The 112504-nt window shown below is 41.8% G+C and overlaps 5 protein-coding genes across 10 annotated transcripts; 1 reads left to right on the top strand and 4 right to left on the bottom strand.

Moving 5' to 3' along the window:
* The first annotated feature begins 8179 nt into the window (after positions 1–8179).
* On the top strand, positions 8180–15418 carry LOC104144396 (uncharacterized). Its single transcript, XM_068954292.1, has 5 exons — positions 8180–8388; positions 10962–11143; positions 11287–11459; positions 11889–11991; positions 13337–15418. The coding sequence occupies exons 2-5, from the start codon at positions 11128–11130 to the stop codon at positions 13831–13833; spliced, it is 789 nt and encodes a 262-aa protein (XP_068810393.1). The 5' UTR covers positions 8180–8388; positions 10962–11127; the 3' UTR covers positions 13834–15418.
* Positions 15419–30588: 15170 nt separating this feature from the next.
* On the bottom strand, positions 30589–46633 carry LOC104144398 (C-type lectin domain family 5 member A-like). 6 transcript variants are annotated; one of them, XM_009675381.2, is made up of 9 exons: positions 46354–46630; positions 44665–44733; positions 41163–41210; positions 40395–40487; positions 35586–35651; positions 34997–35062; positions 33896–34038; positions 33126–33235; positions 30592–32511 (listed from the first exon to the last, which is right to left on the bottom strand). In XM_009675381.2, exons 1-9 carry the CDS (start codon positions 46433–46435, stop codon positions 32352–32354), a joined length of 837 nt encoding a protein of 278 aa, XP_009673676.1. In that variant the 5' UTR covers positions 46436–46630; the 3' UTR covers positions 30592–32351. The 6 variants fall into 6 exon arrangements, with proteins under 6 accessions (XP_068810373.1, XP_068810381.1, XP_009673678.1 ...); XM_068954289.1 differs by having other exon boundaries at positions 32372–32511; positions 33126–33173; positions 46354–46632; XM_068954272.1 differs by lacking the exon at positions 40395–40487 and having other exon boundaries at positions 30589–32511; positions 46354–46632.
* A 3516-nt stretch (positions 46634–50149) lies between these two features.
* On the bottom strand, positions 50150–62861 carry LOC104144420 (putative DBH-like monooxygenase protein 2). The gene is made up of 7 exons (XM_068954244.1): positions 62267–62861; positions 61441–61543; positions 58317–58408; positions 53667–53763; positions 53391–53450; positions 52258–52388; positions 50150–51969 (listed from the first exon to the last, which is right to left on the bottom strand). The coding sequence occupies exons 3-7, from the start codon at positions 58406–58408 to the stop codon at positions 51939–51941; spliced, it is 411 nt and encodes a 136-aa protein (XP_068810345.1). The 5' UTR covers positions 61441–61543; positions 62267–62861; the 3' UTR covers positions 50150–51938.
* A 510-nt stretch (positions 62862–63371) lies between these two features.
* Positions 63372–71845, bottom strand: LOC138068157 (putative DBH-like monooxygenase protein 2). The gene is made up of 4 exons (XM_068954233.1): positions 71537–71845; positions 68160–68306; positions 65006–65089; positions 63372–63586 (listed from the first exon to the last, which is right to left on the bottom strand). The coding sequence occupies exons 1-4, from the start codon at positions 71822–71824 to the stop codon at positions 63584–63586; spliced, it is 522 nt and encodes a 173-aa protein (XP_068810334.1). The 5' UTR covers positions 71825–71845; the 3' UTR covers positions 63372–63583.
* A 4452-nt stretch (positions 71846–76297) lies between these two features.
* On the bottom strand, positions 76298–103841 carry DYRK4 (dual specificity tyrosine phosphorylation regulated kinase 4). Its single transcript, XM_009675435.2, is given in 14 exon segments — positions 76298–78527; positions 78949–79103; positions 85365–85494; positions 86053–86113; positions 87245–87417; positions 89063–89144; positions 91487–91625; positions 93009–93149; positions 93955–94091; positions 94485–94645; positions 95919–96054; positions 100173–100322; positions 102508–102611; positions 103817–103841. Coding segments are annotated over 14 exon segments (1830 nt in total). The 3' UTR covers positions 76298–78291.
* Between the last annotated feature and the right edge of the window lie 8663 nt (positions 103842–112504).

The following is a 112504-nucleotide window of genomic DNA, read 5'->3' as shown; positions in this document are numbered from 1 at the left end:
TCTCACCTACCACATTAGACACACACAGAAGGAGGTTAAAAACAAACGGCACTGGGTGACTTCCAGGAATATGGATGATTTCTGTAAATATGGAACTTCTCAGATGCATAGAAACATCAGCACAGTGGCACTTCTGACAGACTGTTTTCTAGCAAGCCTTTGGCAGGACAATTACAGCCCATTCTCTGTCCCCTCTGTAGCCAGTACAGCCCACCACATCACGTATATCTTTATGGTCTGCCAGAGAAAAACAGCTGAGGCAAATATTACTCGGGTCTATGGGAGGAAAAAGAGATGTTTGCCAAACAACTGTCTAGTGCAAAATATTATCTCCCCACGGTAGAGAGCGAGTAATACCTTTTTTTTGTTTGCTGTTTTCTTAATTAAAAAGAAAGAGTAGAGGTCACTCTTTAAGTGGTCCTGGACATGTGAACCAAGGTGATAGTGTACAGTTGTGGCCTTGGGAGTCCTTGACTCTTGGTATGTGGGCTGGCAGGGTATCACCATGCAGTTACAGGTGGTGATGGAGGCACAGGTTGCAGCGCTGGCATAGCAATTCAAGTGGTTGCAGTGAGGGTTGTGGTGGTGGTAGTTATGCTGTCCTGCTTCTGCTGATGGAGGGAATAAGGGTAGGTACCCAGGAGTGAGCTCTCTCTAGGAGCAAGAGTGCATGCCCATGCTACTGCAGCGCTCAGCATATCCCACAGAATAGCAGAAGGTCGGGGGTGACCAGTCCTTCTATATTACTGGCCATTGTCCATATTGTTCATTTCCATCCATAGGACTGCTTTTTCCATCCATAACAACACTAAATGCTCTTTTCCTCCCACGTCAAAACGGGGAAGTGGGCAATAAAAAAAGAGAACATGGAAAGAAAATGACTGCAGAAGGGATAAAAAGGAAAAAAAGGTCGAGGGCTAGGGCAAGGGGGTTAAAAATAAGGAACAAGAGGAGGACACCAAGCAGAGCACCCCCCACTGCACCCTCTGGTTCTTGAAAGCATCCTAAGAGCTAGCAGGTATTGCCCAGTGCTGCTCCCCAGAGACACAGCAGAGTGAGGGAGCAGAAATAGGCCCCACACTGTTCAGGATCCCACATCAAGCTTCCTCCTGTCGGAAGGCCAGCTTGGCAGGTTTGGAGGAGTTACAGCATTACTCATTTCTGCACAGACTGCCCAGTGCCGATGATAATGAACGATACTGTTTTCTGCCAGGTACCCACCAGCTCCAAACAACTGACCCACATCTTCACGGTCTGCAGAGCTGCTCAGTATAATCTCTTACCTTAAGTGCTGCTGCTCACAGCTGCATTTGCTGCAAAAACCACTCTGCACTGGCTTCCTGTTAGATAGCATTACCACCCCTTGAGACCTACACAGCACTGGGAGCTTTCTCCTTTCCCAACACCTTGCCTTTTCGGTGCAGCACTCTGCACCAGATTAGAAGCCATCATCTGCGAAAACCTCCTTGACTGCGGGCCTGAGGCAGCAGAAGGTGCTGCCAGAAAACGTTATATTCTAGGCAGCGACTGGGGAGAGGCTGACCTAAGAGGCAGTGACATGGGCCTTGCCCACCTACCTTGTGCTTGAGGCACCTGAATGCCAGCAACCCTCAGCATGGAAGGGGTTACTGACACTGCCTGCCAATATTCAGCCCAGGCTGCATGACTACCGACCAGGTTTGGAGCTACAGCAAGAGCCTCCATGCACAAAGCTGCAGCAAGACGTAATCAGCTGTGGTGTCCTGTCTGCGAAGTGTCCCGCACGTAGAAAGGGACAGAAACGGCTCAGGTGCAAGAGGCGAACGAAAGCAGGAATGATGGAAAATAAGGCGCCGGGGGCATGGGGGACAGGAGGAGATGGAGGTGGAAGAAGGCGGAGACGGCGCCTGGGCCGCGGCTGCCGGTAGGCGGAGCCCCGCTCCCACCGCCCTGCCGCCAACAGCTGACGCACCAAGCCTTGCGGGATGCCATTGGCAAGGGATAGCAGCGCGTCCGGGCGCTCGCGGAAGGCAGCCAATCAGCAGCTTCGGTCCCTCGCTGGGGTGGTAGGGGTGGTGGTGTGGTGGCCCCGCTTCCCCTCCCACTCCGCCAGCCGGGGGCGGTTGAGCAGCGCTGGCGGCCGGCGAGAGTTTGGGCCGGGGTCCTGGCCCGGCCGCAGAGGGTGTCTTTGGTGGTGGCAAGCGCCGGGGACAGTCTCGAGCCCCTGCACTGCTGTGTGGCGCCGCCTCTCCTCGGAGAGCCCCAGCGCGGCTCTTCCCGGAAGGGTCCGGTTTCCCCTCTCTGACTGCGCCGCCCTGTCGGGGCTCGGGCCGCTGGGCGGGGGTCAGCGTCTCTGCGACATGGCGGCAGGAGGAAAGCGGCTGCCGGGCCGGCCGCGCTCCGGAGCCCCGGCAGGCCCGGCGTCCCTGGCCCGTGCCGCCGAGGCGGCCCGCCGGCCATGCAGGGTAAAGCGGTACCGTGTGGCGCCCTGGCAGCGCTGTGCAGGGTTAGAAGAGGGCAGTTCTCCCTTGTGCTTTGTTCTAGGTATTAAAACGCAGTGCAAGACAAGGTGAGAGAAGGTAGCTGTGCTCGCAGATCAAAGATGGCACGGTTGCTTTGGGGTATGCCGTGAATAAGGTGTGAAGTTTCAGTACAAATGCGTGTTTAGGGATGTATTTGATGGGCAGTCCAGAAATTAAATGGAAGTGGCAGGAGGAAAGCAATGTGAAGAGAGGACTTGGGAGAGGCTGGAGTCTGGTGGAAAAGGGATAGTAGTTTAGAGGATGGAATAGAAAAGCAGAGTATGTAGATGAATGGCAGATGGTTCAAATCAATTCTTGATGAGGAAGTCGAGTTTCTGGGGAATTGCTGTCCCAGAAGGCAAAAAAATAAAATCCATGCTACTGGTATTGTGCAAGCATTGCCAAGAGTGTTGGGCGCTGACCTAAGAAATCATTTCTCTGTGTGAGCTTTTCCAGTGTTGGTGGTCAGAATGGACTGATACAGAGCCTCCATCAGGACAGGTTCCTAAGTGAACTGCCGGTTGAAAAAAAAAAAGACTGCCCCTGTTGATAGTAATTGCCAGTCCTGCAGTTTGTAACACATTTTGAAATGCAGTGGCAGTGCCTTTTACCCTGACAACCTTGAGCTATGCTGCTGCAGTTTTGGGGTCATTTCCATAGTCTACGTTCCCCCCCCCCCCCCCCCCCACAGTATTTCTTAATGAGGAATGACATTTCCAGTGCTAAATGGTTGTGGAGTTGCCAATCTAAATGTTACTTCTCCATTATATTAGGGCTCGTGCTTGAAGAAAGATGTTCTTTTCTGCAACGGGAAATCCCAGCTTCAAATCTGAGACTTTGGCTACGTTTGACAAGTAGAGATTTTGAGGAGGCGGCATTCAGTTCGGTGTCAGTGAAGACAACTGTCTACACTTTTCTAGAGGTATGCTCTCCATCATTCTTGGAGATCACCCTCCCAAGTACTGTGTTGAACAAGTTCTTTATAGCTAAGAGAGGAGTCACCTGTTAATGCATTTTCGTCTGTCTGGGCAGGGTACTTTTGGCCTGCATCAGCCCTTACTTCCAGGGCACGTTCACCAGCAGTTGCAGTTGCGATCCAAGGAGGGAAGTTGTGCTTACTGATATGACTGCTTCTGTTATGGAAAGTGTGTTGAACTGTGTCCACACATGTGAGATATGCTAATTACTGAAGAGGCCTATTCACAGCAGCCAGTTGTCTCCAGGCAGGGCACCACAGGTTACTGTACCTTTATTGTATCCTTACCAGGTACTCCTGGTGCATAACTGGGGTTACAGTATGTATGAAAGTGTGTCTGTCTGTTTCTTTTAGAAATTTAGTAATTGGATTTTTTTAATGGGATTGGATTGACTTTGAACCTTTGTTTAGGAATTAGGAGGCTGTTTTAGAGCCATTGCCCTTTTAGCCTCCCTGACTGCAGAGCTCATATGGCTTTTCAGACTATTCTTGTAAGCAGTAGCTTTGTTGCTGTCACATTTGGCAGACTAAATGCAAATGAGCAGCCCCATGGTGTTTATGAGCAGAAAAAAGTTAATTGCTGAACTGAATCAGTTCCGGACTCTGTCTAGACCAGTCTTCTTGCTTCTGCAATGGTCCTACACATAAAAATTGTCTGGAAGGGGCAAAGAAGCTGTAGCTGAGGGATTATCTGTCTTCCACATTAACCCCAAACAGAAATATTTACCAAAAGCATGAGAATCACACCTCAGAATTTTTCCCTGGTATTTATTGTCCTCTTTGCTGTTGCTGTGAGATTCTTTCTGAACAACATTTCCTGGAAGAACTGTTTGAGGCTTTGTATAGTGGCTGATGCTCACAACCACAAACTTTTGTTTTGAGTCTCTGTACTATGGCCTTCTGCACTATGAATTCCTTCCTGAAGATCAGGACTTTTTACACTTGAAATACAGTACGTTAATTGACAGCCTATCTCTTCAGGCAGCCTAGCAGTGACTTCAGAATTGCTTTCCTACAGGGCAGTGCAATGCTGGGTGTGTTTTGAGCCTGCAGGGTGTCTTTCTCAACTAGGTGAATTGATGGCTTATGTCCAGCTTTCCCTCGTCACCTATGGAGAGATTGCAGAGGTCCAGGCAGGCAGACCCAAAAAGTTATGGGGATGTCCAGACAAAATGGAAGTAGAGGAATGCAGAAGATAGTTTATGGGTGAGTGGAGGGCTCAGGCAGGGCATGTATGATGAGTGTATTGTCTGAATGAGAATTTATGTTGGGGCTCAGATGGAACACTTGAGGGAGTTCAGGGTAAACTTATTTGCTATTTCTACCATCAAACAGAAGAGGTATATTATCTTCCAGCCTTAAAAGATGTGAATTTTCCAAAAAGTTTATCAGTGGGATACAAGCTGTATATTTCTGGAGGTATTAGCAGCTTTAGGTCACTCATAGATTCTATTGGTACATTTTTTCTAACAGAGCAGTGGCTGTAGTTTCCTTCCATGTCTGAAGGCCATAATGACTATAGATTTCTTGCTTATGTAACCAGAAGCTTTATGTTGTGGGAGGCAATAGAGAGTGAGGTGTTTCTGCTTCTGCAGAGTGCTTTGATTTGATGCAGAATTCATGGGCTCCTTTTGTGAAATGCCATTAGCTCTGACTCGGTTTGCCTCTTTGGTGTTCAAGAAGAAATTGTATTGGATAGTTGGAAATATATCCTACAGAGAGAATCGACCTGATTTTCCATAGGAGTTTCTTATCTATATAAGAAACTTAGCTTAAGCACCTGGGTTCAAGTGTTTCTGGACCTTAATCTCTGTGATATGAGTACCGTCACACTAGGTAACGGAATATATATTGTTGTTGGCTGTTTCATGCTGTCATCATCGTCATCACTGTATGTTATCAAAAGCTGTTTCTTGGTGAGGATGGCACAGTATTTCTGCGATAAGATTCCAAACTTTCCACGAGAAATTGCTTGCCCAGGCATAGTTCAGTGGCAGAATGGGATTCCTGTGTTGGGTGGGGAAAAAGTATTTATGAATTTTATGACGCTACTTACTACTGGGAACCTAGGGACTCCACCTGGCTTCTGTGGCAAACAACTCTCTATAGTTTTGATCGTGAATAACCTCTGAGAACGCAGTTCTACAGGTGCGCAAGACTCATTTTCTCCCTTTTTTCCATGACACAGCTGAAGCTCTAATAGCTATAGAGCTGGCATGTAATTAGCTTTTTGCCATAGTCTGTCCCTTTTACTGTATAGGTACTGCTATGATCCTCTTCATAAAGACCACCTGCTCCTACAACTCTATATTCCATGCAAACCTTTTCAAGTAATGCCTGAAGTAAAAGGATTAATAAGAAGGTAGCTCCTCCTTTCTTTCAGACTTTCTGTGGGAGTTTTGCAAATGAGCTAAGGAGGACTGAAATCTATCTTCATCTGTATTGTTGGAAAGGTGGCTGTTTCAGATAAGTGATTTTATAACCAGCACCATCTGCCTTGTTATTCTTTGTTTAACTTACTTTCAGTTCGCACCAATCCTCAGTCTTTAACGTGGTAACGTTTTTCCTACGTTAAGTCACTAGTGTCACAGCAGAGATGAGATCAATTCTGCTTCATCTCACTGATTAGCAAAATAGCTAAGGAAGCTTCTACCAACTAGAAGACCCTTCTCACATTCCTTACTTGAATCCCATAATTATCAACAATGCTGAGATATTCCAGGGTCTTACTTTCCTGCTTTAAAATTGTTTAACAATAAAAAATAATTACAGTATTTGTGCAAACATTTCAAGTATGCTGCGTAGAGTGTTTTTGTGTTCTTTATTCTGGGATAATAGTCACATGTTGCATCTCATCTCCATGTTTGTGTATTGAACAATATGCATTTCATAATGTATTATGGGCATGTCTGTTGTCTTTATGATGCTGTGCTACCAGTGGTGGGATTTAGGAAGACTTGCCCCAAAAGTACCATATGATGGATTTGATATGATGTGTGAGGTCTTCACTGTGGTCATGGTCATTGGACCAGTCAGATTTTGTTAATATTAAGCAACAGCTACGGTAAGTGTTACAAAGACAAATGGCTATGGTGGCTGCTTAAAGTACTCTCCTGACAAATTGTATCCAAGAATGTCCCATCCCCGAGGCTGGAAGCACAGCAAGACTGAGGGCAGCCTCTCGCTCTTCCCCCTCTCCCACCATATTTTCTCCTGTGGTGTGCAAAGCTGCCCCTTCACTGATAATCCTTGCAGACAGACCAGAAAAGTGCAAGGTGAAATATTTGTCCAGTCTAATGCTGCCAATGCACATTAGCAGATATAGTGTGAACAAACCTGGAAGACCTGATGATGCTGCAGGAATGGCTTGGTGCTCTGTGCTGCTGATGCTTTCCGTGACCCCGTGCACATTTGGTCTTAGTGGCTTTATTAGGATTGCCATTGATGGTTAGCAGCTCCCGGCTTGCCTGGTTGGGAAATTACCATATATTGTTCAGCTCTAGTACACAACTGGAGACTGATCAGCTGGCATGATCAAGGATCCACTTTCCCCTTTGAAAATGCTGATCTATCTGTTGCAGTGTCCAGGGTAAAAAGGCATGGAGGGAGCTTGTCCAGAGCAAGGCACACCACCTCTCTGAAATTAGTCCTTAGAAGCATTTATATCATGATTTCATTAAGCTGGGCATTGTAGAAATATTACAACACTCTAGACTGCACAGCAAATAGGATCAAGGTAAAGTTGGTGAGGATTTACAGTTCCCTTCTAAGACTGCAACCTACTCCAAGATGCAGCTTGAGACGCTGTGCTGTTGCTGTGAGCCTGTCCGGAGTTTCCATTTCTGTTCACGCTCATAAATCTAAGGCTGTGATTATAGCTGCTGCAGTAAGTCCAAGATGGAGGGTATTCTGTAAAAACTGTTTTGTAAATAATAGTGATCTGATATGACTGCCCAGCCGTCTGACCCCACTACACAAGAACTGTGTTTTCCTTGAGAAGCAGAACTTTGTCGGCTTTACGACGGCCACGGCCACCGCACATCCCCCTTGCCCTGGTGATCCGGGCGGAGCCTCCCCCAACCCGGCGCCAGAGGTGGAGCTCCCCGCTGCGGCGCTCAGCCGCTGGGCGGCGGCACCGAGCAGCCACGTGCGTCGCCTCGGAGCAGGCGGGCGGCGCCTGGGCTTGCGTCCGGGAGCCGGAGCCGGAGCCGGAGCCTGGGCGGTCCCTGCTTCGAGGGGGACCCCTCTGCAGCACGGCGCTGTGGCTGTTCTCCTGCCGCAGCGGGTGGAAGGAGCCGGCGGTGAGAGGGACCCAGCTGGCCCGGGGGTTGCTGAACTGAAGACACCTAATGCAGCGATACTTAACCTGCCTCAAGGCGTGATCTCCAAAATTACTGAGGAATCATCCCAAAGCTGTAGAGGACGAAGATTACGTTTTCCCCCGTTTTGATTACTGGAGCCATTCACGGATTCATTGAATAGTGAAAACCAGGAAACCCTCCGGACGCTGCCCAGAAAAGCCTCCGGCCGTCTCTCAGTGAGCAAGCTGGTTTCAGCCACGCGGGCAGCAGGCCGGGGGAGCCCTGCAGACATGGAGCGGCGCGGGGCCGGCGCGGCGAGGAGCGCGGGCCCGGGCCGGCGCGGCGCCGCGGCCCGGCCGCCCTTGGCGCCACGTGGCGGCGGCGCCAGGCGGCGCCGCGCGGCGCGGCGGCGGCCCGGGGCAGCGCGGGCTGGCGGCTTGTCGTCGTCGTCGTCGTCGTCCTCCTCCTCCTCGTCCTGGTCCTGGTCCTCGCCCTCGTCCTCTTCCTCATCCTCGCCCTCGCCCCGCAGCAGCACCCGCGTCGGTCTAGGGCGTCGCCCCGCCGCCTGTCGTTTGAGCCAGGACAGACGCGGTTGGCGCCGCTCGCCCGGGTGAGCAGCTGCAGCCCAGAGCGGGGCCGGGGCCAGGGGGACCGGTGGGGGGGCTGGGGTTCCCAGGAGGGCGCGTGGCGGGGAGCCCAAGGACGGGGAGGCTTTGGGGTCCTCGTCTCGCGGTGTCCCCCTTGTGCTTTCAGGGCTTTGCAGCATGCAGCCTTGCGCTTCCTGCCCGGCTGGAGCCCGTCCTTATTTGCAGCGTGCCCATCTAATGCCACGTTGCATGCTCTTTGGTGCTGCTTCAATTTTTAGCAGTTTGTTTTCTAGCCTGTTATGTAGCAGGACAAAGATTTCTGCCCTATCCTTCACAATTCCTTTGCAGCCCCAGATCCCGCTACCCTCCCATTTTAGCGTGTGAGGTGTTTGCAGAGCAGAACTGGCTGTACAGCAGGGAGCCTGGCCCAGGAGAGCATGCATGCGGAGTTGCAGCTGCCTGCATGCCTGCCCTAGTAGTCCTCAGGAGAGCAGCCAGGTGGCAGACAATCCAAGGAGACATTCGTGGCTTTGTTGCTGGAGGACCTACCATACCAGTCAAATCAGAAATGTGCAAAGTAGTTTATGGCAACTTGTTGCAGAGATGCACAATTGCTGTTCAAGGCTCTGTTGCTTCATGGCTTTGGGTCCCTGGAGATACGGATAGTGCAACGTGGGTGGAGGTGGCATGACCTATTGGATCACTTGTCAGTTCCCAGTGATGACCTGCGGAACAGTACTCCCTTTTGTGGATCTGGTTGAGATGGTGAGGGTAAGGCTGTAGAAACACTTCATGTTCCAGTATGCACTGGAAGGCATGAAGTGTTCTGGGGCAAAGTCATCCTTTACCACGTATTGAATAAATGAATCAAATGGACAGGGAGCTTGTTGTGGAATCTATATCCATGGAGATATTCAAAACTTGACTGGACATGTCCCTGAGCAACCTGCTCTTAACTGGACCTGCTTTGAGCAGGAGGTTGGACTAGAGACCTCCTGAGGTTCCTTCCTACTGAGATGATTCTGTAATTGTTTGAAGCGTACTGCTCTACTTCTTCGAGTACCTTTAACATATGTCATTTTTATAAAGACAACTGAACCAAGAAATTCCTCTGTTCACTTATTTGGGTTCAGCTGTGACTTAAGTTGTTACAGTTTGGTAAACTCCTAGTAGACTTGAACCATTTCCTTTGGCATAGCCTTCCTTGCTTAATTCTGTTTGCAATAGGAGTAGAATCTAGTTTTCCTTAGGATGATTTTGTGAGTCACTGGCACTGTCAAGATTATTATCAGATGAGAACATTAGTTCCCCAAGAATGGGAATGGCCTTGAGTTTAACATGCATTTTTTTCAGTGGCAGTGCTGGGTACAGAGTCCCAGACTCCCCTTCCTCTCATCTGCTCTTCCCTAGCATCCTTCCCAGTGAACTCAGCCAGCTAGCTGTGTACTTGGCCACATGATGATATAGCTGAAAACATAAGTGCTATAGCTGAAAAATAACTTTTGCCCTGTTTCAGCTGGTTTGATTTCCTGATTTGGATCAGGCTGCAAAATTATTGGTACTGGTGACAAAAGAGTAGGGCTGCGCAGCTGATGGTGAAGGCTGAGAACTTTTTAAGCTTTCATAAGTGGTACTACCTAGAACATATCACAAAACCATACTCTATAGCTCGTTACATGTGTGAGTCAACGTACCAGCTCACCAGGACAAAACCGGTCTCCCTTGTTTTGCACGCACCTGCGTTCCCATGTAGTTCCCTCTCTTCCCCCGTTTCTCCTCATCTGTCACTCAGCTGATTGCAATGTAAATTCCTGCAGGTCGCTAACACAGAAGAACAAAACAAAACAAACAAAAAAAACCCACCTTACTTTTTCTAGGTTAGTTTCCTAGAAGCCAGAACAGCCTGAAGGTAAGCGGCAAGAACAGGGAAGGAAATAGGATGAAGGCATAGGCTCTCTTCTTTTTGGCAGGAGGAGCAGTTAAATTAGCTCATGTCCTATCGTGAAACCATGTTCTTAGCCACTTCAATTAGTTTTACCCTTTAATTTCTGTATAAATAAGGAAATACAGAAGGAAAAAAAAATCTTTGTTAAAGGATCAATAGGCTCTTCCTGCCCATACCATTAAATGTAATCTGGGAGTTGTTTTTTACTGTTCTTTTTACAGTGGTTATTCCAAAGGCACTCTTTACTTTGCATTTTGAAACATAAATGAAGTAAATGAACATCACCATGCTAGTGTGACTTCCAGGTTGTCTTTGCCTGGCCTCAAACTATAGCTTGAGCTGTATGTTAAAAGGATATGTCTAGATCACTAGTGGATATCCAGGTCCAAAGGAGGGATTGTCTGGGTCCTGTTGTCACAAAACGAAGGTGAATCTCTTCACTTTTTTTTTGTGTGTGACGGACAAGGGGAGGACGCGTCCAAAGTGTGCTTCACTTTACATGCTTTCTTTATTAAGTGCAATGCCCTAGCATTTTCAGTTTCTATGCTTCTCTGTGGCCTGCCAATCTGCTCACAACTCTCTTGGATTTATTTTTTTTTATCTAGATTTGCTTATAGAAGGTGTTTATGTGCCTTTTCCACTTCCTTCCAGTTCACTCGCCGTGGGTGGTAGCTCAGCTTTACTACCTACTATCCCTGAAAGGTCCGAGAAGCGGGGTGCAGATCCGGACCACAGAAAGCATGGTCGGAAAGTAACTTTTAGTAACGTCAATTTGAGGAAGACAGTGGATCCACCTGCTTCGTCCAGCTGCTTAGAAATGAGAGTATCATCAGGTGAGATTAGCAGAGAAGTTGCTGTGTAGCAGTACTTATTAGCTGCCATCACTGTAAGTAGAAGTTGCAGTACTGTATTTGGCAGCATATGTATATACTTGAGCCTCTTACAGCTCATGCATGTCTTCCGCCTCTATTTGTAGCTGAGACATATGTGCAAAACCCTACAAAGAAAAAGAGAGGTGAAAGATACAGCCGAAGCGGCCGGCGCCTCATCCCTCCTTTGCAGTACTGGTGTGGAGAACGGCAAGTTTGGGATCGGGCAATGATTGTTAGAGTAGAAGAAGGTGGAACAAACTATTTAGCTGAAAGAGTGGTAAGATTCCTTTTAATTCAGTTACTGAACTTCCTTCGTCATTTCCCTAATAGGTGGTGGGTCTTGGTAGAACATGCTCCTCTTTTTCAGCCTGTAGTTGTGATGTTCCAGTCATAAGAACTTGCAGACTTATAAAAGCTTTAATTTAGCTTAATTCGTTGGAGAAGCTGGAGTGAAGAGACTGGTTTCAGTACGTTTACCGTAGAGCTTATGAGGACAAGGAAAGGACGACGAACAACTAGAATTAGATACCCAAGTTTGTTTTCTAATACTAGGCAGTGTAAATATCACCCACCACGTCATTTTTTTTCTGTAAGCTAGTGGATGTGCAGCACTGAAGCACTTCTATACTGTTATCCAGAAAAGGTTTTGTTCTTTAATGTGGCAGGCATTCAGTGTTTTTTGTTGTTCTTTCTCTTTGACTTGCAGGCTTCTGAAAGCAAGGAGACTAGCTCAAAAACCCGTTATCACACTCTTATAAAACGGAAAAAAACAAGAGGAGCAAAAGAACAAACTGGGTGCCATAATCCAGGTAAAGAGATTATGACTTAATTACGTGATTATCTCTGCCTCTTGAGTAATAATCTGAATCCTTTTTACAGATTTTCAGAGTTGAGACTTTGCAGTCTTACTCCTTGATACAGAGTAGCTCTGTGACTGACCGTAGGCTTGAAATCAGTATCATCATATTCCATTCCTGTCTGTCTTGGTAGTTCTATGAGCTTAGGGAAAAAGCTTATGAGATTTGCTGCATGCTTCTGATTCACTCCTCTCCTGGCCTATGGCTGCCAAGGATTACTAATGCTAAGGAGCGGTGTGTTTGAGCCTGTGCAGTGTGTGTGTGAAACTACTCCTGCCTTGTGCATACACAATTCATTTAGCATAAAGACAGGTCTGTCTGTGATATCAGATGAAGGAGTATGACCTACTTTCTTAGATTAAAACACAGATGTTATATTAAATTCCCCTTGTCAAAGAGACTACAGAAATCCTAAAATTTGTCCTTCAAGTAATGCACAAAAATGAGAACCAGGAGTTGGCCTGTCATAAACCTGTTCTTACCCTGCTTTACGTTCCAAAAATACTTTCTATATGAAAGCATATAAAAGCGTGTGAAAGTGTTTGGAATGCAGACGGCAAGCTTTCCTACCCAAACCTGCCAAGTGTCCCAAAGTATCTCCTTCCCTGAGATAAGAGGAAGCAGGAGGATGAAGAAAGCAGTGAATGAATGTGCATTAAGAAAGGATCCCATTCAACAGACAAAAAATAGTGTTTCCTCTGGGATGCAGTCAGAATAGTGAGGGTAGAAATATACAGACAGGCACGGTGAAAGGAAAGGAGAGAGCTGTGTGTAAAAAATAAATAACTATATCAATATTGAAGAAAGGAAATTGATAAGATGGGAAAGAATATCTGGAGTGAGGCAGGTGTTTGTTAAAGCTGAGGTGAAGAGACTGCTCCAGCTTTTCCCTCTTAAATGAGCATAGGGCAGAGGTTTTCAGTCAGAGATGTGGACGGCTGTAAGTTGCTGTGAGTCCCTTCTTTGCTTTGTTATATGGCTATTTGCAGAGCCTGGCGACTAGCTGGTTGCTCTCTGCAGTTCTTCCTCTAGGCAAAAGACGGAGGAAGAAACTATCCTATTTCCTCGATTTGGAGCAATTTCTTCATCACAGCTCAAGATCATGAGAAATTGAAGGATGAAATAGGAGGGGGACCCCTCTCTCCATCACTTTTTATTCGTTGCTTGTGAAAGCAATAATTGCGGCTCTTTGATCCAGCATATTGGAGTTCTGCACCCTGTCACAACTAAAACTCTTTCTTGATCTTGGTTTGTATTTTTGTTATTGTTGTTCTCTGATTCTCCCCTCCCATTCCAGGTTCACCAGGAGTAAGTGGTGTTAACGTGCCTTCCCCGATTTACACTGATTTGCCTAGCACTGAAGATACTATCTCTCTACCCACCTGTCTTCCTAGTAAACAGTGTGTCCAACAGGAGAGTCAAGATAAAAAGACATACAAAAAAGTAGTTTTTGGTGATGTCATGTCCCAGAATACAGTGAAAGAGGACTTTGACTCATCTACTAGCTCACAAGAGCCTGTACGTTCAGAAGAAATCAATGGAGCAACTTACTCAGCTGGAGACAAGAAGTTATTTTCTTCTGGTAATCAGGATCTGTCAGAATTAGAGAGCAAAAAATATATGGAGAAAAACCAACAAGAAAGCAATAGTCAGATGAGGAGGATCTTAGAAGTACTGGGTAGTATAGTGGAGGGACAAATTAAAATGCAGGATACCTTGAATAAGGTTCAGTTGTGCTTACAGCAAAACAAGAAGGTAGCCACAAGCCTCCTCGGTATGCCAGAAAAGAGCTGATGTGCTTCAGCTAGAGATAAAGGAGCTTGAATTAAGGTCTGTCAAGGCATGATTCTATACCTAGAGCAAAAAATATATGTAAAAATTGTGCCTGTATCCCCAAGAAGTTATCTAAAGCGAAGCAAAAGAGTAAGTGACTGAAGAAGTAAGAGGGCATGCTGTTGATTCATCTGTTTTCTATTTCATCTGGTTGTAGAAAAGCATTTTGTGTTCCTTGTGCTAAGTTCTGAGATCCTTTTTCTAAACTGGCCCATCAAAGGGCGCAGCACTATTTGTTAGAGTGGTTTACAACTAGGATTAGTTGTGTGTTTTCTTGAACTCTGAAAAAAGATAGAGTGGTACTTCTGTGTTCTTATTTTCTGCCTGGAGTTGCATTTTGGCTGGAGAAATTAAAGCAGAAAACCTCAGCACATAGTGGGCATGTGTTTGCACATGGCCACACCAAGAAAATGCAGAGTAAATGAAGGTTTAGAAAAAACTGACCTAATGAGGCCAAGGAAGAGAAAGGGTTTTGCAGGTAGAACAAAGTCTTTCTCTGAATATGTCTCAATACTAGTGCTTCAGAATAGCATATAGAGATAGGTAGTGACTTTTGACAATATGAAGCACCTCCACAGCTCCTGATCAGCCGTGAGAACCATGTATGCATAAGCAGTTGAGGACAGTTCGTTGGCTTGTCACTTTTGGATGTTTTCTAAACACTACAGAGACCCTTCTCATCTCAGGTTGCTGCCCTTGAAGAAGTTTGTCTTTACTTTAGAGTGTCTTTAATGTGTACTACTTTGCAGCAGTATTGCTTCAGCATAAAAGGACTTGGCCTTGTAGGCTTTGCATCACTTTCAGCACTTCACAGTTGGCTCACTGCCTTCATTGCTAGGCGCAGTGTGTGTTACTTCAGAGAGCCGGGCCTGCAGAGTACAGTACGGCTATTTCTGAGCACAACGTAACACTGGTAAAACATACTGACTGCAGTATGTAGGAGCATATTGACTGCAGAATGTACTAGCTGTCAGCATAGCCTGCCATAGCTCCCGAGTAATTTAGTTTTTCTCTTGGAGCTCCAGAGAAGTCCTGCCCTTCCCTTTTGTTTTCCAGTGCATCCATTCAAGGCAGTTGCGCACAGCAGTTCATCCATCATTGCCATTCTGTTGTGACTTTCAGATGTTGGTCCAGCTGTTGCTTTGGAAAGAGTGGCATTAACAAATGCATTGTTACCGCTTGGAATAGTGCAAGCGTAGTTTGCTCTGTGGATGATTTCAGTTGGGCTGGTCCAGTGATTGAGATGTTTGAGATTTCATTGTTGGAAGGAATATGGAAGGCTTTTTACCCTTGTACGTTGTATTCTGTACTACCAAATCAAGTTTAACGTTTTGGCAAAAGGACTGTATCTTAGTTTGGTTACATGTCTTATTGAGGGAGTGGTTATGCCTTTATTCAGTTATCATTCCTCTAGAGTTGGGAGACCCTCTGTTCTTTTTTGCATTGGCAGTATGGTGTTTCTTTCAAACATTTAAAAATGTATGTTTTGTGACTTAAAAACTGTTGTCATAGATCACTCATGCATTGTATAATAAACCAGTTGTTCAAAACCTGATTGAGTTGCTCCTTGAATAGCAGACAGGGAATGCGTGAGACTGTTTTTCCACGTCCCTACACTGGGAGCTTTAGGGAAAGGCACAGGATGTGATGTATCTGTCCATCCTCTGTGGTGAAGGATATAACTTAGGAAAGTACAAAGACCATGTCATGACTCAGAATCTGATGTTATGCACCTGTGTTCTCTACATGTGTTTAGCAATATGTATCAATAATTTTGCTAGGCAATAAGTAGATTTAAAAAGTGAAAAGTTAATTCATGTGGTTTGGCATGTTTGCCTGTATACATTTTGCTCCAGACATGTTTCATATTATAATATAAAAAAAAAAAAGGGGGGGGTGGGGGGGGGGGAAAGCCCCATAGTCTCAAAATGGGATAACATAAAGCCAGGAAATGGCACCAATTTCTGAAATACTCCTGAAAGTTTTGACCCATCTTAATGTATATGGATGAGTCAGTGATCATCACACTGGAAATTTTTTTTTAAATAAGATCTTGCCTTTTTTCATGTTCAGAAACTATTAAGAAGTTGTTGTTGTTGTGCAAGGATCCTATCTAGTTTTCATCATTCTGCCTATGCAGTCTGCTTTCACATCGGTATGTATTCAGACTGGTGGTCTAGTTTCTTGACTCGTTTGTGGCCATTGTAAATAAGCTGGCTGAAATCAAAGCACGGAACTATATATGCTTTTGATTTCATTTGTTATATGTTCTTTGCTGAAATTCTTTGAACACATTTCAGCTCAGCAATTGAAAAATAGTTGAACTGTTTGAAAAAATGGAAAAAGTTTCATGGAATAGAAATGTCCTTTGCTAGAAGACTGTGAAATGCTGTGTTCTCCACTAGCTCTGTAAATCAGTGTGCACCTTGCACAAGCAGTTAGTGACTCTGAAGGCATCTCATCTGAGCTAGCAACTGATGGCAAAGATGCATCAAAGGCGGCGAGAAGCTGGCTGTCTAAGGATGACATATGGTCACATGTATGTTTTCAGAGTAACACAGACCATCACTAAAAACAACTCCTTATTGAATTTACTTTAAAATCACTATGTATGTATGAAATGCCTTTTCAAAATAATGCTTGTAAAATATAAAAATTTCAGTGCCAATAGAAGAGCATAGTTATGGATATGGATGTTGTTTGGCAAACCTTGAGATTGTGGCCTGCAATCATTGAATTGTTCCAAAACATAAAGAAGCACTACTGATGTGTTTAATCACACAAAAGATCAAATCATATCTTTCTATAGCCCTGGTCCAGTGAGTTTGGCAGGGAGAGAGAGGTGAGCGGAGCTCCAGTGGAGGAGCTGTAACTCAGCACAAGAAGCTTCTGTGAAATTACATTGATCCTGCGTCACCGAAGAAAGATAATTCTTCAAACTTCAGAGACTGACAGTTGTCACAGATTCTTTGCTGGGATAGACAGAGCAGTGGTGTGATCTGCTGTGGAGACATGAATTGTCAGGTTGGGACTCTGTAAAAGCAGGTTTTTGAGATTAATCCTATTTCCATTATTAAATGCAAATTTCTTTGGTGGACAAGTTAAGAAAATACATGAGATCTGTCTTCATGCAAGTGAGTTCAGATCATCTTTCAAAGATGATGAGTGTCAGGTAATATGTGAACTTCAGTGGATGCCATAAGTTAGTGACAATGTGACCTTTAAAGGTTCTAGATCACAAAAGAGTCTTCCTCAGTGGAAAAATAAAAGAATCTCTAAATTCACTTAATTATGTCTTATGCTTGGTCTCATAAGCAGCTGAAGTGATGAGGTAGCTTGCCATCCTCTCGTGCACATCAGCTTTTGTGCTCTTTGGATCCCTTTCAGACCCCCCTTCCCCCCCCCCCCAAAAAAAAAAAAAAAAAACCACCAATGCTCTGTTTTCCTGGATTAATTTTCTGCAGAGCTAGTGAGCTGTACTGGCTTCCACTTCCAATGGTGAGGAGCTCTTGGTGTGGCTCATAGCATTTCCTGAATGTGTCTTTATCTTTCTAGTAAAACCATTAACAGTGTGTGAAATTCACCTGCAGGTTTTCTAGTAGAACTCTTAAAGGATGTTTGTAACAGCCTCTTCTGTTTAAAAAAAAAAAAAAAAAAAAACATAGTTCATTTGCAGATTGAAGAATTTTTTTGTGTCCACTTATAGCAGTGTTTGGATGAGAATATAAACTCAGAAGAGAGAATCTTCGAAGACTTTAAACTGTTAAAGTGAAGAGCTCTTTCTTCAATAGTAATTGCAATGAAATGAGCTAGCTTGTTTACAATAATAGGGTATGAAAGATTTTTCTAGTCCTTCCTTAAAGCCCTGTCCTTGGGCAGGAAATACGTATCAGTTTTGTTTAACCACTCAAATTTGTTTACATTCAAATTCTTTATGCTTGAGACATAAGATTCAGCAGAGAGCAGAAAAGACACAGAGACTAGAGTCCTGACAATTATATTTTACAAAATGTTTCTTTAAACTGTAAAGGGGCAAGACAGCTGATGGTAGGTAGGGCTTAGTATGTCAGAGAGCAGAGCTCTTGGCTGTATACCTTCCATTTCTTTGAAGGACATATTAATAGTGAGCCAGGAGAGCAAATCATTTTAACAATCAGAGTAAATTCCTTCAGCATTTTTTCTCCATGTTTATGGAACATTCAGTTGCTTTGCAAGCCTAATTGATGTGTCAGAACTTTGACATAATTGTAATCCCTTTCTGTATGGGTATACTAGGTAGCAGAGCGCTCTCATTTTCCAAGCATTAGGCTTTAGGTCTGGAGTGGATGTTTATATTTCCTTTATGTTGCTGACTCAGGCATCTAATTTTTATAGAAGACTGGTGTCCAGACGCAGCCTTGTGCTTTACAGCTCCTGGTGGCTAGCCCAAAATATTTCATATCCTATCCTAATGCGCCCAGTTCTTTTTGCATACTATGTGGGAAGCTGTGGTTCTCTGGCTTAAACTGGAAGCCAAGAGCTACGCAAGCCAGCACTGCCCAGATGTGCATATTCACAGGATGCACTATGAGGATGCATTCATGCCTTAACATCGAGGCAATTTAACCACGGCAGTATGGGGGCTGTATTTTAATTAGCCCTTTCTTATACTGGACGATTTAACTGCTGCTTCAGGTATATGGCTTTTGAAGCTACCTGAGGCTTTGGCTGTACATTATAAAGCAGGGTTCTGGATTTAAGTCTTAAGTCCAGCTTTGTTATTTACATCTTGTTTAGTAGTGATAGTGGTGGACGGATTGCTTGCCGAAGCTTTGGGCAGCCCCTGTGCATTCTTTGTGTTGTCTGTGAGTCAGCACAGATGCTGGACTCTGTATGTCAGTTCAGTGGTCCAAGAAAACACTAAAAGTATTTAAAAGGGAAAAACAGGCATTTAAACACAGTGCAAAAGTAAGTGAATGAAATTACAGGGTAGAGCTGACAGTGTGTGTGTCATTGCTAGTTCTGTACCATTACAATGCTGTCAGCAGTATCTCCTAAGAGATGATTCTTTGCAGCACAGGTAGCTGCACTACTTGGCTCTGTCATATGTTGCTGCTGCAAAGCCCCTGACCACTCCTCACACAAGGAAACGGTGCAGAAAGTGGAATTACAGGATAGTCGTATAGCGGTCTTTTATTCTTATATTATTCTCTGTTATTTGCAAGGAAGAATGAGCAATACACTAAAAAAGGAAGAAGCAAAATCAGACTGATGAAAACATGGACAATGTCATTATATAGCTTCTGTGGATCCAGGACTTTGTTCATACAGTACTGGAAGATGCATAATCTGCAGAGATGCTGCAAAGCAGGATCATAGATGGTTCCTAGTAATTGAAATGACTAAAGTGCATGAGAGAATTTATTTCATATGTAACAAACTTCATTGCATGTAGAACATCAGTCAGTGCAGGGAAAGCAGGGCAGTGGGAGACATCAGAACAGCTGTTACTAATCCTCATACACCTCATCTCTTGGTCTGAAAACTTATTCTATACTTGCTCTTCTTCTGCTATTCTATACTTGTTCTTCTGCCTACAATATGTGGACGCAACATAGGTGATTTCTCTCTAATAAAATAATTTATCTTCAAATAATATTCAAAATTCCAAATTCAGAAATTCCCCAGTGCTTAACATCAAAGAGCAAAGCACCTAATCTCGCCTTCTGTTAGCTCTCTCAATGGAACATCTCATACCATGGGTACCAAACGTGAAATTTTTGGAATCCAAGATGATTGTAGTTAGAGCTTTCACAGAATCAACATAGCTTCTCAGCTTGCCAGAGATGGTGGTCCTGGTTTCTTTACTGTCTCCCAAATGGGCCAGCAGCACTGTCGCATCTAAAGCTGAGAAAGAATAAGCAACCAGTAAAGATGGCAGAACTGTTTGAGGCACTTTACTGTGTCATCTCTTGTCAGAATCCAGCCTCGCCCAGAAAGCCCATCAGTATGATTGCTTGCCACTGCTGACTTTGAACTGAAGCAGCTCAAAGTGTTCCAGAGATCACAGCTAACTTGACAGAAAGACAATTGTTCTAAATATCCCGTTCATGGTATTTTCTCTTTCCTGTTGCTGAGGGCCACTAGTAGGGTTATTTGGAAACTACAGCGATACCACTTTTCATAAAACAAAATCCAATCTCTGCCTCCCAAAGTCAATTAATTTTAGAAAATTTTAGTCAGAATTCCAGACTGACTTTTAAGAAAATACATAAATATGCTAGTAGAGGGATAGTTCATATGTTATTTCTTGCTATTCTAGCAGCACCTGATAATTCACTGCATCTCTTTATACCTTGTCTACCTAGGTGTAATGGCTTCAGAGTTGGAAAGAAGCAATCCAGAAGTACAGAGAGAATAGGAGCTGGAAGCAGGGATGAGGGTTCACCAGAAAGATTATACTGAGCTTTGTCATAAGTGTTGAATGGACACAGTAAGAAACAGGGAGTCAAGAGCAGGTGTTGTATGCCCAGGGCTGAGCACAGCTGGATCAGTTAGGATACACTGGGAGGAAAAAAATGCTATGAGTATCTTGGCAAGAATCACAATCAAGGAAATTAAAGTTTTAGGAGGGAAACAGTGAATAAAGGCAAGGACTTTAAAAGTCCTCTAGAAACTATTCTATACACGCAACTAAGCAGCAAAGCAGTGTCTACTAACAAAAAGCAAGTACAGTGGAAAGTGGATGAATAGCAGCCAAATGTAAGCAGAGCAGAAAGAGGAGAGAAAACAACAGAGAGATGGTGGGGGGGTTTCATGCTTTTGTCTTTTTATGCTGAAAGCTCTCTGGATGCAGATCTTTCTTACACATCTGAACTGCGCACATGCTTTGGATGCAGCATTCCTGTGTTTCCATTCAAAGCATCAAGCAAAGCATGCTTCGAATGCTCTCTCATAGCATGGAATTTATTTTCTGCAAGCAATTTTGGGCTTTTGCAAGTCAGTAGTGACTTTAGGGACTGTTGGCTCAGCTACTACCTGCTGGCTTGTGTTTGACCTGGAAGTGAAGGCAAGCCAAAGTGGAGAGTGCAGAGGGAGAAGCCAGGCACTCTCACATCTCCCATTTGGCTCCCTCTCTCCCTTGCCCCAGTGTGACTACAAGTGAGTACCTGACCTTATCTCCTAGACTACTGACTGAAAAGGGGAGCCATCCCCTCCTTCTGCAATTTTGTACTCTGAACAAATTGAGTAAATAATGTATACCCCAAATAAATAAAAAACACCATATTTCAACTGAAAGGTGATGGAATAACTTTGACTGCTCAAGTGTCTTGCTTTTGCTTTTACAAAATGTCCTTCCTTCTTTATAAAAATAAATAAATAAAAATAACCAGGCTTAATTCATGTGTCTCCTACCATGACGTGTCTATAGCATTACATATTCATGCTGTAGTTTGTCTTCAAGCAAGAAATAGAAATACAGTATGACACCATTAGATTCTAGCCCAGCTCTCTGCCTCACCTGTGCTTCTGTTTGTGAGGTTTCTGTCTTCTGTTGGTGTGTATCTCCACTGTAATCCCCTTTAGTCACTGTATTTAACATCCATCCATAAGGGCCCTGAATGCATCCTGCAGTCTCCTGCTATTTTGGCTGCCCAGGCTCATGGCCAACCTGGAAAGACCACTGCTGGTGACCTTGAAGAAAGCTGTTGTGAAGAAAACTAAAGGCCTCAGTGAGGGCTGCCCCCCCACCTTCTTCTGGGAGCTGTTTTAAGCTGAGGGTCTTGCCTGAGCTACAGCTGCAGCTGCATCACAGCCATGCCTGAGCTTGTGCCTGTGCCTTGGCCAGGTAGCCTGTTGATCTGGGCCCTGACCCTGACCTGTGCACTAACTTCCCAGCTTGACATCAGACCTGTCTCGTCACTGTGGACCTGCCTGGCAATAACTGGGCTGTGCCTGACCCTAGTTACTGTCTCCAGACCTGATCTTGAACTCGACTTGCTGACCAGACTTCTTGACTTGACTTTGCACGTACCTTGGATTTGTCTGAGCATCAGGGCTTGGGGCTGAATCTGACTACCACCCTGAGGCCTGCCCTGCTCACCTTGTTTGAGTTGTGTGGGATGGGGCCCAGGCCATTGAGGCCACTGCCTTTCTGGCTGTGTTGTCATGCTCACCTCCCAGCTCCTCTCCCTTAGGTAGAAGCTGGCCCTCACTGCTCCCTGACACTGTCTTTCAGGAAAAAATGATTTTCAGTTTCCAAGTTCTACTCTCTATCCCCACTCATCAGTTTTCCTCTTCCTGATTCTTATTCAAACTAATTTTTGTCAGAAATGTCTACTATCAAGTAATGGAGGCCTGTAGCTAGTGGTGTCCCCCAGGGGTCAGTCCTGGCTCCAGTCTTCTTCAATGTATTCCTCGATGACCTGGAGGAAGGCACAGAGTGCACTCTCAGCAAGTTTGCTGATGATACTAAACTGGGAGGGGTGGCTGACACACCAGAAGACCATGCTGCCTTTCAGAGGGACCTGGACAGGCTGGAGAGCTGGGCGGAGAGGAACCTCCTGAAGTTCAACAAAGGCAAGTGCAGGATCCTGCACCTAGGGAGGAATAACCCCATGCAGCAGTACAGGCCGGGGGCTGACCTGCTGGAAAGTAGCTCTGCTGAGAAGGACCTGGGAGTGCTGGTGGACAACAAGTTGACCATGAGGCAGCAATGTGCCCTTGTGGCCAAGAAGGCCAATGGTCTCCTGGGGTGCATGAGGAAGAGTGTTGGCAGCAGGTCGAGGGAGGTGATCCTGCCCCTCTCCTCAGCCCTGGGGAGGCCTCACCTGGAGTGCTGTGTCCAGTTCTGGGCTCCCCAGTACATGGCACTACTGGAGAGAGTCCAGCGGAGGGCTACAAAGAGGATGAAGGGACTGGAGCATCTCTCCTCTGAAGAAAGGCTGAGAGAGCTGGGCCTGTTCAGCCTGGAGAAGAGAAGACTGAGAGGCGATCTCATCAACGTGTACAAGTATCTGAAGGGGAGGTGTCAAGAGGATGAGGCCAGCCTCTTCTCCACGGTGCCCAGCAACAGGACAAGAGGCAACAGGCATAAACTGAACCACAGCACGTTCCATCTGAACCTGAGGAAAAACTTTCCTGTGAGGGTGACAGAGCACTGGAGCAGGTTGCCCAGAGAGGTGGTGGAGTCTCCTTCGCTGGAGATATTCCAAAGCCGCCTGGACGCGATCCTGGGCAATATGCTCTAGAGGTCCCTGCTGGAGCAGGGGGGTTGGACTGGATGATCTCCAGAGGTCCCTTCCGACCTCAACCATTCTGTGATTCTGTGATTTTGTCATCTTTGCAAGACAAAGGTCCCTGCATAGATGAGGGTTCTCTCTGTCTCTGGAGTTGGCATGGAGTTTCTGTGTTAGGATACACTGTCAATGACTCTGGGATGCTTGTTCTACTACGGTCTGGTGTGTACTCATTTAGGGATCATTTACCTCTCTTTGTCAGCTATTTTTGACTGTGGAAGTAGATAATATTTGATTCCCCCTACAGTTTTGCTGAGGAAAAAAACAAATGGCTTGTGCTGTTACTCTTATTTTTTTATTTATTTGCTTATTTTTTGAACTAGAAATGCTATAAGAGTAAAATCTGGTCTAAAGAAATTCCACTGGAGTTCTTCTTGCAGTCAGAGAAAGGAGCAGGAAGCCTGTTCTTAAAGAGCGGGACTGGAAAGGTTCAAATCCGATCACAGTTTTTCTCCTTGCTGCTGTCTTTTTTCTGTTAAATGCATATGAATAAGAATCAAACCATTTGAACAATCAGAATTAAAATAATTTTCAACTGCATTCATTGTGTATTTGTTTCCATGCATCTTCTGATACAACATAAGCTTTCATGAAGACTAGGTGGAGAATGCCTGAACTTCAAATGAAAAGGTACACCACCCTTGTATAGGTCCACAGAGTGTTTATTTATAATGAAAACCTATCAAACTTCATAAATACTTAAGAAAAAAGGGACAACCTTTCTTCACCTTTTCCCATCCTTTGTCAACAACTTATCTACCAAAGATATATGAGTCAACTGATTTTATTTAGGAAGCTTTCCACAGAATGTGGTGGACCGACATAAATCGGAAAGAAGAAATGATGGAGGAGGGTATAGAGGATTAGTACCCATTTCCATACTCTGTTGCTTCTGCTTCTGCATAGTCATTTCAGAGAACTTTAAGATAAACCACTGAAATATGTGAGTCACTGTGTAGCCTTTGAGTTCCTCATACTCTCATGGCATGAAAACCTTGAGAAACAGATACTACATAACCGGGCCTGTGAACTGCAAAGAACTCCCATTTCAGTGCAAGCAATAGGAAAGAGGAAGAAGACACTGCCCAGCCTCAGAAATTTTCTGATAGAAGAGATGTAGAAATAGAGGGAACAGCGTTGTCAAAGAGAACAAAAGTATAACCTCCAAAGTAGCTGAAAAATCACAAAAGCTCTGATAGATCTCGTGGATAATTTTCTTAGGCTGTCTTCCGCTGAGGCCTTTTGGAGAACAACAGGAATTTATAGATCTTTCTGTCTGCACAGAAATCCTTTGGATAAATACTCTTGTTTCTTAACTATCTTTCTACTCCATATGCTTTTATTTCTTTCCTTAAATTCATTATCAAATACAATTTTAGTGACTTTTTGTAGCGAGTGATAACGAATAACAATGATCATTCATTTTAGGAATCAACTTCAGTGTGACCATCTTCTAAGCACCAGCTTCGTAAAGACTTGAGCAGTTCTGAAAACTGTTCGTGTTCATAAGCACACAAAGTTGGTGGCCACAAATAATTGGATGTGACTAGAACATTCTTTAATGCCTGCTGAGAGACTTGCTGAAAAGTTGACCTCATTCAGTACAGTACAGAGAAGTAGCATGCGGAAAAGTAAATATTTATAGATCACTTACAAGTGATTTGAAACATTCCAGGTCAATAGGTGAAAGCAACTTGAACTGGTATGTGGGGTTTCCTGGTTTAATTGTTGTTCTCAGGAAACCTGTACAAAACTTGTTTCTTACTTATTGTGAGTGCTGACATACCTGTATGACTTTTCAATAGTTTATGGTGCTTAGCTCTTCTAATACCTGATGCCATCTACACAAATATAAAAAGTGGGACTCAAAGCACCCTGCAAAGTCCTGAATAGACACAGATACATATGATATAGTTGGATTTAGACAACATATCCCACACATGCACATCTTCCAGATCTACTTCCCTGGCCTACTGCAGAGAGGAGAGGTTGAGCATTGCCTCAGTACATATATGCCCGTATATGTTCTTCTTGTCTACACACTTCTGCATTGCTGAGTGGCTACACCATTCATTTAAGGTATTATGAGAATGTAACAAGAATTCATTTCATTGTTATAAAATGACAGCCGTCCTTTTGTGTTGAAATTGTTTTAGAGGACTCCTAACTTAAAACTCCAGCAAGTGTGGCTGGTACCCCTTCCAATCTTCATAAGTGTCTAAAGCGCAAACTTTTAGATTGCATTAGTTGAGACTTACATTCTACAATCAAGATCATGATCAAAACTGTAACTTTACACTCTGTTTCTGTGTTAAACTTCTGCTCTTCTTCCTCCCATTGCTTTGGCATGACACTTGTGTTTCCTTGTCACCTTGATGTGTGTGGGAGGATGCTCCCAGCTTCCGCCGCCCCCCACCCCCCCCCTTCATCTGGTGCCAGTTACAAGCAGTCTACATTCCTGTGCTTCACACTCTGAAGGGGAGAATGTTAAGACTTTGAGATAAAGACTGCTTGGGCATGAGGATCTTGAGAAACAAAGCCTCCTCTCACTGCTGGGGCAGTGTTAACTATTGTGGTCTCGAATTATCTCCTCCTTGTCAGGACCTTGAGACACAACCCCTGCCTTCACTGCTGTGGCAATGTTAATCACTGCAGACTGGAATTAACTCCTTCCTGCCTGAGCTATGGGATCTCTCCTTGGGACCACCGCTGCAAGAGTAAAGCAGTCATTTGCAGTCACTCAAACTCGTTTCTTCAGTGCTGAAGAGTGCTCAAGGCAGCTAGTCTGCCATTGCGGGTGTTCAGCCACCCCCCCCAACCCCCCATGAACGCTGGTGCGATCGTCATAGCCATGATGGAGGAGAGTTGAACCCTGCAGCAGCCAAAAGCTAAAAGGACTGCGACTGTGTGAAGAGAACTGCAACTGGCCTAGCGACTCCACCTCCATCTTCCCCTGAAGGGTATAAATTAGGAAAGACAGGCCAGGAAGTGGAGTGCAACTCCAGGTGGTGGAGTTGCACTTTATGTGAGGGAGCAACTGGAATGTACTAAGCTCTGCCTAGGGGTGGATGAAGAGCAAGTTGAGAGCTTATGGGTAAAGATTAAAGGGTAGGCTAACATGGGTGACACAGTTGTGGGGATTTACTACAGGCCACCTGAAAGGAGCTGGATCCCTCATCCCTAGCAGTCCATGATCCTTCAGAAGCCCTGTGGTAGAAAAAGTTCCATGTGACAGCAAGTAGAAAGTGCTCTTGCCTCATCAGGGTCACATATACTCTTCACTGACCCTTCAAAAAAGACTGGGTGAAGTTTCTTTGTAACCAGTAAAGGAAATGGGAATCATCAGATGTCACAGAACTACCTGGATAGTAATTGCTGCTGGCAGAGGCTTGTGACTGAGAAGGGTACTCTGCGATCAAAGATGCCTACACATTTCACGACTATTTTTCTGTTAATTTCCATTTTGTTGTACAGTGTAAGGCATCTGCTGAATTCATAGTTCCTTGTAGATAGATATAGTTACCAGATGTGGCAGGGCAGTTGCTCCTTCAGCTCCACCCCACAGCAGTGCAGAACACAGCAGCTGTCCCTGCTCTTCCCTTCCTCTACCTTCCCCCTTCCACAGATCCTATCATTCAGTAAGGATAGGCAGTGATTACTCTTTAGCTCTGTAAACTTTCCTCTAAGCAGCCCAGGTAAGACTTCTTACCACTTCAGACTCATGCTTTCTCAGGGAAGTGGCATCAAACATCCTCAGATGGCATTACTTATACCTAGTTTTCCTGTAATTGATGAGCTTAATCTTATAAAAATAAATTGAATAACAAATAGGCCTGTTCGTGCTCCAAATCTGCTTCCTGCATCCAAGATCCAGCAACAGCTGCTGAAGGCTCTGTGCCCCAAAGAGCCTTACTTTTAGACATCTGCCAGGACTCCTGCTGCTCAGGTAGCAGCTACTGGATTGCTGTGAATTATACTCTGCTGTCTTATGGAAGCCTGCAACTGCTGCTGGTTTTCCTTAAAACACCAGCTGTAAATGCTGTTTATGCAGCTAAACCACATTGCTGAGGCTGGAGTCCCCAGAGAACGGCAGAGGGAGAGCTGGAGCAGACGCTTACATAGTTGTTCTGAGATACAGTCTCTCTGCCCATGAACTGCTCCCCAAAGGTGCATGCTGTACAAGGCACTTATGATCATAGGTACTCTCAGAGTTACCTACATGGGTCACATCAGCATGTTTGCTGTGCAAAGGACATACCTTTCCTATTCCAGGCACAACCAGGACTCTTAGAAGTGCGTGCTAGTCCTCTGTTGTTCAATGCAATGTTTAGGGTCACTGTAGTGAGGAAAAAATGCTAAATGCAGTAGACAGGGAAGTGGAAGAATAACATGTGCTTAGATGCACTGTGTGTTCAGTCCGTAACAACGGTATCTTCTTTATAGAGTGTTATTAGCATAAGCCAATAAAATGCTATTTGCAGTGCACAAAGCATAGCTGAATCAAAGTTGCTATTGGAAATATTGGTGTAAGTTATTTTCTGGGTGTCTTGTTATCTTCCTACTTATTCAGTAAAATACTATGTGTTTTAGACACTTAGCAATTGTTATAGAACAGTTAGTGAAGCAGATAACAGATACTTCATTTGAAGATGTGCTCCTTGACCTCTCTAGCTTGCAGTATTTCAGTAGCTGAGCAATGGGCTATTTATCCTTAATATCCTCCTCAATATCATTGATACATGACTGAATTCAGCCACCATGATTTCTGCTTTTGAAAATTGGGTTTCTCTTGTCCTTTCCAATTCTCTCTACGCGTCAACAAAGCAGTAACTATCATGTATCAAACTACAACTTATCCTAGTTTAGCCTGTTCTTTTGGGAAATGGCCATATCTGCATAGCTATACTGGCTTCATTAAACAGGCAGCTCTGGATCATGTATTTGTGGATCAGTTAATGAAGAGACCTCATACCGGCTCTGCATGAGTGTGGCTGTGCCTCCTCAGCAGTGTGCTGTGTGGTGACTGCCAGTGGCAGTTTAGCTGTCTCTACACTACTTCTGAGCTGATAAGCAAAATTTGAAATCCCTTAAGAAAGAAAGTTTCAGGTTAGAGATCAACACTGGCCTTTTAAAAGTAAGCTAATATCAACATATACTTTTGGAAACATTCTTTTTTTGCATTTTTTATAGATTGCCCAAGTAGTAATGCCTATAGTTTAATTCTCAGTTCAAAAATTCACTATTTCTAATGAGGGAATGAGGAAAAAAAAGTTCATTTTAAGTTATGTTAAAGTATATCCACAGCCATTTCACTGAAACTTTATAGCATCTCCAGCAATAGGGAATTGAAATTTAATGGTAAAATCACTCCGTCCCCCTAAATATAGCCTCCCCGTATCTCAGTTTGCACGTGATCATTAGGGACACAGTAGAGTTTGTTAACTTCATCTCCCAAGATTCACTATGTGCTCAGCATGCTCCAGGATAAAGCTACAGGGACTAGGAAAAAACAAACCAATAAAAAAAAAAAACCCTCAAACAACTCTCCTGACCCTCACAGAAAACCTGTATGGATGAACCTTGCCTTTCCTCTGGTGTTAATTGTCCTTCTCTTGTCTCATGGCCCTCCTCACCTTTCAGCAGTTCAAGCAGCAGAAAAGGAAACGTTGGCTTTTTTTGTTGTTGTTGTTGTTCTGAAGGGCACCTCCGTAAAATGGAAAGCAGGCAGAGCTTAATTGGTAAACAGTTTTAGCCAAGGAAGCTTTTCAGAGACTTAATGTGTATCCATATGCAGCCATATATAACCATGTGTCTGCTTATACACATGCATTTTCTCTTCAGAAGGTACTTGGTCACTTACCTCTCTGTCTGTGGGTCTTTTCCTGAAGGGACCATTGAGATTAACCATGTGGAAATCATGTTTTTGTCAGCCATATCACTACCGAAAGCGGAGGACACAACTTGCCAACTAGAGAAGTGAAGTTGGAGGAACACGGTCCCATCCAGTAACTAAGCTGAGTAACTCAGTTAATATAAGAAAGACCACTTCTCTGTGCTTCTCTTGTTGCAGTTTAGACTAGACAAACAGTCTCATAGAAAAAGAGGTTCTTGCCCCTTCCTCCCCTGAGACATGGTGGCTGGGAAATCTGATATTTTCTGCTTTTTAGATTTTGAGGGGTTTTCAAATATTTTTATGTAGATTTTCAGTGGAATATGAAAACAGTATGTGATTGGAGCATAAATTGCCTAACATGGCAACTGTAGAGGATGGTATTATTATAGGAATGGGAGAATCCAATGTGAGAAACAAGTATTTTAATTTTAAATTTGCTGAGCATTTGTGTGAAAACTATCCTAAATCAAACAAGCGATGTTTTTTGTTGACTCAAGTGTAGACAGGATGGTGGAAATAGGACTGCAAAGAACGACCCTACCAACAAAGGGATCCTCAGAGAGCCACTTTGTGATGGACTCCAGCTCTGAACCATGCTGCCTGTGTGCCTGAACTGCCACCCTGAGTGGTGGGTAAGCAAGGAGATGTCTTAGCACTGCTTTTCATGCCTATGTGGCTGCTGCCCAGATATATGACATGCTTTGGTTTTATGCCTTGAGTGTCAGCTCTCCTTCCATATATCTTAGGCTGAGGCATGAACACAGTGCAGTTAGTCAAGGACACACTTTCCTAGGGCTGCTTTTGCCTTGTGAGTACACTGGCTCACTCAGTTAGTCCCTTTTTCAGAGGCAATGTGACAGGAGTGTGACAGGCTTGGCAAGGGTGTATCTAAACTGAAGGGATTTTGCTCGTAATACACTTGGCGGTAATTCTATGAACCACTTTAAATCAAACGTCCTCCCTTATTTGCTATTTCCTTGTAAGCAAGGATCACTCCTCAGTCCTGCAACCTTCCATGGCTTTCTGAGTTTGAAAGAGTTCATGCAGTCCCACTGTGGCCCTAGGGCCTAGCTGCTTGGATCTGCTGCTTGCTGAAGCCTTCGAACTCCCTCCAGGTCCAGTTGCTTGCACGAAAGGGGTTTTCCCTGCCTCCTTCACCAAGCCCCGCCTGACCAAAGCACAGCAGGAGAAATATGAAAATAGAAGGGCAGCCCTCCTCCATGCTGCTCAGTAACAAAGCATATAGCTCCGTCTCAGTAAATTGAGAACAAACAGTCCTTCCAGCCCAGCTTACTAGTAACCCCTTTCTTCTCAAGCAATAGTTTAGATGCTGATTTCTGCCATTGAAATTTTTACATTATGCTTCTGCATTCTTATTTTGTTGTTTGGTGACTGCAGATCAGTGAGTGAACTACAAATATGCTTCAGACGAGTCTTGATGAGTAGAGTCACTGAGAAGTATTATCTGTCTGAGGGACATTACAATGTACTTTCATGTTAGAATGTGAGACGGTTTCCTGCATGATTGCATTTTTCACTGGCCTTGGCCTCAACATTTAGAAAGTAGCAAATATTTGGTCAAACAAGCAAACAAAAATTCCTATGTGCAAGCATGACATCACTGCCACTTTATTAAGGAATTCACAGAGCTTTCTCCATCCTGCAGATGCAGGAGAGAGCCATGATATGACCATGGTAACATTTGAAGTAGGAGCAATTCTGCCTTTTGGTGTTCAAAGGAGATTGTGAGTCTCTAATTCTTGGAGTCATACAAGCCACAGAGTCCTAAGGAAGAACACTGGAAGAGCTCTGGTATATTCACTGTTTGCTAGTTACTCCACTGGTACCACCTGCTGCTGGTGCTTGCTGTCACATTTCAGTGCAGGAAAAAACTTCATGCATGATTTTCTTCGATGATAATTATCCTGAAAAAACAGGTCAATCTGCTGTGTTCTCATTCCCTGTAGATCACTCTCATACCTCTCGCCAACTTCTTCAGAGCCATCTCTTTTCTCAGTTTGATTATCTTCTGGTGCAGCTGAGCTATTGTTATGGCTCTATTTTTAGATTCTGGTGATCCCTACTGCTCTTCGTCCTGAGTGCTTTGTCAGCAGGGCCAGCACTAAATCTGAGACACTTTCCCTGACCCACACAGGAACGGTGATGTTAAGAAAATTTCCACTATACTCTAGTTTTCTGCAGACAAAACATGCCCTGCAAGCAGAACGTCTTATCTGACCTTGCCTTAGCTCCTGTTTTTCGAACATAGTTGAAGAACTGCAAAGAAACCAGTCTAATCCAACCAGCTGTACAAAAGTTGTTCAAAGGTAACGCCACAAGAGGTGCAAATCAGGTCCATGAGATGGACCGTTTAAGGCTGGAAGGGAACTATTTCATGCTGCAACGTGGCAAGGGCATTGGTAAAACTAAGAATCTTAGATAGATCTGATTGGTTATGTAAACTAAAGTATTGAATATGTAATACCTTACCTTGGCTTAAAAACTGTAACAAAAAGCTACTCGGGATCCCTTCTTGTGCTTTCAGCCAAGAAGCATCTTATTACTAGCAATAAAAATTAGCAGCTTAGAAATCTGACTCTTGCTGCTCATTACCAGTGCCCACAAACAAGCAAAAGAGAAAAGATAATTTTAACAGTGGAGATTTTATGCACAGATTTACAGTGTAGGATCATCTCACTTTTGGTGGGCAATCACATTTTAGCCCTGCAGGGATCTGGTATCCACTATGTTTTTTAACAGAGGAGGTCTTTAACAGAGTAAGGTTTATACACACACCTTTGAGGTTGTCCAGTCAATCATATCTGTTATACATGGGCATGAGTGTGATTGCACTTGCCAGCAGGATCCAAAATGTAAATACGTGCTAACCTGCACTTGTGGCCAGCGTGTGGCAATACTTAGAAGTGTCTCCTTGCACATAAGCAGGACAGTAGGTGTGTGAGTGTATATGCATATGTCTGTGAGATACAGGCCCCGTCTGTGATCACACCTGCCACTGAGGCAGGACTCATGTCACCTAATAGTAGCTACCTGAAAGCCAGACATTTAGTGGGAGCAAGTTATCCAGACTTCTATAGTGTGAAAATGCAAACTCCTCTAGAGAGTGATCCATCCAGTCTTGGACATCCAACTTAGGAAAGAGTGCTAAGCTTGGCAAGGTGGCTCTAAAGGGAGCCAATCAGACTTGCTTAGACTAGATATTTAAGGCAGCAAAAGATAAGTGAGACAAATCCTACCCAATATTCCTACAAGAAGACAAGGGTAAGATTCTAGCCTGGACCTCTTGCTTATGTCTTTCCTTCTGACATTTTTGGGAGAGCTGAAATGTTTGCAGCTTTTTCACACATATTTTGTGTTGTTGAGGATCCACAGCAAGACGCAGTTGCTACTTTGTCAAATCCAATGACAGTGCAGAAATAATCGATCACATTTCCTGATATTTCAAATCTGAACAGGGAGAGAAATTCAGATTTAGTTGCATTCCTGATTCAGCTTGATGAAAAGAGACTGTTGCAAGACAATCAATGTCACTTTCATGAAAGACAGAGAGGTACCTGGCCTTACTACTAAGGCATGTCATTGTCTGTGGGGCTGGAGGTTGCCTCACCGGACACTCCCCCTCTCATTCCTTAATTTTCTTCCCCAATCCTCAACAGAGATATCTAGGCTATGCTTTCTCATCCAAAGACCTTCCTTTCTCTGGTACCCTCCATTTATTGGTGCTGAGACTGGACAGTCTCTCCTCTCTGTCTGTATATCCTTTCCCTCCCCACCAGAAGTCCATCTAGGCAGAGGATTCCTTCCCCAGCAGAACTACAGCTAAGATGTGTCCTCCCATCCCCTTCTGATTTGACATGCCAGTATTCCCATGTGCCCCGCTCATGTGCTCCCTTGAACGGTCATAGGGCACTACTGTGGCACCTGAATCTCAAGGAATCAAGTTGCTACAACTTGCAGTCCCTGATTTTGTTTGTACTCCCCAGTAGGCTCTGTTGTTTGCCCTGGAGTCTTTGTGACTGTTTCCAGATGTTTGTCACAGAAATTTGCTGAAGTAAACTTACATGTCTGTGCGGTGCTCTGCATTGTTAATCCACCTCCACTTCTTCTCTCTGTTGGAATACTTGAGACTAAGTAAATAGTAATGACCTTTTGACTGTGAAAAAAGATACTCCTAGAAAGAAAATGAACATTGATAATACATCCAAGTTACATCTTCTTCAGCCGAGGTACACAGAAAGCTTAGTGCTAAGTATCCTGCAGAAAATAAATGGTGTGCAACCAGCCATGTCATATCCTTCCACAGCTTCAAAGACTGAATTCTTCTATTTAGAAAAGTTCTTACTTAATCTCACTTCCCACTTCCTGGGGTTAGCAATGGATTAACTAGAAGACTACACCCATGGTACTGCTAAAGCAATGTAGTTATCCAGCTGTGACTCACTAGCTGGAGATTTTTATATTGTGATTGTGATGGGAAGGCTTTTTCAGTTTTGTTCAAAGCCCTTCTCTAACAAAAGTGTCTGTTTGATTTGCTTGGTCTTTGTTTGTATGTTAAATGCATTTAAAACAGAAGTCAGGTAGGAAGAGAGTTTGCTCCTTCCTTTGGGAGCACGCCTGAGGAAGAAAGTTTCCAGATGCAAGATTTCAAGCACCAAGATACATCTCATTGTGAAGGTCTTTACCATCTTACAGAGGTGCTCCGTGTGTATTACTGGCAGTGGCTTATAGGCCCCCAAAGGCATATAGCATGAGAAGACACAACTCTAACTCATAACCCTTTGGCGTAAAAGTCAAGCAATCCTATAAGCAGTCCCACGAATTTAGATCTCACCAGTTCTTCCTTGTTGTTGATGATCACCAGGTCTGAATCCATTTCCTTACATTCCTGGCGATAGGTGTTCCAGTCTTTTATGTCCCTGCTCTGAGAAAAGAAGTAGCATTTTTTCCTGTTTCTTATCCAGCCTGAAGGGCAGCCTGCAAGAGGGAAGAACAGGGGTGGAAAAATACCTATTCATCCTAATGAAAGTATTCCATTGTAAAAGAGAGATAAGAAAGTAATTTAGAGCCAGGAAACTACCCGTTCAGTACTGCTCATTAGTTAGTTAGTTAGTTAGTTAGTTAGTACTGCTCATAGTGCTGCTACCAGTTCAGTCACTGGACCAACAGGGATCCCTGGCAGTCTCTGTAGTTAATACCAGCCCAAGAGTCACTAGGGATGAGCCAGAGCAGTAAAATCAAAGATATCATAATGTAACCTTTTGAACCTTTGCTCAGGAAGTAAAGAGGAAAGGTTGGAGGAAGACACAGCTTTCAATTTTCAAACATCTTTTTTGCTTGCTGCAAAATCCAGCAATACTGATGTTATTGAGAGAAAGAACATTTCTCTCCATTGCCAGGCGGCATACAGAGGAACTGAGAATGCGACCTGCAAAGAGGAATACGGTACCATGGAAGAAGAGAGTATGTGATAGTTTAGCTGCTTATCCAGCAGCTCCTAAATAGCAAAAGGGAATTACACTTAGTTAAAATGCTAAGAATAGAGGGGCATTTGATAAAGCGGTTTGAGCACATTGATCCATCATACTCACTGTAATGCTGTGATACCAAAGGGAATGTTATATTCATGTCCACATACATGTTCACTTCAGTCATTGGCTCCTCTGCACTAGCATGGGGGGAGCAAATCAGATCTCCCTCCTCTTGAAGCAATGATGCAGTGCTGACCAAATACTAGTTTTAAAGAAGATGAAAATGTGGAAAGTCCCTGCTTGGCCTTGAGAGCTCATCATGTGATTGCACAGAATAAGGTCTTTTATTTCTGAGAAGTTAGATTTTTTGTTTGTTTGTTTGTTTGTTTTCCTGAACAGAGTCTAGAATTTCCCTAAAAAAAAAATCTTGAAAACTGGGTTTTGAGTGATAGAGGATTACCTACCTATTGTCTCTTCAGAGGTGGTGGAGAATGTTTCTGAGTGACATGGGCTGCTTGTGGTTGGAAGGACTGAAAATGAGATGGCAATTTCTGCTATGAATGGCTGACCATTTTCCTGTATCTATCAAAGTTCTCTAGATACCCTGCAGCAGGTGGGAACCTCCCTCCCATCCTCCCTCCCCCCCCACCCCAACACCTTTGCCTCGTCTTTCTGCTCCTCCACTGAAAAGAAAGAAAATCAACTGTGGTAACATACTATGGACCAGATTTCCAAAAAGCCTGATTTCCAAGTAGCCGCAAATGTGATGCATGGTATATTCATAACTAAAGCAGTAAGAATCAATAATCATCCAGGAGAGATCAGTGCTCAAGCCAACCTGTTCTTGATTAAGCATAGTTCCACTCAGCTGGGAGCTGCTGTCACTGCTTGCTCCTACCCTAAATCCAAATGGGGTGAGATACTCAGGTGGAGCAAACCTGCGCCTCATCTGGAAGCTGATCTAACACTGTGGCTCCCCTAGACCGGAATGAAACAATGGTGTTCAATATACATTTTAATACAGATGCCAAGGCCAAAATAGATTTGATTTACCTCTTTCTTCCAACATAGTGGCTTTGGGAGATTCTTGTTCTTCAGAAGGCTTCTGGCTCCTTAAAACTGAAAAATATAAGACTACAGTCTGTGAATGTCACTTTAGAACATTAATGCAAATGCTCAACAGGAGGCAGCTATCTCTTCTTATTGACCAGTATGAGAGCAAGCATCCAAAAAGGGGACTGTAGAGAGAGGCTTATTGCCTTGTTCTTATTATCCAATGACTAGCTAGAATGCATGAATCTATCAAGGAAAAAATGAAAAAAAGACATTTTCAGAAGGGTGAAGAAAGTGACTGAGGCCTCAGATGGGCTAAATTTGTGCTTAGATTACTGAACAGGGTCATGTGATTTTTGTGTATTTTTCATGACAACTTAGGCCTTTGGTTTTATCAGTGTTGGAAACCCCCAAGAGTTTTGACCATCCTGAAAGCCTGGAGTTCAGAGATCACTCAGAGTTATTAAATTGTCCAGAACTAAGTACAAGGATGCATTTTTGAGATTATTTTCAGTTGAACAATGAATAGATGAATAATAGCTGCAAGGAAACAATACAGTAAAACTTTTAGGGGTAGAATTCGTACACTTGAAACCAGAGTAGATAAATTACTTTAAACAAATAAACAAAAAAAAATGAGAAGAAAGCTTTCTTAAAGAAAGCTTTAAGAAGCTTGTACCAGAACACCATGGAGCATGATAGAACTCACATCTCTGCAAACTTCATACTCCAGAAAAATAATAAATAAAATATAATAATAAAGGGAGGACTTGCTTAAAGCAGTAAGCTTAAAAGGAAGATGAGGGAGAAGGAGCGGAGCGGCAGTTAGGTGAACAGAAACCCATCCTTTTCTGGGCATTGAAAATTGGTAGTGAGAGGATGGATTATTAGCCCGGAGCTTCCAAACTGCAGCTGTCGAGAAGGGAGGTGGCAATCCTGAGCCCTTGCTTTCTTGAGGCAGCACCACTTCCCCAGTACCTATACTCCCTTACAGGTCCAAGATCTGCAGTACAGTGGGAACAATAGCTGTGAAGATGTTTGTCCCGCTGAAATGTAGTCGTAACTAAGCCAACGAGAAGTAATTGGTGAGTATGAGAGATCAATGCCTCCGTTACAGAGAACCCCTTTTTGCCTCGTACTCACCTCTAGCAAAAAAGGGTTATTTTATCATATCTCTAGCAAAAATAGCTTGTTTTATCATAAACATAGTGTCTCCTCTTCCAATAGATGCTTTGTAGCCAAATTTTTATTGACAAAAATCCTCAGGAGTGTTTGTGTCTTTATCGAAGATCTTTTCAGAAAATAACAGTGGAGAAAGGTATTTATTTCCCTAAGAAACAAGGAATACTAGCAAGGCAAGGTTTTAAGGAAAGAAAATACTTTTTACTCGACTAACTTTTACATCTTGTGAAAAATCAACCTGATCATCTTTTAACATGTGGGGATTTTTTTTAACAACTCCATCTCAAGTAAGTCTTTTTAGCCAAAATGGGATAACTTTTAGCCCTATGGCAGTCACAAAGGGAAAAAAAAAGGTGGTATCATAAAACATATCACTTCTCCCCACAAATCTTGATTCAGTTATGTCTGAAGATAGAGCATGATGATTTTAGAAATATTGCTACCAAAAATGTCGAGAACAGTTTCAAGGACTATCAGAGACTCCAAACTGAACAGTGACTTAAATGAATCCTAATTTCTGTATAAGGAATTAATCAACTCCTTCACTAAGCCTAGAGCCACATAGTGATACCAGACAGTGATCATCAGTGAGTAAAAGGAAATAATTGAGGTATAACAGTATTATTTTGAGAAATAATTTGAGAAATAATTGTATTTACTTTCCCACACAACAGAGCCACTGGACCAAATTCCTCTGTTCTGTAGTTGTGGACTCTGGCATTGGAAAAATCATTTTTAGAGAAACAGAGGTCTAATTTAACAGCTACTATAACAATATTGTCATAGTACTCTTTTACAAATGGTTGAAGTACGGACTGCAAAAGCCACTGAAGACTAGGAAAGCACTCTGCCTGGGGAGTTGTACTTATGTACATTTCTTTCCCTGATAACAAGCAAGAACTCAACTTTTAGAGTGGTGAGAAGGAAGTTTCACTGTCACACCTATAACATTGGTCTGAATATCTTAAAGGAGATTTCAGAATTTCACAGGGCTGATGGTCCCCCACATTTGGGGCCTAAACTTACAGCAAATGCTGACAGTGCATGATACTATTTCTACGCTATAATTTGCAGTTCAGGAAGACATCAAAAGGAGGTCAATGGAAGTATAACTTTACTGAGACTGAATTATATGATGTACTCTGTTCCTTTTAGGGATGAACTACTGATATCTTAGTATAGGAGAAACTGTTTTTTAGATATCAGTATCAAAACCTCAAGGAAAGACACATGTCTGAATATTTGAAAATAAAGTTTCTTAAAGCTCTAGTGTATAAAATTAGATCCAAGCTTATATACAATGAGATATATGATAAAATATATGTTTTAGAGTACTCAGAGTATAGAATATTAAAATAGATAACTTAATCATCACAGAAATAATAAGGATCAGGAAGATGAGAAGCAACCATATGTTTAGAAGAAGGGGAAAAAGAATTCACTCTTCAGGAAAAGTTCTCAAAAATGTAATATGAACAAATATAAAGGACTATTTTATTTTAGTGGATGAAGATGCTATTTTCGCATTACACCCTGCGCCCTCGGGTGTACACTCGAAGTACTATTTGTACAGATTCCCTGAATTCCCTAATATACAATATTCATGATACCTAGTATAATTTTAAAGCATATATTTCTGTGAAAAGCATACTGGTATGCATTACAAAAACAAACAGCACTCCACGAGTTCTACCAGATGGAAATCAGTTTACAACACACAAATGGGGGCTTGAGATTTTCTCATAAGATATTGACATCTACACCTGAAATATGCCTGAGAGATTCGGAGAGCAACATTACTGAAGGCATTTCAAAGGTGCTGAAACCTAGCAAAGCAACAATATCGATTTTCTAATTTGAACAACCTAACACTGTGTCCTTTATGCTGCTTTATTGATATGCTAATTGGAAACATCAAGGCTTTCTTTGCCTTTCACTTAATCCCTAGAGTAACAGTGAAAAATAAAACAAAAAGGTCAGTTGAAAATTATGTCTTTTTCATGCATGTATTTATATACATGTGTGTCTCTTCATACTGGATATCATCTCCTGGTTTCAGAAAAGAGCAATAGGAAGGCAAAAGTTAATTCAAGTAACTTTTGAATCAAAGTTTAACCTACCTATTCTTGAAAGACTAGAACATGAATTACAAAGACAATTTTTTTATTTACAAACAGAGTAATTTTCTCTCAAGAAGAAAGAAAATAATCTTACACTACTATAAACTTTATAAAAATACCTGGTCAAGTTGAACTGACTAAAACTGCTGTCCCATTCATCAACAGAAATGAAAAATTCATTCTGTCCTAAATTTCCCTGCAGAGCTCTAGTATGATGGAGTAATATCAAGAGGTGACAGTTTAGTTTATTTAAACAATTTGTTTCTTTTATGACTGTTTATTTGGCAAAACAAAATCAAAAGGCAACTTCATATAAAATTAAAACTTAGAAATAAATAAACAGTCAAAATGACAACAGTTTTCACTTGAAGTACAAATTCTTTCTTTAAATGTACTTCTATTGAGATTAAAAAACCAATTTGATCTGATTTGTCCCAGTAACTCAAGTTTCTTAGGGGTATTTTTTTGGTACATTGAGGCAGGAATGAAAGGAAGCGAGGTCTGAATACTAATCTAATGATTATACTAATCTAATGATTAGTATCTAATACTAATCTAGTCTAATGAATACTTATTCAACTCCTGATTTAAAACTCTATTAAATGCTTGTGATTTAGGCGTGCTACGTTGAGAGTTTTTTGAATTGTGGCTTTCTTGAGGTATTTTACTTTTTATAAGAGTAAGAGCACTATCAGACATCTATCCTTTACTCTGTGCCTTAAACAAATAATCTTTGACTACTCCCCCAACTCTCTCTTTTTTAAGTTCTAGTCATTTCATGGATCCAGGTTTATAGCAGGTCTTCATAAAGAGTTTTTCCAAGTGCATCTCAAAACATATAACCATACCTGATATTTAAAAATGATTCCTTGAACTTATACAAAGGAAGGTACTGTGTGGCCCTTTTAAAATTTGTTCTGTCTAATGGACATCAGAGATAAAAATATTTTCTTTTTTAAAAAATATATCTTTTTACTTAGTTCAAAGATTGTTATGAACTCAATCATATATATGCAGAGAGGGTAGTACTAGGCCTTTACTAGAGTAAAATGCAAACAAATTCCTTTAGGTTGTGACTTAGCTACCTCTTTCAAATGTGCTTTCCTTCACATTTATTTAGAGATTTTTGGTGTTATGGACCTCTTGGTGATATAATATAAGATCATCTCTTTCAAATACTTTCATGGATAATAATTATAGTACTAATAGATATTATCCTCTTTTTACTTGTTTTTTCCAAAACATTTGTATAACTAATGACTTATGGTTTTAATGTTGTCAATCTGATCATTGAGTTTTTGGCTTTTTTCTTTGTAGTTTTAAAATTTCACACCATTCAACTCCTTTAGAGATTCCCTCTCATGGCTGCAGTTAGCTAAAAACTACTTCACTTTGCCTTCAAACTAGCCTTCTATTGCTATTGGTTTTGGATGTCATGACTTAGATCTTAGTTACTGGGTGAGAGTCACAAACGAATTGCGCTACTGATATTTTTAGCAGAACTTACACATCAGTATCAGCCCCAAACCTAAGACCAGGAGGAAGAGGACTATCATAGCAATCAATACAGCAACACATGTTCTGGAGCAACAGCTTTTACCTGCAGACAGACAGAAAAGATAAATTTTAGGGCAACAACTAAGAAAGGAACTCTATGTCTTCCAAGTTTAAGAAAAGACTCCCCTCATGTTTCCTCATCAGGCTCAAACTGAAAGAACCCTTCCAGGTTATGCAAAACCCCTCAGTGCTGTCCCTCCTAATGCTTGTTCTTCTTGTGATACAATGCAGACGCATTTTTTTTTTCAGGACAGGTGTTCAACCATTCTGCCACTGCCTAGAATACTTTGTTAAATTCTGCTGTACTTAATACTAGAGTATTGCTCTCTAGGCTACTTATCCACACTCTCTGTGGAATACTGTGGAAGCAAAACCAAGTCAGCCTGCTAGATAAAAGTACTGTCACATGATACTGCACAACATAGCTTATTTTCCAGAGCAATTGAACTTTCTTTTTTTTTTTTTTTTTTTTTCTCCCTCCTCTTTTGACTCTCCCTTACGGATTTTCTGATTTTCTGTTCAGGATTTACTTCAAGAAGATCCTTGAATTATTCATTAGTCTGCCACCTCAGTGGATACTGGCTGGGTGCTGTAGAGCACTGGCAGTTCCAAGAAGGACATATAAAATACTCAGTGGCTGACTGGACTTATCAGAGATTGAATTAGAAGGTAAAGGAAAGCTTTCCTGCTTTACATTTCTGCTAGAGTATTTACTTACCCCTTCTGCTGTCTTTGCTGTTCATGATCTCTGCTTGACCAGTGGGACCTGAAGCACAAATTGAGGTTATTCCTGATATTACCCCTAGCTCTATAAAGTAAATTGTTTTACATAAAGGAGGAGGCCATCCTTAATCTTCATCCTAACTGCAATCAGTGTGTAGTCTGTCCTGTGTGCTTGCTTGTCTGGTAACCTCATTTTCACTCCTACCTTTCATTGCTAATTAAATTAGCAAAATACTAAGAAGTTGTCATCCTTGGTATTGTATTAAACTAGACCAATTTTAAACCAGTCTTTGCAAGGAAGGGTGAAGAAAGTGCAGAGAAACACTGTCCTATCAGGTTTTCTCCCTGAAGAGGTTTGGTCAGCAAGTGATTCCACTCTGAAAATGTTTTGATTCCACTATTTCATATATGCAGGAAAAGCAACATGTTGATTTTACTGATATAACGTCGCTACCAACAAGACTGGGAAGTGTAGAGAGAAGTTTTGGTGGCAAAATGGAAGCTTGTAGAAAGAAAGTTGATGACCAGGAATTCTGAGGCAGCAATTCCTGAAAGATCCCCAGAGTCCCACACAGGACTGGAGGGAGAACTGATAAGGTAGTATTTTAATGTCTTGCTGAGAAGATGCGGTAAGGAGCCCGGTTTCTGATTCTTCAGCAATTTGGGACTCTTCCAGGGCAAAGTGCCCAAACAGGACACTTGATCTTGACTAGGAACAGACTTCCTCTTAATGAAAAGGGAGCCAAGGTGCTGCATCTAAAATCTGGAAGGCTTTTAGTAACTTTTAAAACGAAGAAGTGGAAGCTGACAGGGGCGGAAGAGCGGTATAGTGTGATGTTACCTTGTAAGATGTATCCTCAAGAGAAGGAGAGATCAGAGAATGAAAATAGTCACGTAGAAAATGGAAAACAGACCGTCATTTTAAAAGAGTGTTAAGAAGGAAACCAAAGCTATGGAACACCTGCTTCTATGCTTGTAGCAGAAATCAGACAATTAAGATGGGAAGACCTGGAATATCCAGCCTTAGGCTAAGACACTCAGGGCTCAGGTGCCTAAAAATGGCTATCTGGTGTTATCTGAGATGCCCTCAGGTATCTGAGATAGCTGCACGAGTCTGGCAAGTGTCACACAGGACCTACAGCAAATTTGCATCCTGAAGCCAGACAGAACATCCGAACACTTTACAAATGACCCCGGCCACCTGTGGTTCAGTAACTGAATAGCACCCAAACATACTAGGTAGTCTGGGAAGTGGATGAGAGGGAAGGAGTCCTCATACTACCGGAATAAAATAGGTACAGGGTAGATGGAGTGCTAATGGGTAAAAGAGGGCAATTTCATAAAGGAGAAGAAGCTTATTAAAAAGAAGCTAAATAGGACTGCTAAGAGAGAATGAAATCCTTAGAGGATATCTTACTTAAGGATATCATCCCAGCCACACATGGCTAATACAAGCCACTTACTAAGAAAGGTTTAAGAACAGGTGAAAGAAAGCTGACAGAGCTATCAGGAACAGATCATTAGGAGTAAGAAGGCATCTCTCCAAAGCTATCAAATGAAGAAAATAGAAAGTACCAGAAATCTTGGGAGATTAAAGATTAAATACTAAAAAAATAAAAACAAAACAAAACAAAAAATTAGATCCAAGAAAATCTAAGAAGTAAAAGGCATCAGAATTACCACTAAACCTGTCTTCAAACATATTAAGAGCAAGGTGCCTTACTGGAGATCTATAAGCCAGTGAATGATCAGGGTATCTAGGAAGCACTCAGAAGATAAAGGCCATAGCAGAGAAGCCAAAGCAATCTTTCGTACCAGTGCTGACTGAGTAAGAACTGAGTAGATCTCCCATTTTAGGACATGAATTACTAATGCTGTTTTGTAATCTCTCTCTTAAAGCTCTCTTTGCACCCACGGACTAGAAGGAAGCGCATCTGATGTGAATTAAACATAAATAGATAAACAAGGCTCCAGAGGAGATCTATGAGCTTCAGGACTGTTATCCTGATGGCTGTACCAGGAAACACGGTGGGAACTACAACAAAACATGGAATTAGTGAATGAATATGGTGAAGCTGGAAGATTCAGGCGGGCTTTTGTATGGGAAGTCTTTCCTACAACTGCTTTGAATTCTCTGGAGGAGTGAACTAGCACATGAACTAAGGGGATTTCAAATAGCTTTTGATAATGTCCTTCAGCAGAGGCACATGCGCCATGGGAAAGGGGGAAGGTCCTGGCATGGATAAATAATTGGTTAAAAACTAGGGAGCAGAGAGAAGGATTCAATCATCAGTTCTGGTAACAGAAGAAAGTCACCAGAGGAATTTCCCAGGGGCCTGTGCTGTGATCTGCTACTCAGCTGGTTCCTGAACACTTTGGAATGGGCTCTGCAGCACTGTGAGGATTTGCTGATGACATATGGATATCCAAGGTGCCAAATACAAAAACAGATTTCCCAGAATTCCATAATTTCTTGGCAGACTGAGCAGCTGGGCTACACAATAGCAGATGAGGTTCGGTGGAGGCAGATATACACAAGCTACATGAATAGGAGTTGAGATCAGCAGACCCAACTGCACATACAAAATGATGGGCTCTGAGATGACCTGACAGTGGATTCTTTGGACTCATGAAAATATCAGCTCAGTGCTCCATAATGGTCAAAAAAACCAAGTCACATGTTAAGAATCATTCAGAAATGGACAAAAATCACGGATAGTCAGTCTGCCACTTGAATACTGCATGCAATTCTGCTACCCTTGTTTCAAAGAGCCTATGGGAAAAGGTTCAGAGGAAGGAAGCAAGGAATAACTGGGTAGACTAGGGCTCTTCAGTCTGGTAAAGAGATGACTGAGAAGAGGCTGTGCATAAAATCCTTAGTGTAATGGAGACCTTGGATAGAGTTAGCTGCTTATGCTCTCTTCCAGTGAGCATCAAATGAAACTAATAGGAGGCCATCTCAGAACAAAACAAAAGCAGCTGGTTCTTCATGTGATGTGTAGCAGAACTGTAAACCCCCTTGCCAAGAGATGTTGTGGAAACTAAGGATGTATATGGACTTAAGGGAAGATTGGACAAGTTTGTAGAAGAAAAATCCACTGAGAGTAAGTTAGTAGAAACATATCAATTTCAGGAAATCCCTGAGTGGCTGGACATATGCAACAGTATTAGGGGGAGTATCATATATGCCTATCCTCTTCTTACTCATCTCTAGCTGTTCACTCACGCCCACTGCTGGAGATAGGTGCTAGGCTAGGTCATTGTTTAGTCCGGCCCAAAACAGCCTTGGGTTCTTATTGGCAGCGAAACCAACAAATATTTAGTTGCATATATCCAACACAACAACTGCCTCCTGCTCTGGCTAAATAAAGCAGACATCCATATCTTCTTGTCTCCTATATGTCTTTATATCAATATATTTGGGGAAAATAAGGAATGGATTCTTCTCTTTTCATTGTTTAAATTCAGGTCAATTTAGCAAATAGCTAAAAACTTACCATGCACCTTGTAGCTAGCTACAGCACTTGTGTCTAGGGATTTAACTTTCACTTCTACATATATAGAATCTAGAAACAAGCAAAAAAACAGCATAGAATAAAGAAGAGGAACAACTCAAGCGCAACAAAGCATCTGAAATGATAAGAAATGATAAACACTTGGCAGCAACTGTTGTAATTTATGTGATCGTGTTCCACTGTGCTGCAGTAGTATTGTCCATTGCATTCAAAGTTCAGCGAACCTGCTATAGGCAGTAAAAAAAATGTTTTATCTTCAGTTCAATGCAGACAATAACAGAGGAGACATGGGCCGTAAAACATGGGTGAGGCATGGGTGTAAAAAGTGAGGAGCATGATGTTGCAATTTTATAAAACAAGCAAAATCATCCTGATGCATAGCATTGAGCCCCTTCTTTCCTATCACTAGAGTTAACATCCTCTGTTAACTTGAATGCATTCTCCTGGCGTATGGAAGGAATTTCATTCCTTTGAAAATATTTGCATTTGATCCCAGGGAATCCAGTATCAGAGACAAAATAGCAAACTGGAGGAAAAAGAAAAGAAGACAGAAGCCAGAATTTGGCTCCTTGATATGATATGTATACTCACTGGGAGATATAGTGCACAGATACATAAATGCACACAGGAAAAGATCTGATAAGAGTGTTCCAGAAAGGCACAAATAGAGAAATAGAAAAATGCTATTAAAAATTGCATAAAAGCTGTAAGTAGGTGTACATTGGTTAAATTATAAAGAAAATGGAAATTTTAGTCTGTAGCATCTATTGCAGCTGCAAGACAATTTAGTGGAGTAATCTGTTAAAAGAGGTGATGGAAACTATGTTTCTTGGGACAGTAGAAACCCAAACTCAAATTAGATGGCAAGGGATCACACTTTATACAGAAGAAAGGCACAGGATGGCAAGCAATGGGTACTACTATTTCTGTCAAAGAGTTAGGAAGGTTAACAAGAAAAGGAAGGAAAAAGAGAAAGAAACACAGAGATAGGGTATACAATGTCCATTATTTTGGGATGTAATTTTATGCAGGTGTAGGAAAAATGGTGCAAAAGTTTATGGAACAATTTCTACTGCTTTAAAGCAAGGCAAGGCTTAGGTCAGAATTTTGTAAAATCATTTATACTAAATCAAACTAAATCTGTCCATGAAACTTTGTATGCTAGATTTATTAAATGAGTAGTGTGTTCAGACAAGACCAACAAGAAAAAACCCTCAAGTAATGCCTGCTATACTCAGTAAGAAGAACGAGGTTACAAATAACGCTACTTCAAACCACAAAAACGTTTAGAACTCAAAGCCATTATCAGCTTACTGTAAGAATCAGTGTCTGCTGTATGAGGACATGCTTGGTTCAGATTCAAATGGTGTGGAGTAATCTGCTAAATTTTTAGAATTCACTCTTAATCTCACCAAAGACCGCCCTCTCCTCCACCCGCCTTCACCGCACACACTTGAACCTTAACAAACAAATAGTAGATATTATAACAATCCCCTCTATATTAGCAGAAAAGGTTACATGGACATTTACCAGCACATTTTTCACAGCTCTCTTCCCCACATCTCCTTCATCCTTTCGGGGTATTTGGTGCTCCACAGCACATCCAGTCTCTCAAAATGTATAGGAGGGAAGCTGAAGAACACAAAACTCAGTACAGACAAATTGACCTACCTGGGACATGAGTGTCCTCCTGTAATCTGGGCGTGTTTAATTCAGCCACATTCAAGTCAGCATATGTGAGATTTTCTGACATCCTTCTCCCTCCCTCTCCTCCTTTTTTTGTTCCTTGTCACTGTGAAAATGGTAGTGTTGCCTGAGAATGACTCGTAGTTTGCTCGCCTCTCTGCCCTCAAGACGGAAGTTCTAACTCTTTCTGTTCGCTATATAGAAACCAGCAATGAGAGGGGAAGCCTTGTTGTTATTGATCTTTTGATGGCATCTTGTTAAATGGAAGGTTGTGTCGCTGATGTGGTCACCTTTATAGAGAAGTGATTCTAGCATTATTAGTATTTTTGGTTTCTAAATCTCTCCTCGTACATTTTAAAAGGGCAGACTTTATTACATAAAATGTGAAGAAAAAAAGGTACAGTGATTCAGAATTCAGAGCCAGGAAGCAGGGTAAAGTCCTCAGTGTAAAGCTCACAGCACATCACAAGGACCAGGCATTTGAAAGCACAACTGAAAACCCTAGGTTTAGTTTTTGCCCTGAAGGCAAATGGATCTGCCTGGAGAAACCTCCTGTTTTCATTAAGTACAAGGGAGGATGCATGTGGAACTGTGGGGATTCAGTAACACTAGCCTTGCCATGACTTGGCTATGCCATGAATGAGAAGAAATGTGATATATTCCCATAAGAATTTAAAAGGGAAATTATTCAGTGAGAATTAAGATCATGTTACTAACCACAACATAGTGGTCTTGGTAATACGTGTTTTATCTGGGATACAGCTCTGCATGCCTAGAGGCATGGATTCTCTTTGTGAGCTTGCCTTCAAGGCAAATAATTTTTTCTGTCCATGCTTCAGTTTCAGTTAAGTCTATTAATAACTAATAAATGCTCACCAGCCTGATGAGGAAGGAATCCACTCTGTGTGGTTAGTTATCCTCCTAAGCACTCTAATTCATGATGCTTACCTTTAAGTTCAAGGGAGTTTTTACATGGTGTACTAATTATTGTCAAAATAAACACAGACTATGCCTTGTGGAATGTGGGGAGAGAATGTGTTGAAAAGTACCATCATGAAACTTGAAATTTGGATGAGTCATTATGGTGGTACAGAGCACAAGTATCATCATATTTGCTCTCCTCATTCTCATGAATACATTAAAAAAAAGCACCAAAATTGTTCAGGTTTTGTAAAACTGTTAATTCATAAAATTGATATATGACAGAAAAAAATGAATTTAGTGGCATTTGTGCCAGAGTGAGATGTCCGCAAGGAATGTCTGCTTATCCAATGATATGTAAGATGGAATTTTGTGATGATCTTCACAGACAAAATGTGACTCCACAGGAGAACTCACACAAAATAGTGCTCTGCATCAGCAGTCAACACAGAGATCATTTGTATTTTTAACAGTCATGGATGTCATTAATAGAAGCCTATGAAGGGAGTTGCCTTGCAATAATCTGTTCACTGATCATTGAGTGGTACTCATGGAGACGCCCATCTGACTTGCAGTGATTGTCATTAAGATTGAAACCTTCCTAACAAATAGAGTCAAACCTCATAAGAGCTATCACAGAAGATTTTTGGAAAGGCAAGGAATCAAACTGACTAGATCATTAATGGATAAGGATAGCTGCTCTTGGTGAGTTCCAGCATTTCACTAAAACTCTCTGAGGCAAATATGGGGAGGTGACAGTAGCTTATATGATAACGAAAACTGAATAAAATACAAAAATGTGCAAATCTGTAATCCTCTCCATCTCAATGTACAGATGAGAGGTTACATCAGCCACAATATGCCCTTTCATAAAAAAGGAAGTACTGATGAGGCCTTGACCCATCTTCATTTCATCCTGAACTTCATTCAGAGCCATTCTGATCTCCATTTTGGGACATAAAATGAGGAAGTAAAGACGTGAAGACAGGTTGTGCCAATTTAAGGAGAGGGAGTTAAAACATACCACATATGAGTATGTACTGTGAAAATCTAAGACTTATTCTGGGAGGATGGTTCTTGAAATGGCTATTAAAGACAGACCATGAAGAGGAGGATGAAAAACATGGTGCAAAGAGAGAGAGATCTGTTTTCATGATAGGCTGGCACACAGCTGCGATTAACAGAAGTCTGGCAAGGTTACTAAATCAAGCAGAAAGCTTGGTTTTAAAGAACATCGTTAATTTTTTCTTGTGGTTTAGCCCTTTCTTCCCTATGTGCTCTACTTTGGTAATTAATTCTACTTTTGCATTGTAATCTTCTTTGCCATCTTTGCCTTTTAAGGAGTTCTTCCTATTTTACTCGGTCCCTGCAGCTGAAAAGCTTGCACTGGTTGTATACGGTCTGTTAATATGATCTACCAATATAGAAAAACTGCTTCAGTTAATGCGGGTGCTGTTCAGAGAAAGAAGGAATTCTGTAAAATAGAAAAGTGAGAAATAGTTTTAACTGATTCGTAATTTTGTTCTCTTCTTCTGTCAGTCATGCTCTCAGGAGGTCTGAACTTACTACAGTTGCAATGGCAGCTTGCAAAACGGGATGCAGAACTCAAAAAGTAGCCGTGTTCTGCCATTCGCAGCTGGCTATGCCATGCTATAAAGCTGTTTCAGCTTTTCTGTGGAGCATCTCAGTATACATTACCAGTCTAGTGAGACTAAGGAGCTTGCTCTTTGCCCATGAAATCTTTCAGAGTCAGTTATCTCTTGGTGTCCTGAAATACTTTCACTGCCTACTTTTACTTTACTGCCTGCTTTCTGTGAATTCATTCATGTACACGACTTTTTATGTCGAACTACCAGCGTCAATGTGCATATGAGTGCATGAGTGGGAAGTAATGCAAAATAACCAACCCAAGACCCCATTCCTCCATTCCTCAGTTCGATCTGCCTCATTATTGAGGTGTTCTTTGTCTCCTCAAGTCACAAGCTTGTGTCACCTGTTTAAAAAACACATGAAAAATGTCGAACCTTAAATGAATGCGAAAAATATGGATGTAGTGTTTTCTCTTTTGTTTCTTTCTCTCTCTCTCTCTTTTTTTTTTTTTTTTAGGAAGTGTTATTTAGGAACTCAGAAGTGGTGGGAAATTCCTGACAGGACAGACACTTTTGAACTCTTGCCTTAGAAGAAGAAATGTAATGGCATGTAAAAAGGAGGATTTTTGTTAAAAAAAAATGAAATAGATTTTGCAAAGATATTATTCTTGTGTTTGATGATACATACAATAGATCTGTTTTGTGTCTTCATGGAATATTTTTTGTTCAGTTCATGCCTCTAAAAACTTCCAGAGGAACTCTAAGTTAAATATCTTGTTTAGCCATATGTTACTGCTATCACGCTATGCAATAACACTCCCATTAAGTTGAAATGAACTTTTTGGCTTTCATAGTATAGCATTATGAGTTGATAATAAAAAAACTGCGTTCTGGATGATGGTCTGCCCAGGACATATTATAAAAAACAAAACGAAACACAACATTCTTTACCACATATAGTCCAGGAGGCTTTTCACCTCCTTTCCACTTTCATGTTTTATATAAAAGAGTTCTTCTTTTAACTGGAATGTTTCTACTGAAAAAAGAACTTTTGAGAAAAATGAAGGAAAAGAAAAGAAAGTAAAAATGTGCTCTTCACAATAAACTATCAAGAATTTTTTATAATAAAACATTCGATGTGAATGGGTCTTGGTTTGTGAAGAACATTTTGATGGATTTTTTTGGTAGTCCTGTCCTGCTTTGTATAAAATCACGACAATGTTGAAGTTGGAGCAACACTGAATTTAATTTCAGAATCACAGGTCCTCAGATGTCACATTGCAAAAAAAAAAATACATGTATCATTAGAAAGGAAAACAAAAAAACCTAGCCTGATAGACTAACTGTATATTTAGGGATTCTCAAAGGGTTCTCGATCTTCACGTTTGGAGCATATCTCAGATCTACGATTTAATAAACACCCAGACATTGCCTCATTATTACATGGCAATCAGCAGGTAAGTTTTATGCCAATGACTACACGGCACTTCTTCACTCTTTGGAAATGCATACTTTGTTGCTGGATGTGGCAGGACAATTTCTAGAATCAAATGCATTCTTTGGATTAGCAATTAACGTGTTTGAATAAGTAAGGAGCCTAGTTTTCTATACCGACCTAAGTACAGGGAGTATATATATAGCTTGAGACTAGATTACTGAAACGCTAGTGAGTAAATATAGGGTAGTAGCCTATCTATGGAAGCTCTGGATTTTTTTTTTTCACTTCAGCAGCTATTAAGAGAGGCCTTTCTTTACAGCATTATAGTACATTGCTTTTCTGATTTCAGAACAAACTACACTAGAAAGTATTTTTTTTGAAACCAAAATAAATGCCAATGCCTGTTGAACCTATTTCTGCCAAAGGAAGAGAATTTTCTATTACATAAATATCTTTGTATGGCCTGATGGTTCCAGGGCCATCAGATCTGAAATACCCTGCTACCAGATGGTAACAGTAGGGACTTCTTCAGCTGGCTGTTGATCTGTGCTAGTATTCTGCCCTTTACATCCCAGGCTCAGAGGACTAGATAAGCCAAGCAAATACCAGCTGTGTGAGAGAAAGAAGAGGAAGTGAAGACATTTCTTTGGTGGTTGATGACTCAGACCTACACACTGCAGCCAAACGAAGATTTGTGGCAGCCCTCAGACCTGACAATGAGAGGTTTTCAGAAATATTGTGACAGGCAGCCCGCTCTGGAATAATTATGTCTCTGATTAGACCTGTCTCATTTTTCTGCTGTTCCTGGGAATGAAAAGAAAGAAGGAACAATAAAATCACATGTTCTGCTTTTAATTAAGGTGGGACCAACTAGACCTTGGGATAGACTGCAGGTTTTGAATGTCTTTTTGTCAATTTTCTTGCTATCTAGATACAAAATTTGTCATCTTAGAGAAAGTCATGACTTGGGTCTGCAGTCTGATAGCAGGAAAGTTCTCTGAGAGAGGAGAGGAAAATGGAATTTTGATCCTTTCTCAAATTCAAGATTTTTTCTTCCTAATTTATCTATAAGGCGAGTAGCTATCAGTTTGAAGCACTGAAATGCATTTAGAAAGATAAAAGCCAGAAAGGTGTGTTTGTGGATTTTCTGGCTTATCCTAACTCCTTTTCTATGCATATCACCTGAGGGACCTTCAGCACTATTTTCTTCCCTTGTGATAACCTTATGTCAAAAATGCCCTTCCACAGTATCACCTGTTAAGTGCTAATACATTACCAAGATACAAGAGTTTTTTTCTGTTAGTTCAAGGCTAACTGATGACGAAATTTCTGTTGGACAGTTGGTTGCAATTGCAGCCCAAGAGAAAGGACTTCATAGTTCGGGTTGCCCCTTTCAATTCCTATAGCTGTGGATAAGCTCTGAGCAAGTGGTGTCATTCAAGGTGCTGGGTGCTGGCTCTCTCTCTCAAGAGTGCTTTATTCTCAGAACCTCAGAGCTGACTCTGTTTCCCCAACCACAAACTGCTCAGCAGGAGACACTTACATTAATTGTTTTAATCATGACTACTTGATCTGCCTCCTTGGTTGCTTTCTCTGCAATTTTGATGGTCTCGTTGTCCCAGTCAACAAAGTCCATGGCCATCATTCCTTCCACTGTACTGGAGAGAAGGTAAGGGACAATGGGGAAGTGCAGAAGACAAACAGTGAGAAGATGAAGAAAATAGAAAAAAGAAAGGAAAGGGGGAAAAAAGGATAAAGAGGCTGGTAAGGTAGCACAGTTGATAAATTCCTGCAACAAGGGAGTTTAACTTGACAGATCCAGGTAGGTGACCGTATCTTCCCTATCAGCAACATCTCATTTTCATTATTTTTCCATTTACCATTTTTCATAGCTACATTTAACTCCACTCTGCTGAGAAACATTTTTGATTCCAGACTCACTCTGAGGCCTCCTGCTTCAGTATGTGTGCAATATATAAAATGTCAGGGTAGCCCATGCAACTGGAGATGTTGTTACGAGGGTAGTAGAAGAGGAATGTGAGGCACATCTCATTCATGGTGCTTGGCCCACCCTGCAAAGATACAATGATGACTCAGAGGTCTACTGAGACACAATAAGGAGAAGGATTCTTCTCATTGTGTCCCTCCTCTCCTGTGTGGTGAAAAAGATGTATCCGTTTGTTTGTCTGGGAGTTAGATACAGAGAAAATCAAAGGATCTTCCCAATGGTCTGATAAACAGGTTGTTCTGTGGTCTTTAAAATCTAAACCTACTTATTCTTTCCTTTAGGGAGACAATCATATTTGTATTTCAATCTATGGGATCCCCAAATCTGAAACTTTGCAAAACTCTACTAAAACAGCCAGGAAATCATCTGAATCATTCTGATCTATATTTAGATCAGAATTTGTCCATTTATCCCTATTTTTGGAATGAGGTCAGTCAAATCAAGCAGTATCACTCTCTGTGGATACAAAATCCGGACTCCTCTTCAGGTTGAATCTCAGTATCTTGTGCATATTTTTAATTGCAATAGCATTGTTAACTCCTCTACATGGCATTTCTCTAAAATAAGTCAGCGTGAGGCTTAGTTTAAAGTGCTACATAGTGCTACACTCTGCAAAAGAGCATAATTAAACAAATGGCTGGGATCTGAACAAGGAGAACTGAAAAGAATATACATTTTGAGAAGTCCAAATTAGATCTGGCTTAGGTCAGCTTCTGTATTTGACCTCAGCCTGTTTACTAAATCCAGTCGTTCAGCCAGTGCAGCTGCAAATTTCACTATTTGAACTTGAGTCTTTAGACAAGAGTTAGCTTATGTAATATTAAATGTAAGATTGCCTTGGGGTCTGTTCACATGCCTTTATTAGGAGGAGCTTGCTGGAGAGCTGCTCTCCAGCTATGGAGCAACTGGAGGAAGCATGCCTCAGGATGTGTTTCACTGACACAAGAAGTTTTTGCCAGAGCTGTGTTTGCTTGGAGAACAGAGACTTATTTGCCCAAAAGATTTTAATGGGGATAAATTAATTTGATATGCAATGAATAATTTGGAGGTAGAAAAGCAAACTTACGAAAGTAATCCCTGACCGATCCAGTGTCTGAAAGCTACATTCCACCAGGATCTCATCCCCCTAGGGAACACAGTAGGTCACACTGTCAGAGCTGTACAGGCAAAGCACACAAAACAACCACTTCCAACATGTGGAACCAGGAAGTTATGTGAAAACAATAGGCCAAAATCTAAATTAGAGTGAAGGAAAAAGTGTGTCAATGTGTTCTGATATCTTTAACACTAACCATTTCCCCAGTCTCCCAGCCCACAGCTATATCCCAGAAGAGGAACATACTGGTTTGATTGTGACGATTTCCTTCGTGTCCCGAATCTCCTGCAATGTGAAATCATACTTATTGTCCTCACAGATGATCCCCAGCTGCTCACCATTCCTGGAAAAAGATGAAGAAGGGGAGAAAGTTACAGTGTTTGCATGGAGGGGTATGGAATAACTGGTTCCTGGAAGAAATAAATAGAAACCAGAAAAATCTACTCCAGAAATCATGCCTGATTTCTTTTCTGCCATAATGCATGGAATGTATTTCTAGTGACCCATCAGCCCCAAAGCACACACTTTAAAATTCACACCCAACTCTCTTTGGCCTGGAATCCAGATCAGAACTTTTTACATCATACTAATTATTGTGCCTTGAAACTTTGGCCTTTTGGAAGACAGTCTAGGATTCCGTAAGTAAGAACTCCAATACTTGCACTACAACCCCCTCCCCCTCCAGAAAGACTCTCAAGCTCTAGCCCAGTAGAGCTGGGAGACCCTTGAGGTGCACAAGTGTCAGGTGTAAATTTGTCCTTCCCACTTCTATACAGTGCTTTGCGATACTATTTCTGAGCACCACCTCTCTCAACCCTGTTACATGTTGTTAGATCTTCCCAGGTAGACCCACACTGCACATTGCAAGGAGCATCTAGGTCATCATCAGAGCAAGGCAAACAAACTCTTGTGGCACCCATGGCAAGGCCCTTCTAGTAGCTGTCACAGATTCTTCTTGCTTGCGCCAACTTTGCGACTCCTGGCAGCTCTAAGCACATGAACTGGTGGGCTTATACCATCACTCAGCTATGCCTTTTAGCAAAATTGGCCTGTGGAGGAAGGAACCTGACTTGAATACCAGACTTCACAAAAGCCTGCATTGGCATCCTCCACACTACTTTGTCAGGGCTTGTCTGAACCTTTACCTCATGGTCTGCATAGCATAAGGCAGTCCGTATACAGTTTCAGAGGCTCAGCCTCCCTGACCCTCTTGCCAGTATAACGCTATGACCTCTTCTGCTCTCCAAGGCCATGGCAAACCAGCAATCTCTGTAGAAGCCCTTCAGTATTGCCCTGCCATATGGCTGAGGGTTTTAATGCCTTTTCTTGAAAAGAGTACTAGAGCATAGCAAGGATTAAACAAATTTCAGCAGTACCTGAATGCCACAGTGGAAGTGATGGTAGAGAGATAGGGAGCATCTCAGGGAACCAAGTCAAGAAACAAGATGCTCTCTAATGTAACACACAGTTTATGTGTACTATGCAATTTGCCTGAAGAGCAGGAGCCAAAAGCTATTACTATAGTCTGGAACAAAACAGCTTTGCCTCCCTCATTCATACTGGCTGTGTGTTGGCCCATGTTGGGGTACTCTGAAACTAAGCCCCTAAAAAGGAAATAGGGCTGTGCTACTGAGGCCGAGAATGAAAGGCTCCAGAAAGAACACCGTCTAGAGAAAAACAGCCAGAGCCTACCACAGAAAGGCCCTAAATTACTAGAAATAAGACCTCAGTCTGCTCTATGCTGGTCAAACTCCAAAGCGTTTGGAAGCTCCGCTAACTGGGCAAGTGACTGAGAGCAACACAGACATTATATGTGCTACTGGGAAAAATCCCTGAAAAAATAGCCACCTCAAACTCTGCCTATTCCTGGATCATCTCTATTCAGAAGGTGTTTCAAACATTTGACCTTCTGGACTGGAGTCTGCTTGAGGGGGCTTCAGGGCATGGTCCAAGCAAGGTAAAGAGTGTTGGCAGCAGGACGAGGGAGGTGATCCTGCGCCTCTCCTCAGCCCTGGGGAGGCCTCACCTGGAGTGCTGTGTCCAGTTCTGGGCTCCCCAGGACAAGAGAGACATGGCACTCCTGGAGAGAGTCCAGCGGAGGGCTACCAAGATGATTAGAGGGCTGGAGCACCTCTCCTAGGAAGAAAGACTGCAAGAGCTGGGCCTGTTCAGCCTGGAGAAGAGAAGATTGAGAGGCGATCTCATCAACGTGTACAAGTATCTGCAGGGGGAGTGTCAAGAGGATGAGGCCAGCCTCTTCTCCGTGGTGCCCAGCAACAGGACAAGAGGCAACGGGCAGAAACTGAAACACAGCACGTTCCATCTGAACCTGAGGAAAAACTTCTTTCCTGTGAGGGTGAGTGAGCACTGGAGCAGGTTGCCCAGAGAGGTGGTGGAGTCTCCATCCTTGGAGATATTCAAAACCCGTCTGGATGTGATCCTGGGCAATATGCTCTAGAGGACCCTGCTGGAGCAGGGGGGTTGGACTAGATGATCTCCAGAGGTCCCTTCCAACCTCAGCCGTTCTGTGATTCTGTGATTCTGTAAAGTATATAAAAATCTTTTTCTAAGATATATGCTCATCCTAAATAAATTTAACTGTCACTGTAGTTCTCTCTAGACAGACTTGAAGTGATTCCTTGTAAAAGGCAGAATCTTCCACATTCTTCTGAAGCCCAAGAGTACCTCTTCTGATTATATCACTCCCTGCTACTTGAGGTATGTACCTGGAAGGCGCTAACTAGCAAGATGGAGGAAAGATTCAGTCCCCTTCTCTTGCTATCTAGCATAGCAATCCAAATGTCAATCCAAGGCCAATTTGGGTTGGAGATCACTAGCATTGAAACTGAGAGATGATTTTGATGCTACTAGATTTTGATTTTATTGGTGTGTCCTTTGCCCTTCTTCCAAGAAATAATCACAGATGCATGCTATTCCTGAGCTGCCACAGACAGCTATAGGGAACCTCATTCAGGGAGATGGGCTTATTCACAATGCACCTTTTGAGTTATAAAATTCTCCTGTCGTTGATCCAGTTACAGCAGGTGAAATGTGTTTCCTGAGGTTCTTGAAGCATTTTGCCTGCCTTTAGCATGTCACAGTTAGGCTGTAGAGGCTGCTGCTTTGCAGATACCACTGGCCAGAGATGGAAAAATATTCATCAGAAAATTGTGTTATTTCCATTTTCTGAGGTTGCCTTTGAAGTTGCTTCTAGTCTCTTGGCTCCATTCCTTAGCATGCCTGGGGAGTGGCTAGAGAGGCCTGCTCAAAGTGAGGCCAGTACTAAGGTAGCAGCCCTCTGCATTGCATAGTGTACTGGAAGCCAATTGCCCATGCCAAATGCGATCCCCAAGAAGCACATCCAGGATCAAGAGAGTGTGATCCGAGCTAACACTTTTTCATTCCTAAGAAGTGATCTTGGTAAAGGCCAAGACACAGTAGGCCAGAGAATGGCAGGCTGGCCTTTGTCAGACAATGAAGAATGGCAGGGACCAGTGTGTGTAAAGCCTGTTTGAGTGTAGGGTGCCCATGGGTGTTTTAGGATACCTGTGAAAGTTTATCTATAAGGGCAGCTGTGCCACTTTAGAACAATCTAGATTATTCTGAATGATATTTCATGTGTGTGCTCAGAGGCCAAACCAGACAACATCTCCCCTGCTAGACTAGATGGCTCTGCATTAGTTTTGGGGGCCAAGCACTCTCCTGTCTTCTGCAGCTTGCCCGCAATGCAATTCAGGTTCCTTCTGTGGCTACATGACAAGTCCAATGTGTGTGGAGTTTCTGCAAAGAGTCAATCAGTTTATGAGGCAGTATATGAGACGGTGCAAGGGTTTGGGGATTTGAAGTAACAGCAAAGCCATGTGAGGCCACATCTTGTGCAATGTGTTGCAGGATTTGTGTGGTTCAAGGCAAATGTTCCCATCTATGGAACCTGCAGACTATCCAAGGGAGAGTCCCAGAGGACACTGCAAGGGCCAGTCAATGGCAAAGTTTCCTCTTGCCATTCCAAATGGGATTCACATGACACCCTGGAGAGTGCACCAACAATGAAGTGCAGGTCGTCAGGGAATTTGGTCTGGAAGGTTTCACCATAAGTACTTTAACAGAATGTAGTCTCAGGCACTCATATTGCTAAATAAAATAGTGCCATGGATTGTTCTCTGGGTAAGTGGCAAATGACTAACTGCTTGCCTCAGTCTTACTGGTTGTGGTGTGATTCTTGTCTCATGCTGAGTTATTCTGAAACTAGAAACCTAATGAGGAGACAGGTCTCTTATCCACACTAGCAAACACTTGGAGCTGTGTGATGACTCTTTGGTCTAAGTTGCAATTATTTGTTATCTCTTTTTTATTTTCCAGTTCAAAGTGGCTGAAGTAGTGTTCAAATGCTATGCTGCCAACCATACATTACTGTTTTCATAGCTTGAAACTGTGCTTCATGGGCTGGGGTGTGATCAGGGGGTGCATAGCTCTGTTGAAGTCTTTAGTATGGGAGGACTGTGCAGGAAGCCAAACCTGGTGTAGTTTTGCCCATGCAGCCCATGGGAATGGGCAAAAGCAATCCCTAGGACTACGCCTGCATCCGGCTTGCAAGGCCAAGTCTGTGTAAGGGCACCTTCTAGGCGTGACCAATGTGGATAAGCAGCAGTCCAGTGCTTGAGCTCATTGCCTGGGCCTTCTTTATTTAACTGTTTAGGCATAGTCTCAGTCTCAGTCCTACTCTCCACTAAATTGACATTTCTTCCTCAAGAGGTAGCTCTTTGTACTGCAATTCAGACAGTGCTGATTCCCAGTCAAAGTCTCCTGCACTGACAGACAAATAGAGACTAGCTCAGTAACATGAACCTCAGCCACTCCAGCCCAGGAGGACTGGGCCCCAGAGCTGGCTTCTCTTACCGGTATTGGGCAACTTTCACTCCTCTGCCAGACAGGTGGGTGTGAAGCAGGTAGGCAAACACATGCAGCTCTGGAACTGGTGTCCCGTTCATCTGCAGTGCAAAATGGAGAAGGTCAGAGCCTGGCAGTCAGGGTCCAGCATCACATCTTACGCCTGCCTATGGAGTCCAAAGCCTGACGGGCATGTCTGTAAATGTCAGCTAAACAACTTTTTTGAAAAGAAGGTTCAGCCCCTTCCCTCCAGTATCCCACTAGTTCTTTAAAGGTTGCTGTGGTGATCCTTTCTGAAAATCGCTTTTCTTGCTCTAGGTACCCTGACACAGGTATCTGAGTTTGTGATATCTTATGCTGGATACTGCACGGATGTCTTGCCAGGAACTGTTCAACACAAAAAACGAAGTTAAGATACAGGAGAGCTAATAAATTAAATTTGCAGATACACAAACCATAAGAAAACCAGAAGATACTGGATAAAGCAAGAGTAGAAAGCTTAAGACTGATCAATGGACCATTAAAGGAACCATCCATGCATAACCCTGAAGCAGAGAGGATATTTGCAACTGATAAGAAGAAAAACAAGATTACCATAGCTCTCTTAGGAAGAAACAAACTTATTATGTGGTGTTCAAGGGGGATTGTGGGACTGTGTGAAACTTGTGGGATGTTTTAAGTGGGAATGTACAAAATTTATTATAGGATAAAGATCAAAGGTGGAGAAAGAGAGGAATGAAATGGGAAAATGGAGAAAGGAATAGAAAAGGTCAGTTGTTAAGCAGACTGCTGGTCAGTAAGCTTGTCTGACCAAGTCCTGTGCCTGATCACCACAGTCTATACTATCTTCCTATTCCCAACTATTTCCTGTGCAAGAGTGCTCTCTATTCTGTGTATACATGTGTGTGTGTCTGTGCATTTAGGGTGAGGCGGGGTGGTCCACTAGGAAACTTCAAGCTGTTCTAGCTTGCAAGTAGGAGGACACCAAAACCTGGAAAGACCCAAGATCCAGGGTCTGGACACAGATGCTGGAAGGATTTGTGGTCTCGGCCAGAGGTCGGAGAGTCCCGCAGGTGTAGGTATGGTAGCTCAGTAAATGAGTGTGTCTGCTCCATTAGTGAAATTTAAGCCTGATTAGCCAGAGAGGAGGAGCAAAATCGGATCATTTGTGTTGTCCACGCTTATGTGGGCACTGGTGGTGCCTATATGATGACCATACTGTTCTCCTGCTTGTGTTGGTCTGGCTGTGACTGGCTGAGACTGCTCTGTGTGTGTGTTGTGGGGTGGAGGGTAGCTGTTTCTTTGAAATTTGCCCCCAGCCTCAGCACGGACTAGGCCTGGGAAAGGAGAAAAGTGTCAGCCTCCCATCTAGTAGACCTGGAGGAGAGGAACCCCTGGGTCATGCAAGCCATCAGCCTGACTATCCTTAACAACCCCTTGGCTGTTTTTAGACAGATGTTAAATCTCTACTCTAGAGATGCCTTCTTGACCTGAGAGCTGGCACCACAACCTCCCAGCCTAACACCTGCCATCCTACACCAGTACTACATACCTATATTAGGAAAAAGGCCTCCCTTGGGGTCCTGGGAAGTCTCTGCTTCCTTTGTTTTTTTTTTTCCTTCCACTTAAATGGGGTGGAACTGGTGTTTGTGCCGTGGTTCTGACATGATCACATGGCTCTGCTAATAGATGCCCTTATAGGTGCCCTTAACCGCACCTTGCTATGCCAAACTTTGGCTCTCTTCTAAACAGTCATACTGGAGTAGGTATTCATTTTGCAACACACGGAAATGAGGCTAATATGATACCCTGCACCAAACTGATTTTGGATGTGTCTAGAGCAAGACAAAAGTCCAAAGTGGGAAAGGTCAAGAAGGATTTCATATGGCTTTCCCCACACTCACTTCATCAAACTGGCTAGTATTGCAAAGGCCGTAAGATCTGTAGGTTTCTGCTCCAGGAGGGATGAAATGTACAGGGAAAGTGAGGATGCCTGTTTGCAGAATCCCCATATCATATTTTCGTAGCTCTGGTGTGTAGTAGATTCGTACCCCTGAGCTGTCGATCAAACCTTTAAAACAAATATGAACACTCCTTCAACAGCTCTTCCAGTAACATCTCTGGCTTACACGACTTTGCTTCTCGGCTTTTGATTCATCCTGTGCAAGTCTGAATCCTCATCTTTCCCAGCACCCAGACACCTAGATATTCCCTGCTTGACTGTTAGCACCCTATATGTATTAGTTTGTCCTGTTCATATTTGTACTGAGTCCCTTGTACTTCCTGTTTTATATCTCCATCTTATCTCTATCCTCAGATAGGAGGAGGTCTTGCTGTGCTGACTCTGGATACTTCCCTGTCCTTCTTCAGGAGGGAACACTGGCTATTTATTACAACTGAGGCCTGAAGTAACAGCACATATAGTTACTGTTTCCCAAATCTGTTGTGGTCAGGTGAGATCAGCAGGGAGGCCTAAGCTCTCCTACGTTCAGTGGTATGATGCACTGTAATAGCCAGCATCAGAGTCATGCAAGGTGCAGGGTCTCACATCTTCTGGGAGTGCATCTTTACTCACAGTGCATCTAGGTCATAGTCTTAGATAGGTCCCATAAAATCACGTTACACTTTTATTTCACCTTCTGTAAAATGATAACAAATACCATGGTGGCAGCCTTCAAAATCTGTCATAGGAAGTGAGTGCTGAAGGTTACAGCAGAAGTGTAAGGTGGTATTATTATATTCTCCAAGCTCCATCCTGACCCTTGATATATCTATTTCTCCCTCAGCCGCTCTGTCCCTTCACATTCTGCTGCTCTTTTCCATTATGTCCATGTTTCCCTGACGTTCTCCCCAATGCTCCCACATACCCTCTAGTATCACAGTAGACAGATGTGCTCAGGTTTTCTATAAAAAGACATGTCTAACCTATGCAGGCAGAGCTATCAGAGTTTTCACAGTTTAAATCCCTTGCTGAATGGGAGCCCCGCCAGTTTCGTCTCACTGTCCTGAAGCTTGTGCTAAGCAATACACCCTAAGGAAGGATTCCATGCAGCAGCTGATAGGTATGTAGATGAGGTTTGAGATTTCAATCCTTAAGCTATTCTTTGTCAAATAACTGCCCAGTACTACCCACCTGGTAACAAGTCAAAATTGCTGTAGTGGATTTCCAGTCGGATGTACTGAGGGTCCAAAGATGTCCCTATGGAGATCGCAGCTTCATCTGGAAATTGATAGGACTTGTGGAAAGGAAACAAGAGGAATAAAATTATATTGAACAATTAGTTTTTAACTCTCCTCTGTGTTCTCATTGATTGAGAGAGAATGAAAATTTACACAAAAAAGTTTTGATTTTCTTGCATCTGTGAATATTTATTTAGATATTGTTACAAACCGGAATACTGTGGTAAATACTGCTGGAAAAAGGAAAAAATTTGAAATTTTATTTTTCCTTTATCCTTTTGATTGGTTTCATTTTTATTTTTATACTCTATTTAATATGAAATGTGTATAAAGCACATGTACACTCTTGCAGTAAACTTCATATCAGCATTGGCATTGCATAATATGAATAAAATGAGTCTAAGGGCTTCATCTAAAACTCATCTCCTTTATCTCTCCCTCCCTATCTACATGTATACTACAGAAATACAAAATATATTTTGCCCTGAAAGGCAGAATGACTATCACAAGGCAGATGCTAAAATTTGTGCAGCCCTGGCTACTAACTTGACCACTTAATCAGAAGCACCAATTGAACAGAACTTTTAATTTTATTATGCTGAAAAAGAGGCAGAGAGAGAAAAAAAAAGATAAGGCAAGTAGGTACACTTCTTCTTATATGATACTAGCACAAGGAGCATTTTCTAAAATTAATGGCAATGTTATTAAAAGGTCGAAATGAAAGCCTTACTGTGTGACATAACAAGAAACAGGAGACGGAACGAACCTTTCACACTCACCTCTCCCCCAACAGCCCAGCCCATAAGCACCTGAGAGCACAGGGCAAAATCTGGATCAGCTCCGTAGCAGTCATTTATGCCACTGGGTAACACATTGGCATTGCCACAGGCATAAACCAGAATGTGATGAACCAAAGTTATGTTGTGGGGTGTTATTACAGGTTCAAACTGTAAACAAGAAACAGAATCAAAAAAAGTTATTTTCAATCCTAAAATATTTCTTTCCTGGGCAATCAGGAAGAGCAGAGCAGCTGTTAGTTTTGCCTTTTGCTAGCAATTTCCTAGGACAGGAGCTTGGGCAAACAGATAAAGTCTGATTTGCAAGTTGGATGATAAACTGAAGATGATTGTTTATCTACTCATTTCAGTATGTATCCAGCAGAGCCCATTATCTCAGAATGGATTTCACAGAATCACAGAATGGCTGAGGTTGGAAGGGACCTCTGGAGATCATCTAGTCCAACCCCCCTGCTCCAGCAGGGTCCTCTAGAGCATATTGCCCAGGATCACGTCCAGACGGGTTTTGAATATCTCCAAGGATGGAGACTCCACCACCTCTCTGGGCAACCTGCTCCAGTGCTCACTCACCCTCACAGGAAAGAAGTTTTTCCTCAGGTTCAGATGGAACGTGCTGTGTTTCAGTTTCTGCCCGTTGCCTCTTGTCCTGTTGCTGGGCACCACGGAGAAGAGGCTGGCCTCATCCTCTTGACACTCCCCCTGCAGATACTTGTACACGTTGATGAGATCGCCTCTCAATCTTCTCTTCTCCAGGCTGAACAGGCCCAGCTCTTGCAGTCTTTCTTCCTAGGAGAGGTGCTCCAGCCCTCTAATCATCTTGGTAGCCCTCCGCTGGACTCTCTCCAGGAGTGCCATGTCTCTCGTGTACTGGGGAGCCCAGAACTGGACACAGCACTCCAGGTGAGGCCTCCCCAGGGCTGAGGAGAGGCGCAGGATCACCTCCCTCGTCCTGCTGGCAACACTCTGCCTAACGCACCCCAGGAGACCATTGGCCTTCTTGGCCACAAGGGCACACTGCTGGCTCATGTTTAATTTGTTGTCCACCAGCACTCCCAGGTCCTTCTCGGCAGAGCTACTTTCCAGCAGGTCAGCCCCCAGCCTGTACTGGTGCATGGGATTATTTCTCCCTAGGGGCAGGACCCTGCACTTGCCTTTGTTGAACTTCAGGAGGTTCCTCTCCGCCCAGCTCTGTTGAGGTCCCTCTGAATGGCAGCACGGTCTTCTGGTGTGTCAGCCACTCCCCCCAGTTTAGTATCGGCAGCCAACTTGCTGAGCGTGCACTCTGTCCCTTCCTCCAGGTCACTGAGGAATATATTGAACAAGACTGGACCCAGGACTGAGCCCTGGGGGACACCACTAGCCACAGGCCTCCAACTTGACTCTGCGCCACTCACCACAACCCTCTGAGCTCGGCCATTCAGCCAGTTCTCAATCCACCTCGCTGTCCACTCATCTAGCCCACACTTCCTGAGCTTACCTAGGAGGATGTGATGGGAGACAGTGTCCAAAGCCTTGCTCAAGTCCAGGGAGACAACATCCACTGCTCTGCCCTCATCTACCCAGCCAGTCATCCCATCATAGAAGGCTATCCGATTGGTCCAGCATGATTTCCCTCTGGTGAATCCATGCTGACTACTCCTGATCACCTTCTTGTCCTCCACATGCTTAGTGAGGACCTCCAGGAGGAGCTGTTCCATCACCTTGCCCGGGATGGAGGGGAGGCTGACAGATTTGCATCTTCCCCTAAAACACCTTCCCTTAATCAGAATAACAGGGATGTCTATTTGACCTTTTATGCTGGGCAGTGCGATTCCAGACTAGGAATGTAATTAATTTACCTCATACAGTATTTTCTTGGCTGCAAAGCAGCTTCAGGGACCTTGATCTCAAGTCCACTATAATTCACTGCTCCCTCAGTTTTGCCAAAACAACTATTATCAAGATAGTTAAAAATAAGCCTGTAAATAACCTGTATCTGTTCATTAATCATTGGACTTTTCACCAGCACTGGTGAGATCAGATCCCAAAGTCCTGATGTTTACCACCAGAGCTGAATAAAACTCCTCAGTTTATTCTATAGGACTGACTTTCAAATCCTTACTTTTTCAGTCCATGTAAATCCTTTCTTCTGAAATTCTGTCCTATATCACTTCAGTGGAACATCTATTTTTAAACCTTCAAAGACTGCAAAACTAAGAAGAGTTACTTGACCTTGGAGCAAATTTATCTTAAGAAACAAGGCTTACCATGGAAAAATCCTGTTTCTTTTATTTGTTCCTTGATTTTGCATATTTTATGTTGAAAACTGGACTGCAAAAATTGTTAGTTTTGCCTTTTGCTAGCAATTTTCAAGAACAATAGTAACAGTCCTTGCATTCTTTTCACATACAGAAAACTCTGGAGGCTACCTTTGTTCTCATTGATACCTATAGGTAACATGGCCTGAGGTCACTACACTGAGTTGTCAGACTTGTAGAAAGGTTCCTTCAGGTGTGATGTACATATAGACAACAATGCTTCCAAAGCCAGAAACAAGACAGAGAGTGTGTCTCCACACAAGGTGGACAAATTAACTGACTCATCCCAATAGCAGTGAAAGACATAGGGAATGCTCCCAAATGTACAGTTTGAAAATGCTGTAAAAGACAGACTTGCAAGCAGAATTCAAGTGGCATATCTGCCCTGTCCTATTTTCCCCAGTAAGACTGCCTAGGAATGTACCTTGTAGATGTGGTGTTTCTGTTTGACCATGGGCAGTGGGATAAAGGTACAGGCATACTTCGTTTCTTCAGCTGGAACAGCAAACTGGAAAAAAAAACAGAGATACACAAGTCACAAAAAGGTTCCCCTAGCAATCCAATAATGTACACGTGAGAGTGGAGAAGCCAAAGGTAAGTCCAAGGAGAATGGAACCCAGAACAAGACTCATGTCCTCCAGTTCAGGAGGGAAAGGTAGGATGATGCATTTAGCAAGAGACTGATGGGTTTTTGGTAGCAATTAAAGAAAAGACTAAAGGTCAAGAAGATGAAGCTGTATTCTGGTGAAAGGAAAATACGTTTGTCAGCTTTGCCAGATCTTAAATTCTTTTCTACTTAAGTTTCTTCTGTATTTTTCCAAAAGGGAGTTGCATTACTAATTTGCCTATTATAACATGAACTGAGTGTAGGAAACCTTCATCACGTTCCATCAAATTTTTTTGACTGCCCGTTCTCTGGAGTCACAAGCAGAGCACAAATGTGTACCTCCCTTTTTCTGAGATACTCTGTCTTTCTGTAACATATCACAGATGGTAGATTGTTCCTCAGAGCTGACCAGGGACAGAGTACTGGCTGATGAAGGGTTACTGAGTCTCCAGAATTAGGCACACCATAAATTGCCCTGGCTACTCATTCAGCTGTCTGTGTTCAAGGGCCACCACTGATGCCACAGCCAGTATTCTCTCTCTGCCTACCAAGGATGTGGTACAGTTTGGGACCTAGAGAGCACCAATACTTTCATCTTCAATCATAAGAGGTTCTGTCTTCCACATGAGAGAAAGTCCTGAAGCCTTAAAGCCAGACGTGTTCTATGCAAATAGAGCTCCACACTGTTCTTCTGCTCCAGGACCTTAGTTCAACTATACACATCTCCAAGTGGGCACTGCTCAACAGTAAAGTCTAGGACCTGACTAAGTTTTGTTCCTGATGTACTCCCAGGATTTCTGTTCTCTGTAATATCATGTTATTGCCATGATACTAAGATAGGTATCATTAAATATATTCAGTATATTACAGATATTTTTATATGGGTGAGAAACTTTATATGTGGAAGAGAAACTAGAGCTGCATACATGCATGCCTGAGTTGATAATTGTACCACAATTCAATAGCACCAAGACCTGTATTTTGCTCCCTATATTCTAATCAAAGGAACAGGCTGTAGCCTGCAGTATTTTCTTAACAAAGAAGCCCTTTATCCTCCACACAACAAGCCCATCCCTTCACACTTAATTCCTCCTCTTGCCTGCTCTATTTGCATGCTTCCAAGATTAGCCATGCCTGTTTTTCAACCTGTGCAAGCCAAACCTCCAGCATGGACATAATCAATTCTGCAAAGAAAGCAGAGAGAGGAGAATTTTTTTAACAGGCAAGACAAAACTCTTGTCCAATATTTACATTGTACAGCCCCATGTCATAAGTGAAGAATATTTTGGGGTCAGTTGAGTCAGATGTGCCTCTGTACCTCATCAAGAAAAGAGATTTGGAAAACCTTTGGCCTTTAAAGAATTGGACTGTGTCAGCAGTGCCAAATGCAGTAATGAGGTGTGCTGTGTCCATCTGTAATGAGAATGCTTTGTTGGAAAAAACTCCTTCATTCCTTCCCATCAACCATATATCTATGCATTCATCTCACAACACATGCCTTATATCACTGCATGCTTACTAAAACACAGTATATACTAACCATATGCAGTTAAAAGTTGCCAAAACATATTATAGATGTGCATATTTGGTACAGGTAGTTATACCCAGACACAGACATTACACCAGAGCATACAACAGAAAGTTAGCAGTGCAACACACAAGATTTCTCTTGTCCAGACACAGTTATAGTAGCTTTTTTTTTTTTTTTTCAAAGCAGAGGGTGCTGATGGGAAAAGACTCTAGCAAAGCTTTACCCACTGTTGTTTCATATACTTACTTAGAGCATGCATTTACACACATGCAGGATATTTAAATGGTGGTATGTGAAATGGAAGAAAGCTAGGAAAAAACTGTAAGGGTTCTGAACCGGTAGCACTTTGTGTTTAAGTGTTTTGATAGAGGTAAGACTGGCCTTCAGAAATTCCAGGCCACCCTCAGTGGAGGAAGGTCAGGTTAGGGAACACTCAAACAAGCTGGACATACACAAGTCCATAGGCCCTGATGGGATTCACCCACGAGTGCTGAGGGAGCTGGCGAATGTCATTGCAAGGCCACTCTCAATAATCCTTGAAAGGTCATGGTGATCGGGAGAGGTTTCTGATGACTGGAAGATAGGAAATGTCACCACTATCATCAGCAAGGGCAAGAAGGAGGCTCTGATGATCTACAGGCAAATCAGCCTTACCTCTGCCCCAGGGAAGGTAGTGGAGCAACTAATCCTGGAAACCATTTCCAGACACATGAAGAACAAGAAGGCAATTGAGAGTAATCAGCATGGATTTATGAAGGGGAAATCATGCTTAACCAACCTGATAGCCTTCTACGAGAGAAGATTTCTGAGAGGGCTAAGCCTCAGATATTGCTGATATACAGAGAAATCACTGAAATAAAGGTGAAACAGTGTAAACAGTATCTAAACACACAGAGCTGTGTTCAGTGTGTTTGAACACTCTGACAAAGCAATTTTTTCCTCGTATTTGAAAAGTCACTGTCTTAAAAAAACATTTTGGGTTGGCCAAGCTTTTAATGCCATTTAGGATCAACACTTAGCTCTTCCAAGAGAGAAGGATCAAAATTCTCAAATCATTCTGAATTTCCCAAACACAATTCTCACCAAAGTACTGACTTTACGCAAATGAAAAATGTCATCTCCAATACCAGACTGTCTCTTTATATGTGGCAAACAAGTGATAGGCAGAGAAACAAGCATAATTTTGAAGAGTTGCATTCAAGCTGCAGAAAATTTTGAGATTTATATCTTCCCAATTCTTCAGTGGAAGATATTGTAAGAAAATATCAATATAATGCTCCTGAGATTGTAAATGTGGCAATATGTTCCTGTATTTTTCTATAGATTTCTGGTATTGTACTGTTATGAGAAAAACTTGTCATTATCACATCTGATCTGGAGGATATGGGAATACAGTAGCAGAGGTTTTTGGGATCTTGCTTGATCAGTTCCCTTTCTTACTGTGATATCCAGGTCATTTGGGTCACATGTCCGGAGGTGGCGTTTGAACAGCATAGTGGTGAAGGTCTCATCCTCTGTCAGTGACAGCAGTTGGTAGTCTTGGCTCTCGTCTTCCTCAAGGGTTGCCTCATCTACAACATGACAATCCTGGAGAAGAAACAGTGGTAAAAGCAATAGAGAGGAGAGGAAAACTTCCTACAGTCTGAGAAGTCAGATTTCTAAATATTGCTGATGGGAATTGAATAATTATCAAAGTATTCCCTTCATGAAAAAGCACCTCTGCTTTCACTGATATTTTCCACAAACCCACCAAAGAGAAGCTACATTCAATGCTTACCACATCCAGCTGCTCAAGGTAACAGCAGCCACTGCATCCCATCACCTAGAGGACGGCCTCTGGTCATCCCAGCTCCCTGAGTGAGAGTGACCTGATGCAGGCTGAGGCATTTTAGCACATCTGGCTCAGCTACTCAGGATGGGGAGTAAACTAAGTCTTCTTGAAAAACAGAACTAGCTCAAATAAAATGTTCTGGGCACCCCAAAGTTTCTATTTTACTTCTTTTGGCTATACTTTCCATACCATCTGGAAAAAGATAAACAACACTTATTCCTATAGGTCAAATAAGACATGACTGAGGTCATCACATTGAATTGTTACTCAGTAAAAAGGTGTAGAAACATGAGGCAGTGTTTGAAAAGCATCTAAAGGTCTGTGAAAATCTCACTGGGAACACAGTGGACTGCAATAATTACCACTATGAAAATACAAGGCAAAAAGGTAGGACTGTACACACGGCTGCAGGAAGGAATGGAAAGTATAAAAAGGAGTCAAACTCCGGGTCGACTGACTGAGACCACATCACGTTTTTATGGCAAAGGAGTTCAAATGACCAGAGAAATGGGAAGGCAGTGGCTGCAAATGAAATGAAAATCTTTCTGAGAGAGATTTGAAATAGAATACAGCAAAAGTATCCCTAATATGCCGCAAAGTGCTGCATTCAAAAGTTTTGTTACAGAACTCAACTTTAGAGAGATAATGAGAATATAAAAATTTTCACAGAGTGTTCTTGAAGAAAGAATTGTTTTATGTGAAATTCTTTCTGGCATTTTCTCCTCCCATTTCTGCTCCTTGGAGTGATGATTTCAAAACCTGTTTACACCTTTTGCTAAATTTCTCAGTATCTTCTTGGACATTCTTTTTCTCCTTGAATTCACCCACAGCTTTGGACTGTCAGAATACTCTCAGCAATTTTTGTTTAACCCAAATGCTCCAATTACAGAGGAAGAGATCATGGCTTGAGAATATATCTTCTGTTTTCCTATTGTTCTGAATTACCTTCTACACTCTTTCATTCAAAGAACAAAATTCAAAGGTGAAAATTAGCTACTTGAAAGATGAATAAAATCTTTAGAATTAGATATTAGATATTAGATGTTAGATATTAGAAAGGGGGAGGCAGTAAATGCTAAGCTGAAAAAAACTTATGTGAAAACAGACATTTTTGATCCCATTGATCCTTACTCAGATAATGATTTTGTTATGTTTGCAGCATAGAGGATGACTGAAACAAAAACCAAGGAGGGCAAAGGAAGCAGCAGAAGGAAGACGTGCAAACAGAAAATGCCACGCAGAGTCCCTTTCAGTGACTAACTTATTTTCCCTTAAAGCTGTCTGTACCTTAGGTTCGGTAGGTGTGATGTGTAGCCTAGTAAGCAAATGTAGTTTTGCGTAGTCATTAACGTGCTTGCTTGCTTCAATATCTACAAACCTGAAAAATTGGAGATATTTTCTGATATATAATAAAGTTGAATAAAACTGGAACTTTTGTGATTAAAAAAAATTATTTTTTAATTTAACCAAAGAGTTTTAGCTACCAATGCAGAAAAACATTTAAATTGTTAAATGCTTCATCTGAAAATGATGGAATGTTTCATTTTAATAATTTTGAAACCAAACACTTCAATTTCTCATTTTAGGTTTTTCCCTTTAGGATGAAATTAAATGCTTCAGTTTTACCTTAGATCACTCTTTTTCGATCGTCAGTCAAAAATAAAGAACAAGCAATTGTTTCTCCTAAACTCAGCATGTATTTTTTTCTGTAGCTTCAGTCACCCCCAATGTCACAATCACAAAAAGATTTCAAAACTCTGGATATTACAACAGAAGTTTTGCAACCCACCAATGAAAAATAAGTGAGACTAGCTACCTCATCCCCTCCATATTTAGCTCACATTAGAAATGCACCAAGGGAGATTTTTTCAGCTAAGAACTTGCTTCGCTTTTGTGCTGAATAAGGAACTAAAACCCGCAGAACAACCTAAAAACACTGTAAAAAAGCTGCAAACATTTCATCAGTGTAAACTCTTTTTCTTTCTGTGTCTAGATAATATTAAACTGCCTGTTTCTCCTGCACATTTAAAGACCAAAATCATTTCTCACTCAGCACCTTCAGTGGCATTCTCTCCTCCTAAACTTCAGCTGTTTAACATTAACCTTAGTTGTTGCCTTCAGTCAGTGGAAAGATAGAGAGTCATGTCCCAAGTGTGTCCTATCTTATTCCTAATGGAGACACTTTAGATAGTCAGGAGGAAGCAACCTTTGGAGGTGAATGCATCTCTCAACTGACTACTGAGGAAAACCAGAAAACCACCTTAAACCAGATACCTGACTTTTTGACATCTATACTTAGGTAGGAGGACTTTCACTCACTGCATTGAAGTCAGAGCTAATCCCAAGGAGACCTCTTTCACCTTGCAAAGCTAAACTGCAAACCATGTACACTTGGGCTGTGGGTTCCTTCTCAAAATCATGACAGTTGAGGGAGTAAGTGCAAGGGGAAGATGAACACTATTTTTTCTCCTCATTATCTATACGGGGCAAATTGTATTGGTTTTCATTTTCCTGAATTATATCTAGCCTTTCAAGAGATTTGATAAGGAAAAATGTGAGCATTTCAAATCAAACTTCTGGATGAAATGACCTGCGGTTTGGATGAATCAAAAGATATACTTCTGGGAGCCTCCTCTAGTCTCATGGTAGGTAATTGCTTTAGTCATATCTAATTGCTTCTGGATGTGGTTTTGACCTGTAGACAGGCTCAGTTTATTTGCCTGAACAACAACTTCTCGTGCCATCTGGGTGGCATATCTGGCATATCTCAGATGCCTTAGGGTGTCTGAGATATCTCCATGGGAGTAGCAGACATGGCAGAAGACCTGAGCCCTTCTGCACTGTCAGTTGGAGGCCACACAGACTAAGCATCCCAAATGGCCCTAGATGTCTATCTTCAGCCAGTTGAGCTTATATACTTTCAAGCTAATATACTTACAGCATGACACTGGCAAATGGGGAAGTAGAGGAAGTCTTTTCAACTTACAGAGAAATAGATGCTGCCATTAGGAAATATGCCTCCCATCACAATGTCAGATCCAGGCAACTTTCCATGAGGGCTGAACCCAAATGCCACCCAGCCAGTCGTGAGGACCTGCAGCTCAAAGGTCATCAACTCCTGTTCATTGTGGTCCCAGCGGAGGTAGACCATGTTAGAAGGATCCAGGAAGCTGGAGAAACGCAGCAATGGAGGTGCAGACTGACCAGAACAAAGGCATGGGATGAACAAGAGTAGGAGCATATCTTTGATCCTTGAGAACAGAATCACCACCATCCTCAGCACCAGCACAGTTTCTGTGTCTTGCTGATCCCATATGGATAGCTGTCCTGGTATGAGGGGCCCAGCGTATATGGAAATGTATAAGGCTGGGCCTGTTGCCAGAAAGGAGGAGTGGAAACCGACTGCTCTCCTACATCCAATTTGACATGTGGGGAAAATCAGCACTTATTATATAATATATCCTGGCACCCTACCCCAGTGAGACAGGTGCTAGGCCACCCCCACACCCATCCCACAAAATTTTTAAGAGCTGTTTTGTGCTGTGCATCCAAAAAAAAAAAGCAGCAAAGCATTTACCTCCTACCCAGTAATTCCATGAGCAGGTGAATGCTGGCTGGCACTGCTCACAAAGGAAAAGGGGTTCTTCTGACTAACTTGCCTTGCAAATGCTGAAATGGACACTAAGTGTGCCACCCCACTGTCTGTTGTGATGATTGTTGGCGAGTGTGTTGGGAACGGGTTGATGAGTCTCAGTCCCATGGCTTTAAGAGGACGCTACTGGAGCACATAAAGAGGGCTCCTGTGGTAGCAGCAGCAATGTATAGGCTCTCCAGCTGAGCGATTCTGGACTGGGGCTGTGTTTCATGCGCTACACCGTTGGTGGGAGTGTGTGGAAGGAAGAAAGAACACCATCTGCTGCCCTCACTGAGACCTTCCAGAGTAATGGTATGAGAAACAAAGGGCCCTAGTAAGCATCCAACCCATTTTGCCAGGAAATGGCTCGTGTAGCTCATCTCCAATTTGCCTAGTTGCATAATCCACTATAAAACATAGCCTAGGTCTGTGGATTTTGAAGGAAGTTGTAGTTTACTCCTATGTACTTGCCAGGAAAGCCTAGAACAGCCCATTTGTGTTAGTCTGAGCCAAGCACTCCCAGGACAGATGAATAACACAGGAGGGATATCTAATCTGATTTTCAGGGACAGAGCTTAAATAGATCAGACTGCACAAAGATTTCTTGGATCCTAGGCTACTGTCTTGAGAGTCCTGCTGTAGATGCCAAGTGTATTTGTGGTTCCTTTTGTGAATTATGTAATACAACACTGGTGTTTAAAATATTCTCTGCCCAAGAGAGGGCTGAGACACTGTGCTGGTGTCACTAGGCAGGACTAAGGGCTATGGTAATGCAAAGTGAATATTTCAAGGTTAGGACAGCACGGACATATCAAAACTGATAGACTTTGGACCCTCTAGGGGGCAACCCAAAGAAAGAGTTAATAATGAGGGGAAAGGGAGAAAGTAAAGAGAATCTGCACGGCTGCATTAGGATGCTTTGCAGAGCAGCTCGGGTGAGAAATTTTCATTGCTGCATGTTCTGCATTCTTTTTATTAGGAAAAAACCTCTTTCTCATATGAAGGGGAGCATGAGATTAGGAGATGCAACCAAGATGCTGCTGGCAGGTGTGACTATCCAGGGATTACAAGGAGGGATGATTTAGTTCTGCAATGAAGATTAGACTTGTGTGGTTTCTTTGATTCTTTTGGAGCAGGATGTGGTGTCTGCATGCCAGTGCTGAGGGGCGTGGGAGAGATATCCAGGAACAGGAAGATACCACAAATTGGCAGTGAGCACGCCGAAGAAGATTATAAAATGACAGCAGATCTAGATAAGGGAAAGAAAATAAAAAAACCTTCCTTTAGAAAACTAAATGCTTATATAGGAGCCAAATGTGCAAAGAAAGAGGAGGGTCACATAGCCAGCTAAGCCCCAGCTCTCCCCAGCTCAACAATCACTTATTGCAGGGTAGAATAGGAAGCACAGGTTTCTTGTTATAACCAGCTGAAGCAATCTATCTTTCACTTCACAATATTTGACTTTGTGCTGAGGTTATTTAACAGCTTTTCTTGTTTTCTGGGTCAAAGTTAAATAAAATATTCCATTTTGCAATAAAAAGTCAGAGTCTTATTTTGGAAATGCAGAAAGAAATGGCAATGTTCATCTTGAACAACTTAAGCCATTGAAGCTGGAAATCCAGTCAAAGGTTGCCTTTGTGATCAACGGCAGAGGGAGCCTAGACTGACTTAGACCAAACACCTATTTTGTCATTGGCTTAAGTAACATGAAAGAATCCAAAATACAGCATTTCTATATCCTCTAAACATTTTCTCATTCTTTTAGTTAAAAACTGTTCACCTATTTTGACACAATTCTCAATTACTTCTTATCGTACCCTCCTCCCAGCTCAGCCTTGAGGCGAAAAGACCCAAAATCTGGCTGAAGCTTAGCCAGGAGAACTTTAGGGCAGGATTTAATTTGATGTTAACATGCCTACTTGTATGTACAGAAGTCTAAGTATGTATAAGGGCACCCATGTTCATTAGGCATCAATACAGACCTAAGGCTCAATTCAGCTGCCCACACATAGATATCTGGTCTCGTTTGAGATGACCAGTGGTATTCTACTGGGCCTCATCTGCTGCTATAGGAGGGCATGGGTATCCTGCAAGTCCTGTCTCATCTCTGGTAGCCCTATGTGGATGTCTTCAGCATACTAAGACATCTAAAATGGCAATTTATGTCTATGTTTAAGCAACTGACTCATGCCTGCAGTGACAATAAACAGCCTGGACAACACATTTATGCCTCTTCAAAGTGAGGGATAAATGATGGAAACAAACAGCATCATAAAAACAGCTACTTCTGTCAGTGTTCATGAGTGAGGACAACCAAAGGAGTCTATTTCTCATAATTTTGACACTTCTGTCATGATGAGTGATAGGAACAAAACTAAACGTTGCTGTCTAAAATGGTTATATTTTTGTACCATTTTCATGACTTTGTCCTTCATTTTATAAAGGTGTTAAGTATCACAACTCTGCAGCTCTGCTCACGCTAAGATTGAAATATACCTTTTCATTTCTTTTTTGTGTTTGTTTTTGGGGGCCTATGCAAATATGCTAAATTTTGATTTAGAGTAAAATGGTGAGAAGATCACTGTCTGTGAGACAGTAAAGGGGACAAATGTAGAAGCAGCAGCGGTCACTTGTCCTTCAGCTGAACTATTTCTTTCCGAGAAATGTGGGCTTATTGAAACCAAAACTTTTCACATATTCAAAAAAAAAAAAAAAAAAAAAAAAAAGAAGCTGCAACAGCTCTGCTCTAGATCTATTGTATTTTGTTCTGAGAGTTTCTTAGGTACATTGATCCAGCAAAGCAATCAGTAACCTCAGTTTTTCTTTTTTTTGATTTAGTACAGATAGATACTGCTGCACCCCTGTGGCTCAATTCTACCCCCAAATAAAGGAAGGTGCTTTTTTTTGCTATTATTTGGGATGAGGTATGACCCTGAAGCACTCTCTGCTCCAAGATTAAGCTACAGTTTTCTAGGTGCAAGCACAGACCTTACCACTGTAGCACTTTGTTTTGTGAGTTGTATTTGGTGGGCGTATCACTCTCGTAGAGAGGATTAAAGAGACGCCAACAACGATGCACTCAAATTTGCACACACCAACCTCTTCCGACACTAGATGGCGTTCGAACACTAGCGACGGATCTGAAACCAATGTACAGGCAACGCCTCACATTCAACTGCACCTTTGCGTTATATGGATTCGGATTGTCGTATTTTAAGATTGCGGTATCTTGATGAAATGAATATCTTGGTATCTTTAATGAAATGAAGTGATTATCTTTATTGACCCCCGAATAAAAGAACTAACTTCAGGGCTGAAGCACATGGAAGAACAGGGCACGAGAGTTACAATCTTCATGGTCTGTTCTGTGCTCTAGCAGTGACTGTGGGTGTGACTTATGACTGCGATACTTAGGCAGCCTCCTAAGAGGGGCAGTGGAGTGTAATTTTTGAAAAATGCTTAAATTCCTGAGAGGCAGCAGGACCTAGGAGTATGTATTACCATTAGTTTTTACAGACGTTTTCTCAGGGGTTTCAAATAGAGAAGCAATATAAGCATTTATTCACTGAACAGTTGTGTTCTCACCACTTGATTTCTTGCAGTTTTGTGTCCTACATCCTGTAAACACCAACGGTTGCAGCAGTGCTGGCTTTTGCAACTTCTGTTCACCTCAACGTTGTTATTTCCCTCCACTTCCCCTATTGGTCCCATACTATGGATGCCCACTCTAGCCATACACCCTCTCAACCCAGTTATCTCCACTGCAATATCCCCAGCTCCTTCCATGTCCCACATCCTCTACCTGCCTTTGTTTGGTTTGCCCTCTGGACAAGGAACAGCACGTCCTTCAAATGATGCACAAAGATGCATGCGCTGACTATCCAGTTAGGGTTTCATACTGCTTAGTGTGCAAAGAGAGAACTGACCATAACCAAATTATTCTGCTTTTCCACTGGTGACACTAATAGGATCTCTCTCTTCTACTTAATACTTTGAAAAACCCATCAGCATATGCCATGAGAAGTAATATGATGCTGCTTGCTACAAAAGGCTGTTGAAATGCATTAACTGTGAAGAAAACGCAGCTACAGTAAACGAGCCCGTACGTCAGACTTGGTTTACAGCTTCATTATGACTAAGCAATACTATCAAGAACAGCTTGGTATAATTGACCTCAAACTTTGCCTCTAAGGTAAAGACAAATACACAAGTGCATAAGTCCGGTAAGAGATATTTTAACTTGGAAGAATCTAAGCAGTCATGTGAACATGCCACAACAGAAACGGAAAATGAACAGCAAGTGAATCGAAACAGTACAAATCCTAGTTCCAAAGGTGAAGAATCTGGTCTATTACGATACATGGTATCAGGATACTCTTTTGCTGTTATTAGTCTTCATGGAACCCTTGCACTTAACATAAACCCTTGGCTTCTTCTGTGTTACCTGCAAACAGCCCAAATCATTCTCAAATATCTACAACACTTTATCTGAATACTCTGTGTAACAAACTATGAATCGTTCAGCTCTCATCGTGGTGGAACTCCTTCTCTGTGAAACATTATGAGACTCTGCCCACATCTTCATCGCTATGTTCTGCAAGATGTTCACCTGCCCTGGATAGTCTATGTAATGAAAGAAATGTGATGCACAAGAGAACTCATATCTCCTAGCACATCACTCTGGTCAATATGGGAGCTTTTTGTAGTCTCGAGGATGGCTGAACTGCAAAGGAGTGTGTTTGAAGCCAGAGGTACAGACATTCTGGTACTGCAAGCTGAGCAGCCTGTCAGCGATGGCTTTATCACACAAGGATGATATTTGTCTGCCAAAATACTTCTATAATTCACTGCTCAATTACATTCAGTAATGGGCTATTGCCCTGCTTGGGTTACCTGTCTTCCAGATGATTCTTCATGAGTCTCGGGACTTGCCTGAAACCAACAGAATGATCACACTGTATCTTGCAGACTGTTTTCTGTGCTCCAGTTCTTCTGAGATCACTCTTACTATTAACTTTGTTCTCAGTAGGAAAGCACACTGCAGTAGGCCTTTTGTCATGGAGTCACCTCTGTACCCTACCAGATGGCTTGTTAACTCATTTGAATGCAAGAGCTGTGTTATGAGAGTTCTCATGTCCTGCGGATTTTTCCTTTGCAAATAGCACCTGTGGGAACTTGCTGTTATGGTGACTCTTGACACCTACAATTACTTAGTCTCTACGACAATTTCCTTTTCAAAAAAATTTCAGTACTATCTGTACACCACAGTAAAGGATAAGAGTCATAATGAAATGGGTACTTTATAAATGCAAAGAAAAGAACTTAATGTTTAAATTGTCCAATGAGCTTAATATTTAAATTAATTATGACTCTGCTCAGGAGTCATAGAAAACTGTCCTTCCAGAGCATTAACTAAAACTCCATATGGAGGACAATTTACTTGAATTAAAATTCGCTGAAATCCATCCTTTTTGTTGATATGAATACAGAGTGGGTTCCCTGCAGAAGTAGGCACAGAATATGATTCCTCTTTGTAGCTGCTAAAGAGCTAAAGAACATAATATACATTTCTAAGTCTACTAAGAAGAGATGCCAATGGCTTCCATCTAGTGCTTCATTCAGAGAGAGGGAGAAAGGGAGGAAGATGGAGATGCTGAGTTTGATTTCTTTTACTATTTATACAAAAGTAAACCAGTAATCCTATCTGTGAATTCTTCCTGATTTATGATGATATAAGTGAAAGGATTCAGATTCTTTGATCAATGTATTTGTTTGGTTAGCTCCAGGAAGCAAAAACCCTTAAATTCAAAAGTCTATTATAATATTAAGTATAAGCTGCTCTCCACCTCTGCACTCTCCAATTTATTAGCAATAGTGCTGCTAGCTATGAAGGATCTCTGATCATAGCAAAGATGTTAGTGAGGAAAAAGAATGTTTTTCACATTTTGTTTCTGCTTGGACTGTTTCAGGGTAAAAAGAACATTAAGAGTATCTACAATATATGCAGCCCATATATATAGAGATGCAGCTTAAAGTAATATTCCTGCGTACATACCTACAAAATATGCTAGGTATGGGGCTGAACCAATCATTGCTTGTATTAAATATTACTTAATTAGTGGGAAAAAAAAAGAATTTTTCTGAAGAGCTCTTTCACCACTGTGTTCTGCTTGACTTTTTTTGATACCCTTTTCCACCTGGGTCTTCAATTGTTTCTCTGGAATAACAGGTTTCCTTGTGTTCTGCACTTCATTTTCTATTGAGCCTGTGGAGGGCATAGTGGGAGTCAGTCTTTCAGGCAGTTCATTTTTTGCTTCATCAACAGTGTCTTGACAGATATTTTCTACTGAAAAAAAAAAAAAAAGATAGTGTGAGACTACAAACTGTCCACAGCCGGTAAACAAATCATCACCACAAACTCACAAAATATCGGTTAATTATTTTCTCTAGGATCCCATCAATGCATTCTTCTGTCTAAAAGCAAAGTGCACCATGATCTAGTATCAGATACCATACCTGCTTATTTTGCAACAAACAGAGAAAAGCTCTTTCTATGTGAACCTTTACTACTGTCAGTCTTCTTTTTGGCAGCCATTACATGACATAAGCATTAGGTGAGAAATAGTGGCCCTGTCCACCAGGATCCATTATCTACATACTGTTTATCCATCACCTCACCTCACTTCAGACAAATACTGTTAAACACAAAGAAATACCAAACATTGATATAAAAGGACATAGTTCTCCAGTTGGCACATGCTTACAAATATTCTCTTTTCTCTTTTCTGGTGTAAAGAAAGAACCATCATTCATCTTCCTTGAGATCTGTGTTTTCTGTGTTGCTCTGAATGCATTTGGTTCCTGAATCCATGCATGCTTCATTGCTTCATCTGGAGTCATACGCAGGGCAGGTTTCCACCTTAAATCCACAGTAGATAGTTATTCCACAGTAGCTGCAGTTGAAAGATAGTTTAAAAACTAACATCCAAAACACACCCTCCGGTCACCTGGAAGTCATGTCATGAGGACATTTTCTGAAACAAAAGAATTCTAACAAAAAACAAAGAAAAAATTTCCATGCTATTCTTCATACTTCTATTTGCTAACATTTTCTATCCAGTTCAGCACTCCATGCACAGCTGATCAAATCCTCTGCAGCATAAAGCCATTTTTAAAGGAAAACACATGCAGTTCACAGTGTTATTAGCGTCTCTCTATATATGTTTTAAGATTTCCAAATTCTGTCAATACTAGCTCCTAGAAAGGGGACACAAATGAGACAGAATTCAATAGAAGAAAAATCTTCCCTAATTTAGCTGCACCTGAGACTAATGCAGAGAATCAGTGTAATAACATTCATTGTGCAATCTTATTATGGAAGGGGAAGGTGATATTTATTTACAAAATCTCTAAACTGATTTTATTCACTCACAGTCCTCTCAGAGATTTCATTCACTCAGTTCTCACACCCATATACTCACAAGTACCAAGCGTTCAGGCCAAGATCACTTGTGTGTGACCTCAAGGACAAGGGATGTGAGCTACTGAGTTCACATCACATCTCTATGTTTCTTCTTGATTGGTGATGATGAAATAGTCTTTGGATAGATCTTTTATATCCCTAAAGAGTTATCAGCTATTTGGGCATGTTCCTTTACCTTAGAACCTTGCTGACTTCAGTTTCCATAAATCTTTAGGCAAGGTACCTGCTCATGGTCTGTTCTTTCTTGTATGTTTGGAAGATATGCCTGTTTTCCTTTGAGGATGACAGGAACAAGGAATGGCATATGTGATATTCTGCTGCTGGGAGCTTGCAGATTTTCGCTGATGGGTCATCTGAGCTGTGGTCTTATCAGGGTGCCGGTTTTCTGGTTCACAACATAAACACCACATTCCTCAGTTCTACTGGTGGGAGTAGAGTACTGAGAACAGTGTCCTTCGTTATCAGTTCAGGGCATTCTTTCAAACCTTCTTCTGCTGTTTCTCCCAGTGCTAACACACATATAAATTTCCACTCGTACTGCATGCATACCAGTCCTAATACTTCTGTTACAAATCTCTACATTAACTGCAGAGTAGCTCATTCTGATTTGTCTAGTATCAATGTTGTCTGGAACTGTACAGAAATAGAGTTAAAAAGAGAGATACTTCTGCCACCACAAGAACTGAGTGAAGCATTTTTTTTCTGTCTAATGTTTTCATCTGCAAAACATGTATATTCAAGTTGATCAAAACTATTTATGAAGTCATGACAAATGTATCAAGCTACTTTGGATGAACAAGCTGGAACTGAATTGGGAAATGAAAAAGGCAAAACAGTTCAAAATTTTTTTTATCTCAAAATGAGTTTTCATTTCAAATCTTGCTTTATTCCCTTGAAAATTAAAAAACCACCAACATATAATACTGTTTTCTGTGTGACCTGAAATGACTTCTATATACTGGAGCTTTTTTGCTTCACTGAGACTATTTTTTAAATATTCTGATTCAGTCAGCAATCCAAAATGAATCAATGATTCATACAACTTTAACAAGTAAGGAGGAATATTAAAAGCAACCTTCTTGTGAAAAAGAGATGGATTCTTTTTTCATGTAAACAGAAGTTTGCTCATATTTCTTTAGGAAAGTAATAAGTGCTAGCAAGAATCTCACAGTTAGTGGTAAATAAGGTACAAAATTTTACACTTATAAAAAGTACAGGTAACATTGGAAAAAGGCATGGGACCAGCTTCTGCTGCCATTACACAGTACAAATTAGAAGACAAGCTCCCCAGCTGAAGGCTGGGCATAGGCATAGGTCCACCTATGTAAAAAGTCAGTATTTAAGGCAGCCAGACAAAAATCTGTTTCTGCGCTCTCAGGCTTTTAGTTTGCTGGATAAGTAAAACCCACTAGTAACCCTTTCCCAAGATAAAAGACACATATTCAGAAAATAACACCTCATACGAGCAACGTACATGAAGTTCCATCCTGTAAAATACATAGCAAACTGACCTCCCTGCAGAGACACATGATCAGTTTTGAGAAATCAGATAAAATTCTGCTTCTCCTGCACCAGTTCATTTATAAACAAGTCACATTTACTTTGTGATGATAGATGATATGCCGGTGGCAGGCCGAAACCTCAAGCATAGCATTTTAATTTCCTTATGAATGAATACTTATTTTTCCAGAAAGAAAACAAACAAAAAAAGACAGTCCTTATACTTGCTGATGGATTTTCACTTTTGTAAAGTGTCTCTCACACTGTGGGCACCACACAAGTAGGAAGAAAGAGAGTCCAGTCTACAAGGGTTGTGATCAATCATATGGAGTTCAAGTGGCATGTGGTGGCTGATTGTAGTTGCATTCCTCAGGGGCTGATAGTAGGGCTCCTAGAGTTTAATATCACTGTGACCTGGATGATGAGTTGAAAAGCATCCTCAGCCTGTTTGAGGACTATACCAAATTTAGGGAGAGCAAGCAATACAGAGTAGGGCTCTACTATTCCCCTACAGAGGGCAGAGTAGGGCTACTATCCACAGAGGTCCTTCACATCAGGATCAATGGGCTGGGGAAATGGGCTAACAAGTACCTCAGGAAGCTGAACAAAGACAAATGCAAACTCCTGCACCTGGAAAAGAACACCCCCATGCAACAGGACAAGCTGGGAGACAACTGAAAGAAAGCGGCTCTGTAGAAAAAGACCTAGCAGTCCTCATGGACGAAAACCTGAACGTGAGTCAGCAGCGCGCCCTTGCAGCAAAGGCGGCCAAACACATCCTGGGCTGTATTTAGCAAGATGATAACTAGCAGGAAGAGGGAAGGGATTCTCCCGCTCTGTTCAGCGCTTTTGAGACCACGCTGGGAGAACTGCGTCCAGTTTGGGGTTCCCTAGGACAAGAAAGACATTGACAAACCAGAGTGAGTCTAGGGGAGAGGTCAGGGGATGGTCAGGGGCCTGGAGCACATGATGTATAAGGAGAGGCTGAGGGAAATGTGCTTGTTCAGCTTGGAAAAGAGAAAGCTTCAGAGGAGCTCTTACTGCTCTCTACAGTTGCCTGACAGGAGGATGCAGAGAAAACAGAGCCAGGTTCTTCTCTAAGGTGCATGGTCACAGGACAAAATGGATAGGTACATAATGGATACAAGTCACAACACAGAAAAAGCTGATTAGACATCAAGAAAAATGTTTTCACCCTGAGCGGGGTTAATATTGGAGTAGGTGCCCAGGGAGGGCGTGGAGTCTGCATTTCTGGAGATATTCACAACCTGACAAGGCCCTGAGCAACCTACTCTAAGTTTGCTCTGCTTTCAGTGGGGGTGGCTGGACCAGACGACCTCCAGAGGTCTCTTCCAACCTGAGTTATTCTTTGACACTGTGTAAAGAGTTCCTGTTATAGAGAATCTGTCTAATTTCTACCTTCTATGTAGATTGTTGCCCATTTCATGTTATTTGCATTTACCAGTCTTCAAAAATATTGAATCACCAATTTGCTTCAAGAAAATATCTGTAGAGCGCTTGCCATATTAAACATCCAGTGGCAAAATTCTTGTTGACTTGAGTAGTCAACATTTTATCCCAGAAATGAGCAGGCTCTGAGATATATTACACTCTTCTTAGATTTCTGAACTCCACTGATTTATAAGAATCTATTCCAGTCAAGAGAAAGGAAAAATATACTATATAATTCTTGAAATGCACAATGCTTCTGAAAGCAGACGATTCTTTTTTTGCCACTGATGTTATTTTTGGTGACAGGAAAAGGAGGGCAGTGAGTAGGGAAGAGAAATGACAGGAAAGAGCAAGAGGAAAAGCTTTGAAGAGAAAAAGAGTTAACATGGAAATAAAAGTCTTATTTCCATATCTGCCTGAGACTAAATGATTGGTTGCTCAGCAGTGAATATTTAATGCCAGCCCGACATAATACGCAGTTGGTAGCATTTGCAGAGGGCCTACAGGTTTGTCTCTGTTCTTCAACCAGTGAAGTAAATATATACTCTTCTCAGTTTAATGATGAGGAAATAAAAGTGCATAGAGGATATATACCCTGTTCTGCCCGTACTGTAGTTCATACTCAGCTCCAAAAAGAGAAGGCAAGCCAGGAGCCACGTCTTGTAGCAAGGGAGGCAGGACAGTGATCTCATGAACAAGGGCACAGTCCCACAGTACCCGAGCAAGGACAGCAGAGTAGGTCCAGTGACAGTAACCATGATCAGCCGACAGTCCAGATCACCAGTCAAGTCCATAGTGATGAGGAACGTACAAAGTCAAGCCAGAACATCAAGTCAGCAGGTTAAGGATAGGATCTGCATCAGTGAGACACATGGTTAAGCACAGGCATAGCTGCAACATAGCTCAACCGAGGATTTGAGATGACAGTCTCAGCTTAAGAGCAGCTCTTGAATGAAGGAAGAGCCAGGCCTCTGCTTCCCACAGCTTTCTCATACAGCTTACTGATTCAAGGTTGCACAGCTGCACTGTCAAAGTTCGATCTGAGTCCAGGCAACTAAAACCCGAGAAGGAAGGGGTGGGGAATGTGCTCAGGGCCCTGACAGGTGGATTCTTTTTAAAAAAGCAATGTAGAGGTATCTGACTCCTGACTATGCCTGTTTTCAGGCACATGTGTCCCTGCCTCCCAACCTCTGAGACAGTTTTCACAGTAATAATTAGGATATGGCTAGCTAAATGGCTAGAACAGTCCAGTACTTTCCATGTAGGTGAAGACAAGAAAATTGGCAATTTTTCAGTAGGAAAAATTCAAGAACTTATTTACTAGAGGGTGAAGGAGAAGGCAAGCAGGCTAGAAACCCTTCCATGAGCACCAGTCAATGTGGGGCACATCATTTCAGTCCTGTGACACAGCTGCCCTTTCCCCCCTTATGAGGGCTGGATCTGCCCCTAGAGATTGAGTGTTGTGGTTCCTGTAGGATTAAATTCAGAGTTGCCCAGCATCTCTTCTTCGTGACCATAAGGAGGAGTGCTCCTGTAAAATTACATTTTAAGATGCCTATCACTTAGAAGATGTTCAAGAAGGTCCAAAGGGTGCAGCAAGAGGGACAGGTCTAAGACAAAAAGGACTCGGAGTTATTTTCCATAAAGCTACCTCTCCTTTCCTCCACAAGTATAAGAACAAAAAAGGATTTCACTAAGGAACCAAGGATTGCAATCAATATGCTAACGACACCGTCCTTTCTCTGTGGGCCGATACAGCAAGTGCAAGCGGATCACTTGGTTTAACAGGTTAGCAGGTATATGAAACATGAATAAAAACACCAGTCAACAATACTCTCTTCAACAAAAGTTAAACAAAGAAATGCTAAGCTGTATAATTCATAAAATGTACAGTTATATGAACAACATTGAAACGTGTCCCAGGCTAACAGCTGACTGCTGTCAATGAAAAATAAGTATAAATATAGTAAGAAGAAAAAAGGCTTAAATCAGTATGCTAGCTAAAAGTTAATACTCTAATAACTGTGCTGAGTAATCCTCCATGCTAACTACCACAGTTACAAAGAAATAGCAAATACCAACAGTGGGTCTGGAAAGGAGACATGGCTGAACGTACTTTGCTCTTTTATGCTCTGCAGCGGGGGGAAGTATATGGCATATTGGGACTTAAAAGATTCTAAACTCACCCAAAAGAACATGCACACTGAGAGCAAGGCCTTTGTGAACAGATATACAAAGAAGCAGAACTATTTTCATATATATACCATGGCATATCACCTGATTGCAGGCCTTCCCACTGAAGTGGGAATTAAATTTAAGTACAAAATCAAACTTTGATCTCCAGATATGCGCCATCTTGGGACAATATATTACCATTATCTGTGTTATCCAAACAAACCTTTATCTTAGAAAAGATAGAAGGGATTAAACATGAGGGCCTTAATGCATAAATAAGGTTGCTTTGAGAGTTTAGTGGCTAGTATCAGAAGAAGAAGATCTGCTTTTATAGATGAATGTTCCAGACTTCCTCTGTAGCTTGGACTAATTCCTTACAGTCTTTTCTTACAGTCATCAATTTTTTCCTGAAGTAAGCTGGGAAGAATAACAATACCTATCCAATTACTACAGGGAGAAAAAGTAAAGAGACAAACAAACAAAAAACAGATACAAAGATGTTGAAGGCACAAGAGAAAGAAAGTAAAGTCCAATCAATCTCCTGTATATAGGTCAAAGCTATGAACTCACATTAGACATCCTTTTAGAAAGTCCAGGAAAGCAGCATCATGGGTTTTCAACAATGTGCTTAGATCTTTGGAGTCTGGGCATCTCTTTTTCCCCTTGCTGTTGGTTATAGATCTAGGTAAACCTTTGGAATCTTAAAAAATAAAGACATGCTCAGAAAAAAATTATATTAAGAACCCTGACCAAAACTTTAAGAGAGTATCAAAAACAGTACCATCACATCCTTTCCACTAGCTCAGGGTTTGACTTCTTGGGCAGATAATCTGCCAGTAGTGTGGCAAATAATGCTGGTAACATCCTAGAGGTTGCATACTACTTTGTGTTTTTGGCTTATTTTGTATATTTTCCAAAAGCAGATCATATCCAGGAGAGTGAATTTAATCTAAATCAGTTTCCCCAAACCCCCTGCATTCTCTTTGGCTGCAACATTTTTTTTAGAAGTAACAATGGAATGGATTTCCCAGTCCCTTCCCTATCACGCTGGCAATGACAGGCCCATAAAACATGAAGAGCACATCACCAGGTACATTTGTAGGCCTCATGTTACCCCATTAGGTTCTCATGAATACCTCTTCCTAAGGTTTTGTCACTTAAGAAGCAGTTAAGGTTCTTCTAATTCTATGCTCTACCAATGCCAATGACTAACTAACAGAGAGAAATCCAGTAAGGAAAAATAATCACAGGCAGTTACCAAAGAATGTTTGCCTTCTTGATGCAGCCTCGATAAAATCAACTGGCGGAAGACCCAATACCTTCAACATAAAAAAAAACAAAAAAATACATGGAGTTACTCCTCATTTCATTTCTAACAGCTGTCAGGACAGATGTGGTATTTCACCCTCCTCTGTTTGAAAAGAAGCTGATATGTGTCAATTTACTGTGAAATGTCTACAAATCATTTTTTATTTTGTCATGTATAATGCCACATAAGATAAGGGATGACAGTGCGAACTTCACTACCATGGTTATTCTAAGAACCAACATCTCTATTAATGCCAGATATTGTAGAAGGCAGCAGGGAGAGATGCTATCTCTGAAAAAATCTTGCACAAACTAACATGACACTGGAAGGATTAGAACTCTGAGGTGAGTTCAATATCAGATTGCAATTTAGTGATTGGTATGGAGTAACTAAATAACTTCTTTCTGTTTCAGCTTTGCACCTGTTCTAACATTTATACTGGCTAGGTTAGCTGAGGCAGGATATGTGCGCGTACATTTCTAAAACAATTTGAAGAACAGTTACAAAGATAATCAAGTAAAAATCCTTGGTGGGTGCAGTCAGTATAAGAAGGCTCAATAGCCACAAAATCCAGCTTGAGAAGTTTAGGTTGACTATTAAGAAAAACTTTTTCACCAAGATGGTAGAGCAGCATGGGGTCAGGTCACCCAGAGAGCTGGCAGAAACTCCAGAGTTTGAGGTTTTCAGGATTTGGCTAGACAGAGGCATAGCTGACTGATCAAGGGTTAGCAAAAGTCTCACTCTGAGCAGGAGTTTGGACTAGAGACTTCCAGAGATCCTGTTCAATCAATGTTTCTTTGATTTCTAAGAGAAGAAGAGCCTGTCATAATTCAGATTGCTTTTTCTTCCCTTTAGGTATTTTTCTTTTGTCTTAACTTCTCTGCACAGCTTCTGGCCAGATTAAAATATGTGTCTTTCATAAGCAAGACAGTGACTGTACAAAGCAATGTTTGCCACATAAAATGGAGATAACAGTTTTGCATTAGACCTCATCCTTCTCATAGAGCTCTGTGGCTGTCATAAAACTGCCTATAAAAGGCTAGCCTATCACCAAATGTATTTCATCATCTCTTGAGATTTCTCTTTGTTGCTGGCAGTGTCAATCAAGTGATTATGTAATTCAAAAAATTCCAAAAGTTACCTCCATGATGCAGGCAAGTTGGTCAACTTCATTTTCTCCTGGAAACAGTGGGTAGCCTGTGTAAAGCTCAGCCATTATACAGCCAAGGCTCCACATATCAACAGCCATAGCATAAGGATGACCAAGAATCACTTCAGGGGAGCGATAAAACCGGCTCTGAACATATGTGTACACTACATCAAAACAGAATATTGGACAAGAAGCAAAATATTATCACTAGGACAGAAATTTAGATTTCATTTCTCACAGAAAAGTGAAATACATGTTCAGGTATCATGTAGCTATGCTCTCTCGGCTGCCATTAACAGATTGCCTTGCATAGGCTCTGAAACCTTCCTCATCCCATCCTAACATCAGTGAGTGGTATGCCTTCCATCATTTTACGTGGAAATTGTTCTTCAGCAGATCTCACTGCAAGAAGCTCTTCTTCAAACACTGTCATTCAGCTTATCTCATGTTAATTTTCTTATCTGAAGGTCTTCCCCTTGAATCAGTAGACAATTCTTCATTTTCACAGCCTTGCACTATATGAAACACTGGCTTCACTTACACCTAGGGAATATCTCCTACTGTCTTCTGATTCCCTCATTAATGCATTACAGCCCACAAAAGATGTCAGAAGTTCTCAATCCAAGATTAGAACTTTTACAGTGAGTAGACTAACCCTTTTACTGCTTGTCATTCAGACAACTGAAAATTATTACAGCATGCAATTAATGTTTTTTTTTTTTTTTATTTCTATTGCTCTGCTGGTCAGTATGTTTCTGCACGTCTTTGCATTCCCATATATTCAACATCCTTCAGGAAGCCCTGAAAAGTAAATGCTGCACAATATATGATTTCATCAAATTTGTGCAGGTAAAGAGTACATGGCTGCAACTTGCAACCTTGTGCATTTGACTGACTTCGTAATTGTTTGTTTTTGTCATTCTTGGCACAAGAGCTTCTTCTCTCAAACGTTTTGTGTTTCCAACGATTACCCTCTGGAAACATTTCAAGTTGCATCTCAGATTACATTCTACTCAAACACGGGCAAGCCTACAATTATTATCTCCCCGTCCAAATTAGGATGTGAATCTAATGGGCTGAATCCCAAAATATAGATTAAAGGGTTTGCCTGGGCTTATATATCATGCTTTTGTAGGAAAATATGAGCCATTTAAGACTAGTTGTGATTTTTCTAAATTAATAAAATGCAGTACAGAATTATTTCCTGCTCTTTCAAGTGCTATTTGCACTCCTTATGATTATGTCATACTTGAGTTACAGCAGTCTATTAGTGTTAAGATTTATTATTAGATCAGCTTTATACATTAATTTCTCGCTTACAAATTTTGTTCTTGTTACCCCCTGTATATTCTACTTATATTTTTGAAAAAAAAATTGAAATCAAATCTCGAAACTTGTAGCAACTTTCTATTCCCAATCACTAACTTCATTATATTCATACAAAATATGCCAATTATAATTTAACCATCCCACATGGAAAGAATCTCTGGACCTGATCCTGATCCTGTAAGCTCTTCATGAAGCAAAGCCATTGAGTGTACTCTTCTGGTCCCATTTCAGCTAACTACCCTTGTAAAGTGCACTTCCTATTTTAACAGCAGTAGAAATGCTGAACAGGCTCAGCACAAAGAAAAAACATGATTATAGCTTACTTATCTTCTACCACCACCAATGGCCGAACAGTTCATCAGATTCTGATTAGAGGCATAGACTACTATATTAGCTCTGTCTAAGAAACAGCTTTTCCACATTATTTAAGATTAAGAAAGCTTATTAAGAAAATTACATCAACTTGACTTTTCTGCAAACCTCTTTGGTGTTCATAGCAGCTTGATCCAAAGTCAATAACTTTAACTGAACCTTGGCCTTTGTGGTATAATAATATGTTCTCCTAAAGAGGAAAAAAAATCACAGGGAAGTAAGGGGTTTAATGCCCCACTGGGTTAATGAACACTTTGGTAAAAAAGCAATGCACAACACATTGGGATTACACTTAACTACATAAAATCTTAGAAGTTCAGCTTGCCACTGAATGCATTTGCTAACATGAGTGGGCAACTGCATCCAATAACGCACAATTTACCAAAGGAGAGGGGAGATTTGTAAAAGTACCCAGTACCAAGGCTAGCTAGACAGGAATGCTGGTGTAAGAATGACGTATGATCCAAGCCACTGCACTGCACAAAGTAGTGCTATCAAGGCATCGGCCAGTGAGTGTACTTGCTCTGTGAGCAGATTGAGCTCACCAAAATTCATTGCTTTTAACCTAATGAGAGACAAAGTGCATCCAGCTATGTGCTGGGCTAATCTAATCTGAGCCATCCTGTTCACAGCCATGGAATGCCCCTGCCCCATGAATGACTCATACTTAGCAATAGTTCCCTCCATCACTTTCAACCTTCCCTAGATTATCTGTAAGAATATCTCACCCTTACAATAGTGTGGTGCAGAGATTCCAAGGTAGCGATGAACTGAAATGCTAAGGCCACATGGACTTATTAGGTGAGTGCAGATGGCATACAGCACTGTGTGCCTACAATTCCAGCTTTTGAGGACTGATTCCAATGCAGCTACCTGAGGAATAGCTGCACTGATGAGTAAACATAGCCTATTAGCTCTCTTCTGCAGAGCTGAATGTCACCCTCATTAAAGATCTGTCTTGATCAAGATTTCCTTTGATTTCCTTTCTGATCATACTCTATTTTCTACCTCTCAATAGAAGAATGCCTATTTTTATCACCTACTTTTAAACTGATTTTACATCAAAGTTTTAAAGGATAGACCAGTTGATGGCAGTGGATCCCAGGTTGGTGTCAGCTAGTGAAAAAGTAGTTTTTTTGGTTATTACTATACTCCTAAGAAAATATTATCCTTCCTGACAGAAAGGAGAAGCTGCTACTGATGAAAGCCAAGGCAAGGGCTGACTTCCCCTACGCGGATGCTCTTGGTTCTGTTATTTGCAGCTAGCTATCCCTTCATCTTTCTGGTAGGATTCTTTCCCTAACACTGGAACCCTCATGCTGTAAAGAAGGTGTTTAACTGCAAAACCAGGTTCTAGAGGCAATGCTTATCTAGTAGGAAGCCCAGAGCAGCTCTGTACCCTGCCTTATGTTGAGGAACATCATAGTAGGCAGATGGAATAACAGATGTAAGTTTCAAATAATAAAAATTCAAGTCATGAAATTGTAGAATCATAGAATTAGAACAAAATTCTCTTTCAGTTAGCATACTAAATGTTCAATAATATTCTACTCTATCTAAATACAGACTATACTCATTTATCTTGCTGGCCTCATTTCTTGTCGGTGGCTGCCTGGGAACAGATTTTGTACTGGGCTAATTGCTTCTGATAAAGATATTTTGCTTATCTCGCCAGCCTCACTTCTCACTGTAAATTAGTCTGACAAAGATGTTGGTGAAACAGTGGGTACAGACTATATGTGACTCTTTGGAGTTATGAGTCAAAGCACATTATGCAAAGGGAGAGCAAAATTTCATCCTTAATATTTTTACTGGAGAGTGAATAAATTTTTTTTGGTTTATTTTCAGTTTTGAAAAAAAGAATCTAGAGAAAAGTTGTCCTGAAAAAAAACTAAAACTGGAATATTTAAGAATTCCTAACAAATTGCAAAAAATTAAGAATGAGAATAGAAATGTTTTACCTAATACAAATGATCAACAATTACAGGACCAGGAATCGGGACACAGATGTTCCTCCAGAACTAGGTGAGCATCCTAAATATTGTACTATAGACTTGCTTGGTCACTTAATAGGCTACTTAATTTTATTATTATGAATATGGAATGTAATAGCATAACCTGAGAAAGGCTATCTTATGAATATTCAATTGCATTATTTTGTGAGTAACACCTAAGTTTTGTTGTAAATTGAGCCCCTCATACTGAAATATTTAATTTCATCAATATTTAAATAAGTTGTTTTGGCGCTTCCAATTTTTTTCCTTTCTCCAAGTAAAAAATCTTTAACTGAATTTGACCCATATTTGCACAAATTTTGGCAGCCCAATACCATGTATAGTATTGTAGTGAAAGAACTGAATCACTGGGAGGAATTACTCAACTTACTACTATTACAGTCTGAAATAAATCATAGCTTCTGTACAAATACCCTGCTGTGTTTTAAGGATTCTTCTGACAGTTCTTCTCTATCAATAAAAAAAGAAGTTAATGTATTCTGTACAGAATACCGTAGTATGAAATGTCTGTACTTACAGGTTTCAGATCACAGTGAATGATTCTTTCCTGGTAGAGCATTTGTAGACATCTCAGCACACACTGAGTGAAGCGTCGAATTAAAGATAAACTGAAGCCTTGGAAATTGTTCTTTTTTATTAACTCATATAAATTTATTCTGAGGGGGGGAGGGGTGGAAGAAGAAGATAAAAAGCAGAAAAAAAGATTATGGAACTTATTTTTAAAGGCATGAGTAGTTTACAGTGCATTATGGAAGTATCTGGGCTGTTTTCCTACTTGAGAAATAAAGTAAATACCTCCATGAGGAATAAAATAAAATCATAAATAAATAAATAAATGAAATAATATTCACTCGGAATAAAATGACTATCTATTTTCCTCCTTGAGAATGCTATTCGGTATGTAGTATGCACAACATCTCCTTGAGCCTCAGATCTAATGGAGATGTAATGCCAATGGACCTGTTTGCTTACTGAACTTAGTGCTGTGTCATACAGCAGTGCTGATTTTCACCATAAAGGACAACTATCATTTGGGAATTGAGAGAAATATTTGATTCAGTTTCCTTTTTCTCTCATTTATCTTTGCTTTGACCCTTTGTATAAATCCTTTTCATCAAAGAAGTCTTTAATTATCAGTAAATCATTCTGGATTAAAATCCTCACATTTACCTCTGGTTAGGTCCTTATATTCCTCCTGTCATCGTAGTATTTTAGCTCCTTCCAGTAGTGAATTAAATGATGTGACTAACTTCTACCAAGTGCGGTTGGTTACATGTGAATATTTCAGGGCCCTAAGGTCACTAACAGGCCGTTTCAGCCCATATTCATAGGAAGCGAGAAGAAGTTATATTTTTAATTACTGATATAAAAATACCCCATAATATGGAATGATCATTTCACAAAATGTTCTTTTAAGCTCACATTCTCTATACATACAGCTATCTTTAAATCAAACAACGCTATGGCAAAAGGTGACGTTCATTGGCTGTTCACACTTACTAGGTCCTGCATTTTCTTCTACTTTACCATCTCTACCAGAATTGAGAAAGCATGAGTTTGTTTCAGTCCCAGATTCTGAAGGGAATTTCTGTTCTGAAGGTTTGCTTTCCTGTGCTAAAATTTGCAATGTTGTACTTCATTTATATGTGTCAGACTGACAACTAAGAGAAACCTGTATCAAATTTTTTTCCTATTAAACAAAATAAAGCAGGTCAACATCATATTAGCTGGAGTTTACCAACCCCAAATTCATTGATTTACTCTTCCCCCCCTTAGCTCTTTCACAGAGGAAGACTTCAATACACAGCAGAGAAAATAAGGGATAGATCATGTTGTTTGTGTGGAGTTTGAAGGGGTCCTTTGTCAATTCACCTTTAGTGATCAAAGATTCAGTTACAGAGTCTGTATTTAGACAGTATTGCTTTCTTGCAACATTAAGAGATACAAAATCCTTCCAAAGAAGGCATCACAGTTAAAGCTTCTAAAGCACAAGTTCTATGATGTTCCTTAGGATACATGTAAAGGAAAATATACTTCACCCCAGCAGTTCAAAGGAAATACAGAAGTGATTGCGAAAGTAGAAGTATTCCTTCATGTGGATGATATTGTGAGTATTGTCTTTGTCCTTCTTCAGAAGAGCATCAAGGATCTTCACTTCCACCAAGGCCTGGCTGTGAAATCTGCAATGTCACATGACATGGGAAGGGTTTAATTAACTCAGCCTAAGTTAGTATAGCACAACATGTGGAACAATGATTACGAATTCACCATTCACCCCTGCTGTTTTTAACACTAAGTCATTATGGTTATTTTCTAGTCTAAACAGACCAGCCTTATTTAAGCCACTGTCAACAATAGTTATTTTGACTTATCTGAAAAAATTATTTTAATGAAAAACTGTGCTTCCATAATCAATGAGAATGTTTCCATTTACTTCCACAGAGCCATATTTCACACCTAGCACAGTAAGAGATTCAGTTTTGAAGAGCATCTTTACATTCAGTGTTCACTGGGGGGAAAAAATTAACAGCTATTCCAATGACTCCAGTTCAAGCTGAGCTCAACTGAAATATGTATTACCCGTCAGAAGTGAGAAGAGGTTACTTAGGAACATAGCGCAGAATTTTCCATGGCAAAATAAGCCACTGGAAGCTCTCTGCACAATCTTGAGGAGAGAGGGGGGTTGGATATTGCTTTCAGTCACACAGGGGCTGGTTACTGTGCTGTGTGTTAACTATGTCACACAGGCAGAGACCTCCCCAGGAGTCTGGAAAACCTGTGCCTGCCTTCAGAGACTGCCTCCCCACCTGGCCCAGGCCAGTTCTGATTCACTGACATCATCTTTCTTCACCCTGTTCTCATTGTGCTTACTGAAAGCCTAATGTACAGGTGGTTTGCTTTTTGCTTTGTTCACATTATCCCAGACTGTTACTGCCAATATATTATGAAGAGTTGATTATATTGGTTTAAAGTCAGATGTCATACCTTTTCTTATTCCTTATTATTTTCACTGCCACTAATTCATTGGTTTTATGATCCAAACATTTAGCCACTTGCCCAAATGACCCTTTCCCAATGATCTCCAGCACTTCATATCGGTATGCAATATGGTCATGTAAAACCTACAAAAGGAAAAAAAATGATATAGGCAAAAAGACAAAGATAAAAGTAGTTGAAGTTTAGCTCTAAAGTAGTTTAAGTGTGTATGAGTTTAATATCTATGAAAGATGCTGGACTTTAGCAAATTGAGTCCTGATTAAACAAGTGTGACAGAGAAAATAACAAGTGTATGTTTCTTTAATGCACCTACCTTGCATCAACCCCAACTTAGAGGCACAGTGGGTCTCTTTTTAAGATTCTCTTCTGAGGTTTAAGGTGATTAGTACTGATGTGTTCTCTATGTGCATATTTATCTTGTAGAAACAACGTTTATCTCACATAGATCACTTAGTAGTTGACAGACAGTCACTACAAACTTTAGATTTGGAAATGAACACCATAATTTTTCAACTTACCTTTAAGTAGGAACCATGTTCATCATCATAACAATTATTCTGGGTTTCAGGCAAACTGTCAATCTTTTTAGCTTCCAGCCCAAGAAACCATAGCTCTGTATAATTGAAAATTTCTTTTTGCTCATAGACTGTTAACTGGTTTCTAAAATATTTCAAGGCTTCTAAATCAGAAAACAAAAATATAAAAACAAAGATCAATAAAATGTCAGAAACCTTATGGGAAATTGTTTTTACAAGGGAACACTTTGCAATAGAACATCCCACTTTGAACAGGAGGTTGAGGAGATGAGGTCCCTTTCACCCAGTGTTTCTATGATTTCACAATTTTGACATTTTGTACAAATTTATGTTTTCTTTTCCAGATTCTAACTTATTATGTCGTTATTATTATAGTATTCCATTCAATAGAACACTTGTCATCTGTCATAAAGACTTTTAAGAGAAGTGAGGTAAGAATGATTTGATTCTGAGCAAAGTTATGTACCAGATATTTTTTAAAATCTCATCTATTGTCTATCTGCTTCAGTAGCTTAATAGCCTGCATTTAAAAATATATATTTTTATTTATTTGATTGCTTTATTTATAACGTAGCTATGAAATTTAGTTAACCAAAATTTTTAAGTACTTGGTTTTTTGATACAAAATGTTAAGTTCAAATGATGTTCAGATGTACTGTATCGTAATTTATGCATGAGGTTAGCATTTAAATGGGACTTAGATCTGCTGCTGTTCTAGTTCTGATTCTAACCATGCAGGAAAATTACTACCACACTAAGACCTGCATTCTGATACCACATCATGGCATCATTTATATTATTTCAATCTAGACAAGTATGAAGATTATAGCATTACAAAGCAATGTATTCTCTAGGCATCCATGTGGGTGTTTGTTAAACACTGACAGATCTTCATCCTCTAATGCAGGGATGCTACTAAATCATTTCAAAGTAAAAGGCTACTACATTTTTTTCTCATTCTAAATTCATCCTAGACTCATCTAATCATCTAAACTAAAAAGTGAATGAATTCTGCAAGAAAATTTCCAGTTTTGAGGATTCTGAAAATGCAGTTTAGTCCAAACAGATAAAATTTGACAAAGCTACAAGCCAGGGGAAAAAGTGTTTTATCATTGCAATAAACACTGCTGTTATCTGTATGACCTGTCATAAGTCTTAGACAAAAATACATTACTTTGTATACTTCTCTCATTCATGTATTTCTGTTAGTCTGTTTATTCCACTATTGAATACATTCTAAAGTAGGATTTTAGAAATCACTGAACCTGTCCTTATTCCTGCCCTTCAAATTGTTTAATATTTTAGTGAGCATTTGCCATAGGACCCCTGGTCAGTGAGTACGCTGACTGTGTACAGTCACTATTTGTGAGTGCAGCCTGTTACTCCAGCATTTTTTTCATGCTCTGGTTATTCTACCTGATGCTGTCATAGGCAGTTTGACATTAGTGCTTGTGCTTTCCAATTCTGGTGGTTTTTCTTGGTCTCTAGTATCACTTTCAGGAAGACTGTCAGGAAGGTTAAATTGCAAAAAATGACGTTGAGTTTTGTTTTCCTGCCAAACAAAAAAAAAAAGATTTATTTTGTTGTCATATATATCGTTAATTTTCAACTCATCTACCTCTGTAAAAAAACTGCTACATTCCCAGAGACAGAACTGCAGGAGCTGGATTTCTTGAATGATCATCATGTCAATTCTGTGCTGAGAGAGGACGAGCATGCTTGGGGGCTAAAATGCCCTACTTATGCAGAGAGCAAATTCTGCCAGTAGCCCTGAAAGCATTTTCATAAAAATGCCTTTACTCTGACTACGAAAACGTACATTTCTAAATAAGAGAAGGGAGATCATCTTCCAGGTTTATTCAATACATGAGCACTCACACTGTACAAATGCTACGAACTGCTGTAGCTTGATTTAGCTGTAGTAACTCACACAAGCTAAAGATCTGAGTACAATCTTCTTAGTACAGAGGACAAGAAAGAGAATCTAATAGATATTTTCCATCTCTAAGTCCTACATGGGCATGTCTACTGGAGGGTTGTGCTGGAATTCTTGAGACTGCTTGTGCAGCCCACAGTAGGGCAGAGATGCCAGCTTGGACTTGCACACACACTTCTTTTTGAAGAACAAGGGCTGCTGAGCAGGAACAGGACCCATTTGATGAAGTAGGACAAGACTGTCACTGCAAACAGGCTTGCTAACTAAGTGAGGAAAAGAGGAAGAGTTTTAACTAGTTATGTCCGGGAAGATTTATCATAACCGAAAGAGAAATGAAGGCACAGGAGACAGTGGGAAAGCATGTGGGGACTGCTTGATGGGGGAGGCTCTTTTGAAAGCCTTCTCTGTGAAAGCAGAACAACTGGAAGTCCGTAAGTACACAAATGCATATGTAGAGCAAACAAATAGCACAAATTAGAAGTCTATGTACAGTTGTACGGCTATAATCTCACTGGGATTAGAGAGGCATGGTGGGATAGTTCATAAGACTGGAGTGCTTCAGTGTATGGTTATGGAACTCTTCAGGAAAGATAAGCTGCGTGAGAGGAAATTGAAAGCTTGCAGTTAGGGATCAGCAGACAAAACAATATGGGTGATGTGGTGATGTTGTGATCAAGAGGAGGAAATAAATGGATTCTTCCAGCAGGAAGAAGCTTCACTGTCATCACTGTCACAGGTCCTGTTACTCGTGGAGGACTTACCTGGCTGATAGACCGGAGGGCTGTGCGGCCATTCAGGGGGACCTGGACAGGCTAGAGAGATGGGCAGAGAGGAACCTCATAAAGTTCAACAAAGGTAAGTGCAGAGTCCTACACCTGGAGAGGAATAAGCCCATGAACCAGTAAACACTACAGGCTGGGACTGCAGGCTGGTCAGCTTCACTTCAATCCTTGGGAAGGCTATGGAGCACTTTCCTCCTGAAAGCCATTTCCAACTATGTGAAGGACAAGCAGGTGACTGGGAACAGCCAGCAGGGATTTACCAATGACAGGTTGTGCCTCAGCAACTTAAATGCCTTCTATGGCTTGCTGAATGAAAGCAAAGCAGTGGATGCTGTATATGCTTGACTTTAGCAATGACTATGACACTATCTATCTCCCACTGCATGTTTAGAGCTAAATTGGTGAGTTATGGACTGGATAAACGGACGATAATGTGAGTGGAAAATTTACTGGACAATCAGGTTCCAAGGACTGTGATCAGCAGTGCAAAGCCCAGCTGACATTTGGTTACTACTGACATCCCTTAGGGATCAATATTTAGACCAATACTATTTAATATCTTTATTATTGACCTGGATGATGGGACAGAGCACACCCTCACAATTTTGCCGACTATACCAATTGAGAAGGAGGGGCTGCTATGCTGGAGGGTAGGGCTGCTATCGAACTTGACAGGCTGGGGAATTGGGCTAACAAGTACCTCAGGAAGCTGAACAAAGACAAATGCAAACTCCTGCACCTGGAAAAGAACACCCCCATGCAACAGGACAAGCTGGGAGACAACTGAAAGAAAGCGGCTCTGTAGAAAAAGACCTAGCAGTCCTCATGGACGAAAACCTGAACGTGAGTCAGCAGCGCGCCCTTGCAGCAAAGGCGGCCAAACACATCCTGGGCTGTATTTAGCAAGATGATAACTAGCAGGAAGAGGGAAGGGATTCTCCCGCTCTGTTCAGCGCTTTTGAGACCACGCTGGGAGAACTGCGTCCAGTTTGGGGTTCCCTAGGACAAGAAAGACATTGACAAACCAGAGTGAGTCTAGGGGAGAGGTCAGGGGATGGTCAGGGGCCTGGAGCACATGATGTATAAGGAGAGGCTGAGGGAAATGTGCTTGTTCAGCTTGGAAAAGAGAAAGCTTCAGAGGAGCTCTTACTGCTCTCTACAGTTGCCTGACAGGAGGATGCAGAGAAAACAGAGCCAGGTTCTTCTCTAAGGTGCATGGTCACAGGACAAAATGGATAGGTACATAATGGATACAAGTCACAACACAGAAAAAGCTGATTAGACATCAAGAAAAATGTTTTCACCCTGAGCGGGGTTAATATTGGAGTAGGTGCCCAGGGAGGGCGTGGAGTCTGCATTTCTGGAGATATTCACAACCTGACAAGGCCCTGAGCAACCTGCTCTAAGTTTGCTCTGCTTTCAGTGGGGGTGGCTGGACCAGACGACCTCCAGAGGTCCCTTCCCACAAAAGATCACAATCTCTCTCAGCTTCAGAAGGGCACAAAAGCTTTATTCAAAAACTAGCACATGGTTGCCAACTAAGAAGAACCCAGGAGAAGTGATGTGGACTAGGCAGTGGGCATTCCTTGTCCTCCACAGACCATTTGGATACATGCATCTTGGTGTTTGTGAGTTTTAGGGTAAGAAAGTGTTAGTGTGAGTGAAATCAGTTTTGTTTTAAAATAAAATCATATTTCAGACTTGCATGGAACCTTGCTACTTCGATGCAGTATTAGCTGCTACAAAAGCAGGGCAGCCAGGAATGAGAGACACCACTTGAACAGCTTAAGTTCAGGTCTGGGCTGACACAGTTCAGCCCTGTAGCTATCCCCCCGAGCCCCAGGTTCAAGACTCTACCCCCATTCCAGTACACAGTGCCTCAGTTGAAACTATGATATGTTATTTCCGAGGAAGAGTAAACAAAAAAGCTCCCCAAACTGACAGCACATAATCACGATTTCTAGACTGAAATTTTTATATCTCCTGGCATTTTTAAACCAAGCAAAAGGCTTCTTGAAGTTGTTTTTGCAGCTTCTTACAAAAATATATATATTCCAGCACTCTTTTAAAAAACAAAATAACTTTGTAAAACTCTTGGCTCTTACCTTTTCACAGAAAATGAAATGGGAGAGATGGTTCATTTGCAGATTCAAAAACTTAATAATTGGCTTATATAGGACTTGAGTGAATGTGATGGAGGCCAAAAAATTAAGCTTCTAAGGCAACTGAAATGATTTAGGAGGCATACCCTTTACACCTCACCCTTCATGCTAGTCTGCATCTTGTAACTTCAGCCAACTCATACACATGTCACTAATCAAATTAAACAATTTATAATAATTCATCTGTGGTAAGTTGCCAGTTTCAAAGTCTAAATACTTGAGATTATTCTTCAATTCACAAATAAAATGCATTATGTGGGGAATTCTAGACTAAGAGATGCAAAAAAACCTGAGCCCTACGGAGCCTGTAAAGTCTCTCACACAGAAAGACTCCAATGAAGCAGAGAAAAGTTAAAAAAACGAATGATTGGAGATGTTGGTGGTAAGTAGTGCAGGTCCTTCATTCACTGGGGAAAAAAGATGCAAAGGAATAAGAGGAGTACAGGCAGGGAAGTGGATACAGAACTGGTGAAAAAAACAGAAAGAAGAAGGAAAGCTGGTTTTAAAAATGCCAGAAGTGAAGATGACTTCAAAGCATTCATGCAAAGTTGGGTGTACATTACAATCTCTGGAGAGAGACACAGATAAATGGCTAAGCAATTTATCTATTTGAGTATTTATAGTTCTTCCTTTTTTTAACTAAGACTGAAAGCAACTGCTGACGCTCAAGTATTTCTCTCTTCCCCCAAACAGACACATAGATACTTTGCCACTGATGCTGTCTCGTCACTGCTAGAGAGAAGCTGATTAGTCAGTGAAACACAATATGTCCAAGAGCTTCATAACTCACCTGAAGAGAGGGGAGCACATTCTGCAGGCTCTTTTTTGTTATTTGAGGCAGGCACCTTTCAAGGCAGGGCGGCTTTGCAGTGTCTGCACCCAAACCATGCTTTGCTTGGCCTTCCAGAGGTGGGAGGGAAATAACACTGTGATTAACTTTCTAAAAAGAAAGCATAAGTAGATATAACATAGCAAACTGGCAAGTAGTTCTTTACAATTTCTTTCAAAAACATGAAGTTTCGAAACATTCAAAATGTATATAGTTCACTTCTGACACCTGTTGGTGAAGGGAAAAAGAGCAGATGCTCTCTAAGAAGTCACATGGACAGAGGCTCCTTGGAAGAAGAGTTTCTCTGTTACCAGGAGGCAAAAAGGAATGGGAAAAACCTAAGTGCTTTTTATTTGGCATCACTGAGGTCCCTTCTGTTCAGTGTGGCAGCACTTCAGAGATGAGGTTATATAAAACTTACCTCTATGTCTCAAAAAGGATAAGCTATGAATTGTCCTCACTGTGCTTGGGGTGGTGATTCAGCACCTCCACGTTTTTAAGTTTGCCACAGTGGGGAGAAGATGTATTGAAAAAGGAGAATCAAGGAAGAGAAAGGAAGTCTCCCTTCTGAGGTAGAGTTTGTAAGTATCCTACCTTCTCATCGATGCCTTTCAAAGATTTAAAATGATAAGAGTCATAGAAAGATTTAGGTTAAGAAGGGACCTCTGAAGGTCTCTAGACAACTTTTGCACAAAGCAAGGCTAACTTCAAAGTTAGATCACGTTGCTTAGTGCTTTGTCCAGCTGAGTTTTTAATATTTATTCAAGGATGAAGATTCAGCGGCATCTATTCTTAACCACTTTATGAATTTTTTTACTCCTTATATCTAATCTGTATTTCCTTTATTACAATTTCCATTGTTACCTCTTGTCCTTCTGCTGTGCATCTTTGAGAAGAGTCTGGCTCTATCTTCTCTACAACCCCATTAAAGTAGTGGTAGATTTATCTTTTCCTGACTAACACAGACAGATGCATGCAGAACAGGGCTAGCACTGAACATGGAGAGATTAGCAAGTAAGGCTGCAAGCCAGGAAGAAAAGTCTTGGAGAAGGTGGTGACAGCAGCTCCCAGTTTTACTAATGTGCAGAAGGTGGTTGTCCAGGTAATTGGGCAGCCTGGCACATTTTAGGGCATGCAAGTTTCCCCACATGGGCATCTCCATCTAGCAGCACAGCAGTGACTATTTCAGCTGGGAAAGGTGGTAGGGTTTGAAAGCTGAACAGCCTTTCCAGGCAAAAGGACTCCTTTGAATGGGGAAAACATTGTATATGTGTATGGTAATAAGAAGGCACGAAAAGTAAATGGCTGGCAATTTCATTAGCTACTCCCAATGGTAGAAGAAAAAAATCACAATTGGACTGTTACCAACCACCAGGCAGGACATGGTGGGAGAGTCTTCCCTGCATTGCTTTCTCAGTATTTCCTTCCTCCCTAATTTCTTATAGAGTTATCTTTGCTTGAGTCCTCTTTTCCACACCCCTTGAGAGTGAGGAAAAGGCATTTTCTGTGCACGTATTATTGAAAGAGAGATCCTTATAAACATTTGAAAGCTCCAGGATGATCAGGCCTTCCTGCAGACTAGTCCCATTTGTTATCTGCAAAACATTTCTATACCACTTATTCTTTAAATTCAGTCATTTAAGGATGTGGTTTATGAATGCTAGGAATTCTGATATTGTTGGAAATCAACGGTGAAAGAAACCTCCCTCTTATCAGCAAATAAAATTTTAAAGGTAGACTATTTCTTTGGCAAACATTAAAAAAAGATTTGAAATAGATCTGAAATAGATCACCTATACACTATTAAATGCAGGACAAGGCCCACAGAAGGGGGCCTTGCAGCCCAAGGCTGCAACCCTTATGAGCTTATGAAATTTTTGTCATCAGGGAAGGATAGAAACATTATTTTGTCAAGCTTTTGATAACAATGGAGGGATCTGATATTCTCTCAAAAAGTAAAAAAACAAAGCTCTCAATCTAACTAACCTGGATGAATAAATGTTCTTTTTCAATACTATGGAAAGTTCTTTAAAACCTTAGAACTGATATTCCAGTGGATTTGTCATAAAAACTTCAAGAAACAAAAGTGGCTGGGCAGAAGAAATAGCCTCAAATGCTACTGAACAGCTAGCAAAAAGAACATGCAGGCACTTGGGACAAAGTCATAGAGCTACAAGGAAAATGGGAGAGGGCAGGAAACAAAGGACTTCTCTCTGCTCACATTCATTTATTATAGGGGGTCTCTTAGAAAACAAGCTTTCAGAGATTCTTTAAAGTCAGCTAAAGAGTCACATACCTGATGGAAGACTTTATTAGATCCCAGATGATCAATCTCTTGAACAGTAAGCTGAGACTGAGAAAATGCATCCACGTGGGAAGACTGCAAACATGAGATGCTTTCTTTAATAAAAATGATTCTGGAAAAAAACCTGAAATCACTGTATGGTTTGTGTGTTTCTTTCCTTTGTGACAGCTTCTGTGTCAGCACAGTATTAGAGTGGACCACAGAAACAGCTGAAAACAAACACACTATGCTCTAGCACTCCTTCTCCTAATTGAACAGTTGTTTTGTGGGCAGGTGCAGAGACAGCTTGCTTGGCCTATTATGCATCTCAGCATGCTTGATATGCTGAATCCCATGTGGTCAGTGGATGAGAAAGGAGGCCTTTGCCATGCCTAAATTTGTGCTCAGAAGCAGATAGTAAGTCTGCTTGGAAGAACAGCTTTGAGTTGGCTCTCAAGGTAGATTGTGAGCCTGTCTGCTGTTAATAGCAGCATTAAACTGAATTAAATTGTGGCACAGATTTTATAAAGACATAATGTCATGTTTAAATTTACTGAGGAATAGAAAAAAAATCATTGGTTCAAAAGCAAAAAATGAGACAAGTATTAAGATAAGCAAAAAGTATAGAAAAAGAGACATAAGGAAAGTGCTAAGCAGCTAATCTTTTTTAAGATTCTGCAAGTGCTTTCAGCAATCTTTTTATTAAAAAAAACCCTATGGTTAAGTACTATTGTACATTACTTCTAACAACAGACTGCAGTGAATTGCAGAAATCTGTAACATAATTTGGTTATTGAAAACTCTGTAGTAGCTACAGCAGCTTGGAGTTCTGCTCCATGGGGTAGAGTAAACCTCACTGCGTTTGGTCAAATGTTTTCTCTTGTCCTTCAGTTCTGAGAGAAAGGATGCTATTCCACTCTCACAGTCGAAAAATCACCTTTATTCAATCAGACACAGCAATTCTACCATAGAGTTCTAAAGTGGTAGAACAGCAATATTTTCTCTAAAAGCAGAGAAACTTGGAGGCATGAGGGGGAACTTTTATTTGGAGTTTCAAAAAAATTAATTTACAACCAAAATATCTCATGGTTGTGAGCTGCTGATTGAAAATATTTAAATAAAGAAGAACTGTAGTCTTCTTTGTTTTGCAGCCAGGGCTGCTGTGGCCTCTACCTATCACGTAGCCTTAGATGAGCAGAGCACCTGCTGATGATAAAGGATAGGAAGTTCTTTGCAATGGCTTTTAGCCAATCCAGTGCCAATGATACTGGCTGATGGAAATTACAGGTTCTTTGGTGGTGGAAGAAGACACTGTTGTTACCTTGGTCTGGGATTTGATTCTCCATGGTAAGATTAGTTTCAATAGGCTAGCCATAGAAGTAGTTTGGAAGGTGGTAACATATGGAAGAAATCACTTTTTAAAGGCCTTTGTGGTGGACTTCAGTAAAATGAAAATATGATTGCATACTGGAGGAGAATGACTGCTATGTTTGTACTGACTATTGCCATAAAACATCTTCCATGACACAGCTAAGCTACACTGAAAGGGCATCAATGCCAATTTCTTTCAGGATCACTGTCTGATTTGAAGAAAGGGACAGCTCAGGTTAGAACGTTGCGTCTGTGCCAATCCATTACATATGCATGTGAGTTGCGCTGGGTCTAGCATACTTGTGTACAAACTCATCTACAGTGACCTTGATCTATTCAGGTCACACTGGAATTGCCTTAAAGGTGCAGATCAAGCTGAAGATATGTGTACAATGACTCTTAGACATCCTGCCCTGTAACTATGAAACAGGTGCTCAGAGAGGCTGTGGGTTCTCCATCCTTGGAGATGGGGTTGGATTAGAAACCTCTCAAGATCCCTCCCAACCTAAATCTTTCTCTATGTACAAATCTACATGCTCGCACAAATTAAATCCTGTTCTCTAACATGAAGGTTCAACCATCTCACCATTAATCACAAATACATCACTAAAGTTGGGCAGGCCAGTTAGAAACAATGGACAATGGTGCTTTTAGAGTCTATCAATCACAGGTATTTTCTCTTTATGTGACTCATGTTAAAAGTCGGGGTGGGGGGGCGTCCTTCTGCAGGCCTAAAGGGAACACTTCAGATTCAGAACAAGCTGAGAACAGCTCTGGGTTTAACTTGGTTATATAAATTAGTTGCAATTTGAGAAGAAAGTTCATAGGTATCTGTGGAGCAGAGGAGACTATAAGGAAGGGGAATAGTAGGAAAACCTATAGTCTGTATGAGACAGAGTCAGTAATTCTCACCTGTGGAACTAGAGATTGGCTTGCAGGGGCGGAAGTGATTATGTGCTGTAAATCCAAAACATCTCCACAGCAACCACAAAAAATGCCCCAGAACAGAACCAGTGGATTCCTGCATCCTACACAAGAATGTCCTAAAACATGATATATTTCACCCAGTGTGCCAAATGTCCTCGTGACCACTATTCACCAGTAGGAATTTGCATAATCTGTGGAAAACTTAGTGCCAAAATATTTTCTCAATCACTTCACATGTAAACTATATATCCAGAAATTCAAGGGAGAGTGATAGCTGCCACACAGAGTCACAACATTTCTTAAAAAGACAAGCCTGGAATCCGCATTCATAATTCTTCTAGATGTAACAACCAGGAACTTAATAAAAGTGTTGATTTTAAGGCATGTTATACTTTTCCCCACACCTTATCTGTACTTCACTCCCAATAAATTTTATTTTTTAATTTCTGGACTTGTTGAAAAAATTACATTCAATAGAAACCCTTTTTTAAACATTGCAAAAGATTTTTAATAGAAAAAAATATATTTAGAGAGAGCATCTTAACAACTTTGTGCTTTTCTAGTCACAAGTCAATCTGAAGTTAGGATTTTAAAGAAAAATAGTCATCACTGGAAACCAAATAAGATATACTGGACCTCACATACCTGCACAGACCACACAGTCTTCACCCCAAAATGGCATTTTATTTCTTAGCAGTACTTAAAAAAAGCTCTGCAGTGATGTCTATATTAGAAAATTTGAATTTTAAAATGTATTATATTTACTAAAAGATCATGAAGTAATCACAAAATGCCATTAAAACTCAGCAAGTGCTAAGAAAGTATCTGAGTGAGCTACAAGCTGTGCTACAGCACTTCTGAATCAATTCCAGTTCTATACAATGAGAAAAGATCAGTAAGATTCTGATATGGATTTCTGATATTCTCCTTTTACAGCAAAATGTAATCATAAATATAGATTTTATATACATACTAGATTGGCTCATTTCATTTATTCTTTCTATAACATTATGTGGCTGTATGCGTTTCTGTGGCTACTATCCATTTGCATGGCAAAAGCAGAATCAGTCCATCAGCCCATGGTTACGTCTTTTTTATCACAGAAAATTGTGATTCTCTTTGTCTCTCTTAGTCAAACCTACTTATTAAGGGTTTATAGCTCCTCAGGACCCTTTGTGCAATTCATTCAAAGCACCTTGAAATCAATAACTGATCAACTCTCATAACATTCCTGCTAAATAGGTAAATTGCATCATCTTTTACCAGTGGAGAAATTGATCCATGCTTACAACAGTCGTACCAGGGGCTGGATGGGGAGCAGCTGGCTTGAGCATTTAGTCCTCACAGTGACTTTTTTCATAGTGATGATCTAGATGACCCATCAGTACCTGCACTTGCAAAATGCTGTACATCTAGCACAGTAACTGCAGCTGAGCTATTGTGACTGGTTTAATCCTGGTAGATATACCCTAAAGAAAAATTGCAGCAAATATTTCTATTCTACTCTATTTCATTCCTGGCTGTCCTATTAATATAGTACTTAGCCTGTTCTATAGCTCCTGTATTGGGTTTCAGTTCCAAACTACAATCTCCTGTTATTCTAGCCCTTCAAATCATGTTTTACTGGCCATTACCTTGCGAAATTCCAGTTAACAGCAAGAAACAGAACAATGTCCCCATTCACTACTTAATCTGCAATCATAAGCAGTGGTAGGTACTGAGCAATCAGCGTTCTGCAAAATCAGAAATTGTGACACATCCTTATCATGTCTAAAATGTCAGCTTATTTTTTTCTGTACTTTATTGACCATAGAAATCAAAAACATATTAGGATTATAGAAATGATGAAATACACAGCTATATAAAATACAGACTCCATTATCTCCTCTTTTAAATGGGTAATTTATTCTCTGTCCTTGATCAAAACAGAATAAAGCCTGTAAAATATACACAAACAATACAATGCTGGTGTTAAATCATGCAATATAGTAAAAAGCCATTGTAAATGCATTCTCACTCACTCAAAATACAGCAGGAACATAAACATTTTCCCCATCTTGTCATATTTCTGTCAGCATAACTGCAAGAGCTGTTAATTGCAGGAGAGAGGCTGTTCATTCACAGAATCACAGAATCACAGAATCACAGAATCTGGATCACAGAATCCCTGGACTCAGCCCTGGGAATGCATGGGGACTCCTTGTGGTGAAACACAAAGTAAACAGTACAAAAAAGCACCAGTACAGCAACAGTACAAGCAGTACTGTAAAGTACAGTACTGTAAAGTACAGTAAAGCAACAGTACAAAAAAGCACCAAGTGTGTCTAAGATAAATGGCACCCATGCAAACATTCGTGAACATGCGTGTGCACATACCATTAGGTACACTCAAACTCTCATCTCCCACAGGTATATCAAGCATTTCTGAATAATCTTCACCAAGGTTAACAAGAAGGGATTTAGCTATTCCTAAACAATGTAGTATGTGGTATGTACTCTCATTGTGAAAAATATACATTTGTGATACTGGAATTAGCAGCCCAGTCCTCTGTTGATATCAAGTATGTGTACTATGTAGATGGAATGCATCATAATCACTGCTAGCACTTGCTAATACTGCTCTTTTATGAGTCAATATTCTGCTTATAAGCAGCCTGTTGGATATTTGAGGTGGAAAATGTGACAGAAGGATGTACACTGCATTCCCTCTGGTTTGTTGGCAATGCAGCCATTTTTTTTTCATTAGAGAGATTTATCATACACATTTACATGGTTGGAGAACCCTCTAGGCCCCTCTTTCCCACCTCAGGTTTTAACTCTTAACTTATTGAGAATCTATTAACAAGAGGGCTTACATAGGAGGGAAAAAGGAATGGACTTGGACATACATTCAACTGTCCCACATTAAGAAGAACGTCTTCTGCTTCATTTGTTTTCATTTATTTCTCTTCCTCATAATCCTTCCCATTCTCCACATTTTACTTTATGCCATTCTTGTAAGCACATTGAATTTTTCCATGTGTCAAGCCATGCAGGAATAAAAACGATCTTTAGGAGGGTTCTTTTCTCATACCTGAAGAGGATCGACTAATTTCTGATAACACAAAAAACCGTATAAAGTTTTCTCTTAGATTCCTCAACAGTACTCTCAAAGTCAGAGAAACCTGCCAGGATTGCTACTATTTCAGTTATGGTACATTAAAATAAAAAAAGAGTGTCAGCTATTAATTACAAAACAGATTTCTTAAGTTTGAAAGGCATATCTGTGCTGCTTGTCTCTGTAACTCATTATTAACAAAATATGTTTGCCAATATCTCTGTGAAGTAGAGTAATATTAGTTTCCCCATTTTTAAGTGGAGAATAATAGGGCAAAGGAAGGCTAAGGAACCCTTTGTCCTGCAAAGGAACAGGTATTTTGGAGTCAGAAAAGGATTACAGGAGGAGGTTAGTAGGCTGCATAGCATCCGAGAGGATGAGCAGGAGATTGACAGGGCGTTCTCGGAGACTGTGCAGCTCCAGCCGTCCCCACCCCCCACCGCAGCGGAGTTGTCAGAGGGCTCTGTACCGTGTGTAAAGGTGCATCATAACGCTGTTGAAGAGGGCTGGAAGCTGGTGACCTCTCGTAGAAGGAGAAAGGCTCTTGCTCCTCCTCAAGAGTTGCCTGTGAAGAACAAGTTTAGCGCCCTCCAAGCTGAGGAGGAGCTGGGCATGGCTCCAAGGGAGGCAACGGGCCTGGGCCTGACAGAGCCTGTGCCGTGCAGGAACCCCTGGAAGAAGCGGCGAGTGATTGTTGTGGGTGACTCCCTGCTGCAGGGGACAGAGGCACCTCTCTGCCGACCTGACCTCTTGTCCGGAGAGGTTTGCTGCCTGCCAGGGGCTCGAATAAGAGATGTCATGGAAAGACTGCCAAGGCTTGTCCACGCGTCGGACTACTACCCTCTGCTGATCTTCCACGTGGGTGCTAACGACACGAAAGGCAAACTGGAAGCCATCAAACAGGACTTCAGAGCTCTGGGGATGGTGGTCAAGGGTCTGGGAGCCCAGGTCGTTTTCTCCTCAATCTTGCCTGTGAGGGGAAAGGATGGGAGGAGGAGTAGGCGCGTTTTCCAAGTGAACAACTGGCTGCGCCGCTGGTGTTGGCAACAGGGCTTTGGTTTCTATGACCATGGGACCCTGTTTGAAGATCAACAGCTGATGGGGAGAGATGGGATCCAGCTTACCAAGCGGGGCACACACGTCTTTGCCAACAGATTGGCCAGCCTGGTAAGGAGGGCTTTAAACTAGGCGAGATGGGGGAAGGGGAGTGGTATAGTGGCAGGAGAGTCAGTAAAACACCGCTCGAGTCAGGATGCCTCCAGCGGGTGCATACAGCCAGGGGAGACAGCATGCAACGTGGCTACGGAGGCTCCTCTTGCACCTCTCCTGGGAAGCTTGCATGCTCGACTGGCTCTCTGGAATGCCTGTATAGCAATGCGTGCAGCATGGGGAATAAGCAGGAAGAGTTAGAGATCTGTGTGCGGTCGCAGGGCCATGATCTCATTGCAGTTACAGAGACATGGTGGGATAGTTCACGGGACTGGAAGGCTGTCATGGATAGCTACGTGCTTTTTAGGAAAGACAGGCCAGGAAGGCGAGGTGGTGGAGTTGCTCTTTATGTGAGGGAGCACCTAGAACGTATGGAGCTCTGCCTCGGGGTGGATGGAGAGCAAGTTGAGAGCCTATGGGTAAGGATTAAAGGGCAGGCTAACGTGGGTGACACTGTTGTGGGGGTTTACTACAGGCCACCTGATCAGGAGGAAGTGGTCGATGAGGCCTTCTACAGACAGCTGGAAGTAGCCTCACGATCACAGGCCCTGGTTCTCGTGGGAGACTTCAACCACCCTGACATCTGTTGGGAAGACAGCACAGCTAGGCACAAACAGTCAAAGAGGTTCCTGCAGAGGATTGATGATAATTTCTTGACTCGGGTGGTGGAGACGCCAACGAGGAGAGTTGCGCTGCTGGACCTTGTCCTAACAAACAAAGAAGGTCTAGTTGGAGATGTGAAGGTTGGGGGCAGCCTTGGCTGCAGTGACCGTGAGATGGTGGAGTTCAGGATCCTACGAGGAGGGAGCAGGGCAATGAGTAGGATTGCAACGCTGGACTTCAGGAGCGCTAACTTTGGCCTCTTGAGGGACCTACTTAGGGCAATCTCGTGGGGTAGGGCCCTAGAAGGAAGAGGGGTCCAAGAAAGCTGGTTCATATTCAAGCGTCACCTCCTGCAGGCTCAAGATGGGTGCATCCCTCTGAGTGGGAAGTCCAGCAAAGCGGGCAGGAGACCTGCATGGATGAGCAAGGAACTCCTGACTAAACTCCAACAGAAGAAGGAAGTACACAGAATGCGGCAAAGGGGACAGGCCACTTGGGAGGAATACAGGGACATTGTCAGAGTGTTCAGGGATGCGACAAGGAAGGCTAAGGCCCAGTTGGAATTAAATCTGGCAAGGGATGCGAAGGACAACAAGAAGGGCTTCTTCAAATACGTCAATAGCAAAAGGAAGACTAGGGAAAACGTGGGCCCGCTGCTGAATGGGGCAGGTGCCCTGGTAACAAAGGATATAGAGAAGAAGGCAGAGTTATTGAATGCTGCCTTTGCTTCCGTCTTCACTGCTAAGGCCAGTCCTCAGGAATTCCAGGCCTTGGAGACAAGAGAGGAAGGCTGGAGAAAGGAAGACTCTCCCTTGGTGGAGGAGGATCGGGTTAGAGATCTTTTGTCCAAACTTGACATCCACAAATCCATGGGCCCCGACGGGATGCACCCACAGGTGCACCCACAGGAGGTGGCAGATGTTATTGCTAGGCCACTCTCCATCCTCTTGGAAAGGTCCTGGAGATCAGGAGAAGTGCCTGAGGACTGGAAGAAAGCCAATGTCACCGCCGTCTTCCAAAAGGGCAAGAAGGAGGACCAAGGGAACTACAGGCCTGTCAGCCTCCCCTCCATCCCGGGCAAGGTGATGGAACAGCTCCTCCTGGAGGTCCTCACTAAGCATGTGGAGGACAAGAAGGTGATCAGGAGCAGTCAGCATGGATTCACCAGAGGGAAATCATGCTGGACCAATCGGATAGCCTTCTATGATGGGATGACTGGCTGGGTAGATGAGGGCAGAGCAGTGGATGTTGTCTCCCTGGACTTGAGCAAGGCTTTGGACACTGTCTCCCATCACATCCTCCTAGGTAAGCTCAGGAAGTGTGGGCTAGATGAGTGGACAGCGAGGTGGATCGAGAACTGGCTGGATGGCCGAGCTCAGAGGGTTGTGGTGAGTGGCGCAGAGTCAAGTTGGAGGCCTGTGGCTAGTGGTGTCCCGCAGGAGTCAGTCCTGGGTCCAGTCTTGTTCAATGTATTCCTCAGTGACCTGGAGGAAGGGACAGAGTGCACCCTCAGCAAGTTGGCTGCCGATACTAAACTGGGGGGAGTGGCTGACACACCAGAAGACCGTGCTGCCATTCAGAGGGACCTCAACAGAGCTGGGCGGAGAGGAACCTCCTGAAGTTCAACAAAGGCAAGTGCAGGGTCCTGCCCCTAGGGAGAAATAATCCCATGCACCAGTACAGGCTGGGGGCTGACCTGCTGGAAAGTAGCTCTGCCGAGAAGGACCTGGGAGTGCTGGTGGACAACAAGTTAAACATGAGCCAGCAGTGTGCCCTTGTGGCCCAGAAGGCCAATGGTCTCCTGGGGTGCATGAGGCAGAGTGTTGCCAAGCAGGACGAGGGAGGTGATCCTGCCCCTCTCCTCAGCCCTGGGGAGGCCTCTCACCTGGAGTGCTGTGTCCAGTTCTGGGCTCCCCAGTACACGAGAGACATGGCACTCCTGGAAAGAGTCCAGCGGAGGGCTACCAAGATGATTAGAGGGCTGGAGCACCTCTCCTAGGAAGAAAGACTGCAAGAGCTGGGCCTGTTCAGCCTGGAGAAGAGAAGATTGAGAGGCGATCTCATCAACGTGTACAAGTATCTGCAGGGGGAGTGTCAAGAGGATGAGGCCAGCCTCTTCTCCGTGGTGCCCAGCAACAGGACAAGAGGCAACGGGCAGAAACTGAAACACAGCACGTTCCATCTGAACCTGAGGAAAAACTTCTTTCCTGTGAGGGTGAGTGAGCACTGGAGCAGGTTGCCCAGAGAGGTGGTGGAGTCTCCATCCTTGGAGATATTCAGAACCCGTCTGGACGTGATCCTGGGCAATAAGCTCTAGAGGTCCCTGCTGGAGCAGGGGGGTTGGACTAGATGATCTCCAGAGGTCCCTTCCAACCTCAACCATTCTGTGATTCTGTGATTCGTTCCATCTTAGTGTTGAGTGCTCAAGATAAGCAAATTCTCTCGTGGAAGTGTCTCTGTTTTTTTAATAACTTGAGAATAAGCCTATGCAAGTAATGTAGATTAGATATTACAAATTTTTATATCCCTAAAATTAGATTAATTCCACTCTTTATACCTTTTACAGTGCTTCTCCTGCACTGTGATGCATCTTGTAAAGCCACTTCCACTAATGCCAAATGGACAACAAATGCCTTAATTTGATTTGAAAACATTCTACTCCTCCTTCACAGTTATTTCACGCTGGTTTACAGGAGGAACAAGATACAGAGGCACCATGAACTGAATCCCCTGTGTCCAGCCCTGTGATGTGGCATACATACAAGTTGACCACTGCTGAACAGAAAATGAAAAATCACTTCT

This window comes from Struthio camelus, chromosome 1 (assembly GCF_040807025.1).
Source record: "Struthio camelus isolate bStrCam1 chromosome 1, bStrCam1.hap1, whole genome shotgun sequence".
NCBI classification, from domain to species: domain Eukaryota; kingdom Metazoa; phylum Chordata; class Aves; order Struthioniformes; family Struthionidae; genus Struthio; species Struthio camelus.
Note: the sequence above shows the minus strand (reverse complement) of the source record. Positions and strands in the feature narration are given on the sequence as shown.

What these genes read in the sequence shown, in the direction of transcription:
- LOC104144398 (XM_009675381.2), bottom strand. Translation starts at nt 46,435, where the DNA reads ATGTCAGAAAATCTCACATATGCTGACTTGAATGTGGCTGAATTAAAC. An exon ending in CAGCAAAGACAGCAGAAGGG is followed by an intron (nt 40,488 to 41,162) that starts GTAAGTAAATAC and finishes GTCTGTCTGCAG; the next exon opens with GTAAAAGCTGTTGCTCCAGA. An exon ending in TCAACAACAAGGAAGAACTG is followed by an intron (nt 33,236 to 33,895) that starts GTGAGATCTAAA and finishes TTTTCTTTCTAG; the next exon opens with GAGTATCTTTTTTCACAGTC.
- LOC138068157 (XM_068954233.1), bottom strand. Translation starts at nt 71,824, where the DNA reads ATGGTGGTGATTCTGTTCTCAAGGATCAAAGATATGCTCCTACTCTTG. An exon ending in ATGGCAGCATCTATTTCTCT is followed by an intron (nt 68,307 to 71,536) that starts GTAAGTTGAAAA and finishes TTTCTTCTCCAG; the next exon opens with GATTGTCATGTTGTAGATGA. An exon ending in CAAATGACCTGGATATCACA is followed by an intron (nt 65,090 to 68,159) that starts GTAAGAAAGGGA and finishes TTTTTTTTCCAG; the next exon opens with TTTGCTGTTCCAGCTGAAGA.
- LOC104144396 (XM_068954292.1), top strand. An exon ending in ACTATTTAGCTGAAAGAGTG is followed by an intron (nt 11,460 to 11,888) that starts GTAAGATTCCTT and finishes TTTGACTTGCAG; the next exon opens with GCTTCTGAAAGCAAGGAGAC. An exon ending in AACTGGGTGCCATAATCCAG is followed by an intron (nt 11,992 to 13,336) that starts GTAAAGAGATTA and finishes CTCCCATTCCAG; the next exon opens with GTTCACCAGGAGTAAGTGGT.
- LOC104144420 (XM_068954244.1), bottom strand. Translation starts at nt 58,408, where the DNA reads ATGAACGGGACACCAGTTCCAGAGCTGCATGTGTTTGCCTACCTGCTT. An exon ending in GTGAAAGTTGCCCAATACCG is followed by an intron (nt 53,764 to 58,316) that starts GTAAGAGAAGCC and finishes ATCTTTTTCCAG; the next exon opens with GAATGGTGAGCAGCTGGGGA. An exon ending in AAATCGTCACAATCAAACCA is followed by an intron (nt 53,451 to 53,666) that starts GTATGTTCCTCT and finishes TGTGTTCCCTAG; the next exon opens with GGGGATGAGATCCTGGTGGA.